The 130,893-nt window shown below is 42.1% G+C and overlaps 3 protein-coding genes across 10 annotated transcripts; 2 read left to right on the top strand and 1 right to left on the bottom strand.

Annotated features, from left to right (window-relative positions):
- Positions 1-15,957: 15,957 nt before the first annotated feature.
- LOC121291264 (F-box only protein 48) lies at positions 15,958-46,009 on the bottom strand. Of its 8 annotated transcripts, XM_041212356.1 has the most exons (7): positions 45,882-46,009; positions 44,426-44,695; positions 44,131-44,293; positions 39,824-39,870; positions 33,864-33,963; positions 31,065-31,223; positions 23,511-24,846 (listed from the first exon to the last, which is right to left on the bottom strand). In XM_041212356.1, exons 2-7 carry the CDS (start codon positions 44,431-44,433, stop codon positions 24,814-24,816), a joined length of 510 nt encoding a protein of 169 aa, XP_041068290.1. In that variant the 5' UTR covers positions 44,434-44,695; positions 45,882-46,009; the 3' UTR covers positions 23,511-24,813. The 8 variants fall into 8 exon arrangements, with proteins under 8 accessions (XP_041068311.1, XP_041068317.1, XP_041068290.1 ...); XM_041212338.1 differs by having other exon boundaries at positions 24,276-24,846; positions 44,131-44,695; XM_041212377.1 differs by lacking the exons at positions 23,511-24,846; positions 31,065-31,223 and adding an exon at positions 15,958-15,999 and having other exon boundaries at positions 44,131-44,695; positions 45,882-45,996.
- Positions 46,010-46,145: 136 nt separating this feature from the next.
- Positions 46,146-99,154, top strand: aplf (aprataxin and PNKP like factor). Its single transcript, XM_041180575.1, has 11 exons — positions 46,146-46,353; positions 49,691-49,762; positions 58,517-58,677; positions 59,864-60,077; positions 64,813-64,942; positions 79,120-79,301; positions 80,927-81,336; positions 89,140-89,259; positions 90,830-90,876; positions 92,170-92,211; positions 95,697-99,154. Exons 1-11 carry the CDS (start codon positions 46,264-46,266, stop codon positions 95,894-95,896), a joined length of 1,668 nt encoding a protein of 555 aa, XP_041036509.1. The 5' UTR covers positions 46,146-46,263; the 3' UTR covers positions 95,897-99,154.
- Positions 99,155-129,192: 30,038 nt separating this feature from the next.
- LOC121288008 (cytochrome c-like) lies at positions 129,193-129,600 on the top strand. The gene has a single exon (XM_041206222.1). It carries the CDS (start codon positions 129,193-129,195, stop codon positions 129,598-129,600), a length of 408 nt encoding a protein of 135 aa, XP_041062156.1.
- Positions 129,601-130,893: the final 1,293 nt, after the last annotated feature.

Here is a 130,893-nt window from a genome sequence, read left to right as displayed (position 1 = left end):
TGTGGTTCCTCTCATTTTAGCAACTTTAGCAAATGGCCCAGCCAAATCCAGTAGGAAATAGAAAGGAATAATTGAGCATGAATGAACACTGAGACTGCCCAATAGACACTCCAGTATTGTTTTCATACTAATCGTATTTCCTCATCTATGCTCTCTATCGGTCTGTTTAGTTACATAGATGAGCGAGTTTTGTGTCTAACCTCTGGCCTAGTTATCGCAGCAGTTCCCAAACTATGGGTCATGACCCCCATTGGGGTCACAAAAACGACGAGTAAGATCAAGAGAAATTTCTAGGAATTGCATTTTTTTCTGGTTACATGTGCAGTCAAATGAAGAAGATTCCTATAACTTGAGTGAATGCTTTGCCAGTCACATAAAAGGAGTTTGATTTGTCATGAACCATGCCAGGATTTAAAGTGGGAGCATGTTTTCAAAAAGGCAAAACCCCAAAAGCTTTGCTCTAAAGTGATGTGAGGTCCAGGCTGAGCTGCCCTCCTCCATACCCCGCACTGGCACAAAGGGCAAGGCAGCAACTGGCCCTGCCCTTTCCCTGCTCAACCCCTGTCCTTTCTCCCCAGGCCACGGATGGGCTCCTGCCCATGGTCGCTTCATTGACCGTGAACTCAACCTCGACCGTGAACTCTCAGCTATTGAGCTGCCACTTGTCTAAGCCTAACCCCTTCATTTGCAGAATGACCTGGGCTCCAACATCACCTGCCTCAAGACAGTCAACCTATGCTTCCACTGCTTCCTGGCCAAAGTTCATGAGTAGGATCAGCTCAGATGAAGTAATGGACTGGTGTGTCCATAAAATACTAACATTTTTACAAAGTACTTTAAAAACACAGATTCTCATATTTATATGATGTTATATGTTGATCTATAATACACAAACTTTAATAATTAAATACTGGACGTTACCATGCTGCTTTATTGCTGTATTGTTTTTGCTGGTATTACATTAATTTTCACATTAATTTTCAAGTGCTAAAATGGGGTCAGATTGGAAATAATTTGGGAAGCGCTGATTTATCCAGCTTCCTTCAAGCAGAACTAGCTTTCACCTTTGATTTCACAATTGTCTGAATTTTTTCCCAAAAACAAATGCTGATGCTTTTAATACAGGCTGGGAAAATGGAAAAAGTATTTTTAAAAAGTAGGCCCACCTTTGCTTCACCTAAAAAATGAAGCCTAATTCTAAAAGACTGGAGAAAATGCCTTGTTCATTAAAGGCATGTATTCTAATTAGGGTATAGCCTATTTAGAATATTTAAATAATTTGCTTTAATGTTTGACTAACAGAAATATTTTGCATAAGCCTGTCTATCTGTGTTTAAATAAAAGGTGTTAATTTTAATTTATTGTAAAGTGTGTGTGTGTGGAGACCATTGCACCCTCCGTAAACGTCAATTCATCCAAAACACTACTGTCTGCGTCTTAGCTCACACCAGGGGCAGAATGTTCTGCCCATAGTTTTGGCAGGCCCGACCCAATCGCTGGCGGGCGTGGAGCCGATTGCTGCCAGCAAAGAGCGAAGCAGGCCGCACCGCCATTTTACGTGGCTGGGCCAATTAAGGCTATGCGCTTCCTGTGTGGGCTGAGGGTGGGGGGGGGGAATCCCTAAAAGCGAGAGTGCGGTCTTTTGCGCATGCGCACGAAAGAGTGCACATCCCCCTGAGGTTAAGTGCAGCCTCAGGGAGATCGCTTTGACTTTTAAAACTATTAAAAATTGAGAAAAGAAAAGTCCCTTACATGTCTCCTCATGTGACAATGGCACATGGGTTGGAATATGTTCATAATTTACAGAACAACTTTATTACAACTTTTAAAACCCTACATGAAACCTCCTCCCGCCACTGGATGAGGTTTCATGTTTTCTCAATTTGCTGCTGAGGGCCCTGGCCTGCCTGCCAACCTTTAATTGGTAAATGACCCTGTCAATGGCCTCAATTGGCCATTGACAGGTCGGCGGGCCTGCAGCTGATTTTGCTGCGCCCCCACCTTTCTGAAAATTTAAATGGGGCGGGATGATGTCAGGGGTTCCACCCGACATCATCCCGCGTCATTTTATGTGTCGACGAGGGGGCCCCACCCCCTGCTCGCCGATGGCAAAATTCTGCCCCAGATCTTATTCACTTATCACCCCTCTGCTCACTGACCAGCATTGCCTCCCAGTCTGCAATATCTCAATTTTAAAATTCTCATCCTTGTTTTCAGATCCCTCCACAGCCTCACCCCTCCCTATCTCTGTAATCACCTTCAGCCCCACAACACATTGAAATATTTGCGCTCCTCCAATTTTGTCTGCTTGCGTATCCCTGATTTCCATTGCTCTACCATCAGCGGTCATGCCTTTGGCTGCCTGGGCCCTTAGCTCTGGGATTCTGTCTCCATGCCTCACCAACTCTCTACCTCTCTCTCCTCCTTTAAGATACTCCCTAAAACCTACCTCTTTAGCTCTTTAGGACCTAGGGCAGAATTTTACGGTCCCGTAGCAGCGGGAAATGCGGTGAGCCATTCAGAAGTCCATTAGAAAGACTGGAAACTCCTGCTGGGGAGGAGCCATAAAACCCCACCCCTAGCTTCTTTATGACTGGCTCTGCATATGATTTTTTTTCCTGTTACCTTGGAACATTTTATTACTTTAAAGGTACTACATAAATGCAAGCTGTTGTTTTTGGGGAGTACTCTTGTTGCCTGACCAAAAAATTAATGAAGACTTCACTGTAGCAGAGAATGTGGACTGGAATTTAAACAATTCCCCCCCCACCTCACCAATAAGATGGAATTTAATCCAGATGAGGGGGTCTTGCTTGCTGACTGGAGAGCTGGCAAGAGCCCCACGTCGCCCCCTTTGGGGAAGGCCCATTGTATTAGGCACTAGTCAGGCACTTAAGTGGCCAGCAGCGGGACTACCCCGGGAGCAAGGACCCCAGGGGCAGAAATCCCGACTGCTGAGATCTGTTGGCCAATCAGAGGCTGATAGTTCCTCATTGCCATCAGTGTCACCTGGGGAGCGGTGGTCGCTCTCATCCACCAGAGGCCCAGGAGCAGCAAGGGACACAGGCCACAGGTGTGAGTGTGGGGTGGGGGTCATGTGGAGGGGATCACTGGTTAAATACCAGTGGCAGCAGCTTGGGGCCCTTAAGTGGGCATTAATTGCTCACTTAAGGTCCTCAATTGGCATCCGAGCAGGAAGGTCACCCATGAGCCTTCCTGCCCCAGATTTAATGCGGCAAAGGTGGCAGGGACCCCACCCAGCACCCTCCCACCCAGTTAGGGAGGACATTAAATTCCATCCTTAAAGTTCAATTATGCCCTGCTGCAGCTGCTCTCCAATGACCTTATGTCTGAACCTAATATCTAGTAAGTCTACTGATTTTGACCTCGGATGGGCATTGGACAGGCAACAGGTGCGGCACTTGTGCCAACTTCCTCTGCTTTAGGTCTGATCCATTTTGATGATACGGCCCTCGTTTGTATCATGCTGCACGGATGAGCCACCAATGGATGTGAAGGTCTTTGGGGTGCCAGGAGAAGCACTCATGTTTCCCTGGCTCCACCAAAACTGATGCACAGGCCTATTAATCACCTGTTTGCCAGAGAAGTCCGCAGCAGTCCTTTAGGAATTATTTCTTAGGCAACTCAAGGCCTAGTGCCAATGAGCAGAGTGTGCACACTCACTGTGACGTTTGGGCAAAATAAGTAACTATCACATGTATAACATAAAGACGGTATCTGTCGACAAACATTAATTCAAACTCCTGACATTTTGGAAACAGTTCTGTTTCTATCTCTGCACTTTGATTGTCAGATCTGTCCAACTGATTTTCCACAATGTTACTTGGTGTCAGGTATACAGGGTTCTTTATTTCAACAGTTCAGCTGAAGTTGGTCAGCTGTTCAGTTTCAGCACCACACCCAGTGCTTGGTTCTGCAAATACACCCACAGAAACAATGTGTTTCTGCTCTCTGGCTTATTTTGAATGTTTAACTCTTGTTAAACTGTACACCACATCTGTGTATGCAGCAGGATTAGATTGGACTATAAATTTACCACAATTCACAAAACACTCACTACAGAGCAGAACAAAGGTCAAGGATGACAACATGGAATTCAATCCATTCAACTCATGACTACTTTAAATCAGCAGAAAATTTGTGGGATTAAGGCAAGATTATTTAAATTTATATCACAAGGGACTAAACAGAGGGAATTTTTTTCCTTCTGTTCTGTTGAAGGGTCATGAGGACTCGAAATGTCAACTGTGCTCTTCTCCACCGATGCTGCCAGACCTGCTGAGTTTTTCCAGGTATTTCTGTTTTTGTTTTTGTTTTGGATTTCCAACATCCGCAGTTCTTTGCTTTTATCTTATTCTAACCTCTTCTCTTCCTATGTTCATCCAGGTCATAGACTCACAGATTGTGGCCACAAGGTGCAACCCATGCAGGCGGATTCCAATTTTCACTCCTGCCAGCGTGAGGTCACTAAAGCCAATTACAGATCCTCATACTATTGACCTAACTGTAAGACCAGCAAACTCAACATAGAGTGGAACAAGTTGTAACCTTTCTACACCATCACATCATGGGGTGCATTCTTCCACTCAACCAGTGGAAACTCTCTCCTTTCATTCATTTAATAGACAACAGCAATAACTTGCATTTATATAGCGCTTTTAATGTAGTAAAACATCCCAAGTTCTCATGAGAACTATCAAACACAATTTAACACTGAGCCACATAATGACAGGTGGCCAAAGCTTGGTCAAAGAGGTAGGTTTTAAGGACCGTCTTAAAAGAGGAGTGGGAGGAGGCAGGATGGGAGCATTTGGGAGGGAAATTCAGAGCTTACGTCCTCAGCGACTGGAGCGATGAAAATTGATGATGCTCCAGAGGTCAGATTCAGGACCAGCGCAGATATCTCAGAGGGGTGAGGGGCTGGAGGAGATTGTAGTGATAGCAAGAGGCAAGGCCATGGAGGAATTTGAAAACTCAGATGAGAATTTTCAAAATTAAAACATTGCCAGAGCAACAGCCAATGTAGGTTATTGAGCAACCAAGTTAGTTTTATTGTGAGGGTGGTCAGTTCACTACTGCAATACAAATTATTAACCTCACTGCAGTGGGTAGAGACATGTGGATCAATTTAACTAGGCAACACAAATGAGTTACATGTGTTGGCTTATTGTAGTTCTTAACAAGGCTAGGTAGTTTTGCCATATTCCTCTTGATGCCAATTGACCTGCACCAAGGCTCCTTTGACCACTACCATCTAGAAGGACAAGGGCAGCAGATATATGGGGAACACGTACCACCTAGAAGTTCTCCTTCAAGTCACTCACCATCCTGATTTGGAAATATATCGCCGTTCCTTCACTGTCGCTGGGTCAAAATCCTGGAACTCCCTACCTAACAGCACTCCCTAACAACAGTACCTACACCACATGGACTGCAGGAGTTCAAGAAGGCACTCACCACCACCTTCTCAAGGGCAACTAGGAATGGGCAATAAATACTGGGACAGTCAGCGAAGCCAATGTCTCATGGATGAATAAAAAAAACTCTCAACACTCCCACCATTGATCACCTGACATGCCCCATCTCTCAGTGCACTTACTTCCCATTGTCAATCAAAAAGTGAATTGAATCTTCAATCTCTGATTGGATGATTCTTCACTGCCAAACCACACCTGGGCCAGAATTTTCACATTGGCGTGTGGGGCCTTCGCATAAAATGGCGCATGGTGACATCAAGCATGCGTCCCAACGTCACGGCGCATCATTCCGATCTTTTGTTCAGAGAGCACGCACCAGAGGCGGCTGCGCACACGCCAAACTGTCAAAGTCATGTTAAGGCCATTATTAAACCAATTAAACTAATTCTCAATGTTGCCCGTCCAACCTTAAGGTTGGTGGGCAGGCAAAGAGCACAAGTGGCCTTCATGTTTTTCATGAAACTTCATCCACGGGCGGGATGAGGTTTCATGAAAGTTTTATTAAATCAGTAAATAAATGTTGCTAATTGCAAAACATGTCCCAGCTCATGTGATTTTCAACTTTCTTTATTAAACATTCTCGATATGAACTTAATCTCCCTGAGGCAGCTCCGTGCCTCAGGGAGATTCCTGCGCTTTTTTGTGCATGCGCGGCCCAACTGTCCCTCCTCCCCCCTTCCGCGCAGGTAGTGCTGAGCGCTACTGGGCACGCATCACACTGGGTGAGCCTTAATTGGCCCACCCACATAAAATGGTGGTGCGCGCCAATCGCAGCCCGCGCCTGCTCCCAACCAGATTGCTCGATAGTAGGAAAATACTGCCCATGAAATTCTTACAGCCCTTGGCAAAGTCAATGCTGGAAGGATGTTTCTCCTCGCTGAGGGGTCTAGAACCAGTGGAAAGAACCTCAGAATAAGGGGCAGGCCATTTAGGACTAAGATGAGGAGGAATTTCTTCACTCAGAGGGTGGTGAACCTTTGGAATTCTCTGCCCCAGAGGGCTGTGGAGGATGTCGTTGATTATGTTCAAGACTGAGCTCGATAGATTTCTACATATTAAAAACATCAGGGGAAACGGGGATAATGCAGGCAAATGGTGCTGAAGCAGATGATCAGCCATAATCGTATTGAATGGCAGAGCTGGCTCAAAGGGCTGAATGGCCTAGTCCTGCTCCTATTCCTTATGTTCTTACATCCTGGCTGTGACCAATTTCACTCTGTATGTGTGTATTTTAGCATTACAGTACGTCATCCTTAAGAGTTATCAAAACCCACCTGAGCAAATGCAGCTCTTAACTCTGGGCTCAGTAAATAAATAAATGGAGGTTATTGTGGTTAATTTGAGTTTCTTGCTGATGTGCCTGGTGAGAAACTCCTTCAGCAGCATCGGGCTGGTCACCATGTGCAGGGGCTCTGACCTCACAGGACATTGGATGGCTTTGAATGACACAAAACCTTCCTATGAACATTTCTTTTGTGGTTTTGTCAGGAACGACATCCCAACATTCTGACAATATCTGATTTCTCTTCATGCCTGCCAGTGGCACATTTAAAAATAGCACGTTGGCTGCTTGGTAACACATATTGAAATTTTTCAATGACATTGGTGCTCTTCTAAAAAAAGTGTGATACAAGCAGTCATATTTCTACCTCAAAGCTGAAGCAATTCTGTATCGATGCTAGCTGCCGAGAATAATGGAACTATAAGAAGCCCATGCTATGCGTGCACATAAGGTAGTGGAGGTTGCTGTTGTTTACTTTGTGAATGTGCACCACTGTATTGGGAATATGCAGAGGCTGTGCATAGAATTACAGTAGGCAGAATTTTGCCCTTGGTGGGCGAGCGGGCCCCATCAGTCCGGCAGTGGGTGGGCAGCCAAACTCTGCCGCCAAAACAGGGCCGGCCGCCATTTTGAGTGGGTGGGCCAATTAAGGCCCACCCAGTGGCCTGCCTGACGGGAAGCGCTATGCATTTCCTCTGCGGGGGTGGAGGGAATCCCCAGCTGTCAAAGTGCGCTGTTTCGCGCATGTGCACGAAAGAGCGCTCTGCTCCCTGAGGCCAAGTGCTGACTCAGGGAGTTTACTGACAGGTTAAAAAAAACTCCAGAAATAGAAAAATATTAAAATTATTAATGTCCCCCTCATATGACCATATCACATGAGACGGGACATGTTAATAAGAAACACATAAACTTTATGAAACTTTTTAAAAACGGACATGAAACTCATCCCACCAGTGGATGAGGTTTCATGCTTTATCAGAAGCCTACTGGGGCTCCTGGCCTGCCTGCCAGCCTTAAGGTTGGACGGGCAGGGTCTTTAACAATCTTAATTAGCCTGTCGATGGCCTCAAGAGTATTTGGCTGACAGCCAAGCATCATCCAATTGGGTAATGAGTCATTTTGTTTTCCAATTAGTGTAGCAAGGCCATATGTCACAGGATGGATGTGTTGGGCAACTAATGGCTGGAGTGTGGGTGGGGTGGGGGTGGTGGGGGTTGTGGTAGGAAGTCATGTGATGAAAGTTCCAGGAATACATTTAATCACAGTTGGCAACCTTGTCCCAAAAAGGAAGGTGTGGCCTAGTGAGACCTAGCAACTTGCCTAAATTTCTGACCATTTCAAATGATGGCACCTGTTGGCAGCAGGAACTGGACATTAGGCGCTGTGCTGAAATCTTTATAGCTTTACTGCCCAGTTCCTGGCCAGCCATGAAGACAAGTCCCGCCCCCAAAATAGGTTACCAGTTCATTGTTATTGCCGCATGCAAAGTAAGGTAAATGCTATCACATTAACAATTCAACTGAGCTCAATGTGAGAAAACAGGAATTTTTATAAATAGAACTTTTCTCAAAGCTGATGACTCATATGGAGCGGAGAAGCACCAGATGGTGAAAGAAATGAAATGACAAGAGGTTGATGTGGAATAAATGCATGTTGAGAGTGACAATGTCTTGGACTGTTTCAGTACATATACTTTACACAATGCTTCATCTGATTTCCCAGAAGGAAAAAAAACAGTAAAAATTGGGAAAGAAGAATACTGGTCCCACCTGTTTTTCCCTTCTGGATTTCAGATAGATGCAAAGCCTGCTTTTAATTCCATGTAGACAGTTTTGCATGTAAAAGGTAAAATCTTCTAGTTGATGTGCTTACATTTGCCATTTCTGTCAGTCTGTGTTTGCAAGACGGAGAGAAATTCTATTGGTTATGTCTGATGTTTTATGGGTACTGCACTGTCACAGAGTATATCAGCAAAGCCTCATTTCCTGGAATCACAGAAGGTAGTTGCTCGAGATGAAAGGAGGTTACCTGTGTGTGGTCCTCTTCAGTCCTTTCTGTAGGCTAGCTCAACGTTGTCTAGTAAAGATCAACAATGTAACCACTCAAACAATACTGACAAGGCTGTATTTGTTGCCAGTTCTCTGGCTGTTCTGACGGAGAGGCCTGTCGAAACACTTTAGAGGGCATTAAGAGCCAGCCAAGTCATATGGGATTGGAGCCATGTGCAGGCTTGACCAGGTAGACTTTACCTGAAAGAACATCGAGTGAGTCAGTTAAGTTTTTGTGACAAGGGGTTGGGTCCAGGGTAAAGCATATTCCAAAGCAATTGGAGAGCAACTTGGAACAGGAGGGGAAGGATTCCCTTGTTGTGGTCCATGTCACGATTGATTATATAGGGCAGGAGGGCTTGCTGAGGAACTAAGTGAAAAAGCAGGGCTACACACCAGTAACCACATTACTGTTACCTGAGCCATGGTGTTAGACAGATCAGAAACGTGAAAGTGTAGCTGAAAGAGTGGGAATAATGGGCACTGACACCAGTTCTGGGACAGGAAAGAGCTGTTCCTCTGGGATGGGATGCACCTAAACCAGAATGGGGCCAATGTCCTAGTGGAAAGGATAAATAGGCCCGTAGTTAAGACAGTAAACTAGATATACAGGGAGAGAGATTTGAATAAGGAGCCATCTCACATTGTTGCTTTTTTTTGATACTGCCTGAGGTTCACTGAATGCCATATCGAACTTGATTTAAAAATTTAGGCCTTCTGTTTAAAACTCAAATGAAAGTGCTGTCATTCTTGCCCACGTGCGAAAATTTAATAGCCAGAAGGGGAGGTTTGTGCACATCTGCGAGCAATCTCTGCACTCTCCTTCAAATTCTGGCCTCTTGACTATTCCTGATCACTCCAACATTGGCAGCCATCCCTTTAGCTGCCTGGGCCCGGAGCTCTGGAATTCTAAACCCTTTCACCACTCCAGCTCTCCAGATTCTCCAAAAAAACTATCTCTCTGTCCAAGTTTTTGGTCCTATATTTTAATATCTCTTTATATGGCATGATGCCAGATTTAGTTTAATAACACACCTATGAAATGTCTTGGGATGCTTCACCATGTTAAAAGCACTATTTAAATGCAAGTTATTGTTACTTGTCTCAGACTGGTAGCTATAGAGTAAATTTGGACTGATCCTTTGTCTGAAACAATTCTAATTTTTCAATTACCATCTAAGGTCATAGTAACTGCAATGATAAAATGAATTCAAATTCACAGCCCTTCATCGGGGTAAGTTTCGCTTTAAATCTACAGGTATCTTTCTAATATCTACAGTTTACTCACTTCCTCTCACAAACAGAAACCTTGATATAGATGACCAGATCCATAACCGCACAGGAAATGTTTAATTGATGAAGAAGTGTGAAGATGTTCACACAGTCATGAAGTTCGTGCGAATCTAACTCTGAAAAGGATCATCACATCAACGACAACAACACTTAAATGACACCTTTAATGCAGTAAAACATCCCAAGGCACTTAACCAGAGGGGCTATCAAATAAAATTTGAGACCAAGCCAAATAAGGGAGATGTTAAAACAGCTAGACAAATGCTTAAGTCAAAGAGGTAGATTTTAAGGAACATATAGAAGCAAAGAGGTGGTGAGGTTGAAGGAGGGAATTCCTTAGTTGCTGAAGGCATGGCCACCAATGGTGGAGCAATTAAAATCAGGAATACTCAAGAGGCCAGAATTAGAGGAGCAAAGAGATCAGAAAATTATGGAGCTGGAGTAGATTATGATGATAGGGGGGTGTGAGGCCATGTAGGGATTTGAAGGCAAGGATGAAAATTTTAAAATTGAAGTGTTTTTACAGTGGGGGTAGAAATCAATAGGAGCGATGGCCAGCTAAGTCTCAATGTCTGTCTCAGAAACTGAATGCTTAAATATCACCATCTTATTTGGGGGGGCACATGTGCTACATGTGCGTATCCTTTCTGATATTTCCCCAGACAGAGGTTTAGTTGTGAAAGAAATTAAGATTATACACATCTCCCTCAATTACAAAGCAATAGCCCAGATTTTTGCCACAATAGATGGCCTCTTGGTCATGGTGAAAATCCCGGAAATGGCCAAATTCCCACCCGGAACCCAACAGGGAGAGAGGGGAGGGTAGGGTGGTGGGGGTGGGAGCAGGACTGGATTCTGGCCGGAGTTCATGCATGTGCGAGTCGCAGAGACAGCTGGCCATTTAGCTCACCAGTTGCCTCCCGTGCCTTCCGATTTTTTCAAATGCCAGCTGAGTAAATCCCAGAGTGGGCAGAGCAGACCAGAGCCCAGATTTACGATCCCGGGTCGGGCGCGCAGAGTCAGGGAACTTCCTGGCTTGGCAAACCTGGCCTTTAAAAACGTCCGCCTGCAGTTTGGATTTTCGGTTGGAGGGAGGGGTGCCAGTGAAATAGGAGTCCAGGCGGATAGCCACGGAACAAGTGTCGAGGCTGCTGGGTGCGGAGGCCTGTCTCTGTGCTTTGGCACTGTGTTTAAATAAATAAGAAATAATAAAAAACAAAACATTCCTCTAGCCTTCACCCCCCAATTCCCCCAGACACTCCCTGTGCCCCATCCATCCCAACCTATGCCAACACATACTCCCCACCCCTCATGGCCCCTGTGCCAACCCTCTATCCACCCCCCCATGGCCCTTCATGCCCCTATGCCAACTGTTACAACTGGCTGAGGATGGATAAAAATGACTCCCCTATTTACCAATCCAGGTCTGGGTGTAACAGGGTTTTCGTGAATTTATAAGGACTAAGGTATAAACTCAATGGGCAGAATTCTCCGGTTGGCGAGCGGGGGCGGGGCCTGCTCGCCAACGCATAAAATTACACGCGGTGACGTTGGGCGTGCATCTTGATGTCACTGTGCATCATTTAGATTTTCAGGTCGGTGGGTGCGCAGCCGAGTTGGCTGTGTACCCGCTGAACTGTCAAAGGCCTATTAAGGCCATTTAAATATAATTAATTCAATTAGCTGAGCTGCCTGTCCAACCTTAAGGTTGGCGGGCAGGGGAAAAGCCCAGGTGGCTTTCGCATTTTTCATCAAACCTCATTCACGGGCAGGATGAGGTTTCATGAAGTGTTTTAAAAGTCAATAAAAATGTTTAAAATAATTCTTTCACATGTCCCAGCTCATGTGACAGGTGCCTCAGGGAAATCTCTGCGCTCTTCCATGCACATGCGCAAAAGAGCGCAGGGAACGACTCAGGGAACCCCCACCCCCACAGGAAGCGTTCAGCGCTTCCGGGCGAGCGTCACGCTGGGCAGGCCTTAATTGGCCCACCCACGTAAAATGGCGGCGCGTCCCCGATCAGAGGCGTCGATTGGGTTCCTGCCTTCCCCCGCACAACCCCCCTAACAGGGGGAATATTCAGCCCAAAGTCTGTTCTTAACTATTTACATGCTGACTGCAAAGAAATTAATCTGGCAGACTTTCTTGAATTTAAACAAAAATAGTTAGCTTTTATTCAGTTAAAAACCCATCCAGATAAAGATATAAAAGATTTAAAAAGGTACACCCATGTCCCAATCTTTACAACACACACACACACACACACACACATGCAAACATGCCCCAACACACACAAACATGCCCACATAAGCATGCAGAATTACAAGTTACATAGTAGGAACTTACTTTCTTGCCGAATTCAAATGCAATGATAAAAGGTAAATAAAAAGAGAGTTCACTGTTAATGAGTCCTTCACTGGCTGTGGCAGGATTTTTCCATGGTGGTCTTAAAATTTCAGCGGCTTTGAAGCCCATGTAAACTGCAATTTCTGGAGACATTCTCTTTTTAAAAAGTAATCTGTCTTTTCCAGAAGACAATGATTTTGTACCTGATGTGTGACATGAATCTTTAATTTCATTGGATGATCAAACATACATTGAACTTCTTAAAAAGGACTTCTAAAAAGCGAGCAAACACACTGACTTAAGATGACTGCCACAAGTTACCTGACATCTGGTATTACAAGTTGTCCAGTTCTGGAAAACTCCATTGTGAATTACAATTAAAACACATTAAGATAACCTCCTATGGAATTTCACATATTTTAAATTTCACATAAGTTTTTTCATATGAAAATTCTCTATTTCTATGCTGCATTCCAAACTGTAATCTTAAACTTGACGGGGGGGGTGGGGGGATTGCTACTGTTCTATTGCCAGCTTTCTTCCATACATCTGCTTAGCAGCTTGCATATTGTAATAAAAGACATTCAGAAATGGTCATTCTAGTCACATGACCTCTCTCCATAGTGATTTCAGACGGCAATTGATTAGCTCATGTCTGGACAGACCATGGCTACTATTTTATGGCCTAGTTGATTAGATGCTGTAATGTCCCAGCCATTAACGCTTGAAGGATCCATCCTCCATCTTGATGACACCTTCCATATAGCTATTGTCCTAGTAAACTTTCTGTATCCACTTGAAAGGTAGCTTTATAGAAATGCAAATGGTGAGGTTCAGTACAGTTTCAGATCATCCTTTGAAGTAGTTCCTGACATCAGCAGTTGTAAAATTCCAATGGAGTTTATCTTAATGTGTTTTAATTGCAATTCACAATGGAACTTTGCAGAACTGGTCAACTTGTAATAACTGATGTCAAGTAACTTGTGGCAGCCATCTTAAGTCAGTGTGTTTGCTCGCTTTTTAAAAGTCCTTTTAAAGGAGTTCAAGATATATTTGATCAGCCAATGAAATTAAAGATTAATGTCACACATACACATAGCAGATCGTTGTGACGCAACCCATGCCTTTCTATCCACCCCCATGGGCCCTCATACCCCTATGCCAACCCAATGCCCCTCTACCCACCACCATGACCCCCATACCCCTGCCAACTTAGTCCCAGCTCATGCCAACCCATGACCGCCACACACCGCTCTTTGCACTTATTCCTTCCATGCCAACTTACCTAATACTTTTGGACATTTCCTGGGCAGCTTTGACTGCTTTGACACTTCCTGGACAGCTTTGACAGTTCCTTAACAGCTGGACAGTTCCAAAGAGTTTGTACTTAAAAAGTGCAATCATATTTAATTTTAACAATCCCAAAAGGTGCCTTCTCCCAAAGATGTCCTGGAACATCATCCAAATGAATCCACCAAGTTGAGACCTCGTCTTATCTGGTCTGCTCCGCACACTCTGGGATTCACACAGCTCTGGTTCAAAACGCGAAAATCAGTGAAGGCAGCTGGTGATTTAAATGGCCAGCTGCCTCCGCAATTCATTCATACATGAACTCCGGCCCGGCTCCAGTCCTACCCCCACGAAGATGAGAAATGCGGGATTCGTTGGAGGGAGGGAGTGGATTTAGAAAATTTGGCCATTTTCAGGAATTTTGCCACAACAGCAAGCCTCTCTATTGTGGCAAAAATCTGGGCCCAGATATGATGAAGTCTGAACTTGGTGGATTCTTTGGATAGCCAGGGTACCAATTTGGAGAGGTCAGATACCCCTTTGGATAGGGAAAGGAACTGGCTGTTTGGTGAGTATCTCTTAAATGGTTAAGTTCTGTTCTACCCTTGAGGTTTAAAATAGTACTTAAATTGGTGGTAAAGTTAATAAAACATATAAGAAAGCAACATAAATAAATATAATTAGGTAATTATTTAAAACATATTAAGGATGGCAGGACAGGTGATGTGTCAAGACTGCAGCATGTGGAAGCTCCTGGATAATATTGTGACCCAGGGCAAACACATCTGGACTAAGTGTTTGTGGTTTGAGGAACTTTGGCTCAGAGTCATTGAGCTGGAGGCTGAGCTGCAGACACTGCGACACATCAGGGAAGGGGAAAGTTACCTGGATGCTTTATACCAGGAGGCAGTCACACCACTTAGGATAGGGTCTTCTGATTTGGTCAGCAGTCAGGGACGGGGTGGGTGTGACTGTGAGTAATGCAGGTAAGGAGACCCAGAGGGCAGGAGTGCAGGAGTGTGAGCCTCTGCAATTGTCCAACAGATTTGAGGTTCTCTCAGCTTGTTTGGATGAGAGTGGGGGCTGGAGGATGGATGAGCAAACTGACCGTGGCCCCATGATACAGGAAGCCATCCAAGTAGGGAGAGCAAAAAGGAACTTAGTGGTAGTAGGGGATAGTAGAGTGAGGGGGATTGACGTTGCTCTCTATAGCAAAGAGCGAGAGTCCAGGCGACTTTGTTGCCTGCCTGGTGCCAGGGTTTGGGACATCTGTTCGGGGCTGGAAAGAAACTTGCAGTGGGATGGCAAGTATCCAGTGGTCGTGGTTCATGTAGATAACAACGACATAGGCAAGATGAGGAAGGAAGCCCTGCATAGCCAGTTTGATGGGCTAGACACCAAATTAAGAACCAAAACCTCAAAGGTAATAATTTCTGGATTATTACCTGAGCCACGTGCAAATTGGCATAGGACAAATAAAATTAGAGAAATTAATGCATGCCTCAGAGACAGGTGTGGGAGAAGTGGGTTTCGGTTCATGGGGCACTGGCACCAGTATTGGGGAAAGTGAGATCTGTACTGTTGGGATGGTCTACACCTGAACTGTGCTGGGGCTGGTGTCCTCACAAGCCCCATAATTAGGGAAGTAGAGAAGGTTTTAAACTGAATAGTGGGGACAAGGGATTAAATTTGGGAAGATATGTTTTATGTCTTGGGTAAATGTGTTCATTGGCCAACAGAACTGCACGCCTTCCTATGTTCTCATCAATTGCTGCTTGCAATCAATAATGGGGAGAGACTGATGTAAGAATAAACAATGATGGTTTATTGACACATAGGGCAGAGCACCAGTTCATACTTGCTCACTCAGAAACCTCCAGATCCAGGCTTACAATTCCCAGTTACTTGCGCTGTACAGTGATTTGTCAGTGCTCTCACATGATCAGTATACATACATTCTCTTAAAGGGACAGGATACATCGCTTTACCATATCCTTTCCCCCTTTACTTAAAAGTACAGCTAGCAAGCTTAAAACACATTAACTATTTGCACGATAACTATTTACAGATCAAGTTTCTCAGGAGGGCTTTTTTGACGGGTTGAGCATCATAACCCAACAACCTTGACAGGTGTTTCCAAGACCTCATTTTAAGGAGCAGTTGCCCATTATGTCCCTCAGTCGATGATTTCACCATCTTCTAGGTGCAGTCACATTCACTCTTGCTGCCCCTCCCTTCTAAGCTGAAACAGATAAAGGGCAACAAACACAAAGCAATACAGCAATGAGCCACATGATGTGTGAGGAGAAAGAGGAAATGGGGAAAAAAATTGTTTTTCTTTCTGAGGACTGTCAGCAATTTCTCTTTTTCTTCCTGTGTGACCTTTTCTTGGGAGCACTGACCCATATCTCTGTCTCCTCTTTAATTTTGCTGTTGGCTGGACTAGACTCAGGCACAAGCTGAATGTGAATGAGCTCAGTAGTTGGGTTTCTGACAGCTCTTCTGAGAATTCAGGGTCTTCTAGCTTTAAAACTTCTGGGCTTTTACACAGCTGCTACTTCAGCTCTTCCAATTCTTTCCTATTCTCATTAATAGTTTTCTGGAGAATTGCATGTCATTGCCCCTTCTCAGCTAATGTGTTCCCTAACTCGGCCAGAGACAGGCATAACTCTTCCTTTTCTTCTTCATATCTTGCTCTTGGCACAAAATGGGAGCTGATTGAATTTTGTAGCACACAAAATTTCCATTTCCTTTTGAAGGATGCTGACTTCAGCTTGAACTCTGTCCCTGTATAACACTGCTATGTGCTTCTTCCAATTGGTCTTTGCGTACTCATTTTCTCTTGCAGCAACACTTCTGGCTTCGAATTGGGAACTTAGCGTGCCCTCAAGATTTATCTCTCTCAGCCAGTTCTTTCCGAGGAGACTCGGTCCCCTGTCTGCCATTAAAATAGGAATAATTTTACAGACTGTTCCTCATACTGCATGTTGACTTGACATACCCCTTTCACATTTATTTCTTCACCCATGTATGTCATCAGCTTCTAACTTCTAACTTCAAAGGATGGGTTCCTTTACTCAGATATCTAATTGTATGCTCTCCAATGATGGACATTGATGCTCCTGCATCAACTTCCATCTTAATAGGTTGTCCATTAACTGTAATGACTACTTGGATTGGCTAAGTTCTACTTTGAGGTTGTATTATGAATGGATGTCTGATTCTATTTCTTCTGGCTTTTCCATGAAGCATATTTCACAATTATTCTTTCTGCCTTTATGGTGTTGTTTTAGCCTTTCTCTGCAGTGCCGCCTTATGTGGCCACAGCAGTGGCAGAAAAAGCACGCAACTTTAGTTGTCATTCGCTCACTGGAGACCTGGATGTATTTCTCTTATTCATTTGGTGGGTTTTCACTGCAGTACTGTTGTTTTTCAATGTCTGGAGCTAGAGAGCGTTTTCAGCCTTTCCATGGGGTCCGACGTTTTCGCACATTTTGTTGCTGGATTGTCCTACTTGACCAAGCGGACGGTGCCATTTTGTGTATCTTTTGTAACTTTGAGATATCTAACAGCACTCTCCATCGCGGTAGCTAATTCTAATGCCTTAGTGAAGTCTAGACTAGGTTTGGCTAGCAAACGCCTTTGGATAGCATCATCTCCAATCCCGCAAATCAGTCAGTCTCTCAATATATCAGTAAGGGACTTTCCGAATTCGCAATGCTCAGTTAATGCCTTTAAAACAGCTGCATATTCAGCTATTGACTCCTCTGGAAGCCTGTTCCTTGAATTGAACTTGAAGCGCTGCATAGTAACTGAGGGCCTTGGTCTCAAGTGGCTCTGCACAATTTTTATTAACTCGTCGAAAGTCTTTTGAATCTGGGGTGCTAGGTGACGTGAGGCTACGGATCAGCCCATACATTTTGCTCCTGCATGAGGACAAAAGAATCGCCCTCTTCTTCTCCACCCCCACAATGTCGTTAATGGTAAAAAAGGACGCTAGGTGTTCGACATACTGAGACCAGTCATCTGAAATGGGGTCGAATGGATCGACATGCCCGAACTGCATCATTGTGAATGACTACAAGGGGACTGCACTTCCGATAGGCTTTCCAGGTAATGACAAATTTAGGTGTTTGGCTTACTACGGAGTTGCCCTCTCTCTGGGGTCTCTTATAATTTTCTGTCCATAGCCATTTTTCATGTATTTACCCTTTTAACTGTATTGCTGCTTTAAGAGCAGTCACCTTTTTAAACTCTGTCTCTGCAGTTGTTGGCTTTTCTCTGCTGGGTTTCGCACTCTTTTCGAGTTTTGGTGGGATCCCTGTGATCGCGATTCTGCACGGTTTTTAAAAATTTCAAACTGCAGCCCTGCTTTCTGCTCCGTTTACCGGCTGTACCTTATTTTACAAAGTAAGTACAGATGCTCTTTCCAATGCTTTGCTCACCTGTCCGGAAATTTATTTTGTTTTGTGCTTTATTCTCATCGCCACTTTTATGACTTGGGTAAATGAGTTCATTGGCAAACTAAACTCTAATTGCACACCTTCCTATGTTCTCATCAATTGTTGCTTGCAATCAATAATGGGGAGAGACTGATGTAAGAATAAACAGTTATGGTTCATTGAGACATAGGGCAGAGCATCAGATCATACATGCTCACTCAGAAACCTTCAGAACTAGACTTACAATTCCCAGCTGCCCACACTGTACAGTGATTTGTCAGTGCTGCCATATGATCAGTACACTTGCAATCTCTTAAAGGGGCATGGTACTTCACTTTACCACAATGTGGTAAACCAAAGAGTAGAGATAAGGCAAGAGAGAAAGGTACTAATATGGGAAATGATAAACAGACTGTGACAGCAAGGAACAGAGAGTACAATTTTAACAGTAATTCAGCAGATAAGGCTAGCTGATACAAAAATAATAAAATGACAAAACTAAAGGTTCTGTATCTAAAAGCACATAACATTTGAAACAAAACAGATGAACTGATAGCACAAATAGAAATAAATAACTATGATTTAATAGCCTTTACAGAGGCGTGGCTGCAGGATGACATAGATCGGGACCTGAATATTGAAGGGTATGTGACATTTAGGAAGGACAGGAAGTTAGGAAAAGATGGGGTGGGGAGGGGTGGTGGCTCTGTTAGTTCATGATGTTATTAGCACATTAGAGAGGAATGACCTAAGTTCAGGAAACCAAGATGTAGAGCGGTTTGGATTGAGATGAGGAATGATAAAGGCAAGAAGTGACTTGTGGGAATGGTGTACAGGTCCCCTAATTGTAACTGTACAGTAGACAGAGTATAAAAGAAGAGATAATGGGAGCTTGCCAGAAAGATACAGCAATGATCAGTGGGGGATTTTAATCTACATATAGACTGGAAAAATTAGATCGGCAAAGAAAGTGTAGACGAGGAGTTCATAGAATGTTTTCGGGCTAGTTTCTCAGAACAGCATGTTCTGGAGCCAACCAGAGAGTAGGCTATACTAGACCTAGTATTGAGCAATGAGATAGGAATAATTGATAACCTCGTAACAAAGGCACCCCTAGGTAGAAGTGATCATAATATGATTGAATTTTACATTCATTTTGAGGGAGAGATGAGTGTGTTCAAAACTTGTATTTTAAACTTAAATAAGGGCAATTATGAGGGCATGAAAGGGGAGCTAGCTAAAGTGAACTGGCAAATGAGGATAGGTCAATAAAAGTTCAATGGCAGACATTTAAAGGGATATTTCAGAAAACACAGAATAGATACATTCTAATGAGAAAGAAAAATTCCAAGGGGAGGGCCAACAATCTGTGGTTAACTAAAAAAGTTAAAGACAGTATCAAACTTAAAGAAAAAAATATATAATTACGCAAAGACGGATGGTAGGTCAGAAGATTGGAAAGAATATAAAGAACAGCAAAGGATGACAAAAAGATTAATAAGGAGCAAAAAATTAGAGTATGAGAGAAAGCTAGCTAGTAATATAAAGACAGATAATAAGAGTTTCTATAGATATTGAAATAAGAAGAGTTAACAACGTGAGCGTTGGTCCTATAGAAAGTGAGTCTGGGGAATTGATAATGGAAAGTAGGCAGGTACAGCATGTAATTAGGAAAGCTAATAGAATGTTATCATTTATTGTGAGGGGAATTGAATACAAAAGAAGGAAAGTTATGCTTCAGTTGTACAAGGCGTTGGTGAGGCCACAGTTGGAGTGTTATGTATAGTGCTGGTCTCCTTATTTAAAGAATGATGTAAATGCATTAGAAGCAGTTCAGAGAAGGTTTACTAGACTAATACCAGGATAGGGCAGGTTGTCTTATGAGAAAAGGCTGGACAGTTTAGGCTTGTATCCACTGGAATTTAGAAGAGTAACAGGTGACTTAATTGAAACGTTTAAGATCCTGAGGGGTCTCGACAGGGTAGTTGTGGAGAAGATGTTTCCTCTTGTGGGAGAATCTAGAACTAGGAGTTACTGTTTAAAAATAAGGGGTCGCTCACTTAAGACAGAGATGTGGAGAAATTTTTTCTCTCAGAGGGTTGTGAGTCTTTAGAACTCTCTTCTTGAAAAGGCGGTGGAAGCAGAGCTTTTGAATATTTTTAAGGCAGAGCTAGATAGATTCCTGATTTACAAGGGTTATCGGGGGTCGGCAGGAATGTGGGGCTGATCAGCCGTGATCTTATTGAATAGCAGAGTAGGCTCGAGGGGTGCGGTACCCAGAATTGGACACAATACTTTAGTTGTGGCCAAACCAATGTTTTATAAAGTTTTATCACAAATTCCTTGCTTTTGTACTCTATGTCTGTATTTATAAAACTCTGGGTCCTGCATGCCTTTTTACCCACTTCAATCTGCCTAGTCACCTTCAACGATCTGTGCACACTTTTTAAAGTTCATGCATGGGATGTGGGCATCACTGGCTAGGCCAGCATTCATTGCCCATCCCTAATTGCCCTTGAGAAAGTGGTGGTGAGCTATGTTCTTGAACCGCTGCAATCCATCTCTCTGATCCTGCACTGCTTTTAGAGTTGCGCCCTGTATTCTTTATATTCTCTTTCCTTGTTTTTCCTTGCAAAATGTACCACTTTACACTTCTTTACATTAACTCTAATCTGCCACATGTCCTCCCATTCCACCAGCCTGTTTATGTCCTCTTGAAGTCTATCATTGTCCTCCTTACAATTCACAATATTTCTCTGTTCCCATCTGCAGATTTTAAATTTGTACCAAACTTTGTATCCATGATGCCACTGTCTCTTTCATTCCACGGACTTTAACTTTGCTGACAAGTCTATTCATCAAACACCTTTTGGAAGTCCATATGCACCACATCAACCGGATTACCCTCATCAATTCTTCCTGTCACCTCATCAATTTCAATTTTTCTTGAGGTCCTATTTGGTCAAATGTTGTCTTGGTGTCAAGGGCAGTGACTCTCACTCTCACCTCTGGAATTCAAGTCTTTTATCCATGTTTGGACCAAGGCTGTAATGTGGCCTGTAGTCAAGTGTTCCTGACAGAACTCAATCAGAGCATTGGTGAACAAGTTATTGCTGTGTAAGTGCTGCTCGATAGCACTGTCAATGACACCTTCCATCACATCACTTTACTGATGATCAAGAGTAGACTGATGAGATGGTAATTGGCCAGATTGGATTTGTCCAGCTTCTTGTGAATAGGACATACCTGGGCAATATTCCACTTTATCAGGTAGATGCCAGTGTTGTAGCTGTACTGGAACAGCTTGGCTAGGGGCACAGCTATTTCTAAAGAACAAGTCTTCAGTACTATTGCCAGAATGTTGTCAGGGCCCATAGCGTTTGCAGTATCCAGTGCCTTCAGCTGTTCCTTGATATCACATGGAATGAATTGAATTGGCTGAACACTGACATCTGTGATGCTGGGGGCCTCTGGAGGAGGCCGAAGTGGATCATCCACTCAGCATTTCTGGCTAAAGATGTTTTCAAATGCTTCAGCCCTGTCTTTTGCACTGATGTGCTGGGCTCCCCAGGATGGGGATATTTGTGGAGCCTTCACTTCCTGTTAGTTGTTTTAATTGTCCACTACCATTCATGACTGGATGGAGCTGGACTGCAGAGTTTGGACCAGATCTATACCTGTGGGATCACTTAGCTCTTTATATCACATGCAGCTTCCACTGTTTAGCATGCAAGTAGTCCTGTGTTGAAGCTTCATCAGGTTGGTACTTCGTTTTTAGGTATGCCTGGTGCTGCTCTTGGCATGCCCTCCTCTGGTCTTCATTGAACTAGGGTTTGCCCCTGACTGATGATAATGCTAGAGTGAGGGATATGCCGGGCAATGAGGTTACAGGTTGTGGTGGAATGCAATCCTGCAAAGGTGCTAATGATGCACAGCACCTTAAGGATGTCCAGTTTTGAACTGCTGGATCTGTTCAAAATCCATCCCATTTAGTGCACTGATAGTGCTACACAATGAAAGATTCTCAGCATGAAGACAGGACTTCATCTCCACAAGGATTGTGCTGTGGTCACTCCTAACAAAGCTGGCATGGATAGATGCATCTGCGACAGATAGAGTGGTGAGTTCAAATATGCTTTTTCATCTTGTTGTTTCCCTCACCACCTGTTGTAGGCCCAGTCAGGCAGATATGTCCTTCTTATGCTCAGTTATGGTGCTACCGAGCCACTTTTGATGATGGACATTGAAGTCTCTCACCCATTCTGTGCCCATAATATCCTCAAGTGCTTCTTCCAACATGGAAGAGTGCTAATTCAATGGTTGCACCGAGGTAGTAAGTGGGAATGAGCAGGAGGTCAGCCTGAGACTTCATGGGGTCCAGAGTCAATGTTCAGGACTCCTGCTCCCAGCTGTATACTATCACACCACCACCTCTTGTGCATCTGTCCTTCTGGTTCAAAGGGGACAGGACATACCCAGGGATGGTGATGAGGCGTCTGGGACATTGTCTGCAAGGTATGATTCTGTGAGTATGACTATGTCAGGCTGTTCCTTGACTAGTCTGTGGGACAGCTCTCCCAATTTTGGTTCAAGAACACAGATGTTAATGATGATGACTTATTGTTAGCTTTTCTGATTGTGCTTCTCTTATGTCTGCCTGGACAGACAGGTGGTCTGTCCAGTTTATTCTTATTCAACTTTTTCATAGCGGTTTGATATGACTAAATGATTTGTTTGGCCATTTCAGAGGGCAGTTAAGAGGCAACCACATTACTGTGGGTCTGGAGCCAGACCAGTTAAGAATGGCAGACTTCCTTTCCTGATGGATGTTAGTGAACCAGATGGCTTTTTACCATAATCAGGTAGCTTCATGCTTACCATTACCAATTGTTTTGGACTGGATTATCACTGTCTGTCTTTAAGCAGAGGTGTTTTTAACTGTTTAAAAACTGGGCAATGGTGGGTTTCCCAAACCCTCAGTTTGTGTGGTCCAATTTTATAAATAACTCACAGCAAGCTTCCTTTATGATTAACTCAGAAGGTTAGTTTATTTCACAGTGAAACCTGGAGGTTGGTGAGGGGGGTGGTTGGGGTTGTATGCAACCACACACACACACACAAACACACACACACACACACGCACACACACACACACACACACACACACACACATTGTAGAGGGAGTTTCACAACCATGGATAACAACAGTAAAAGAACCACAGAAATGATTTCCAGAGTCCAGAAAGTCGAAGTCCAGATGGAGTTTCCTTCGAGGTGGAATTCAGTTCAGATGAGTCCCTGGTTAGAGACAACAGCACGAAAGTCCTTTAAAGTGAAGAATGATGCAGCATGATGAGGCTTCTGTACATAGACTACTTGGCAGGCAATGATCGGATGCGTCTAAATAAAACAGGCTTTGAGGAGTTGAGAGATGGTGGCCAGCTGCTTGGTCAGCCAGGAGTCCTGCTGTTATCCGGTACAGGTCGGAGGTGGTCAGCAGATTGCTTGTTTCTAGGTTCTCAACTGAATAACTGAATATAGAGATTTCAAAATTGTCACTTGAGTCTTGTGACTTCCTTCCTCCACAGTGATTTCTGAAGAGGTGTTTATCTGGTGTCTGAATCTGGCTTTTTTTTAATGGCTTAAAATTCCCCAGTCATTAGACTCTGAAAGAGTCACCATCCATGTTGAGGATCTTGTTTAGGAAGCCATTGTCTGGGCAGACCCTGTGACTCTGCTAGAGGGTAAGCTTATCAAGATGTAAATGGAACCCATTGTTCTCTCAATGGTTCCCTTTTAAAATGGACCAGACAGTCCCAAGTGTGAGATGGGTCTGTTAACAACTCTGCAGGAATAATGAGTTTCGATCTCTGGGAGTCCCCTGGTTTTGTGATTATAAGGTCCTTACAATGGGGTGTGAGATTCCACAAGGATGAGAGGGGAACTCTTTTTTTCTTGTAGCTCCTATTGCAAGCTTCCAAGACAGATGGCCGATCCTATGAGTCATGTGGCCTGTAACAGCCATCTTTTGGTTCAGCAAACGTCCATTTAAAAATAGTAAAAATAGAATAAAATTTGATTTCTTTCATGTCTTATTGACATGTCACTGATATTAGCTTTTAATTCTAGATTTATTTAATTAATTGTCGAATTTGAACTCATGTGTCAAGAATATTTGTCCATGCCTCTTGATTTCTAGTCCAGTAACATAACTACTGTGCTACTGTACTCACTTAAAAACAGTAATGCACAAAATGCCATTTCTATGGTCAGATATGTTCAGGGTGATAGAGACCGCAGAAACATTACTAGGAACTCAATGCCATCCTTCAGGAAGCAGCTGTGATGTCTTGATTATGCGAATGTTGACAAGTGAAGAAACATTGGCAGACAGTTCTTGGAAGAACAGGATAGCCCTTTGAATTTATTGCTGTAGTCCTCACTGGGCAACTCACTAACAGCAGAGCTGTACCCTGAATGAGAAACTTGAGTTCCTGGTTTGAGCCTTAGCTCTGTGGTAGCATGCTGATTGGGTCAGAGGTATGTGGGTTCAAGTCACATGATACTATTCTAAAAATAGCAGAACAGTTCTTCTTGGTTTTCTTCCACCAACATCATATGCGTAAATGTTTTTCCTCAACCAATGTCTGTTAATATAACATATTACATTACTGTCTGTGAGGACTTGCTGTGCACAAATTGAGTGCCTCATTTTCTACATCGCAACAGTGATTACGATTCAAAAGCACTTAATTGGTTATAAAGCATTTTAGGAAATGCTGAGGTCATGAAAGACATTGGCCAGGATTTTCCCATCAGCGAGTGGGGGGCGGGGCCTGCTCGCTGACACATAAAATGACGTGCAGTGACGTCGGGCGGAACTCCCGATGTCACCATGCCCCCTTTAAATTTTCAGGTAGGCAGGGGCGCAGCAAAATAAGCTGTGTGCCTGCCGGCCTGTCAAAGGCCAATTGAGGCCATCGACAGAGTCATTGAAGCAATTAATGGACCTGCCCGTCCAACCTTAAGGTTGGCGGACAGGCCGGGAGCTCTGGCGGGAATTAGAAAAAGCATGAAACCTCATCCATGAGCGGGATGAGGTTTCATGTAGGTTATAAAAAATTTAATTAAAGTTTTTAAAAAGGTTATGGACATGTCCCAGCTTGTGGCAGCGTCACATGACGGGAGATGTCAGGGAATTTTTTTTTCTATTTTTAATATTTTTTACTGTGGAGATGATCTCCCTGAGGCAGCACTTAGCCTCAGGGAGATGAGTGCGCTCTTTTGTGTCCATGCGTGAAAGTGCGCACTCTCGGCTCAGGGAATCACCCCCCACCCCCGCCCACACAGGGAGTGCATAGCGCTTCCGTATGGATGTCACGCTGGGCAGATCTTAATTGGCTCGCCCACGTAAAATAGCGGTGCGCCCCCAATTGGGGGTGCCGAATCGAGGCCCCCTCCGCGCACCCGCACTTCAGGGAAAATCCTGCCCATTATGTACATAAATCTAAGCTTTCTTTTTGTTTATTAATCTGCTTTGTGTTCCATGGCTGCTGTCTCCAACTGTAGGAAAAGCGTGTCATTCTGGAACACACTGCCTGAAAGGCTGGTGGAAGTAAATTCAATAGCAGCATTCAAAAGAGAATTTGATAAATACTAGAAGGGACAAAGATGGCACAGCTTTGAGGAAAGAGAATGGCAATGGGACTAGCTGGACAGTATCATCAAAGAACCGGCACATGCACGATGGGCGTCTTCTGTTCTGTATAACTCTGCGATTCTGAAAGAGTGTATGCAAAATGAGGAATTGTTGACAACACTTGAAATTCCTCCCACAAGGTTCTGACCCCAAGTTGGGTTTAAACTTGATGTGACTCACGGGGAATGTAAGAAGTTCATGTTTATTTTTGCACAGTTAAAAGATGAACTCATAAGTGGAAAATAAATGTGAAATATAACAGTTGGCTTAGACTAACTAATCAATTATGTTTAATTTCCACAGGGCATGTCTTTAGTCAACATCTATTGTGTGCCGTTTGGCATATTGTACAAAGTACTGGAAACCCTAGCACTCAATGTTACCAAAAAGTTACCACATATCCAACCTGTGATATTTTTCGCATGTCAATGTTTGTTAATTCCACACAAGTGAGATTGTAGGGGCAGTAACTGATACTTCACTTCGGAGCAACTTGCACATAACTGAACTTTTGAAATCTGGCTATGACTTGCTGTGGCCTTATTGAACTGTGAAGCTGTGCTGTTTGGGCGCCACTTCCTATGATTCCACAAATGTTCATGAGCTGTAAAATCAACCATTGGTGTAAAGTAACGGTCATGGAACTATTAATGTATGTTCCTCAGACAGCACCTTCCAAACCCATGACCACTAAAAAGACATCTAAAAAGACAAGGGCAGCAGACACATGGGAACACTACCACCTGGAAGTTCCCCTCTAAGTCACTCACCACCCTGACTTGTAAATATATCGACATTCCTTCACCATCACTGGGTCAAAATCCTGGAACTCCCTCCCTAACAGCACTGTGGGTGTACCTACATCACAGGGACTGCAGGGGTTCAAGAAGGCAGCTCACCACCACCATCTCAAGAGAGATCAGGGATGGGCAATAAATGCTGGCCCAGCCAGCGAAGCCCACATCCAATGAATGAATTTAAAAACATTATTGGAAAGTTTTTTTTAAATAGAGGTTTAGCCTGTGGGTGTATCTTAATTGGATCAAAGACAGCTAGTCTGGGTGCTTTGATGTATACTAGTTTTGAGATGTAAGAGAGGTGGAGTGCATTTGCATTTTATTGAATAAAGCATTCAAGAAGGGGAGTGAAATCTGGCACCTAGCTAGCAGAGACCAAGCAATGTTTATATTACTAATAGAATTGGTACTATGAAAGGGGTTTTATTGTTAGAAGAGGTGGAGTTCAAAGGGGCTGGTGACACAATGAGAATTTACATTCAGTGAGATGTGCTGGATATAATAGAGGGCAATTTCATGTGTGCAGGGCAGAGACAATGTGAGATCAAAGCCTGTAAGCCTATCAGTGTCTGCAAAGGAACCAAAGTGAAAGGGACCTCATTTTGAATTTGTAAGGTGAAAATGCTTTGACTTCTGCTTAAAGTCAATGGGCAGAATTTTACAGCTCCACTTCAGTGGGGACGGGGCCGTAAAATGCAGCGAGACATTCTAAACCCCATTGGCTTCAGCAGGAACATAAAATCCCACTGCCATAAAATTTCGCCCTATGAGTTACTGTTGCCTTAATGGAGATTAGTTTGGGAATTTGTTAAAAGTTATGATAGTAGTAATTTGTAGCCATGTGTATATATTTAACTTGTGTAAATTAATAACTGAATCATGTATTTTGATATAAAACCTCTCGAGAACTGGTGGTCTGATTCCTGAATTTAGAGCTGCATCTCAAACTTACCACTTAAAAATATGGGTTACGACTGTTATTTAAAGTTTCGCTCTGGGATTTTTAAATAACTCAGCCTTACCAACTGCTTTACCAACACAACACGATTCATTCTTGCACTACCTTCTTCATTTGAATGTTGGAGGGAAAGTGATGGTGGAATTGTCTCCTCATTAATATAAAAGAGAAATCCTTTCTAATAATACTCACAGATGTTCTTTTCTTAAACAATGCAACGTTACATATTTTTCCCCCCGAAAGATTTTGGTTGAGGCCACAGCAAATGTTTGTGGTGATAAAAGTAAAATACTGTGGATGCTGGAACTCTGAAATAAAAACTGAAAATGCTGGAAAAACTCAGCAGGTCTGACAGCATCTGTGGAGAGAGAAACAGAGGGCAGAATTTTGCCCTTGGTGGGAGTGCGGGCCCCACCGGCTCGGCGGCAGGTGGACAGCCGATCCCCGCTGCTGAACCGGGGCCCACTGCCATTTTGAGTGTGCGGGCCAATTAAGGCCTGCCCAGTGGCCTGTCTGACAAGAAGTGCTATGCACTTCCTGTGCAGAGGGGAGGAGGGAATCCCCAGCTGTCAAAATGTGCTCTTTCATGCATGCGCACGAAAGAGCGCACTGCTCTCTGAGACTAAGCGTGTCTCAGGGAGATTAGTGACAGTCTAAAAAACTTAAAAAATAGAAAAATAAAAATATTATTAACATGTCCCCCTTATGTGACAATGTCACGCAAGATTGGACATGTTAATAAATATAACATTACATTTATTAAAGTTTTTAAAAAGGAACATGAAACCTCATTCCGCCGGTGGATGAGGTTTCATGCATTGTCAGAAGCCCACTGGGGCTCCTGGCCTGCCCGCCAGCCTTAAGGTTGGACAGGTAGGTCCTTTAATCACTTTAAGTACCATGTCAATGGCCTCAATGGCTGATTTCGCTGTCCATCTGCCTTCTTGAAAATTTAAAGGAACCGGGATGACGTCGGGTGTTCCTCCTGACATCATCCCGCATCATTTTCCCGTCGGCAAGCAGGCCCCACCCCCAAATCGCCAATGGGAAAATTCTGGCCAGAGTTAACATTTCGAGTCCATATGACTCTTCTTCAGAGTCACATTTTATGTTAAATGTTTGTGGTGATTGGTTTTGATTAAACTTTTTGGTTTCAAATCAAAAGAATAACTTCCTTCAATGCAGGGAATGTGAAAGCCCTCAATGATGCTGTTACTAACTTGGATTCGTTTTATTCTCCTGTAAATTCAGCAGTGTGTAAAAAAGAGTTACCCAGCTCTACTAGAATGATGCCAAAGCTGAGTAGTTAAACCTATCACAAATGAATGAACAAGCCGCGTCTCTTTTCTCTAAAAATCTAAATTTTACAATAAAATTGGAGATATATGGTAGGTGCAATGTTCAAATCAAACAAAGAATTTCAAAGTATTCTAAATTTGATCATTTTGTGGTTCCTTTGTGAGAATTCAAATTGTGGACAAGTCCAACCATTTCAAATGTGTTTGCCAATTGTTACATACAAACATATGAATAAGCAAGAGTCGGCCATTTGACCTCTCGAGCCCGCTCCACCATTTAATAAGATCATGGCTGATCTGATAGTAACTTCAAATCAGTACCCTGCCTACCTATCACCTCCTTGCTTACCAAGAATCTATCCACCTCTGCCTTAAAAATATTCAAAAACTCTGCTTCTACCACCTTTTCAGGAAGAGAGTTCCAAAGACTCACGACTCTCTCAGTGAAAATTTTTTGCCTCATCTCTATGTTAAATGGGCGGCCCCTTATTTTTAAACAGTGACCCTTAGTTCTAGATTCTCCCACAAGAGGAAATATCCCCTCCTCATCCACCCTGTCAAGACCCCTCAGGATCTTATATGTTTCAATCATGACAACTTTATTCTTCTAAATTCCAGTAGATATAAGCCTAGCCTGTCAAACCTTTCCTCATAAGGTAACCCGCCCATTCCAGGTTCCAGGTATTAGCCTAGTAAACCTTCTATGAACTAAATCTAACACATTTACATTCTTCCTTAAATAAGGTGACCAATACTGTACACAGTACTCCAAATGTGGTCTCACTTGTGCTCTGTATAACTGAAGCATAACCTCTCTACTTTTGTATTCAATTACCCCCGCAATAAATGATAACATTCTATTAGCTTTCCTCATTGCTTGCTGTATCTGCATACTAACCTTTTGTGATTCATGCACTAAGGCACCCAGATCTTTCTGCATCTCAGAGCTCTCCAATCTCTCACCATTTAGATAATATGCTTCTCTTTTATTCTTCCTGCCCACATTATACTCCATTTGCAAATTGCTGATTCATATGTAGACATATAAAGGTCTCTACAGAGGATCATGGTTTTTATTATCCTGCCATGGGGCACTATTAAGGTTGTGAATCTTTGGAATTCTCTCCCCCAGAGGGTTATGGATGCTCTGTTGAATACATTTAAGGCTGAGTTGAACAGATCTCAGGGAATTAAGGGATTTGGGGAGCAGGCATGAAAATGGAGTTGAAGCCCAAGATCAGCCATTATCATATTGAATGATGGAGCAGGGTCAATGGGCCATGTGGTCTACCCCTCTCCTATTTCTTATGCTCTTATTAAGGGCAATCTAATAGAGAGCATCCAATTCATTGTGGAGTATTCAACCTGTTGTTCAGTGAAAGGGGGAAGGATGTAGCCTTATAATGAAGATGATTTAGACTGTCACGGGTGGAAATGTCTGGTGGCCATGCAATGAACTTGTACAATGCAACTCAAAGTGGAGTTTGATTATTACTTTGTTCTACCAGCTTGTGTTCATGAATAGCTGAAAGCCAAATTTCACAAAATCTCACAGAAAATTGGATTTTCATAAATCTTCAGCTTTTTGAACAAAATATACATTGTAGTTAATGAGATGAGCTACTGATTACTTCAAAAGCAGGCCCATTTGTAATTTACAATAAAGATTACATTTGAGAAACAAAATGAATTTCAAGCACGAATCTCAAGTATACTAATTTAATCATTTTGAAGTAGAATAAATTTACTATTGATCAGAGGTGCTATATTGGCTGTATTGGGTTGTCTGGGTGCAATGAATACAGAAGAATTGAGGTGGGAAGAATGCAACCGCATAAGTGAGCCCATCTGATTTTACAACCAGTAACTTAATTTCAACCACAATGCCTTGAGGATTCAACACACAGCGGCAGGAAAATCTATCCCTATGTTATACATGAGTCAAAAACAAGAATATTAATTCAGACTTGTAAGTTACAAATTATTAATAGTCACTTATTTCACAAATAACTGCAGAAATTGAGCTTATGATGAAAGCCAGAGAAAAATAGAGTGACATGCACACTTGGTTTATGCTGTGTAACAAGTGTACCCTTTATTGTTACTTCCTGACCTGATAAAGTCTAGCGTCCAATCCCACTTGGTGTTGCAGCCCCTGCTGATGTATCACACCAATCAATGTAGCTTGGCTGGTGATGAGAAAGGCCCTCCCCGTCAGATCCTTCCAACATGCCAGGGGTCTCACCTCTTCTCCATGTTGCCCTCGAGGTAGCTGTGGTGGGGACAAGACCGTTGTTCACCTCCTTGTGGATTGTGCCTTTGCAAAGAAGGTCTGGAGAGAGATGCAGTGGTTTCTGTCGAGGTTCGTCCCGAGCAGTTCTGTGACACAGGACTCTGTGCTCTACGGGCTGTTCCCAGGGACACACAATGAGACAATCAACTGCAGCTGGAGGATCATCAGCTCGGTGAAAGACCTTTGGTCTGCCCGAAACTTGTTGGTCTTCCAGCGCAAAGAGTTGTCCCCGACCGAGTGTTGCAGCCTGGCACATTCCAAAGTCCAGGACTATGTGCTGAGGGACACACTAAAGCTTGGGGCAGCCGCCGCAAAGGTGCAATGGGGCAAGGTCGCTTTCTAAGACCTTTCTGCCATTGTGCACCGAGGGGCTGGGAACCGTTGTACAGCTCAAAATGAATGTATGCATTGAATACTAATTGTATTATAATTGTATTGAAGCACCTCAGAGTGCAACATGAAGTACGTTGATAACTCCAATACCATTGTCTGATTGTCTGCATTGACCAGATTGAAATGATTGTAATAGTCATTGATTATATTGATGCACCTCGTGATCCATGTGTAAAGGTTGATTCTGGTTGTATTTTTTGTGATGGTGATTTTGAAATGTTTTGTAATGTTCTTCCAGATATTTTATGAATAAAGTATTTTTTTTTTTAAATCACACCAATCAAGTAAAATAAACCCTGTGTTGTGCCACATTTGTTCTCATAACTTGTTGCATATTTGTTGCATTTTGTAAGATGTTCATTGACAACATGCATGCTGCAAATTAAAAATAAGTGTAGCATTTCCTTTCACTGTTTTATGTGGCTGCCAAAACTGATCATTTCAATGATATTCGTAAGTGGTGTAATTTAACTATCTTGTGTTTTACAAGGTCGGTCATCCAATGAGATGACTTGACTGCCTTTACTCAGGTTTGATTGAATCCTTAGAAAAAAACAAGGATTTTTAAGTATAATCAACCCAGAGCTATCTGCTTTGCAATTCCTAGGATGCTGGTGTGTTGAGTTATGGGAGGGGGAGGGGTTGTACACCACAGAATATCATTGTTAAGGAGAATTATTGCCTTATGATCGAAGACAAATGAGAAAGATTTGCAACCTATTTCAAATTTGAATAACTTTTCATATTGAGTGCTAATGCATTAACAATGCACTTCAAACCTTTGCTTCCAGCTAACATCTGGGAATTCCTACAAATTCTAACCCCACTCTTGTCAGGGAGGCATAAATTTCTTGTAGAAAATGTTATTGGTACAGTTTAAGCATGGAAAATGCTGTTGTGATGAAAGGCATAATCATTTAGGATAACAGAAACAGGAGGAGGCAATTTAGCCTCTTGAGCCTGTTCTGCCATTCTATCAGATCAGGGATCACCTGCAACCTACATCCTCATTCTTGCTTTTGCCTCATATCCCTTCATACCATTGGTGAACAAATATCTATCAATCTCAGATTAAAATTAACAACTGATCTAGCATCAATTGCCATTTGTAGAAGCATTCAAAACTTCTTCCAAAATTTGTGTATAGACCTATTTCCTAATTTAACTCCTGAAAGATCTGGGCCAGATCTGCCTCCTACATGATGGGATACTACGGTCCTGCCAAACTGAATGGAGATTTAAGTGGCTCACCGCATCTGCCAGGGAGACACGTCTCGGCAGAGCCGTAAAATCCTGGCCCTGGCTCTCGCTTTTACAGCATGTACCCAAGTCCTAGACTTCTCAACTAGTGCAAACAGTTTGCTTCTACCCTTAAGTTCCCCTTAATATCTTGAAAACTTCAATAAAATAAGCCTCAACCTCCTCAATTCCAGAGAATACGACCCTAGTTTGTGTATTCTTTCCTTAGTAAGTTACAAATTTGGTAATTTACAATATCTTTCAAAGTTACAAGAGTGAGATCCTTAGTCGCGAAATGAAAATGGCAGAAATATCAAAAAGTATCAAGAAGGGTATAAGTAGTTCACCTTCTATTCCCTACAATTGGTAGCTGTTGCTGACTCATACCTTTTGATGCAAACTTTGTTGAACTTTTTATTTCCATTGTTAGGTGTTGATTTTGACTTTCTATACATTATTGGTTGCAGTTTTCTGAATGCAAAATTTTCATCTTACCAAATGCATCACTCTGGCCGGGATTTTCCGGCCCCATTGCGGGCAGGACCCCTGCGGGCGGGGCGAGGCAGCGCCCTGACCAGAAGTCCATTGACTTGCATCAGGACCGGACAATCCTGGTGGCAGGCGGATGCAGAAAATCCCGCCTATTGATACAGGAATGTATATAATTTATTTAGTGACACTAGACTTTCAACCTCCAATGTAGTATTATTTTCCAGTTACTGCCTGTTTTTTTTAGTGTGGTACTTAGTCTTTTGCATCTGGTGCCCATTCTTGTGCTTACTTCTTGCGGATGCAAAAGATCCCTCGGCACTATTTGAAGAACAAGGAGTACTTCCAGTCTACTAGCAAATATTCTTCTCTCAGCCAACACCATACGAAACAGATTTCCGTCATTTGCTTTGTGGTGTTTTGCTGTGCACGAAATTGGCTGCTAAATTTGCCTGTGTAACAACAAACTTTGGCTGTAAGGCACTTTGGGATACTCACTGTATGTAAAATGAAAGGCCTCCTTTTCTTTCTGTCCTGAAGCTTCCTTGAGTTTCTTCCTGGGAAGTGTGTCTTGCAGTCAGCATCGTGGTGAAGTAGCCTGGGAAGAGTGACCTGTAGTCAGTTTTTGTTGAAAATAACAAGTAAAGCTTGCACCACAGAGTGCAACATGATGTATGTCGATAACTCCAACACCATTGCACTGTCTGACTGCCTGTAATGACCATACTGAAATGATTGTAATATTCATTGATGGTATTGAAGCACCTTGTGATCCTTGTGTAAAAGTTGAATCTGGTTGCATTTTTGTGATGGCCATTTAGAAATGTTTTGTAATGTTCTTTCAGATGTTTTAATGAATAAAGTATATTGTTACAAAAAAAAACAAGAGTGACATCACATGACAGTGCGGAGAGATCAGAACCAGCGCGAGTGCGGGGAAGCTTCAAAAAGTGACGTCAGCACAAAGGTGAGAGCTGATTGGTGAGCAGTGGGTAAGTGTTTTTCTCCAGTTTAAAATAGATTAAACTAAGGAAGGGTAAGGTTCAGGATTTAGGGTCTTCCGGCAAGAAAGGGAAGGAGTTAAAAGAGGAGAGGGTATTGCAGTATTGGTCAAGGAATGAATTACAGCAGGAAGGAGGGATGACAACTTAGAAGTCTCTTCAAATGAAGTAGAACTTAAAAACAAAAAAGGAGCAATCACATTGCTTGGAGTGTACTATAGGCCTCCATACAGTCAAAGCAGATATATAGGCAAATTTCATAGTAGTGCAAAAAGAATAGGGTAGTGATAGTGGGGGATTTCAACTTCCCCAACATTAGCTGGGTTAGTCATAGTGTGAAAGGTTTAGAGGGAGTGGAATTCTTAAAATGCATCCAGGAAAGCTTCTTAAGCCAGTACATAGAAGGTCCTACAAGAGAGGGGGTGGTCCTGGACTTAATTTTAGGGAATGAAGCCGGTCAAGTGGTAGAGGTATCAGTGGGGGAGCATTTTGCAGATAGTGATCATAATCCATTGGATTCAAGGTTGTTATGGAAAGGGATAAGGATGGGCCAGAAATCGGAGTTATAAATTGGGGGAAGGCCGATTTAATAAGATCACTTATGATTCAACCAGAGTGGACTGGGAGCAGCTACTTTTAGGTAAATCTGTGTCAGAGCAGTGGGACTCATTCAAGAAGGAAACAGGGAGAGCACAGGGCCAATATATTCCAGTAAAGATAAAGGATGGGACCAACAAATCCAGGGAATCCTGGATGTTGAGGGATATACAGGATTGGATAAAGAGAAAAAGGGAGGCTTATGGCAGATACCGAGGGCTCAAAACAGCAGAAGCCCTAGAGGAGTATAGAATGTGTAGGGGGGGATCTTAAAAAAGAAATTAGGAGAGCAAAAAGCTTTGCAGGTAAAATAAAGGAAAATCCAAAGTTATTTTACAAGTACATTAAGAGTAAGAGGATAACTAGAGAAAGAGTAGGGTCCATTAAGGACCATAGTGGTAATTTGTGTGTGGAGCCGGAAGATGTAGGTAGGGTTCTAAATGAATACTTTGTATCAGTGATCACAAGTGAGAAGAAAGACGTGGGTATGGAAATTTGGCAGAAGGACTGTGATATAATTAAAGAAATTTGCATAGAAAGGGAGGAGGTTCTAAGTGGTCTGGCAGGCTTAAAAATAGATAAATCTCCAGATGAAATGTATCCCAGGCTGTTGAGTGAAGCAGGGGAGGAGATTGCAGGGGCACTGGCAATAATTTTCAATACCTCTCTGGCCACAGGACTGGAGGACATCCAATGTGTTACTGTTATCCAAGAAGGGAGAAAGGGATAAACCTGGGAACTATAGTCTAACCTCAGTGGTGGGAAAACTATTGGAAGCAATTCTGAGGGACAGAATTAATCTACACTTGGAGAGGCCAGGATTAATCAAGGACAGTCAGCATGGTTTTTGTTAAAGGGAGGTCATGTCTGACCGATTTGATTGAATTTTTCAAAGAGGTGATCATGTGTGTAGATGAGGGCAATGCATTTGACTGTTTACTTGGACTTCAGCAAGGCTATTGATAAGGTGCATGGGAGACTGATAACAAAGGTAAGAGCCCATGGGTTCCAAGGCATTTTGGCAATTGGATCCAGAATTAGCTGAGTGGCAGGAAGCAGAGGATGATGGTCAAGGAGTATTTTTGTGACTGGATGCCTGTGTCCAGTGGGGTTCCACAGGGATCAGTGTTGGGTCCCTTGCTGTTTATGGTATATATGTAAACGATTTAATGTGGAAGGGTTGACCAGTAAGTTCGTGGATGACATGAAAATTGGTGGGGTGGTAAATAGTGAGGAGGATAGCCTTCAATTACAGGAGGTTATAGATGGGCTGGTTAGTTGGGCTGATCAGTGGCAAATGGAATTTAATCTGGATCAGTGTGAGGTGATGCACTGGGGCAGGCACGGGAATACACGATGAATGGTAGGACCCTGGGAAGTACTGAGGATCAGAGGGACCTTGGTGTGCATGTCCATGAGTCCCTTAAGGTAGCGGGACAGGTAGGTAAGATGGTTAAGAAGGCATATGGGATACTTGCCTTTATTAGCCAAGGCATAGAATATAAGAGCAGGGAGGTTATGCTGGAACTGCATAAAACACTGGTTAGGCCACAGCTAGAGTACTGTGTGCAGTTCTGGAATCCACATCATAGGAAGGATGTGTTTGCACTAGAAAGAGTGCAGAGGAGATTTACCAGGATATTGCCTGGGCTGGAGAGTTTTAGTTATGAGGAGAGATTGGATAGCCTGGGTTTTTTTTCCATGGAGCAGTGGAGATTGAGGAGGGACATGATTGAGGTGTATAAAATTATGAGGGGCATAGATAGGGTAGACAGGAAGGAGCTTTTCCCCTTGGTGGAGGGATCAATAACCAGGGGGCATAGATATAAGGTAAGGAGCAGGAGGTTTAGAGGGGATGTGAGGAAGGAATTTTTCACCCAGAGGGTGGTGGGAATCTGGAACTCACTGCCTGAAAGGGTGGTAGAGGCAGAAGCCCTCATAACATTTAAGAAGTATTTGGATGTGCACTTGTGATGCCATGGCATACAAGGCTATGAGCCTAGTGCTGGAAAATGGGATTAGAATAGTTAGGCACTTGTTTGACTGGCACAGACTCGATGGGCCAAAGGGCCTTTTTCTGTGCTGTAGAACTCTATGACTATGAGAACATTTTAAAGCTTGTTTGTGCTGGTAAGGAGCAGATAGATTACCTGCAGAATACAAAGGTGTAATTTATGCCCGCATTTAAGTTACTGTGCAAACCTTAATCATGGGCCCCAGTCATGGTGACCTCTTTGTTTTTCCTTTGCTTATTGCATGCATCCACATAATGGAAAACAGATGATGCAACCATGACAGATTAAAATGCAATTTAAGCTATCTGTTTTTAAGATAGCTGCTATTTTCAAAAAATAGCAAATGTGGTTCTCTGATAATAATGCAAATGTATAGATCTGCATCTCATTAAAAATCTTGCAAATCTGAAACTTCCTGCATGTGGTACTTTATCCCCTGCGGTCATATACTTTTGTACACTATACACTTGCACAATGGAAGTATGCACAAATTACTGTATACTTGTGTAAAAGTTGAGTTTCTGAAACTAAATTTTTAGTCAAAATGTAGGGGGTCCACTTTTACATGAATAATATTTGTGAGAGTTTGAAATCCACCCCCTCGTCATCTCACTATCACTGAACTGTCAGGTCAGAGACAGTTCCCGCCAACCCCGTCCCCAAAAATAGCCAAAAAGTATTTTTATTGCATTTTGACATGTGCAAACATGGAGAGCTGAACATGACTTCAATCTTGAACTATTCTAAGATTCTCTTAATAAGTAGGTTTGCTCCAGAGGGAGTTTGACTTCAGCAGTGAACAGGTGGTAAGTACGAAGAATTTGGATTTTTTGGCTAAAAGTCGGGGTTGACGTAAACACAAAATATATGAAAAAGGAATGATGTTTTGGCCAAAAGTCAGGGGTCGCTATATGGTATATGCAATTGAGGGTAGTCCTCTTCTTATAGGCAGAACTCTTGTCAATCTGAGGATAGTCTTTGGCAGATAAATCCTCAAAAGTTGTATATAAGTGAAATTTGAAGGGTTTCTCCAAATTTACAGCCTTGCACATGCTGTCTAAAGGAGTCTCCCTCCAGGTTCAACCAAAATGCAGGTACAGGACTAATGAAGTAATCTTTCATCACACTGAATGTGTCCCAATAGCAAGCTGGTAAACAAAGTGAAATATATTCAAAAGCAAATTTTCCAGTTCTGTTTAGGAGTTTAATGTTTGATCTGAAGTGCCTGCTTTACACCAAGGCAGTGATGGGACATCACAATTCACCTCAGTATCCTGAGTATGGAATGGTAGAAAAGTGGTTATTATGCTGTTGGACTGGGAATCCAGAGGTCAGGACAAATAATCCAGAAAAAGGACCTCAAATTCCACCGTGGGGGAGATGGTGGTGGTGTAGTGGTATTGTCACTGAACTAGTAATCCAGAGACACAGGGTAATGTGCTGGGGAACGTGGGCTCAAATCCTACCATAGCAGGTGGTGAAATTTGAATTTAAAAAAAAATCTGGAATTAAAAAGCTTGTATCAGTGAGGGTGACCACAAAACAACTGGATTGTTGTCAAAACCCATCTGGTTCATTAATGTTCTTTAGGGAAGGAGATCTGACATCCTCACCCAGTCTGGGCAGTCTATGACTCCATACTCACATACTCACTAACTACCCACTGAAGTAGCCGAGCAATCCACTCAGTCGTTAAGGTCACTAGCTTTTTTCAGGGCATCCCAATGAACAAAAATATTTTTTTCTGCAGGAGTGAAGCAATTACTAGTGCTCACTAACATTAGTAAGATTCTATTTATCCAATAGGTATCAAATTTCTAGCAGGATCTTGAGTGTGAGGGTCAGAACTCATTCTAAAAATAAGAAGAAATGATTACAAATTATTGTGATTATTATCCAGGTTCCTGCCTTTAATTCCAACAGAGGACACAAGGATCTACTGTGATACCTCCACTGCGATTTCAGCTGAGGCTCGCTAATTTAGCCCAGGCCAGCAATGGACCTGGGACCTTCCTAGTCTGCATTCCTCAGTTTCAGAATTGACCAACCAAGTCATCAGGGAAGCCATAATCACAGTATTTAAGTAAAAACAAACCCTCAAAGTTAACAGAAACCAGAAGCAAATGGGTGTTGACATATTATTTAATAATACTAAGATTTGAAAAAGCTGGTGATCATATTCAGTCTGTGTGGCACAACTTTAGGTTAATTGGATAATGTTTTCTAATTTTGCTGACCATTAGGTATATGTGTTATGCATATGAATTATGACTTTTTATGTTCAAGACCATAAACTATTGACACATTCTTCATGTTGTACACTGAACTGCGGAACTGCCAACATTGGCTGCAGGCTGATGAGACAAGGCAGCTAAGTCCACGGTTTACTTCTGACTGTACAGTACAAATAGAAAGCAACCAAAACGACAGCATTATCAACACATCTCCTGATCGATGCTTTTCCAAAGAAATATCAAAAGTGCTTAAAACATTGAAACACATTTTTTGAAAAAGGAGTTATACTTTAAAACCTTTCAGTAATATTGCAATAAATCTTTATGGATTCTATAATTAACCATCCAATGAAAGATTACAATGCAATAAAAACTCATATACTATTTTAGACATAAACTATTTGACAAAATAAAACAAATACTTTCATTATAGTGCTTTTAGCTTTCTTTTTAAGTGCATGATGCTGAAAATAAAATGCTCCAACTTAACACAACACTATCTTTCCAGCTCGGCATCCAGTATCTCTCCCCAAGCATCTGCATCCATTTCACACATACTATTGTGCAGAAGCTCGGTTGCAGAATGAATGTAACTGTATTGACCATCTAACCATGCTCGTTTTATGTTGCTTTTCTTGTAGTTCCTCACCAGGGTAACCTAAAGTTAAACAAAATGTAATCTCTTTAGACAATCATAATGATCCTTTTATCGTCAACTGAATGAATGCAGAACTGTGCACGCATGCTTTTTTGACAATTAAGATAGTTCTAACTACCATTAACCTATTTGCATTGTAGTGCAGTTAAGTTTTATGAAATTGCTATGCAATAAATATGGATTTATGATTTCATTTCTTAATAGTTCAGGAAAGAGGTTGAGCAGATTTCTTAAGTTGTGAATCCAATGTTACTCTAGCATTTCATGATTTCATACTATTAATGTTATTATTTATTATTAATCTGTGTACTATGTTGATTGCTCTGTTGGCCGTGGCCTTACCGACAGCCTCCGGAACTTGCTGATCTACATTGGGTCCTGGTTAAACAACATCTCAATTTTAAAATTCTCATCCTTGTTTTCAAATCCCTCCATGGTCTCACCCCTTCCTATCTCTGTGATCTCCTCCAGGTCCCCACCCCTCGGAGATCTCTGTGTTCCTCTAAATCTGGCCACTTGAGCATTCCTGATTTTCATCACTTCACCATTAGTGGCTGTGGCTTCAACTGCCTCGGCCCTAAATTGTGGAATTCCCTCCCTAAACCACTTTGCCTCTCTACCTCTCTTTCCTCTTTTAAGATGCTTCATTAAACCCATCTCTCTTAACATGCTTTTGGTCACCTGCCCAATATCTCCTTATGTGTCTTGGCGAGAAATGTTGCTTTATAACACTCCTGTTAAGCACCTTGGGAAGTTTTATTACACTAATGATACTATATAAACACTCTGAGTGAAGAAATTCCTCCTCATTTCAGTCCTAAATGGCTTACCTCTTATTCTGAGACTGTGTCCCCCGGTTCTAGACCCACCACCAAACCCCCACCCTCACTGCCCAACCAGGGAAAGATCCTTTCTGCACTTGTTCTTTCAAGCCCTCTAAGAAATTTGTATGTTTCAATGAGACACCTCTCATTCTTCTAAACTGTAGAGAATACAGGCCTAGTCTCCTCAATCTCACCTCATAGGACAATCCTGCCCTCCCAGGGATCTGTCTGCTGAACCTATGTTCCCCTCCCTCTATGGGAAGTATATCCTTCCTAAGGTAAGGAGACCAAAACTGTACACAATACTCCAGGTGTGGTTTCACCAAGACTCTAAACAACTGCAGCAAGACTTCCTTATTCCTATACTCAAATCCTCTTGCAATAAAAGCCAATGTACAATTTGCCTTCCTAATTGCTTGCTGCACCTGCATTTTAGTTTTCATTGAGTTATGAACAAGGACACCAATACTTTGGACATCAACACTTCCCAATCTCTCAACATTTAAGAAATATTCTGAATTTCTGTTTTTGCTACCAAAGTGATAATTTCACATTTTTCCACATTATATTCCATCTGTCATGTTCGTGCCCACTCCCTTAGTCTGTCTAAGTCCCCTTGAAGCCTCTTTACATTCTCGTCACAACTCACATTCCCACCTAATTCTGTGTCATCAGCAAACTTGGAAATATTACATTTGGTCCCCATATCCAAATCACTGATATAGATTGTGAATAGCTGGAGCCCCAGCACGAATCCTTGCAGTGCCCCACTAGTCATAGCCTACCAACTTGAGAATGACCTATTATTCCTACTCTCCCTTTTCTGTCCATAACCAATTCCAATCCATGCTAATATATTACCCCAATCCCATGTGCTCTAATTTTGTTTACTAACCTCTTGTGTGGAACTTATTGAAAACCTTTTAACAATTCAAATACACCACATCTACTGGCTCTCCCTTATCTATTCTGCTAGTTACTTTCTCAAAAAACTCCAATAGGTTTGTCAAACATGATTTCCCTTTCATAAATCCATGTTGACTCTGCCCAATCCTACCATTATTTTCTAAGCGTCCAGTTATCAAATCCTTTATAATAGATTCTAGCATTTCCTTTACTTGCCCACATGTCCATCCTTGGCCTGCTGCAATGCTCCAGTGAAGCTCAACGCAAACTGGAGGAACAGCACCTCATCTTCTGACTAGGCACTTTACAGCCTTCCAGACTTAATATTGAGTTCAACAACTTTAGATCATGAACTCTCTTCTCCATCCCCACCCCCTTTCCGATCCCTTTTCCAATAATTTATAATTTTTTATATTTTTTTTATATATTTTTCTTTTCCCACCTATTTCCATTATTTTTAAATGTATTTCCATCCATTGTTTTATCTCTACCTTCCCCCCAGCCCACCCCCACTAGGGCTATCTTGCTCATCCTGCTTTCTACCCTTAATGTCATCATTAGCACATTCCTCAGCTAATATCACCACCGTCAACACGTCTTTGTCCTTTTGTCTATGACATCTTTGGCAATCTCTTCTTTGCCTCCACCTATCCCTGGCCCTCTACCCACTCTACCTGTCCCACCCCCCTTCAACCAGCTTATATTCCACCTCATTTCTATATTTCTTAGCTCTGATGAAGAGTCATTTGGACTCAAAAAGTTAACTGTATTCCTTTCCGCAGACGCTGTCAGACCTGCTGAGTTTTTCCAGGTATTTTTGTTTTTGTTTCGGATTTCCAGCATCCACAGTATTTTGCTTTTATCAAAGGGAATGGTGATGGGGCAACAAAAAAAAACAAAGAAACAAAAGATGTGCCTGGAGCAGGTGTGCTGCTGTCTGAAAGCAAACATAAGAAAAAAAAACATGCTAAGGAAACAAAAATGGAGGCACAGAGTCTATGGTCTGAAATTACTGAACTCAGTGATGAATCTGGAAGGATGCAAAGTTCCTAATCAAAAGATGAGGTGCTGTTCCTGAAGCTTACGTTGAATCTCACTGGCCAAGGACAGAGATGTCAGCATGAAAGCAAGGAGGAGAATTAAAGTACGAAACCACTGGAAGTTCGGAGTCATGCTTGTGTCCTGAATGGAGGTGTTCCGTAAAGCGATCACCCAATGTACATTTGGTCGCCCCAGTATCAAGCAGACCATGTTGTGAGCAGCAAATACATTATACTAATTTGAAAGAAGTGCATGTGAATCGCTGCTTCACCTGGAAGGAGTGCTTGGGGTCTTGGACGGTGATGAGAGATGAGGTAAAAGAGCAGCTGTTACATCTCGTGCATTTGCATGGAAAGGTGCCGGGAGAAGGGGACGGAGTGTTGGGGGTGTTTGAGGAGTGGGCCAGGGTGTCATGGAGGGAACATTCCCTTTGGAATGCTGAAAGTAGAGGAGATGATGTGTTTCGTGGTGTCAGAAAATGATCTGTTGAATATGGAGGCTGGTGGGGTAGAAGTTGAAGACAAGAGGAATCCTATCATAGTTCTTGGAGGGAGGGGGAAGAATCCTTCATTAAGTAAAAATGAAGGCGTGTCAGAAATGCTGGTGTGTAAGACTGCGTCATCAGAATAGATGCAATAGAGGCGGAGAAACTGGCAGAATAGAATGGAGTCCTTACAGGGTATGAGGAAGTGTAGGTGAGGATGCTGTGGGAGTCAGTGAGCTTATAATGAATATTAGTTGATCGCCTATCACCCAAAAAATGGAGCCAGACAAGTCAAGGAAGGGAAGAGAAGAGTTGGAGATAGACTATCTTAAACTGAGAGAAGGATGGAAATTGGAAGCAAATTTGATTAAGTTTTCCAATTTAGGTTGAGAGCAAGATATGGCACCAATACAATCATCAATATACAGGAAAAAGAGTTGAGGGAGGGGGCCCAATTAGGACTATAACAAGGAATCTTCCACATATCCCATAAAAAGATAGGCATAGCTAGAGCCCATACAGGTTCCCGAAAGACAAAGACCCCTCCCACTCCAGTCACTCTCTTTTTGCGACCCCTGTAAAATTGTACCATTTAGCCTTCATTGCCTCACCTCATTTTTCCTATCAAAAACTATCATCTCACATTTTTCCCCATCGAGTTTCATTGGCCATGTGTTGTCCCTTACACTAGGCCGTCTGTGTCCTCTTAACGTCTACCACTGTCTCCCTCATTTCACCTAATGTAGTGGCTGGCATTACATGTCTATCTTGTGCTTTGCTAATAATTGTTTACCTCATAAGTGCAAGCTCTCTGCTGGATGAAATGGTCATTACTCTTAAAGTGTTTCCATTTCTATAATGTTTGTATTTACTATATGATGGATAAATACAGGGAGAATGTTTCTCTTATTTTCAACAGAGGGGGCACTAACACACTCAGATACAAATGGAGGAAGCAGATTGAGTAATAAAAATGCTCAATTTTTCATAGCAAACTGCACTAACCTTCCACGAATGTCCACTTGCTCGATCACATTGCAGCTCCCTTTTACAGACTGCCAATATTGTCAAGCAGTGATTGTACCACAGGCTGTCACTGTTTTCAATCAGATCATTCCACACTTTGCATGTCATTGCGGCATTAGACAGGCTTCGAATATCCAGTTCACTAAAAATTTTCAGAGTTAGTTCTTGAGGCAAAATCTGGGCAAAGTCACAACGATTTTGTAATCTTTTCTGTTCAGTGAAGAACAGAGTTATATTTTTACCAATAGAAATCTGCTTATTTCTTTTGCAATACCTTTGCATAGTTTTTTTGTTCCAGAATTTGAGGTATTTTCAAACAAACAAAATCAAGTTTTACTTGTCTTGTCAGTTTATTTTCTGTAGCTTGCCATACAGACATAAGTCTCTGGCATCAGACTGCTTTTGTCTTCCTAGTTGTCATCCACCCTTACTTTGTGGGTATCATACATTGTGTAATTGTCTCAGCCTGTCATTTTCCTATGGTCTCTTTCCTTTTGGCAGTCTATCAGTTCTTCTGTCTCCTCTCTTCAGTCTGTGTTTCACTCTGAAAAATATTGTTACATATTTAATCAATTTTTTAGCTTTCTCAAAATTCAAGACACACAGCAAATTATTAACAAAGTGTTTGGGCATGTCAGATTTAACTCGGCCTATTGTGTTTAAATCCTGAATATGTCATTGTGCCCTGGTTTGTAAATTGCCAGGTTACACCATGTTATCCTGAATTTGTACCTGAGTCTATAAACTGAAATCTGTCTGTTGATTCCTACTTCCACAGCCTGCAAATCCCCATTCTAGGCTAGTTATCTATGCATCTTTCATGTTACTTCTGAATCTGTAAAGTTCATCCCTTATCTGTCTGGTTTAATGATTTCCCCCAGTTTAAGCCGTCTTTTTAGCACATTTATATTTCCCAGATTTATGCCTTATACCTGTCAAATTCATCTCAAATTAAGGATTTTTAAAATCCAGTTTATGCCAATATTTTCCTAGACTCAAAACATGGCCCATGACTCATTTATCTTGATCCATGGCTTGTGTTGCTTGTTCCATGTTATGTTCTCTGCTTTATGTCAGATTTCACTCAGTCAAGTTGTGTTCCATAGATGTCAACTGTCCTTATTTTACATGGACAGCATTTTCAGGCCAACTGCTGCTCATTTATGGAGGCACCACCTTCTCCCATTAACCCCATTCTCTCATCTCCATTAACCCCGCTCTCTCCCCATTAACCCCACTCTCTCCCCATTAAACCTGCTCTCTCTCCTCCATTAACCCCGCTCTCTCCCCCATTATACCCACGCTCTTCCCCCATGAACCCTGCTCTCACCCCATTAAACCCACTCTTCCCCCCCATGAACCCCGCTCTCCCCCTATTAAACCCATTTCCCCCCATGAACCCTGCTCTCACCCCATTAAACCCACTCTTCCCCCCCATGAACCCCGCTCTCCCCCTATTAAACCCATTCTCCCCCATTAAACCTGCTCTTACCCCATTAAACCCACTCTTCCCCCCATGAACCCCGCTCTCCCCCTACTAAATCCATTCTCCCCCCCATTAACCCTGCTCCTCACCCCTTTAAACCCTCTCTCTCAACCCACCCTTTAACCCTCCCTCCTGCTTAAATCCGACTCTCTCGCCCCATCAACCCCGCTCTCTCCTGATTAATCCCACTTTCTCCCCTTTAACCCCACTCTCTCTCCATTACCCCTTTATTTCACTTTCTCACATTTTTTTTCATTTTTGGGGGGGTTTAAATCTCCGACGGTTGACGGTTGTTTACATGAAACGCCAAGCTCCCGTTTCCGTGACAGACCCAGGAGGCGACGCGCAGGCGCGAGAGCCGGCCGTCGTGAGGGTGGCTGAAGTGCGCAGGCGCATTGACCGGCTGTCGCGAGGGGGCGAAATAGCGCAGGCGCAACGGCGGGCTATCGTGAAGAGGCGCAAGCGCAGTGGCTGACTGCCGTGAGGCGGGCGCAGGCGCCGTGGGGGAGGCTGGGAGTTGTAGTTCGGGCTTTTTGAGTTTCGGGTCTGGGGAGTTTGTGTTGAGGCGGAAGGCTGACTGTGACGGGGGTGGGGGGAATGTGAACTCCCGGTATCGAGGGGGACAGATGGAGCTGGAGCTGGAGCCGGAGGATGGGAGTGGGAGCATCGCTTTAGAGAGCGGCCTGACCGCTATCGGCCGGGGCCCCAAGCTCCGGGTAAGTGTTCCCGCGCCCAGCCGGGGACTGCAACTCCCAATCCCGCACCCACCACTGGGACTCCTGCGTGCCCACCCCCGCCACCCCTTCACCCCCTCCCTACCTCAGCACCACCCCACCCTTCAACCCCCCCTCACATTCTCCTCCTCCCCCTCACATTTCCCCTTCACCCCCTCCTCACATTCCCCCTTCAGCACCCCCCTCACATTCCCCCTTCAGCACCCCCCTCATTCCCCCTTCAGCCCCCCCTCACATTCCCCCTTCAGCCCCCCTCACACTCCCCCTTCACCCCCCCACATTCCCCCTTCACCCCCCCTCACATTCCCCCTTCACCCCCCCTCACATTCCCCCTTCACCCCCCCCCACATTCCCCCTTCACCCCCCCTCACATTCCCCCTTCACCCCCCCTCACATTCCCCCTTCACCCCCCCTCACATTCCCCCTTCACCCCCCCCACATTCCCCCTTCAACCTCCCTCACATTCCCCCTTCAACCTCCCTCACATTCCCCCCTCGCCCCCCTCACATTCCCCCCTCGCCCCCCTCACATTCCCCCCTCGCCCCCCTCACATTCCCCCCTCGCCCCCTCACATTCCCCCCTCGCCCCCTCACATTCCCCCCTCGCCCCCTCACATTCCCCCCTCGCCCCCTCACATTCCCCCCTCGCCCCCTCACATTCCCCCCTCGCCCCCTCACATTCCCCCCTCGCCCCCTCACATTCCCCCCTCGCCCCCTCACATTCCCCCCTCGCCCCCTCACATTCCCCCCTCACCCCCTCACATTCCCGCCTCGCCCCCCCTCACATTCCCCCCTCGCCCCCCCTCACATTTCCCCCTCGCCCCCCCCTCACATTTCCCCCTCGCCCCCCCCTCACATTCCCCCCTCGCCCCCCCCCTCACATTCCCCCTTCACCCCCCCTCACATTTCCCCTTCACCCCCCTCACATTTCCCCTTCACCCCCCTCACATTCCCCCATTCACCCCCCCTCACATTCCCCCTTCCCCCCCCTCACATTCCCCCTTCACCCCCAGCCCCTCACATTCCCCCTTCACCCCCAGCCCCTCACATTCCCCCTTCACCCCCAGCCCCTCACATTCCCCCTTCACCCCCAGCCCCTCACATTCCCCCTTCACCCCCAGCCCCTCACATTCCCCCTTCACCCCCAGCCCCTCACATTTCCCCTTCACCCCCAGCCCCACACATTTCCCCTTCACCCCCAACCCCACACATTTCCCCTTCACCCCCAACCCCTCACATTTCCCCTTCACCCCCAACCCCTCACATTTCCCCTTCACCCCCAACCCTTCACATTTCCCCTTCACCCCCAACCCTTCACATTTCCCCTTCACCCCCACCCCCTCACATTCCCCCTTCACCCCCCCCCTCACATTCCCCCTTCACCCCCCCTCACATTCCCCCTTCACCCCCCTCACATTCCCCCTTCACCCCCCTCACATTCCCCCTTCACCCCCCCCTCACATTCCCCCTTCACCACCCCCCCTCACATTCCCCCTTCACCACCCCCCCCCACATTCCCCCTTCACCCCCCCCTCACATTCCCCCTTCACCCCCCCCCTCACATTCCCCCTTCACCCCCCCTCACATTCCCCCTTCACCCCCCCCTCACATTCCCCCTTCACCCACCCCCCTCACATTCCCCCTTCACCCACCCCCCTCACATTCCCCCTTCACCCCCCCCCTCACATTCCCCCTTCACCCCCCCCTCACATTCCCCCTTCACCCCCCCCTCACATTCCCCCTTCACCCCCCCCTCACATTCCCCCTTCACCCCCCCCTCACATTCCCCCTTCACCCCCCCCTCACATTCCCCCTTCACCCCCCCCCTCACATTCCCCCTTCACCCCCCCCTCACATTCCCCCTTCACCCCCCCCTCACATCCCCCCTTCACCCCCCCCCTCACATTCCCCCTTCACCCCCCCCCCTCACATTCCCCCTTCACCCCCCCCCCTCACATTCCCCCTTCACCCCCCCCTCACATTCCCCCTTCACCCCCCCCCCTCACATTCCCCCTTCACCCCCCCCCCTCACATTCCCCCTTCACCCCCCCCCTCACATTCCCCCTTCACCCCCCCCCCCTCACATTCCCCCTTCACCCCCCCCCCCTCACATTCCCCCTTCACCCCCTCGCCCTGCGTTGGCGCTCCTTCCCCCTTCATCCCCCAACTTTTCACTCTCTCACCACCCCCCCCCCCCCCCCCCCCGCCCCCGCCCCAAGGCCCAAACCCCCACCCTGACCGCTACCCCAGGCTATAACAACCTCCAGTGTGGTCCCAGTCACCCCAATTACATCGAGCCTACAGAAATGGGCAATTGGCCCACCTGGTCTATGCTGGTGTTTTGGCTCCACACGACCTCCTCCATGTCTTTTCACCTCGCTACATCCACCCCTTTCAATCCTTCTCTGCTCACATTTTTAAAATCTCTCCCCAAGTAACTGGCAATTGCATTTTCAAGCTCCCAACTGCCAGTTCACAACATCAGTTCTACAATCATTGATTTGCACAGCCACATTTAGTTCCATGTTTAATACCTTTGTCCACAGAAAATCCATTACTGTTTCTCATCTTGAATCTTCACCTGGCCTGGCCTCAATCTTTTCTCTCTCTAGTCCAAGATATGCATAACTGGCATAGCCCATTTCTCATTCAGACCTGCTTGGGTAACATCAATCATTATCAGACTTGACTCTCCTCTGCCAACATCACTGATTACTCCAGGATCATCCTGGAAAGTAAAGATAATCCCAGCCTCCCTCTCCCTTAGGAATTGTCTCCATGAACTCCCCTCCCCTGCTGCTTGCACCTCATCTCTAACAACAGATGTGAGGAAGCTAAGAACTTCTTTGTCACTAAGTTTGAGATCTCCTGTTCAACTGTCTGTTGCTTCCCCTTACCCACAAAGTGAAACCTCCCCCATGCCCAGTGTTCCCCTATAAGCTGCCTAGTGACAATGTAACAATTGTCAATGTGCCGTGCCCAACCAACATTGCCTTTAAAATGGGTGTGTGCGCAGTTTTGTAGCAATCTTAAAGGGACAGCACTGTACAACATGTAGACCACATACAGCAGAGAAAAATTAGAGGGGACATTACCCCTGTCCCCCGAACACACAAATCTCCCAATTTTTTAAAATCTATCTCCTGTCATGATGTCTCTGTCAACTCATCTGTGAGACCTACCTTTTACTCAGTTGACTCTAAAGCCAGTATGAGCGCCTATGCAATTGGGGATCTTAAGTGTGCTTTCAAATAGGAAAATCCAATGTTGTTGTAATAATAAGTAGCTTTTCTTTTTGGTGGGGTGTCTTTCATTTTTAGGTTTCTGATAAACGAGTGTCCAGAAACCATGGTCTGCTGGAGGTCGTTGATGGGAAGTTGCGCATCAAACCAGTGAGTAGGATTCTGCCTGAACAGCGTTTCCAGTTCTTCTATAGTCACATACAGTAGTTAATGTCTGCAGTCAGGCTGTTCAGAAAACACCCAATCTCATCTAATCTCAGAAGTGAAGCAGAGTTAGGCCTGGTTAGTACTTGAATGGCATTCTGCCTCGGAATACCAGGTGTAGTAGGTTATAATGCTCAAAGTTTTCTGTGATTGCAGGGCGTACACTGTTTAGTTGATCTGGGTAATTTTATGTCTTAACTTTAATATTAGTGCCTCTGAGTTCCAATAGGGTGCAACTCTGGGGCTGTTCTTCTGGTTAGTGATCTTGAGGTAACTCAATTTGTCACCCTTATTGGCCTAATCAAGCAAAGGCACTGTTCATATTTGAAAATCATGAAATTCTGACTCAGCTGTGTCTCCAATTCAGCTCTTGGTAAATGATTCACCTTTACTGTCACTGAGTCAAAATCCTGGAACTCCCTCCCTAATAGCACTGTGGGTGTACCTATGCCACATGGACTGCAGCGGTTCAAGGAAGTGACTCAACATCACTTTTTCAAGGGCAATTAGGGATGGGCAGTAATTGCTGGTCCAGCCAGCGATGCCCACATCCCAAAGATGAATGAGTAAAAAAATTTCCATTATTTGAACTAAGGCTAACGTGTGTCTTTTAGTTTCTGAATGCAGGGCTCATGCTGAATTGAGGGAGAGCATACTGGAGAAAAGTGAGTTTAGCAATATAAAAACCTCACCACATTGAGGTGTATTACACATTTATATATATTGTTATGACATGGCAGATGATGTGTGTCAGGTGGACCAAATCCAGAAGGGAAACTTGGCCACACTATCACAACAGTTTTGCAATTTGTATTTTTTGAGATGTATGCGTTGAATTCAGAAGTAATGAGTCCACCAAGACATTTAGAGATTTTAAATATTAAATTAAAATATTCATTAACAAAATAAAAGATTTCAAGCACTTAAGACTGCAGTTACTTAATTCTATAACAACTCCTAAAATTTCTAATTGACTCAACTCCCAGTTACACACCCCTTTAAGGCAACAGTCCAAAATAGATTTTAGATTTAAAAAAAACACAGCAAGTTAGCACAGTACCCAATTGGCAGTGGAATTCTAAATTACTTTCTCCAACTTTAGTTACTGGACACAGCTGACTTATGCACAAATGGCTGGAGGCTTCTTGAAGGCTGTTTCGCACACACCTGTTAGATCTTAAATGGCCCTCACCTCACATAACCTTTCAATCTTCTTTTATATATGTTTCTCTCTCTTTAATATGTAAATTCTATTCTTCCATATGTCTTTGGAACGGTACCTTTCCCATAATATAAAAACTTTCATGTTGCCAATATTATCAGTAGCCTTTGGGAAAAATAAACACACTTCCTAGCCTTGTTTCTCTGGCTAGTTGTAAACAGACTAGCATCCCTTTGAAAGCCAAACAATCCCTTCACTTATCTAAAAATGCAAATTCCCTTCACACCTTACATGCTAAGACAGCATCCATGTTTACTCATTAGCATTTCAAGTACATTTCTACACCTAGCTTCTTTTCATAATTTCAGGCTTACAGTCTACCTGACTGCCAATGTAATTAAAATACACAGACCTGACTATACTTGCACCCATAAACCTACTTTACAATAAACCAGAAAAATATTATGAAAATTATACTCTTGTTACAATAGGTAGATATAAATATGTATATATGCCTGGGGTGGCGGAACTGACCTATGAGGAGAGATTGAGTCGGTTAGGATTATATTCGCTGAAGTTCAGAAGAATGAGGGGGGATCTCATAGAAAACTAAAACAATTTTAACAGGACTGGACAGGGTAGATGCAGGAAGGATCTTCCCGATGGTGGGGGAGTCCAGAACCAGTGGTCACAGTCTGAGGACACGGGGTGGACCGTTTAGGACTGGGATGAGGAGAAATTTCTTCACCCAGAGAATGGTGAGCCTGTGGAATTCGCTACTGCAGAAAGTAGTTGAGACCAAAAAATTGTATGTTTTCAAGGAGTTAGATATAGCTCTTGGGGCGAAAGGCATCAAAAGATATGGTGAGAAAGCGGGGAGCAGGTTATTGAGTTGGATGATCAGCCATGATCATAAAGAATGGCGGAGCAAGCTTGAAGGGCCGAATGGCCTACTCTTGCTCCTTTTTTTATGTTTCTATAAATATCTTAATTAATATTTTGGTTTCTTCATTTTATAAACCTCAAAAGTCATGAAAGCTAAATTAATTATTCACATTTTAATTTAAATTCAGTTAATAAATCTGGAATTGAAAGCTAGCCTCAGTTGAGACATTAGCCGCGTGATAACTATGATTTATTGTCTGGTTCACTAATGTCCTCTAGGGAGGGAAATCTACCATCCTTAACTGGTCTGGCCTACATGTGACTCCAGGCCCAGAGTAATGTGGTTGACTCTTAACTTCCCTCTGAAATGGCCTAGTGAGCCACTCAGCTCGAGGGCAATTAGGAATGGGCAACAAATGCTGGTCTTGCCAGTGACACCCACATCCATTGAAAGAATAAAGAAAGAAAAAAAGTGAGCTGGGCTCCTCTACTTGATTGAAGAATTGTGTAAAATTCAACCAGTGGTAAACACAGTCACATAGTGTGGTGTGCCCTCTCGTTAATGCCAACTACTACAAAAGGTGAAGAATATAACAGACTTTAAGAGAACATAGACAGGTGGAGTGGGTGGACATGTGGCAGGTAAAATTCAATGCAGTAAAGTGTGAATTGATGCATCTTAGTAGGAAGAGTGAGGAGGGAGAGTACAAGCTAAATGGTACAATTTTAAAAAGGGTGCAAGGACAGTGAAACCTGGGGGTGTTTGTGCACATATCTTTGAAGGTGTCGATGCAGGTTAACCATGTAGTGAATAAAGCAAATCAAATTCTGGGCTTTCTAGATAGATAGAGGCATAAAGTACAAAAAACACCAGGAAGTTGTGCCTAAACTCAGTAAAACGCTAGTTCAGCCTCAGTCAAATTGCATCCAATTCTGGGCACCACACTTTAGGAAGGATGTGAAGACTTTAGAGAGGAAATGAAAGAGATTTACTGGAATGATTCCAGGGATGAAGGGTTACAGTTACGTAGATAGACTGGGGAAGCTGGGATTATTCTCCTTAGAGCATTGAAGGCTAAAAGCAGAATTTGGTAGAGGTGTTCAAAATCTTGAAGGGTTTAGATAGAGTCAGTAAAGGAGAACTGTTCCATTGGTTGGAGGGTGAATAAGCACACAGATTTAAGGTAATTGGCAAAAGAGCCATAGGAAAATCATTTTATTCGATGAGTGGTTAAGATTTGGAATGCACTGGCTGATAGGATGGTGGATACAGATTCGATAATAGCTTTAAAAAGGAAATTGGATATATGCTGGAAAGTGAAAAAATTGCAAGGATACAGGAAAGAGCAGTGCTGTACTATTTTATGATATCATGCCTAAACATAGACTAAGAGACATAGGCCTCTCAGAAGAAGCTGAGGGTTGAATTTGTTCAGCTGGATTTGATTGGATTAAATTATTTCTCAACCCAGTCTCCCAGTGATTGGTTAAAAGGTCATGGTGGACTTCAGAGACGTTTCCATTATTCCATCTTTCCATCCATGTTAGACAACCAGGAAGAAGATTTTGTTGAGGTTCATGGGGATGAGAATTTCAGTCTTTGTCTCTCATTCAATGCTGCAAAGTGTTCATCTTTGGTCCTTAAAAGGCAGAGATGCTCTCAGTGAATCAGTTCCTTGGGACTTAATTACAAACTCTGGCCATGAATAAATGGATGGCTGTGAGATGGGAAGGTCATGCCAATTTTTTTTAGCTTTGATTACTGAGATTTGATGTTGCTTTAAATGTTTCTTTGAGTTATTATTGTTTTTTTGTTTATTGTTCCATGGGTGTTACAGATGTTGAACGTTTGCCACTTTAATTTAGGCTTTTACTCATCGCTGTAATACCAATTCATCGTCAGAATGGATCAGCAAGTAATTTAATCCCCAAAAAAGAAACTGAGGTTTGCGGAAAATCCAACTCTTTCTACCCATGTGTCTGGCTGAGTGTGTGTGTCCATCTGCCAGGCATTTATAACTTGTACCTTATTGTTTTCTTTTAAGCAAAATGCTCATTATAGTGACCAAACATTATCTTTGGCCAAACAGATTATATGTGCTGTCAAGAAAACCAGAAATTGTATTATTTTCCTTCTGTTAATAACCCAGTTATATTTCTTATGTACTGTTAGACAGGCTGTTGGGAATTTGTAAATATGGTAATTGGAGTAAGAGCCAGAGTGACTGCAAGAGTCTAAAACCACCAGTAAGAAGTGATTTTGATATGTTAATGAACCAAGAGGAACTTCAGTCAGAATTTTACGTAAAACAATAACATGAGTAATTTTGAATTGAGTCGTTTTAGTTCAAAGGGGGATATATGCAAGTTGTAAAAAGCTGTAAATTAGGTAAAGATAGGGTAAGTTTGTTTTTTTATGAGCCTAAGAGCTAATGTAAAGAAGAGTCTAATCAATTCTGGGAAGAAAGTATTTCTGAAGAGAATGGTTGAAACAATAGCAAGATAAAAGGGAAGGAATGCATTTAAGGAAATACTGAAGCCTAGTTGGGGATAGCTGTTTAGATCTCCCAGAAGGCAGCAGGGTAGCTAGTCAGAACTCCCAGAAGACTGGGAGAACCAGGTACTCAACCTCTGAGGACACCCCAAGAAAAAAATGGCACTGTGTGGTAAAAATTACTGGAATTTTATAGATTTTAAAATCTATAAGGATAGTTGCTGAACAAAAAAGGGGACGGTTAGCTCTGAGGGTAGTTAAATTAAGATCTTGTGGAATTGCTTTAAAGTGCTGTCTACTGTGCGAAGCCATTCTTTTGTTGAAGTGTTATTGTGTTTTTTTCTTCTTTTAATAAATGTTTACCATAAAATCATCACAGGTATTCAGAGACATAATTTCCCGATTTCATAACCTCTCCTCATATTATACAAATTGCAAAAATATCCGCTGGGATTTGGCTCAGCATTTACCATCAGCCATGTCATAACAGCGCAAGGACCATTAAATAAATGGGGTTAAAAAACTACACCTGTGTTCTAGCCACATTTTCTGCCAATACAAGAGGGGAAGGAAATTTTGACTTAATCATCAGTAATGTGTTTTTTTTTGGAAATATATTTGTTATCTAGAAGAGTGGCATCCATTGTACATTGTGCAGAACTTGCCATATTTGAACATTAAACATAAGTTTCTTCCTGTATCCAAGTAAAGTCACTCGTTGGTTTAACTTTTCCACAAATGTTATGACTATTATTAGTAAAGCTGATTATTTCAAATATTGGTGTTACTTGGGAATGGTATGTAGAATGCTTTGCTAGAATGCAGAACGAAGTTCTTCGAGGTGTTTTGCACCAGATTCCTGTAGAGGGCAGCTAATTCCTATTAATCACTACTTTTGAGTCTGGCCAGTAGTTGCAAATAATGTCTAATCTACATTAGGGAATAGAATTTTACTCTTGCTAACAAGAACTTGCATTTTCATACTGTTGTAGCAGACACTAACTTGCATTTATATTGTCTTTAACATTGTAAATTATTCTAAGACAATTCATGGGAACATTACCTGGCCAAAATTTGACACTCAGCCACTATGAGATATTAGGACAGGTTAAAAAGAAGTACACTTTAAAGGAGGACAAAGAGGCATAGAGGTTTAGGCAGCAAATTCCAGACCTTAGGGCCGAGATAGTTAAAGGCCACGGTTGCTAACAGTGTGGGGCAAAGGAAATTAGGGCTGAAGGAGGTTGAAATTGGAGGAATGAAGAGATCTGAATGTTGGGCTGGAGGAGGTTACAGGGATAGGGAAGGGTAAAGTCATGGAGGGATTTGAACTTGAGGTTGAGAATTTTACATTTAAGGTGTTGCTGGACCATGATCTACTGTGGGTCAAAAGAGCATAGGGCTGATGAGTGAATAGTAGTTATTGTGGGGTATGGGCAGTAGAGCATTGGATGAGCTGAAGTTTACAGAGGTGGATAATGAGAGGCTGGCCAGAAGAGCATTGGAATAGTAGATCTGATGAAAGGTCATTCCGACCTGAAACGTTAACTCAGTTTCTGTCCACAGATGCTGCCTGACCTGCTGAGTATTTGCCACATTTTTTTTATTTATATATAAATAGTGAAGTTTAGAGATAACAGAAGTATGAATGAGAGTTTCTGCAGCAGTCTACAAATAGACTTTCTAAATACATAGAAGCAGATTATCACATTTGTCTGCTCAAAATATTAGATTTTACTCCATTATCCCCATTCAACTGTCATTCTATATTGCTGTTATCTTTTTCATGTTTAAATTGAACCCTGGAGAAGCAAAACAGCAGCCTTTTGCAGTGAGACCTAATAAGCTGTAAATAAGAATGATAGGACAGTTCTTCATGCTCTCTTCAACCCTGGGGTTTAATCTGTTTCATTGACAAGTCCAAAAGAATTTATATTAACACACAGTGCAACTTTATGTTACGATGTACTAGTTCAGATTGGGAATTTTCAGAAAAATAAGCATGAACTATTAATGGTTAGCCAATTACACCTCTCTGAAACCATCCACAAGTGAGCAAAACTTTTAATACTGATATGATTCTACTGAAACTTATTAAATGCAAGCAAGGGAATGATTGATGAGCAGTAGCAGAGAATAATATGTTTGGGCTGCACTTTCATAGTTCATTTGTCTGTTTCTTAAATTAGGAAATTTTATCCCATGAGGTAGCTGGTGTGGTCACCCTCCATCTATTGCTAACTAATGAAACTTGAGCCTAGCATCTCCTTCCTGTGAATTCAGGTTAGTGCTTAATGGAAGATGGGTGGCATGTCCAACTGTTGGCCATTTACCCTGTCTGCATTTAAGTGTCAGCCTGCTTGAATTTGAAAATGTTGACAACTATAATACATGACGATGCTTGTCTTTATGTTGAGATACTCTGTCAAATTTACTGCAGGAATCTAGTGCTCCTGCAGCATTTTCGATCAGAGCCAGATGGTATACACTTCCATGTAGCTTGATATATTCCAAATGCCTGAGAAGGGAGTCCACGTTTTTAAAGTGACTGGGCATGGTTTCTAAAACATTAATAAAAAGAAATCACAGACTCCAATGTAGTGAAAAACAGAACTTGGCTTATTCAGCAACTGGAAACCAAGACGCAATTCAAAAAGGGTGGAATTATGGAATCTGATCCCAAAATACTGCTAATAATGGCCTCAGGGCACTTGATTTTTATTTTATTCGTTAATGGGATGTGTGCGTCGCTGGCTAGGCCAGCATTTGTTGCCCATCCCTAATTGCCCTTCAGAAGGTGGTGGTGAGCCACCTTCTTAAACTGCTCCAGGCCATGTGCTGTAGATCTTAGGAAGGGGGTTCCAGTATTTTGATCCAGCAACAGTGAAGGAACGAAAATGTGATTCCAAGTCAGGATTGTGTGGGACCTGGAGGGGAACTTGCAGGCGATGGTGTTCCCATGCATTCGCTGCCTTTGTCCTTCTAATTGGTAGAAGTCGCAGGTTTGGAAGGTGAACTCTTTCACCAAGAAGTAGTCTTGGTGAGTTGCTTCCGTGCACCTTGTGGATGGTACGCACTGCTTCCACTGTGCAGTGGTGGTGGAGGGAGTGAATGTTGAAGGTGATGGATGGGATGCCAATCAAGTGGGCTGCTTTGTCCTGGATCGTGTCAAGTTAGAGCTGTGCTCATCCTGGCAAATGGAGAGTATTCTATCATACTCCTGACTTGTGTCTTGTGGATTGTGGAAAGGCTTTGGGGAGTCAGGTGGTGAGTTACTCATTGCAGAATTCCCACATTTGACTTGCTCTTGTATCCACAATATTTATATAACTGGTCCAGTTCAATTTCTGGTTAATGGCTACCCCCTGGATGTTCATATAGGCGGATTCAACAATGATGATGCCATTGAATGTCAAGGGGAGATGGTTAAGTTCTCTTTTGTTGGGTTTAGCCATTACCTTGAGTTAGACCTACCATTTTACAATAATTACAAGTTTTGCTATATTGCTGAGAGGGTATTGATGATGTATTATGATTGAAATGGAATTATTTTGTACACTCATGGAAGAACTCTTTGAAAATGATGCCGCTCAGTTGGTTTAATAGTTCCACTCCTTCAGGTACTAAAAGACAACTATTTCAATTTTAATCTCTTTACCAAAAAACTCCAATGGCTTTTGTCAAGGCAAATGATGCAGTTTTCATGGAAAAATTGTTGGAATGTCAGAATGCGTTTCTCGAAATGAAACAGAAACCCCAGAAACCAATGTGAAATCAGAAATAAAAGCAGAAAAGTGCAGGAAATACTCAGCAGGTCAGGCAACATCCGTGGAGAGAGAAGCAGAGTTTCAGGCTGCTGATCTTTTATCAGATTGGAAAAAGTTAGAGATTTAACATTCAACAACAACAACTTATATAGGACCTTTAACAGTGATAAATCAACTCAGGGTAACAAAAGCATACATGAGAGTTTCAGCAGTAGATGAGCTGAGGCAGGGCGGAATTGGGCAATGTTGCGTACTGCTCAACTATGTTGTGGACCTCCTGGAAAGTTTTCACAGACTCCAGCTTGAGAAACACTGCATTCCTTGACCAGTTATTGTTGTTAGGATATCAATTTGCATCAGGTGCTGGTCATCTCTCTTGTTCTTTTTTCCAGTTGCACGTTAATCCATGCTTCTATCGGTCCTCAAGTGGAGACCAGCTTCTGCCCCTGGAGAAAGATAAATGGCACTGGCTGAATCCAGGCGACTCCTTTTCTTTGCTGCCAAACAAATATATATATAAAGTCATCACTCCCAGTTTTGACCACACTTTAAGGTGACTCAGTTTAATTCAGAAACAGACAAACATTAATCACATCTATGTGGTGTGGATATATTCAACATTAATAGGGTGATGTTTTCATGAATAATATAACCTTGTTACCTTTCTAATACTTGACTTCACATTCCAACATTATAAAGTTTAGGAAAGTAATTTTTAATGAACATATTATCATAATATATTGTTAATAAGTACAAGCAAATCCATAAATCTTGTAACATTCAAACATTGTAGCATTCAAACCTTGGTTTGAATCTTAATCTACATTTGTACGGCAATCGATTGATGCTGTTGGTTTTTGCAGTTGCCAATTTTACATGCAGATCTCAGTAAGTGGTGGTGATTCACCATAAATCTATGGATTATTCTACTTTAAACTTGCTCCATGTTCCATGTGAATGTAAAATTGACAACAGGCAAAATTTAGTGGATCTGTAATTCTTCTTGTGTTCCTGTGCATCAGCATTTGAGATGTTCCATCTCAGGTAGGGGTTGAACATTGCAGTAAGGTTACAATTTATTCTGTTGCAAAAGTAAACCAAAAAACACCTATGCAAAGTGTGATTCTTAACAATTCTTTTCTGGCCCAGAAATGTTTCCCTCCCTTGAACCTCTCCCCATCCTTCAGCTTTTTCCATACCCTGCATCGACTGATCCTAAGAGTTAGTGACATTTATATTTAAAGTAAAATTTGTGGAATACATAACTTGCATTACTGCAGCACCACACTAATTTGAAGGAGCCTTTGAATTGAAGTACAGAAATTACTTTTCTCTTAAGTGTGATCAATTATAAACTGCAGAACAGTGTATCTCAAATAAGGCATTCAAAGAACCTACCTTGAGGAAATTAACAGATATTCATAAACTTATAATTGGATATAATATTTACTAAACTCATTAAACATGAATCATTTGTAAATTTATAAAGGTTCTTTTCACATGGGCTTTATCAGTCCTTAGTATTTTGCAGTCAGGATTTGTTTTGTTGGAGCATTTAAATGGTTGCACCAATTTGAACAGAACCACGAGAGGCAATTTAGTTTCAAATGAAATTGGCTGACATATTGGCATTCAAATTCAAATAAGAATTTTAATTAATGTGTATAATTTTTTTAGTCAATATTTAATTGAGGTAATGGAAATGTATTTATGCCACCTTTACAATTAATGCACTGCAGAAACAGTGATCTGTCAAGTTTTGAGGATATCACCGATGAGCAGTCCAATTCTCAGGGAAGTTTGCGCATGGGTAAAGGGGATGTCAACGAAGGCCAAGATGTATCTCAGGGTTACACAGAAAAGCCCACTGTATCATCTGGGGCTTTGACAACAGATGATCATTCCCGACAGCAATCCAGTGCAACTGAACCAAATAGCATTTTGGAGAACACGGTAAGGATTTGTGTAACTAGTCAACTTTCTGTCTTAAAATTTTAAACCAATTAATACTCTCTTAGCCCCGGTCTAACACTCTGCCTTTTGAGTAAGGGCCTGTTTTATATCCTGGAATCTCCTGGATTCAGACTGAGGCTTTTGGAGTTGAAACTGCTGCGGGTTTTGACTTACCCTGCAGGATAATTTAAATGTAAGCATATCAACATTAGTGTCCAAAAGGGTTTGATGTAGACTATCTTATTTGGCCATGGCTCCCAGACCAGGAAGTAGATGGATTGAGTTCGGGATTCTTAATACTGATTACTATCTATTGATTTTCTGCTGCAAGTGTGCGTGCGCGCGCTTGTGTGATCGACCGAAAACAAGACTGGCTCCACATCGAAATTACTAATATTGGGCTTGCACGAAAGGAACAACCGTTTATTTTATCCACCAGTTTGTTTTACAAGTTGTCACTAAATGGTTCTGTTTTTTCTTAATTGAATTGCTATTTAATCTAACTCTAGTAACTTGATTGTTATAGAGCTTTGTTCAAAGAGACTGTCACTTCGCTTTAGCCCTGTAACATTCTCTTACACTCATAACTTATGAATTTCATTAGTCTAAGATTTTTGTTGACCATAAAAAAATTATTGGCATATTGTGTAGGATATTTATTTCCCATAGTTTCTAGGTTAGTTTTGGAATGCTGTAGCAGAGCAAAGACACTGTGCCGCTTTCTCTGCTGTAAAACTTAGAGGATATATAGTCTTTTGTAAGAATGCTTGGAAATAGGAGTTATTTCAATGTAGAGATCACATGCTGAATGAATTTCAATTTCCTAGCATCATCTTATAAGGATGGCACAAACAGGAACATTGTCACTTCAATTTAGTTATTATATCTAATTCAAGCTCTCAAGGTTAGCAAAATACTTAGCTAAATTCACAAACCGTACACACCTCTAATCCCCACATAGAATTGCCACGACAACAGCAACTTGCAAATGTATAGCACCTTTATTGTAGTAAACTGTCCAAGGGGCTTCAACAGACAAAAATAGACGCTGAGCCAAAGAAGGGGATACCAGGAAGGTGACCAAAAGCTTGATCAAAGAGTGTTTTAAGAATGGTCTTCAAAGGAAAAGAGGGAGAATGGGGATTGCAGAACGCAGCTGAAGGCATAAGGGAGCTTTGGACTCCTTTCTCATTTAAATTTGCTTTGCTGCCTTAAACAACAGAGTATACACACATACATACAGTTGTAACAATGTAGGATCAGGTCTTTATTGAGACACCATACTCACAATTTCTATATGCAACAGTACACTTGTATTTCGATCACTACATTTCATGTAAATTGCTAATAAGTCATGAAACAAAGATGCATACAGGTGATTGTTTAACTTCAAGTAGTTGGTTATACTAAGATGCCTGCACAGGCCTAAGGTTTTTTTTTAATCCCTTCCAATTATCCAATTGCCATGGTTACATTGCCTTAGCTCATTAATATTCTCCATTTGCACCAGTGATCAGATTCCAGATCATTGCAGAAATTCTTGAGTGCTTCCTTTCAGGGATTGTATGATGTTCATCCTCTATCTTTAATTTCTGGAGATATCCTGCCTTTTGGTCCTTTGCACAGTGCGTATGGTACAGCCCCATATTCAGTTGAAAGCTGTTTTAACTCCTCTTTAGGGCTTTATTTAATTGTGCGCTGGCCCCACAGGCGCCCAGGGCATTCTGGTCACTTAGGTATTCAGCTCATGTGAACTGCTGTTCCAACAGAGTGGGGAGCAGGGGAAACCAGAAGAGGCCCTAGATGGAGGAATAGAGAACCAGAGGGGGATTGCAGGGCTGGAGGAGGCTACAGGGATAGAAGGGGGCAAGGCGACGAAGGAACTTTGAGCACAGGATCAAAATTTAAAATTAAAGATTTGGAGAGATTGGGTGCTAATGTAGCCCAGTGAGATCAGAAGTAATTAGCAAGTGGAATTTGGGTACAGGATCCAATAGGGACAGCAGAGTTTTGGGTAAACTGAAGCTTAGAGAATGGGAGGGTGGCCAGGAGAGCATTGGATTAATCCAGTCTTGGAGTGACAAAGGCAAGATGGGCTGAGACATAAATGAGCTAAGTTAAGCAGCCAGAATAGACAGACTATTTGATAGCGAGTTTTAGAATTGAATGTTCCTGGAGATTCAAGTGGCTTCTCGTACTGCTGCTCCTGTCAGTGAGTCTAAGTATTGATCTAGGACTATCTATGGTGAAACTCCTTGGCATCGTTGTTTCGTAAGCACCATGTTGTGCAGCAATTGATTTTAAACCAACAGGGTGTCATCAAAACTCAAGCTACTCTGTGGTGTTTTGTGAATAAGTTACCATGCCTTCTAACAGTTTACTTAAAATGATGCCCTAAAAATCTGATTAACATTTTTATGTGGAGTGATGCAAGTTATGATTGAAAGGTTAGCAGCATACATGCTAAGATGTGCTGCGGCTGGTCATTGTATAGTTACACTATCTAATCTTGTTAGGAATGCTTGGAAATAGGAGTTATTTCAATGTAGAGATCACATGCTGAATGAATTTCAATTTCCTAGCATCATCTTATAAGGATGGCACAAACAGGAACATTGTCACTTCAATTTAGTTATTATATCTAATTCAAGCTCTCAAGGTTAGCAAAATACTTAGCTAAGTTCACAAACCGTACACATCTCTAATCCCCACATTGAATTGCCGCGACAACAGCAACTTGCATATGTATAGCACCTTTATTGTAGTAAACTGTCCCAAGGGGCTGCAACAGACAAAAATAGACGCTGAGCCAAAGAAGGGGATACCAGGAAGGTGACCAAAAGCTTGATCAAAGAGTGTGTTTTAAGAATGGTCTTCAAAGGAAAAGAGGGAGAATGAGGATCTAGTTAACTGGATCTAATCTAGTCAGCGAAGTTTTAATTCGATCCTATCCTGTATTAAGTTTATTTTTAAAAAGAAAACAAGCCGCTCTTACTGTTCTTACTGGTGAATGTTTAGAGTCCTGGGCTGGGTATGAACTATCAGAATAAAAACAAAAAATGCTGGAAACTCACAGAAGTTGATTGGAAACTGAAAGGAAATTAAGTGAGCTATGGATGTAATCCTGTAATTAACTATTTGTATTAAACTGGCAGATGGAAATAGCTTGTAAACCCAAATTATATTTTACTCCCAGCAAAATAGGAATCAAAGTATTTGTGAAGTACTGACAAAGTTTATTGACTTAGCAGTGGATTAGTCATTTTGTACAAAGTCTGAAGTGTTAGCTGTGACTTAATTGGTAGCACTCTTGCCTTTAAGACAGAAGGTTCCGGGTTCAAGTCCCATTCCTGGATTTTAGCACAAAAGTTAAGGCTGACACTCCAGTACAGTACTGAGGTAGTGCTGCACTGTTGGAGGTGCCATCTTTCTGATGAGATGTTAAACTAAGATTCTGTTTGCCCTCATGTGTGGATGCAAAAGATCCCATGGCACTATTTTGAAAAAGAGCAGGGGAGTTCTCCCACATGTTCTGGCCAATATTTATCCTGCGATCAACGTCACAAAAACTGACTATCTGGTTGTCAGATTACCTGATTATCACATTGCTGGATGTGGGAGCTTTCTGTGCATAAATTGGCTGCCGCGTTTCCTGCATTAACAACAGTGATTACATTTCCAAAGTATTAATTGATTGTAAAGTGCTTTGAGACATCCAGTGGTTGTGAAAGGCAAGTCTTTTTCTTCCTGTCAAGAATCTGGAGGACCATAAGACATAGGAGCAGAAATTAGGCCATTCGGCCCATCGAGTCTGATCCGCCATTCAATCATGGCTGATAAGTTCCTCAACCCCATTCTCCCGCCTTCTTCCCGTAACCTTTTATCCCCTTACCAATCAAGAACCTATCTATCTCGGTCTTAAATACATTCAATGACTTGGCCTCCACAATGAATTCCATTGCCACAGTACCAGTTATGCTTTTGGCCTTGGAAGGCATTTTGTGGTACAGTTGACCCTTTCCCTACTTTGGAACCACAGATGCTTCCGCACACAGGACTTTTGTGTTAAACCTATTGTCATCCTAAAGTTACTTCCCGATTTCTCAATATGAATATTTTCAATTATGCAATAACTAAAGCAGGTTGAGAAATTTGGATTACATACATCATCCGCAATTGTACTGTTTTTCCAATTTTGTGCGAACTAGCTGAAATTATTTTTTCATGAGAAGGTTAAGTTTAAGAATTTAAGTTTCTTGGAATTGAAGCAAGAAACTGATAGCTTTCTAATTGTGTTACAAAGATGCATTTTATTACTGCCTTTACTTCTAGGTTTTACAAGTTGATAATTCAATCAAGGTTTTAAAACTTTTTTTTATTGTTAAATTATCAAGGAGTCTTTTCTGATGAGTTTTGAAAATGAAACTTTCTGGGCTCTCCCAGTGTTTCAGTTAAATCAAGTGAGCTGCTGAACCATACAAGCTAGTTAACTCATCTTGGATGAGGGGTCACTCAATTAGCATCAGTGCTTTCAGGTTGGTTGATAGGTCAGGAAGAATAAATCAGTCACAACTTTAGGTCTTGATTGTGACTGTGTAAATATCAAAAGAGGATGTGATTGAGTACTGTTGTGATGCCCCCATATTATTATTCCACTTGAGGTAAAACATTCAAATGGATTGTGAGGTAGTCTAATATGTCATCCACTAACCAAGCCAACCTTGTGTTCTTTCAGTCAAAGAGTGAGCTACTGAAGACAAGTCATGCACCACTGAACTCTGTGCAGCGGAAAAGGACCTTGCCAGCGTGGATGCTTCAAGTTATGTCAGAAATACAAAACCCTTCACCTGCAATCAATAAAAAAGGTAGGACTGCAGACTACTAAAGATAGTCCTGGCATTAACAGCAACTAATCTTGATTAAATTCCCTTTTGATGCAAGACTTTTACTTAATACTATTTTGCCCAGAAATATCCAGGATGACTGTGCAATTGTGCACCATCGTTATGGCCTGCAGATCTGAACTTCTGTTTTTAACAGTATTTTTGTGTAGCCATGTTGGTAATGTTATATATCATTGCTGTTTCTCCAAGAAAAGAAACACCAAAGTGCAAACTTGCTGTAGGTTCTGCAACGACGTTTTTTTTAAAAACCGATTTGGAAAGCTTTATGAGGATCACTGGTTCAAAACTTAAACTTTGCTAGAAGATTCAACTGTCATCCTCATCCGTCACTTGGATGAGGTATTAGACTGAGGCCTCTTTTGTCTTCTCAGATGGATGTAAAAGGTTCCGCGACACTATTGAAAGAAAAGCTGGGACATATTCCTATTGTGTAGGCTAAGATTTACCCGTCATTTTGCGCTGCTAGTTTATCCCATTGCTACTTGAGGGACTTGTAGGAAAATCATCTAGGCTAGGAATCTTGTGGTGAGTAACTCACCTCCTGACTCCCCAAAGCCTGTCCACCATTTATGAGGCACAAGTCGGGAGTGTAATGGAATACTCTCCATTTGCCTGGATGAGTTCAGTTCCAAGAACACGCGAGAAGTTGACACCATCCAGGACAAAGCAGCCCACTTGATTGAAACCCCATTCACTCCCTCCACCACCGATGCACAGTGGCAGCAATGTGTACCATCTACAAGGTGCACTACAGGAATTCACCAAGACTTCTTAGCACCTTCTAAACCCATGGCACTACCATCTAGAAGGACAAGGGCAGCAGACACTTGGGCCACAACCTACAGGATGTTCCCCTCCAAGCCACTCACCATCCTGACTTGGAAATAGATCGCCATTCCTTCACTGTCGCTGGGTCAAAATCCTGCGACTCCGATCCTAACAGCACTGTGGGTATACCTACACCACATGGACTGCAGCATGTACCCGGAGTTCAAGAAGGCATCTCAACCACCTTCTCAAGGGCAATTAGGGATGGTTAATAAATGTTGGCCTAATCGGCAACACCCATGTCCCATGAATGAATTTTTTAAAAAATCCCCCACTTTATAATGATGTCTACACTTCAAAGTACTTCATTAATTGATTGAAACATTTTGAGGCATCCTGAGGTCACATGATAGTTGCTATATGAATGCAAGTTCTTTCAAGGTTTGCAAATGTCATTTGGTTTATTGGTTTAGGAACAGCTTAACATTTTCTGGCAGTGCTCCCTTTATCCACTCATTGCATGAAGCCACTCAATGACTTTATGAATGGGTGAAGTTATAATTGCCCATTGATGCAAGATAAAGTCTAGAATTGCATGCTTGTTATGGACTGTTTGTACTACAGTCCCATGTTTTGTATGCTGTATTTATTCTTGTGGTGTGAGTGTCTTTATATTTACAGCCTATCCTTAGTTGCCCTGTGTGGTTAGTGGCGGTTGTAGGTTATCTTCTTGAATTGGAGCAGCTTTTGATAGGTAACTTAAGGAGACAGTTACAACAACGAGAATAACTTATATTTATATAACGCCTTTAACATAATAAACCGCCCCAGAGTGCTACACAGGAGTGTTTTAAAGCAAAATTTGACATCAAGCCGCTTAAGGGGATATTAGGGCAGATGACCAAAAACCTGGCCAAAGAGGTAGATTTTCAGGAGCTTCAGGGAGGAGAGATAGAGAGGAGGAGAGGTTTACTGAGGGAATTCCAGAGCTTAGGGCCTAGGCAAATGAAGGCATGGCTGCCAATAGTGGAGCAATTAAAATCAGGATGTTCAAGAGGCCAGAGGTAGAGGAGCACTGATATCTTGGAGGGTCATGGAATTAGAGGAGATTACAGAGATGGTGAGGGCTGAGGCCATGGAAGGATTTGAAAGCTAGGATCAGAATTTTTTTAAAAAGCATGGTATTGCTTAACCGTGAGCAAGTACAGATCAGTGAGCGCAGGGATGTAGGGTGAATGGGACTTGTACAAGTTAGGATGTGAGCAGCATAATTTTGGAAAACCTCAAGTTTCAGGAGGGTAGAAAATGGATGATTAGCTAGAAATGCATTGGAGTAGTTAATTGTAGAGGAGCAACGGTATGGATGAAGGTTTCAGTGACAGATGAGCTGAGGCAGGACTGAAGTTGGGTAATATTTAGGAAGTGGGATTAGATGGTCTTAGTGATGGCACAAATGTGTTTGGAAGTTCATCTTGTGGTAAAATGTGACATTAAGATTGCAAACAGTTTGATTCAGCTTCAGACAATTGCCAGGGAGAGGATGGAATCAATACTTAGGGACTGAGGTTTGTAGCAGGGACTTTGGTATTCCCAATATTTAATTGAAGGCAATTTCTGCTCATTTAGTACTGTAATAATTCTTTTATTTTGACTGTGGCTTATTGAAGTAATTCCAAGTTGCTGTTCTTGGTTGACATTTTGGCAGTGATTTCATTGAAATTTAAAAAAAACTCAACAATTAAATTTGGGAAAGCATCCCACCTGAATGAAAGTCATGCGTTTGTCAAAACAGTCAGAAATGTTGTTGATGCATTTTACATTATTTTGATGTAAACTTCTTTATTTTTGTTGCTTATGAGATTAAATAATCTGTTGAATCTTCTGTATCTCCTTTAGATACTTCTATTAAGTAGAGCCAATAAAAATAAAGCATGAAGCAACTAAAAATTCTCAAGGATTTTTGTTACTATTATGTTTGGAATTTATCAGAAGTTTTTATTTCTTAAGCCAGAACTCTCTACTCGCATTTGGAGCATGATCATCTGTAGCTGCACTTCCTGAGTGTGCATCTATCCAGGAGTTCCAAGGATGAGATTTCACATCTGTCTCTTTCCTGTGGCATTTACTGCCAGACACTGTTATCACTTCAACTCTGTCTCCTGTGCAGAGCAATTTAAATCCTTCTAAAGGTACTTAATAAACCCAGGGTTACTGGCATACACACATATGGTAAGCTTGTGACTTGCCCATTGAAACCTCAGTAGAATTTCTGTGTACCTTTTAGGAACCTAGAATGGTGATTTTTAATATTACATTCAGATTGTGATGTTTAAAATAAAATCAAGTTTGCAAATGTCTTTTTAAATCATAAGTTCAGTTCTTTTCCTTCATCCATTTGGTGAAGTAGGGGGGATGGGGGGTGCAGGAGCCACAATTCTTACTGACATATAGTTATTTAGTACTACAGAACTTGAGTATTGCTAAAAAAAGAGATACGCTATCAAAGCTTTTTGCTTTGCGCTCATCAGGATAGCTGCAAGAAATTGCCTTCAGTAACAGGGGAAGAACAATTTATACTCCATGAGGAGAGGGTACTGGTTGGTTCGCAAGTTGACTCTGATTGGTAGAGGCCTTGCCATAAATGCAGCATGGAATAGTTAACTGCCCAGCTTTGTTCATATTCAAACCAGGCAGGTCGTATTTCCTGTTTCCCAATCAGAGTCAACCCGCCTGGTTTGAATTTGAACAAAGCTGGGCAGTTAACTATTCCATGCTGCATTTATGGCAACTCCTCCACCGATCAGAGTCCACTTGTCAACCAATTAGCACTCTCTCCTCATGCAGTATAAATTGTCCTCCCGTTACTGTTGGAAAATTCTTGCGAGCTATCCTGATGAGTGCAAGACGAAAAACTTTGATAATATGTCTCTTTTCTTTTCAGCAATACTCTTGCTGACATGTTTCATCTTTACAAATTCCGTGTTGGGTAATCTCATGGCAATGCTGTCTCTTTTATTTTTTAAAAAAAAAGCAGATTTTCGCAATGGTTTAGTGAGTAGCTACGCAAAGTAAGCTAAAAAGATGCATGGTTGATGCTAAATGGACTGATCTGAGCTGGAGCAGTCAGTTAGGCTTGGTGCTGCAAATTGTGGCAAAGAAAAATTAGCCAAGGTTTCCATCCCTGGATGCTTAAAATGCTTGTGTGTGGATGTTGCGTAGGACAGAATACAATGCCTCATAATCGTAGTCTCCTGATATTCATTGCCTAATGAATGTAAAGGCCACTCAAGCCAGCTGCTGAGGGAAGAGTGGGGTGGAGTTGTTTACTGGTTCTCATCTTCTATCTATCGTTCTAATTCCCTCAGCAGTGGGGAAGGAGAATACAATCAGTAAGAAATATGGAAAAAATGCACTATTTTGCCGTCAATTTTATCAGTTTTACATTAAATCTTGTTTCCACAAATTCTTAAGGGCCTGGTTTCCCACGTTAAAAGTCATTAGTCCAATTAGTTGAAATTAAAGGACTTAACAACTGTATTAAAAGTGACATCGAAAAGATTGTTACCCAGACAGATTAACCATTGTGCTGCCACAAAAACTTAAACCATTTAGTTCTGTTTTTTCTCTTGTCAGCTGCAGCAGTTTTTACAGCGACTTATATAAACAGAATACTGTGTAAGTAATTTTTATCCACTGCAAATGTGCAGTTATCTATAAATAGTTTCTCATTCTAGAATGAATTATTTTGAAACTGTACAAAATATTCCAATTGGGCCTCACTAGTGATGTCTCTATGTTTGGAAAAACTTCTTTTCACTTTTGTCAGCAGTAGTTTAGTTGGCAGCACCCATGCTTCTGAGTCACAGGGTTCGAGGATCATGTCCTACTCCAGGACTTGAGCACCAAAATCAGAGCTGACACTCCAGTGCTATACTGTGACTGTGGATGTGCTGTACCATCTTTTGGATGAGATATTAAACCAAGGCTTTGTCTGCCCTTTCTGGACATAAAAGATCCTGTATTACTGTATAGGAGAGCACCAGAATTATCCCAGGTGCCCTGGGCTAATATTTATCCCTCAATCAACGTCACAAAAGCAGATTACCTGTTCATTATCACATTGCAGTTTGTGGGAGTTTGCTGTGCACAGATTGGTTGTTGTGTTTTCCTATATTACAACAGTGACCAGAAGTACTTCATTGGTTGTAAAGTGCTTTGAGATGTCTGGTGGTTATGAAAAGCACTTAGTAAATGCTAGTCTTTTTATTTTACTTGTATTCAGGTGCCTTCAGGATGTTTGCCTGTTATTTGATAATATTTTCCACTGAAAGGAAATAATTGGTTGTGCGCAACCTTTTGGTTCTTAGAGATAGTTCTTTATAGATAGTTGCATAGATGGTTTTATGTGGACAGCTTTCTGTGAGGACAAATACTGCATAAACTAATTAAGCAGTTAGTAAGTTGAGTGGTTGACTACATCCATTTGCTTTAGAGTTTAGGAATACAGAATCCATACCAGTGCTAGGGTCAAGTTGGAAAGGCTTCCTCTTAAAATTACAGTTAAGGCTGCTACCTTAATCTATATGTTTTTGCTGATATTTTCCTTATCAACAGCTCAGTGAAAATCCTTTGGAACTCCAGTACTCTATGCTATTCTGCGTATTCAGGACTCTTCAGCGTTCTGTCAGCAATCTCTGCTTTACTTTGGTTTAGTTCCAATTATGAAAATTAATGAATAAGGAAGAATGTTGAATTAGTTTCCATATGACTGGTCCTCGGTCTTTGAAAGAATTTCGCACTCTTACACACAACTCCCTTTGCAACTTAGTATTTGCAGCTGCTTTAGTTTTGTTGTTTGGCACTTAACAGTTACGGTCCTGGTGCTGCCTTCTCAAAGAAACAACGTTGTGATTGAAAACAAACCCATGAATATGATGGAGGGAGGAGGAAGGATCGGCAAATTAAAATGGCAGAATAATGATATGAATTTCTTAAAGCATAGTGCCATTAGCTTATCATCACAAATAAATGCTGTAGTGTGTGAATGTTGAATCATCTAGTTGAAGTGGTATTAGGCAGCTTTCAGATAGATTCATCTATTACTTTATCTCCACAGGCACCATATTGTCTACCAGGTGTTGCAATGGCTAGGAATCTTCTGCAGCACCAACTTTTGCAGTGAAGCTTCTGTGAAACTGTTCTAGTTTTGTAATCCAAAATTTTTAAAGCTTTCATAGGCCACCATCTCCCCACAACCACCACATGTTCAGTGATCAAGCTATGTACTTTTCATTGTTTCTGTATATTCACCACCTAAAAGATTTTTGTGCTATTTTCCACTGTTGGTATTATGCCTATAAGAACATATGAGCAGGGGTCAGCCTCTTGAGCTTGCTCCATCATAGAGTGAGATCATGTCTGAACATCTACCTCAGCTTCACTTTTCTGTCCTATTGCCATGTCCCTTGACTCCCTTTGAGTCCAAAATTGATCTCAGCCTTGAATATACTTATTGACTGAGCATCCACAGTTCTCTGGGTAGAGAATTCCAAAGATTCACAGCCCTCTAAGTGAAGAGACTTCTCACTACTGTGCAAAATGGCCATCTCCTTACCCTGAGTCTATGGCCCCCACTTCTAGACTCTCTGGACAGGGGAAACAGCCTCATAGTATCTGTTAAGCACTGCAAGAATTTTATACATTCAATAAGGTCACCTCTAATTCTTCTAAACACCAGAGAATAAAGGAGGTCCAGAATATAAATATATGCCTTTGTTTTTTAAACCTTGAAAATCTTAATTGAAATTCCTGTTTTATTTGTGAGTTTTGATGAAGAAGGCTCTAATTTCATGAGGACATTTCTTGCCAATGGCAAGGAGAAATTCATGCTGTGCATGCACAGACTGGGCTCTCCAAGTTGCTGGCACAAAGAGATAGCTTTAGGGTAAATCATCACAGCGTGTTCTGATATTTAAGAGCAGTTGAGGCTTTCAAGTCAAAAGATTAATAAATTTACTCAAAGACAGAATAGAGTACCTTATAGGTTTCTATCACTTCGCCCTACATTTGTATGCTGCAAATAACATTGGCATCAAGGCAAAGAAAATTATATTACGATACAATGGGTCTTAAAGGAAGAGAGGGAACTGGAGAGGTGAAGACATTTTCATAGAAAATTCCAGAGTTTAGGGTCTGGGCAGCTGAAGGTTTTGCTGCTATTGGACGGTTAAAGGGAAATGGTAATGCACAAGAGGCCATTGTTGGAGGAACACAGAATTCTTGGAGAATTGTAAGGCAGGAGAAGATTACAAAAGATGGGGAGAGATGAGCTATTGAGTGCCTGGGAACCAATGTAGATCAACAAGAACAGAGGTGAAAGGTGAGTGAGACTAGGAGTATGATAGAAAACATGTAGCAGATTTGTGCATGAGCTGAAGTTTACCGAAGGTGAAGGTTGGGAGGTCAGAAGAGCATTGGAATGGTTGAGCCTTGTGACTAGGCATGGATAAAGGTTTCTGCCACAGATGTGCCAAGGTAGGGTTGGAGATGGGCAATATTTGTGATGGATGTAAGCAGTATTAATGGTGGAGAAAATATGGGGTAAGAGGCTCACGGTTGTAAAGGACACCGAGAAGTCTGGTTCTACCAGCGAGTAGCTGAGAAGGAAATGGAATCAGAAGTGAGAATACAGAGATTGTGGCACCATAACAGACTATGGGGGAGAAACTTGTTTATGTAGTGCTGCTTCGCCTGCCCCTGAGGAATCAGTGTAAGCCTGTGAACGCAAGCGAATTTTTCCCCTAGTGGCTTCAATATTCTTTGGTCTTTAAATTGAGGAATTGATGCTTATCCAGGATTGGATGTCATACAAGCAGATAGACAACAGAAACAGTGAAAGGGTTGGAAAAAAATGAAGAAATAGACCTTGGGGAAGGGATTATAAAGACTTACTTCCGATATTTGAATATTAACCCAAAAAAAGTAAAATGAGTTAAGATATGGAACACTGGCTGTTGTAGTTAAAACCTCCTGATTTTTCAGGAGCAGATCCCAGTTTATCCTTAAGCTTAATGAAGTTAAGCCATATAAAACACAAGGGGAAAAGCATGCAGATACGTCTTGCCTGAGGAAGTAATGGCAACCCTTTGTACTTGACTAAATGCTTCTCTTTATTTTCCTAGGTTACTTTGTGCTTTTTTCTTCCTGGGTGTATGTGTCTCCAGTAATAATGCACTGATCCGCTGTGTTCTGTAGGGTAGCAGTTCGCAGCTGTTCAAAATCACATGTATTGAACAAGTCTTATACATCAGGAAGTTGTCCTTCTGCAACAGTTGTGCACATATCCTTTTGCAGTATTTGTGCCATCATGGATACAGTTTGAGAGTCTTTGGCCACATAAGGTAAAATATATCTTGCGTGGGAAGTTGCCTGAAGAGATGTAGCAGTTTCAGATTTGGGGAACAGATGGAGCAGAAGCTGGAACCGGGTATCAAACATATGGGAACGGAGAGGGAGAGTGGTTTGAACAGAATGGTAGGTTGCCATTGGTATTTTCCACTTCAGTTCTAAAAGTCCTGAAGTTTTCTATTTTGGCAGTAAACAATCCAAAAAAATGAATGTAGAAAGGGAAATCTTCTTTAGTAGATAATGGAAACTGGTTTATCGTATTTCCATATGCTTTGGTGCACACTGCATGGTAACGATGCTCTCATACTGTTAGTGCTCACAACAAGGAACAGCGCTCAAGATAGAATCTTATCCTCAAAGGATTTTAGGTTTCATTTGCACGCTGAGATTAAGTAAAACTTTTGACCATGCAAGTAGAAATTCTGAAATTAGTTTGAATTGTTAGCTGTGTAACTTCCATGACCTCAGCAACAGATGTGTGAGTAAGTATAGTGAAGGATCGACTAACTAACCTTAAAAAGTTATCTTGTTTGTCCCCTTCTCCCCTGAAGGCACTGACTCTTGCTGCAGTATGGGTGGCATGGGCACCCATTTCTGTCTGCCTTGTCACTCTCGTGACTACTTGTAATATGCGAGACTAAACATTTATTGTAGCCAATGTAATCAACCATGCATAACTTCACTGTGAAATCCAATACTGTCATCATCTCACTGTTAGTGTGCACTTTGAGGAGGAGGATTGGAAATAGGTGTAACTTTTAACAGTGGCATCCAGTCAACCAGTATTTTTCTATGCTTTTTTCCTTAATAAAACAACATATTCTGTTTCATTGAATGTTAAAAAGGGTGGATTTTTTTCCATAGCACAATATGTACAATTATTTTTCCAAAAATATACTTTATTCATAAAATATCTAAAAGTTCAATCCAAAACATTTCAAATTGGACATTACAGAAAGTGTAATAATATTTAATTTTACTCCGTAGAGTATGTTGCATTTTTAAGTGCATCAATATAATTGCATCTACTATATACATTCAATGATGAGCATGCAGCCCGAGGGGTTCTACACAGTTACCAGACCCTCGATGCACTATGGTGGAAAGGTCTTAAATGGTGGCCTTTCCCCACTGTATCTTTGTGGCAGCTGCCCCAAATTGAATTGAACTAATTTGCAATTTTTGTAAAAGAAAGTTGTCCACTAGCTAAAATTGTTCTTTTAATTGTTGCGATAATTGAATTAACAATTCTCCGTGAATACTGATGATCGTTCAAAGTAATCCGTTTCAATTTACTAAAAACGATCCTTGACACATGACAGAAGGCCAATGGCCCACTGAGCCCCATCCTTTCAATGGAGCATGTAAGCAATTTGCTAGTTTAGAGATTTTGCTCAATTTAGTTAATATCCTGGGGAAAGTGAATACCACAGATAAAACTTCCAGAGAATGAATTAATGTCAGATTTCTCCCTAACTGAGGATGTTGAACAGAAACTGTTCAGGTATCAGGCTAACATTATCATTTTTAATATTTATGTGGCCAGTCACACCTACCTAATACCAGCAGCACAGGAACTACAGTGTATCCATCATAGTACAGCATTGTATGATTAGAACAAGTCAACATAGTTTTACTAAAGTAAAATCCTGGTTGACGAATTTATTAAAGTGCTTGAGGATGTAACTAGTCGGGTAGATAAAGAGGAACCAGTAGATGTCATTTACCTGGATTTTCACAAGGCATTCGATAAGGTGCCACAAAAAAGGTTAATAGGCAAGATAAGGGCTTATGGAGTTGGTACTACATTAGCTTGGATAGAAGATTGGTTAACGAGTAGAAAGCGGAGTGTGGGCATAAATTGAGCTTTTTCAAGTTGGTAGGCAGTGAATAGTGGTGTACCACGAGGATCAGTGCTGGAGCCTCAGCTGTTTAAAATCTATATTAATGACTTGGTGAAGAGACAGTAACGTATCAACATTTGCTGGTGATACCAAGCTAGGTGTGAAGGTAAGCTGTGGGGAGGACATGGAGAGGCTGAAAAGAGATCTAGACAGGATAGTGGGCAACAAGATGGCAGATGGAGTAAAATATAGGGAAGTGTGAAGTTATTCACTTTGGTCGTAGGAATAGAAAAGCAAAATGTTTTTTTTAAAAGTTGTGAAACTTGTAAGTGCTGATTTTCAAAGAGACTTGGGTATGCTTGTACAAAGAACACAAATTTGGCATGCAGGTGCAGCAAGCAATTGAAAGACAAGTGGCTTGTTGGCCTTTATTGCAAGGGGATTGAAGTACAGGAATAAAGAAGTCTTGCTACAATTGTACAGAGTTTTAGTGAAACCCTGGAGAATGGTTTCAGGGAGCAAATCATTTTGGGCTACGATAAGGAGAATTTACTTCACTCAGAGGGTTATGAATCTTTGGAATTCTCTATTCCAGAGGGTTGTGGATTCTCTATCTTCATTTAATGCTGGGATAGAGAGATTTTTGGTGTCTCGGGGAATTAAGGATTATGGGGAGCAGGCAGAAAATGGAGTCGAAGCCCAAGATCAGCCATGATCATGTTGAATGGTGGAGCAGGCTGGACCAGTCATATGATCTACTCCTCCCATTTCTTGAGAGAGTTGCCATCTGATCCTCATAATCTACAGGCTATTATTAAATGAGATATTCATCCAGCTCTTTATGAAATGATTATATGTCTGCCTAATCTTTATAATCTTCCACCCTTTAATTAAAAAGATATTGATTCAACTCTTTATGAACGAAGCCGGTGAATAAAGATTTTGCACAAACACAGTGAATCCTGAATACCATTCCAACAGCATGCTGCCTGGGAGAGAATTTTGATAAACCATCTTGTCTTTCTCAAGGATTGCCAGTGTTTGTATTTGTATTTTCAGTTTTTCAATTACAGTGTATGATTGATAACCTGCCTATGTCCACATTATCTTTACCTTTCAACATTTAAAAAGAAAACTGTTCTTAATTAGCAGATCCTGTGCTCAGCAGAGTAGTCATTAAGTAGAACAATTGGTCAGATTGTGAATCCAACTGGATTATTGCTGGTAGGTACATTGGGAAGTATTACAACACGTATGTTTTCCAAAGCTGTTTGCGTGTAAGTGGGAACAGTGTAGCCAGGAAGTTAGTGTTGAGTGAAATGTTACTTCACAGGTTGTACTCCATCTTGTTCAATGTTGATGGGTTAAATGTTGAGAGGGATTATATATCGTTCATTCAATTTATTAAAATAAAATCATGGTACATTCATTATACTTTAAACACTTGCACATGTTTTTAAACTGAAATCCCTTGAAAGACCCTGCCCTTTCCCTGAAGAACAAACTGTTTTGTCGAGCAAGAGTCCTTTCTAATTAGAAAAGTTAACCAATAGTGAGAATTGCAGCCAGTTCGTCCAGCAATTTCTAATCAAAACCTTTTTCATTTTTAGGTTCTCCTTTCATCTATGAAACCAAATACAGAGCTGCCTTTTTACTGGATTAAAATTAGGATAATGTTCTGTAATACTATTCCACTTGGACTAAATAGTGTATTTTCCAACAGACTTTATTGTAATCAAAATGTTTTTTAATGGCTTTTCCATTGCTGAGGGATTTTTTATTATTTAATCTGTGCCATAGTCAAATGAGAAAATTTGTTATTTTGCTGTCTATGCCTTTTTAATGTTGACCTGTTTCATTAGCTCCCTTGAACCAGTGTTAACTTTTGACAAAAATAATTGTGAAACTATGGGCTGGATTTAATACAGCCCATTGCAGTGGGAAGCATGATGGTCACATCCACTTAATCACAGGAGAGGCATCGCCTCAGTCACCTGGCAGCGCCACAGCCTCCCCCAATTAAATCTGAGGGTGGAAGGAGTTGCTGCGGGATTCCTAGATGCCACTGGTAGGGTGTCAATTACACTCATTTAATGAGCCAATTCACACCCATTATCCCTGAACCCACCATGACTATCTCTCCTTTCCCGTGACCCCCATTCTGCCTTCACTCGCCTTTGGACTGGGGTCCTACGATGATCCTGGACATATGGTGGGCGCAGTGCTGCCAACAGCCACCAGACCCACTGATGCCATGAGGAGCATATGACCTCTGATTGGCCGGCAGCTCTTCTGCCGCTGGGGACTTCAATCACAGGGAATGCCCAAAGGTGGCCACTTTAAGCCCCTAAAGGCACTTGATTCCATTGGACCTCCCCCATGGAACTGATGATGGTTCCCCAATTGGTGAGCGAGAACCCATTGGCTCAACAAAATCCCGGCCTATTGGCAGCTTTTGCTTTTAAGTACAGGCGTTTTGTGAGAATGGGCATTTGAACTTAGCCCTGTCTTTTGTTAACTAAATATAACATTCTGAAAGATCTGGCTGATGTCCATCCTCAAGCTATTTGTCTTAATGCTTTTGTAAGTAAACCAAATCAAAAGAAAATCTAATTCAATTAGAGTGAAATTTTTACTTGCCAAATAAGCTGATAATTCACAGGCAAATTTTAAGAATTGCTCACTAATAAGTTATAACATTGCTCCAAACAGAACATCAGAAATAATATTTTTTATTTTTGCTGAGAATCCAGATGTTACTCTCAACCACAGCGCAATCAGAATATCCTTAGCAGATGAATTCTCAGTATTCCTTCATGTATGTTAATCTTCACCAAACTCATGAAATGGCATACAGTTTGGTGAGATAAATTCTACTTCATGCAGATGGGTGAAACATAAAAAGAGGTGAAAATGTATTTTAAAATAGTCATTTTCCTTGGCATTGTTCATGGTTTGTCCATGTCTGTAGTCTTGCTATTGAAGGGAGAGAGAGGCATACCTCTACTATGAAACCTATTTCCAAGTTCGAAGGAAAGCAGTGAAGAACGTTTGGTTCTTTGGAGAGGTTGGGGATGGATGGGAGAATCTATATTTGCTGCAGGTAGATAATTAAATACCGCAGTTACAGAAAGTAAAGCATTTTATGCAATGGGGAGGATCAGCAACAGCCCCTCCACCCCCCCCCCCCCCCCCACATCCCTTGTCTCTTTCCCAATAACGTGTTGCAAGATGTGTCTGCATGTGAAAGGTACAGAAATGTGAGTTGTTGTAGGCAATCAAAGTTCCTGTTAGGAGGAGGGTCTGGTGGCATAATGATATATCAAGATGTTTTTAGATGTATCCAGAATATCTCTAATCATTGACATTTGCAGCATTTAAGCTGATGAATTATTAATGAATTCATTATGGAATCATATCACAACAGTCATAATTTGTTAATTCTATCAGATACCAATACAGTGTACAATTCTGTTCACATTATGAAAATTATATGATGATCATGTTTTCTCTACAAGCCATTTCCTTCCAGTTTTAGGCATGTGTTATATTTATAATCCACCAATGCATCTATTGTGGAAATAATGGCAGAATTTGTTGGGAACTGCTTTATCTTAAGAAATAACTTGCCCTGTTTTAAATAGTCGTTTGGTAGTACAGAACTTGAATCTTGCTGAAAAAAAATAATATGCAGGGTCCTGTTCTTTGCAGACAGAAAGGACAGGTACACATTGCATCTGTTTCAACTAAAATAAGTGGCAGCCATTCACTGGTTCATTCCTCGAGGCAATGCCTTGACCAATCAGAGTCAAGCTACCTGGTTTGAAATTCAAACAATGCTTGGCAGTTAACTGTCAGTCACCAATAACTGGTGCATTCTCCATGGTAATGCCTCTACCAATCAGAGGTTACTTGCCAACCAATCAGCACACTCTTCTCATATAGTATAAAGTTGCTGAGTTGTTGCTTCCCCTGACATTGGTATTCTTGCAATTGCCCTGGTGAGTGCAAGATGAAAGGTTTCGACAAAATGCCTTTTTTCAACAATACTCTGTTTGTTTTAGTGCACTTCCAATTATTTATCAGGTTCATACATTGTACATTTTTATTTTACTTCAGGTAACAGAAGGGGAAGAGAAAGAAGTGATGTAGAACACACCAAAACTCAGACAACCCAGCCAGGGAGAAAGAGACACAAGACCTTTGAGAATGTTGAAGAAAATGAAGCAATGGATCAACCACAGGAGAAAAAAGGTAGGAGGAGGAAACTGGAGCCAAATGAAGATGAAAAGCAAAGCAAGGTAAGACAATGTAAAGGTTTAACATGTTCTTTTCACCCTTAACTGCAATATTTAGGGTATGAATGAACTGCATCTCTATCTTGACTAGCTTCAATTGAATGTACTATCGCCAAGTTTGCGGGTGACACAAATATAGGTGGGAAGGCAAGTAGTGAGGATGACACGATTCTACAGGGGGTTATAGACAGGTTAAGTGAGTGGGCAAAAACATGGCAGATGAAATATAATGTTCCATACTGTTCACAGTATTCTAGGTGAACTAACTAACTAGGGATGGAGGGATTTTCTTATGAGGAGAGGTTGAGTCGGTTGGGCCTGTACTCATTGGAGTTCAGAAGAATGGAGGCAACCTTATTGAAATATATAAGACTCTTAGGAGGATTGACAGGGTAGATGCTGAAAGGTTGTTTACCCTTGTGGGAGAGTCTAGGACCAGAGGACATAATCTCAGAATAGGGAGATGCCCATTTAAAACAGATGAGGAGGAATTTCTTCTCTGAGGGCAGTCAATCTGTGGAATTCTTTACCGCAAAGGGCCGTAGAGGCTGGGTTGTTAAGTATATTCAAGGTTGAGAGAGACAGATTTTTAATCAGTAAGGGAATCAAGGGTTATGGGTAAATGGCAGGAAAGTGGATTTGAGGATTATCAGATCAGTCATGATTTCATTGAATGGAGGAGTAGACTCGATGGGCCAAATGGTCTACTTCTGCTCCTACGTCTTATGGCCTTATGATTTCAAGTCCGTTTTCAGGATAGCTGTTGCAGCTGGACAATTCCATCTCTTATCAATCCTAATCTCAAGAGTGTATTCCATTTCCTACTAATCATGGATTTTTCTACACCATTCTTGATGTCAATTTCTTAGCATTTCACTCCCTGAGCTATCAACTTGGAAAAAAATATTAAGCATTAAATAGTAAGGGAATTCTAGTGGGAGCACTTTCAGTGCCCTCTTTGTTTAATCGAAGAAAATGAATAAGTATTATAAATAGCAGGATTTTTAAGGCATCCGTTTTCATAACAGATTAAAGAGTTAATAGGTTAGAGGAAAAACTGCAAGGCTGAAGTAAAAGCTTAATATGCTGGAAATGTAGGGCAGGCCAGTCAGCATCTGTAAAGGAAAAAGATTGTTTTTGAAAGTTCAGGTATGTTATCTGCATTAGCAAGCAGTCTTTGTTAATATGTACATGTTAATCTTTTCTTGACTGGTTGTCATGATACTAACTTGCTCGTGGTGAACAATGATGTTGCAAGATGATAAATGCTTGAAACATAACAAAAGGTTCGCGTTTTAGGTGTAGCCAGTCTTTCTCCTTCAAAATTTGATCTGATGGGCAGTTCACCTTTTCAACCCACCCCTTTCCCTGCCTCTGTAGTTGCTTAAAACCTATTCTATCTCTAATTTTACCAGTTCTGACAAAAGATCATCGACCTGAAACGTTAACTCTTTCTCTCTTCACAAATGCTGCCTGACCAGCTGAGTATTTCTGCCTTAATTTCAGATTTCCAGCATCTACACTATTGTGCTTCTGTATAAATGGTTTGTTGTTGCAATTTTATTTAATTCTGTGCCAAGTTGGTAAATAGCTTTACTGACAGGTGGTTATGATTCTGTACGTCCTAGAGCAATACTAAAGGGAATACTCTTGGCACAAGTTCCAGTAATGTGAAAGGGGAAATGAAGAACAATCTCAATGCAGCTTCCGAGGCTAACAGGAACCAGAGGTTTGATGATGATGACAAAGGCAAAAACCAATACAACCATGACCCACGGCAACCATGTGAAGTAAGCGACTGGGTAATGAGTGATAAAGAGGAGGAGGAGAAAGAAGTGGAACTGATGAGCAGACAAGGTGAGCAGGAGAGTGTGCAGCAATCGGAAGCCTCACATGCACGCAGGCAAGATGTTCTCAATAAAAGCAGAAGCCTAGAACCTGATGAATCAGAACCAATAGAAGATGCAAGTGCTTCTCAAACCATACAGCAGAAGAAGCCTCGGAGAGCCCCTTGCATGTATGGAAGAAACTGTTACAGGTATTTGAAATCTATATATAATGATATATATACATAAAAAGTTATGTGCACTTCTTATGGCTGTATCCATCATATCTTCCAAATACCAATTTTTTTATGTATTGTTTGTGATTGTGACAAATCACAATTGAAGATTTTGATAATTACCAATCAAACTTTTTTTTAAAAAAAAGGCTTTCTAAACTTCAGTAGTACGTGTAAAAATAGCAATTCAAAATGAGTAGCCAGCAAATTTTACAATTGAAGGAAAGGAATTGAGAAACAAATTAAAATATTTTTGAAAATCCTTTTTGGCTTCTCTGCTGTGCTGAGTGTTTACTACTGGAAATACAGTTTATAACACGATAGAGACACAAGTTTCACAATTCATAAAATGATTAAGCTTGAGAGTGAAATGCCCCTAGAAATGGAGACTGAACCAAAGTAAAAACAGTTACAAGTCCATGACGGTTTCCAGACCCGTCGGTGTTGGCATGAGCAACTCAGGCTACCAGGTTATAGCTCCCAGAACTCTTGTCCATTTGACTTCTCGAACTGTTGTGGTTGACACTAAGGCTGACTATTCAGAGTTAGCAATAGCAGTTTAAAACCAGATTGCTGGCATCCCAGTGAAAACATGGGCAACCTTGAGGATGGGTTGATGCTTGGTGTGGTGTTGAGCATATTTGGGAATGGGAGGAGAGACGGGGCCATCTACAAGAATGGGATTAAGTGTAAGTGAGCAAGGGAGGGAGGAGGCTTGTCTTTCAGGTTTCTATGGGTCTTAGGATGGGTCAAATAGCGGGAATCAACATTGACAGAGGAAGGTGCAAATTTATGTGGTCAGCAATAAATGCAAGAGTTTCCTTTCAGGCTGCTGTGGATGCATATAAGATATATGACCATGGGATGAGGATATACAGGCCTGAATAATGTAGTTAGGAGGAGATGTCATGGAAGAGATGAAAATTGGGTACAACAGTGAGCTGCAATGATGGCAGAAAAAGTGCAAATGAATATAGTGAAGAATGAATGAAGGAGAAGGGAGAGCCAATAGGAATGAAGGGAAGGGTGAGAAAACAAGGTAGTTGACTCTTAATTGCCTGTTGAAATGACAGGAATGTGCAATACATGCCAGCCTTACCAATAGTTCCCACATTCCGAGAATGAATTAGTAACACAAAAAAATGGCTGATACAATTTAATATCCAAGGCCCAGGAATAGGATGCTTTTGTTTTTTTGTCTTCAAGGTTTTCTTTTTTAAACAACTGCTTAACTTTCTGCCTTCATGATGTAAACCTTCAGCGAGCTAACCCTTTCGCCTTCCGCTGATATGCATTAATGTCTCCTGCTCCAGTGCATCACATAAATTTTACCTGGATTCCTAAGGCGCCTCTCAAACTAAATGTTTTGTAGTTCCGATGTTGAATTTTATTATATCCCAATATTTATCGTCTCTGTCTTGATCCATCAGTTCTCGTATGACCATTTGTCAGTGGGGTAATTGTATTTGAATGTCATTAAAGAAGGAAAATAACAAAAAAAAAATTCTGTTTACAGTGCTTACATGCTGTTGGTCATTGAGAGACTTTGAAGCTTCATACATATATAATCACTCACATGGTTGTCTGATTACCTACAAGGTTCTCTGTAGTTGTACCTGCCAAGAATGCACATTACATTGACTTCTCCACAAGGGGGCAATATCTCAAAGTACGTAAAGGTTTCTGACAATGCTTGTTTTAATAAAAATATATCTTTAATTATTAGATATAGGTCACACTCTAGACTTATGCATATCTGGAAAATTAGGACAATAACATTTAGTGAATCAGCGCAGGACAATTCAGAAAAATAGAAAACACGTTATGGGTTAGGTTGTGAGTGGGAAAAACCTTTTAAAGACAATATAAATGACACAAAAAATAGGTTATAAAGACAAACTTTGGAAACGGGAAATAAAATTACTCCAGTGAGCAGCATAGACTGAAGGCAAGACCGTTCAGAAAGATTCAGTATAACTTTGGAACCGCTATGAAAAAACTTAGATGGAAGTTAAGAAAAAAGTGAGCAGTGAACAAAAGTGATGAAAATGAGGAAAAGAGAGAATAGAATCTACAAGGAGGAAAAATGAGAAGAAACTAAAGTTAGTACAGTGTCTGTGTTTGCAGCTTTTTGGCGTTTCAGAAGTGCATCCTGGGTCTGTTGAGATATCGCTGTGCAAATGTGGTTACCTGCGATCATTTGAGAGTTTGGAACGCTTGCTGAAATATTGAAGTTGGAATGAGTTTGAGATCCTGTACAGTTGACATGTTTATGTTGTGTGTAAGTGTGTGTTGATCAGTTGGAATTTACTGAAAACTCCTTACTACACTAAAAAGGCGGAAGTATCAACTACCATTTATTGCGTGGAACTTAATTTGAAAATCAAAATCATTCCATTCTCCATTTATTCGGAAAGAAATCTGATGTTATATGTGAATAGTTTGGAAGATTCCAGTTGGGAAAACCTACACGTTGCAGACATAGTTTGCTGTTTTCAAATAACCCAGTTTTGCAGTTTCTGTTTTATTTGATCATTTTAACTTTCCTTTCATACCAAATAAGCCCCTTATATAAAGCCAGTTAATGGAAGATTTTGTTACTGTTTTGCTTTTTATTGGCTCTATGATGTTTCCTGATTGGGTAGTGGATGCATTCTAGTCAAGATTGAGTTCACCACATCTTTGAGCTATTTGGTAATGGTTTCTCTTTGCTGTTAATGCCACTCCTGATTATGTTGCGTTGACCAAGGAGTAGAGCAAACCAGAAGTGTGTATGCTCTCATACAACTGAACGCCTAACAGTGAACTATAAAACTAAAGCATTTAGCAAATGAATTCTCCACATGGCAAAAGCTTCACGTTTGGAAATGTTCTCACTGGTATAGCTATTGCCAATTCTAACTAAAACAAAAACAGAATTACCTGGAAAAACTCAGCAGGTCTGGCAGCATTGGTGGAGAAGAAAAGAGTTGACATTTCGAGTCCTCATGACCCTTTGACAGAACTTGAGTTCGAGTCCAAGAAAGAGTTGAAATATAAGCTGGTTTAATGTGTGTGGGGGGGTGGGGGGGGTGCAGAGAGAGAGAGAGAGAGAGAGAGAAGTGGGGGGGGGGTGTGGTTGTAGGGACAAACAAGCAGTGATAGAAGCAGATCATCAAAAGATGTCAACAACAATAGAACAAAAGAACACATAGGTGTTAAAGTTGTTGATATTATCTAAACGAATGTGCTAATTAAGAACGGATGGTAGGGCACTCAAGGTATAGCTCTAGTGGGGGTGGGGAGAGCATAAAAGATTTTAAAATATTAAAAATAATGGAAATAGGTGGGAAAAGAAAAATCTATGTAATTTATTGGAAAAAAAAGGAAGGGGGAAACAGAAAGGGGGTGGGGATGGGGGAGGGAGCTCACGACCTAAAGTTGTTGAATTCAATATTCAGTCCGGAAGGCTGTAAAGTGCCTAGTCGGAAGATGAGGTGTTGTTCCTCCAGTTTGCGTTGGGCTTCACTGGAACAATGCAGCAAGCCAAGGACAGACATGTGGGCAAGAGAGCAGGGTGGAGTGTTAAAATGGCAAGCGACAGGGAGGTTTGGGTCATTCTTGCGGACAGACCGCAGGTGTTCTGCAAAGCGGTCGCCCAGTTTACGTTTGGTCTCTCCAATGTAGAGGAGACCACATTGGGAGCAACGAATGCAGTAGACTAAGTTGGGGGAAATGCAAGTGAAATGCTGCTTCACTTGAAAGGAGTGTTTGGGCCCTTGGACGGTGAGGAAAGAGGAAGTGAAGGGGCAGGTGTTGCATCTTTTGCGTGGGCATGGGGTGGTGCCATAGGAGGGGGTTGAGGAGTATGGGGTGATGGAGGAGTGGACCAGGGTGTCCCGGAGGGAATGCTGATAGGGGGGGTGAAGGGAAGATGTGTTTGGTGGTGGCATCATGCTGGAGTTGGCGGAAATGGTGGAGGATGATCCTTTGAATGCAGAGGCTGGTGGGATGATAAGTGAGGACAAGGGGGACCCTATCATGTTTCTGGGAGGGAGGAGAAGGCGTGAGGGCGGATGCGCGGGAGATGGGCCGGACACGGTTGAGGGCCCTGTCAACGACCGTGGGTGGAAAACCTCGGTTAAGGAAGAAGGAGGACATGTCAGAGGAACTGTTTTTGAAGGTAGCATCATCGGAACAGATGCGACGGAGGTGAAGGAACTGAGAGAATGGGATGGAGTCCTTACAGGAAGCGGGGTGTGAGGAGCTGTAGTCGAGGTAGCTGTGGGAGTCGGTGGGTTTGTAATGGATATTGGTGGACAGTCTATCAACAGAGATTGAGACAGAGAGGTCAAGGAAGGGAAGGGATGTGTCAGAGATGGACCACGTGAAAATGATGGAGGGGTGGAGATTGGAAGCAAAGTTAATAAATTTTTCCAAGTCCCGACGAGAACATGAAGCGGCACCGAAGTAATCATCAATGTACCAGAGAAAGAGTTGTGGAAGGGGGCCGGAGTAGGACTGGAACAAGGAATGTTCCACATACCCCATAAAGAGACAGGCATAGCTGGGGCCCATGCGGGTACCCATAGCCACACCTTTTATTTGGAGGAAGTGAGAGGAGTTGAAGGAGAAATTGTTCAGCGTGAGAACAAGTTCAGCCAGATGGAGGAGAGTAGTGGTGGACAGGGATTGTTCGGGCCTCTGTTCGAGGAAGAAGCTAAGGGCCCTCAGACCATCCTGGTGGGGGATGGAGGTGTAGAGGGATTGGACATCCATGGTGAAGAGGAAGCGGTTGGGGCCAGGGAACTGGAAATTGTTGATGTGACGTAAGGTGTCACAGGAATCACGGATGTAGGTGGGAAGGGACAAGGGGAGAGAGAAGGGAGTCAAGATAACGAGAAATGAGTTCTGTGGGGCAGGAGCAAGGATCGGTCTACCGGGGCAGTTCTGTTTGTGGATTTTGGGTAGGAGATAGAAGCGGGCCATCCGAGGTTGGGCATACGGGGTATGTGGAACATTCCTTGTTCCAGTCCTACTCCGGCCCCCTTCCACAACTCTTTCTCCGGTACATTGATGATTACTTCGGTGCCGCTTCATGCTCTCGTCGGGACTTGGAAAAATTTATTAATTTTGCTTCCAATCTCCACCCCTCCATCATTTTCACGTGGTCCATCTCTGACACTTCCCTTCCCTTCCTTGACCTCTCTGTCTCAATCTCTGGTGATAGACTGTCCACCAATATCCATTACAAACCCACCGACTGCCACAGCTACCTCGACTACAGCTCCTCACACCCCGCTTCCTGTAAGGACTCCATCCCATTCTCTCAGTTCCTTTGCCTCCGTCGCATCTGTTCCAATGATGCTACCTTCAAAAACATTTCCTCTGACATGTCCTCCTTCTTCCTTAACCGAGGTTTTCCACCCACGGTCGTTGACAGGGCCCTCAACCGTGTCCGGTCCATGTCCCGCGCATCCGCCCTCACGCCTTCTCCTCTCTCCCAGAAACATGATAGGGTCCCCCTTGTCCTCACTTATCACCCCACCAGCCTCCGCATTCAAAGGATCATCCTCCGCCATTTCTGCCAACTCCAGCATGATGCCACCACCAAACACATCTTCCCTTCACCGCCCCCCCCCCATTGGCATTCCGTAGGGATCGCTCCCTCCGGGACACCCTGGTCCACTCCTCCATCACCCCCTACTCCTCAACCCCCTCCTATGGCACCACCCCATGCCCACGCAAAAGATGCAACACCTGCCCCTTCACTTCCTCTCGCCTCACTGTCCAAGGGCCCAAACACTCCTTTCAAGTGAAGCAGCATTTCACTTGCATTTCCCCCAACTTGGTCTACTGCATTCATTGCTCCCAATGTGGTGTCCTCTACATTGGAGAGACCAAATGTAAACTGGACGACCGCTTTGCAGAACACCTGCGGTCTGTCCGCAAGAATGACCCAAACCTCCCTGTCGCTTGCCATTTTAACACTCCACCCTGCTCTCTTGCCCACATGTCTGTCCTTGGCTTGCTGCATTGTTCCAGTGAAGCCCAACGCAAACTGGAGGAACAACACTTCATCTACCGACTAGGCACTTTACAGCCTTCTGGACTGAATATTGAATTCAACAACTTTAGGTCGTGAGCTCCCACCCCCATCCCCACCCCCTTTCTGTTTCCCCCTTCCTTTTTTTTCCAATAAATTATATAGATTTTTCTTTTCCCACCTATTTCCATTATTTTTAATATTTTAAAATCTTTTATGCTCTCCCCACCCCCACTAGAGCTATACCTTGAGTGCCCTACCATCCGTTCTTAATTAGCACATTCATTTAGATAATATCACCAACTTTAACACCTATGTGTTCTTTTGTTCTATTGTTGTTGACATCCTTTGATGATCTGCTTCTATCACTGCTTGTTTGTCCCTACAACCACACCCCTCCCTCCACTTCTCTCTCTCTCTTTCTCTCCACCCCCCCCCCCCCCCACACACATTAAACCAGCTTATATTTCAACTCTTTCTTGGACTCGAACTCAAGTTCTGTCGAAGGGTCATGAGGACTCGAAATGTCAACTCTTTTCTTCTCCGCCGATGCTGCCAGACCTGCTGAGTTTTTCCAGGTAATTCTGTTTTTGTTTTGGATTTCCAGCATCCGCAGTTTTTTTGTTTTTATCTCTGCCAATTCTAACTATACCTGTAAGTTTTAGTTATCTCGTAATGTCAGAGATATTTCAAATCATTTAGACATTTTTACACTAATGTTATGTTCTTCATAGAGACCAATATCTTCTAAAAAGAGATTTGAATTTCCAGTTATTAACAAAGACTGACCCAACAAGATTTCACATTTTAAAACCTTTGTTGTAACTAAAAAACTTGACTAGATTCTATTTTTATTTTTTGGTAGGTAATTTGTACTTTAACTACAGAAAGTGACATTCTCCCTGTATACTTAACATCCGTTTCACTCTCTGTGGAATTACAGTCTCTATAGCAAACAGTCCACAGTTACCCCAGCCTCGAACAGGTTCTCACATCTCTATTTCGCTGAGTAGTTTCACCGACTGCCTCCAGGCGCTCTCCTCAGTTTTCAGAGTTTCTTAAATCCACCACCATTAGCAGTAAAGTGTGTTCTGATGATTTTTCTGTCCCCTGACCGTGCCAGGACTAATCTGCTGGAATCCTTAGTTGGCTGCAGGATGCATCTCTTCGAATAGAGATTGTCTCTCCCACATCCGGCTGTGGTAGCTTGCAGAGTTGAGCAGCCTTTTCTTTCTGCTAACCACACAAAACCACTGTCTGAGATATTCATTGATTTGAAGGAAAGCCTGTAACCTGATATCAAAAAATGACTTCCTCTGCCTTCTCTTCCCATGACAACTTGAAACACATTAACCTTGTATTCAGGTAGAAATGCTGATTAGCTATTCTTGATCCCAACTCTCTTTCATCTTAGAAGTAAATGGACAGCACAACTGTTTACAATCCGATAGCTATTACTCCTTTCTAGGACCTGGGAGACCAAGAGTCTACTCATGGTGTATGCAGAGACTGCTGCCATTGGCTCTAAGTGTAAATACCTTGCACGTTCCCGTCAGTAAAACAATCTCAGTTTTCCTTTGATCTCTAACAATCAAACCACCCAGTCTTACTGTCTGGAACAGGTCACATCTCTTTATCCTAAATTTAAAGACACAGTCCCAAATTACACTAAACTTATAAACTTCTTAATTGTAACAATAAAAATGATAGCCGTTTTGTTAAAAGCAGCATAAGATCCACTTTATCTGTTTCAGGAAAAATCCAATGCATTTTCAAGAGTTGAGTCACCCTGGCGATGCTGATTATGAAGACTCAATGGATGAGGAGGAGGATGATGACAAACCAGAGTGTCCTTTTGGTACAACTTGCTATAGGTCAGTAAATTATGCTACAGTAATTAGCATTAAAAATGACTGTGTTCATTTACAAGTACCTATTTAAAGCTATCTTCATTTTTATAGATCAGTTTTATCAGATCAATTGTAGGGAATTTTGCAATGAGCACTTCCAGGATTGCCTCATAACTACTGAACTGGTAGGTCAACCAAGCAATCCTGTGGGACCCAAGAGCAAAAAAAGCTAAAGTTATATTTTGTTAATTGTTGATTTACTTTGAAAAGTATAGAACCAAAAGCTCCCCCTTCCGCTGCTCAGAATCCTCTCCAGTTTGGATACAGGCAGCTATTTGCTGTAACCTCCCAGTTTTGCAATCCATATTTAAATGTACACTCACACTTGTTTGTCACTTTGTGGTCACTACCACCTGAGTGACTTGATAGATGGGTTCCATTTGAAAAATGACCATGGGGTATATCTGTTTTAGTCCACAAGTTATTATGGTGCCATTCAAAAAGGGAACAGTTACTGCTGTGAAATGACTTGTCTTCTTTTTGTAGAAATGACTATTTGAAGACTTTCGTTTTCTACCTGTGTGGGAACCATCTATTGCTTCATAATAATTTGTAGATTATAATGGATACATTTGACCACTTTTGGAACCCATCTACTCATACGGTGTAAAATATAAATCGATCCTTACAAGTTATTAAGGCACTGAATTCCCTGCTGATTGACCTCAGCTTCAAAATTGGCGCATGAGCCTTTCATGCAGAATTTCTCAGTTTTCTGATATTGAACAGAGTAGCTGCAAGGAATTGTGGATCTGTCATAGACACAAGTTAAATAATGTAACATACCTCTGCAATGCATTGTTGTTGCAATACTGGCAATCGAATACATTCAAAATAGTTATACAAACAGGTAAAGACCCTCTGGTTTATCCAGCGTGTCCCACACAATTGCAAGACATTTTGCATCAAAGTATATACAATTCCCACCCCACCCACAAACTTTATGTTCGACTGGAAGAGGTGAAAAGAAAACAAAAAAAACCCAAGGGGATCGGGGAGGAAAAAAAAATCTGGGAGATTTTTTGTACGACTCTTCTAGGCAATCAGAACTGGTCCAGGAGATCACTCTGACCCAGAATTCCCTAAAGTCATTTCCTTTTGTAATAGGTGGTCTGCGTCTCAACTAGAAACAGGTCAGGCCCTTGCTTATGAAACGTTGCTTGTCATTATTTTGCATGCTAGTTTTCCTCCCAGGTGGCATCTACAAAAATAGTGCCTCAGTTGTGATAGCCTACGTGATGATGGAGGACATCAAAACCCTCTATGGGCTTTTTGAGCAAGATTGAAATTTATGGAACCTTGCCCAACAGAAATAAAAGGCCTTCATTATAGAAGTGGAAAGAAAATTGGCAAGCAAAGTGAACGTTATTAAATAAAACCAAAAAATGTAGCCCAGGAACATTTTTAACCACACTTCTTTCTGACTAAATAATCCTACTGCCATTCTGAATGGGTTATTAGAGTGAAATGCACTGCAATCTCACCACATGTATTTAATTAATGGTAAATTAAAATGTGTTTCACATTTTTGTAGGAAAAACCCACAACACAAGAAGGAATACAAGCACACACAACCTCCAGGTAATGTTGATTTCAGTATCCTGCAAATTTAATTGGTATCTTAATTTTTGACATAAATTTCCATGGATCGAATACCATAGTGGAATTTGAATTCAATAAAAATCTGGAATTGAACGTCTGATGATGACCACGGGCAGAATTTTGCCCTTGACAGGCGGACTCAGTGGAGACAGGCAGGGGCGTTCGGGAAGCCGATCGTCACCCACGATCAGGACCGGACTGCGATTTCATGCGTGATATGTGAGCAACAGTGCCCAGGTTGGATAGGCAGTGAAAAATTTAAGTTAATTGATTACTTAATGGCCTTAACAGGCCTTTTAATTGGCGGCAGGTGCGCTGCCAACTGAATTATCATGCGACTGCACATTGACGTCGGCAACGCGTGTCATTTCAAGCTTGAGCGGATCAGGCGCACGCACACCCGCCAAGCGAAAATTTCTCTCCCATGAAACCATTGCCATGGAAACCCATCCGGCTCACTAATGTCCTTTAGGGAAGGAAATCTGTAATCCTTACCTGGTCTGACCTACATGAGAGTCCAGACCCACAGCAATGTGGTTGACTCTTAAATGCCCTCTGAACAAAGGCAATTAGGGAAGGGCAATGAATGCTGGCCTAGCCAGTGATGCCCACATCCCATGAATGATTTTTTTTATTTTAAATTGTGTTCAGGATATTATAAAGAGTCAGTAGATGATGCCGAGCAATGAAAAGAATGTCGGCATGGAGGAGTTGAACCCTTTCTCGTTAAAGCACTCAAGCTCAGAATTAAACTCTCCTGGGCCAAGTTTATTACAGCCACGTCTAGAGTAATTCTCCAACAAGGTAACAACCTCATTTAAAGAACAGGAGTCTGTACTGCATCAATCATAATATTTTTCCATTTCTTCACACTGCCTACCTTTACAGCTTCTTTGAAGGGAAAATGCAAGCTACTTCCAAATTAGGGCCAGTTTTATGCTTTGTGCCCATGGCCAACAGAAATTGACTCAACACTGCCCAAGTCCTTTTCATTTAGATGGTTAAAGCCAGCAAGGAGACCCAGGCTCTAAAGATGAGTAACAGTTGGCTTAACCCACTGTAGTACAGAGTCTTGCAAATGATAAAATGATATGTTGTAGTCAGTCATTAATGAAAGTGATTCTTCCATCATGTGGTGACATAGCCTCATCACCCATAAAATACTTATCCACTTCATTGTTGTTGAATTTTATGTTGACATTTAGTTTACTGTAATTTCTGCTCATTTTTATATTATTTGGGTTGCCTTACGTGGTAACATTTTAATTTTAGAAAGTGAATTAAGAAGACCGAGAAGGAATGTTGCTCAGAAAGGTAAGGAGTTATTTTGTTTGTTTTATCACACTGATAAGATTGATTTTGCATTCGTTTTTCGACTAATGCTCATGAAAAGAGATTATCTGGTCATTTACTGTTTGTGGTGTGCAAATCAACTGCTATGTTTGGCTACATATAAATAGTGATGACACTTCAAAAGTAATTAATTAGCAATGAAACACTTTGGTATATCCTGAGATTGTGAAAAGTATATAAATGCACCTTTTTTTTGTTGTCACCTTTTGTTCTGCCTCTTTATGTAGTATTTGAACTAGCCTTTGTATTTCTTTAAACTTCCTTCACATGCTGTTGAGAAAGTCATCAGTTTAATAATGTATTAAAAGTTTGCAAAGGGCTGGCCAGATCTGAGGGAACTTAAATGTAAGACAAACTTATACTGCCTTTTTAAAAAAGCTTCGACTAAGTACAAATGAGGGAGACAACATCTTTTTCTTTTAATTCATCAAGTTGCAGAAATTTATATTTCTGGTGGAGACATGGCAAATATTTTCCTTCATATGAAACCTGCATGGGCAGATCTTAAAATGCCAGTCTATATAAATTACTTCCAAGTGCACCAGATTCCATGAAGGATGATTCTGGTTTTCAGTGTTATTTGAAGTGGATAAGAAACTGATTAGAAATAGGAAACAGAGAGTACTCATGAGAGGTGTAATGTGCCTTGGAAAAATTGTTGACTGCTTGGCCCTTATTGTTTCTAATTTTTACAAGTGAGCTGGATACAAAACCCAATTGTAGGATAGTTCAATTTGCTGGGGACACAAAAATTAAGAGCAATAGCAATTGAGAGTGCTGAAAATTAATTATGCAATTGGACCAACACCATGGTAAATGAAGAAAACATTTGTAATTGGTTGGGCGGGGGGGGGGGGGGGGGGTGTCTGAGGTGGAGAGTAGGGATGAAAGTAATGTACCCTGATTGATAGAATGTGATAAATGGTGTTCCCCTGGCATCTGTAATGGTGTCTTAGATTTTCACCGTAAATATCAATGATTTCCTTGAAGGCACTAAAATTTGCGCAAGACACTTAAGTTAGGAGGCAAAATAAGTTGCAAAAATGGGAGCAGGAAGTAATAGAGGGACAGAGATTAATTGAGTGAGCAAAACTGTCAGATGGATTTCAATATGGGAGAGTGTGGGGTCATTCATTTTGGATCCAAAAATATTTTCTTAATAGTGAGTGACTAAAAACAGGAGGAGCACAAGGATTTGGGTGTGCAGGTAAACAATTCACTAAAAGTTAGTGCGCGGGTACAAATGGAAAATGGCATCTGTCTGCCTTGGGAGACAATGGACTGTGCCCAGGGTGTATGTCACTTCTGGATTGAACACCATATTTTGTAGCTGTAGAAGATGGTTCACAGATGGCAGTCCCTTCCGCAATTATGAAAAGTAATGAAAAAGCCTAACAGAATGCTGGCCTTTATCTCGACTGGTTTGCAATACAAAGGGGAAGAAGTGGCACCTTAATTCTATAGAGTCTTGGTCACACTGCATCTCAAAGTGTGTTCAGTTTTGGGCACTGCATCAGAATTATGCCGTAGCTTAAAGAGTTGAATTATGGGGACAGGTTGCATAAACAAGTGGTATTTACATGCATCATTATTTGAGGGATGATGTAATTGAGGTTTTTCAATGAATTAGATGAAGAGAAGCTACTTCCTCTAGTTGGGGAATCCAGAACAAGAGGGCACAATCTCAAAATTATATGCAGACCAATCAGGAACATTTTTTCACATCAAGGTTACTGGAAATGTGGAATTTTTTTCACCTTAAAAGCCCCTTCAATTTAAATTTTCAAGACAAGTGACTGGAGAGTTGGACACATTAATTTCAGTGTCCAGACAGAGTGATTTATAAAGCCAATAGCTAAGAAATTTGGTCAGAACCATCGAAAAAATCTACAGAAGTTATGCTAAGAGTTTACAATGTTCTGGTCAGGTCACACTTGGAATACTGTGTTCAGTTTTTGTTACAGAAAATAGATGTTCTTGGATTATAGAGGATACAGAACAGAACAGTACATTTGATTCTGTGGGGCAACCTTATCAATATCAGATAGCCTAGTGAAAGTAAACCCAGATTCTCAGCTTGAGATTTGATATGAGTAGGACCCAGAAACAAACTGAAATGATTGAAAAGTAAACTTAGAAGATATCAGATATAATAAAATTCTTCGAATGTTGAGAAGTGATCTACCAAACAAGGCAAAAATACTGGGGTTATTTCATATACAGTTAGATGGTATGATGTCATATACTAGAAGGAAAAGCTTTGATGGGCCAAATACACACTCCATTTTCTTGATTTTTCTTAAATATGTCCACAATGTGCTTCAGTTTTTAATCATTGTTTCTGACATGCTTTGTGTAGATAAGTATATTTTTTGATAAGGATCTTTACAGTCTTCTGGACTCAACATTGAGTTCAACAGTTTCACATCATTACCTCCCCGCCCCCCCCCCCCTCCACTACCCTATTTTATTTTTTCTTTATTCCTGTTTTTGGCAGCTGTTGGTGATGATTCTGCTTTTTCATTTTACATCTCTTCATTCCTCTTTCGTTTCTTTACTTATCCTGTTATCATTGCTTTTGGCCTTGCACCATCATCCCTTTTGTCATTTAATCTCTCTCTGCCTGCCACTCTATCACTGGCCTTCCCTTTTGTCCTTTCGCCCCCTTTCCACTTGCTCTGCCCCTGAACATGCTTAAACTGTTACATCTCTAACTTCTCCAGTTCTGGCGAAGGGTCACAGACCTGAAATGTTAATTCTGTTTGTCAGACCTGCTATTTCCGTCAGTTTGTTTTTATTTCAGATTTTCAGCATCTGCAGTATTTGGCTTTTGTATTAATATACCTACCTATTTTCAAGACCAAAATTAATTGATTATTGGTAGGTACAAGGGCATTGAGAGGTATAAGGGTACTAACAGACACAGATCAAATGTGGGTAAATGGAGTTGAGGTACAGATCAGTCATGACCTAGTTAAATGATAGAACATGCTCAAAGGGCTAAACGGCTCATTTCTGTGTAGACATGCACTATTGTCCACTAAGTGCATACACAAATGCATTCATACAACGTAATTAGAATCAGTTGCCAAGCAGTATGTCACAACTACACCTAAATGATCTTAAATTAATATCTCAACTTCCAGCTCTGTAATTCCATATTGGGAGACTTAAAAAAGCCATATTTCTGAACCTGATAAACACTTCAGGGAGATTTGAAGCAGTGAGTTGAATTGTTCAAGAAGAATGACAACTCTGCACTGCAAACAGAAGCAAGCTTAAGATCCAGCTGGATTGAAGTTGCTAAATATTTTCAGTTAATAGGAACTCATTGTTCTTCATTCCTGTGCTAGTAGCTACACTTACTTGAGGTATGCAACTATTCTGCTGTAAAGCTTGACTACTTGCCAATAATTGCTGGTTTACAAATGTCCTTCTTTCCCCAGGTAAAAGAGGTCTGGGTGATGAGAATGACGATGATGGTGAACCCAACCAGTATGACCTGAATGACAGTTTTATTGATGATGAAGAGGATGATTTGGACCCTACTGATGAAGATTCTGATTGGGAGCCAAGTTCAGATAGCAATGAAGATATTGATACCCTTACAAAAGAAGCCAATAGATTTGTAAACAATAAAAAATGAAACTAGTCCTTGCATCTTTTTAATTTAGAACACCAATTGATTCTGTTTCCTTCTGGTTGCACTGAAGAGGACACTTGTTGGCTTGAGTTTCTTTTACAGTTGAGGATCACACTATGTCCTCTTGATAGTTATCCAAATCTATTGTTGTTATTATCTCCTGTCAATTTGAAATGAGAGTTAGTTCACTGAGGGAGCCCTGGAAATGTATTTTGCGCATTTTTTATGTCGTCTGAAAGCTTCTATGAGCAGTTACAAGTAGGAGATGAGCATAAAGTTTTCAACTTTGCTTGTTGCTAGAAAAACATGAAGGAGGGAAGTTTCAGTATATTGTTACTTTGCCCTTGCTATAGAGAAAATGAAGGACTTATTTCTGATCCAGCTCCTTTGCAGCTTTCTCCTCAGTAGCAGACTAGGTGTTGTAGCACAAGAGTCCTCAGGTTTTTGAAATTTTAGTGCAAAGTTTGATTTTGTTTTTTTTTAAAAAAAAGGACTGTAATAGGTAAGAAAAGAGCAAAAAGAAAAGAAGCATTAGAGTTTTACTGTGCAGTTAGTGTCTACATTTCTGTTGACTGATTCAGGCTTTCCCACCAGAATTGAGCAGAACTGCTTATGTGCAGTCATTTGCAAAACACCTCTGTTTTGGAATGGAGAGGCAAGGGAGCTCCACATCACAAATAGTGCTTTTGAATGCCAGGCGCCTACCACTATTCCGACAGCAGATGTTCTCTCCTTCCAGCTGCCTAGCTTCATGAATCCAGACATAAAGCAATAAGAAAATAATTTGAAAGATAAAATGTCTGTGTGACTGACGTCAACTCATCCAAAATGCCAAAGTTCTGATTTGATCTCCCAGAGTCACCAACAAATTACAAACATAACGAACTAGGAGCAGGGGTAGGCTAGTCGGCCCATTGAGCCTGTTGTGGTGTTGGTGGAATCCCGGGAATTTAAGTGATGCAGCCTAATATGACAGGGCTGCTTCAAATAGAAACAGTGCTCTAATACGCGGAAGAGTCTGATGTAAATTTTGACTTCTGATTTTGGCAGCCATCCTTTTGCGATGGCTCGTGTGGATCTGAGCCATCCAACTCCCAGGGGGATTCCACAACTAACCTGTGTGGGCTCTCTGCCCATCTGAGCTTAGAAACAAAAGGCCTTTGGCACCCCCAACAACAGAATTCATACCTGTCGCCAACAAAGCCTGCTCTCATAACAGTGCTACTACTGATGTCTGGGCTGTCGCTGGTGATAGTGCTGTAGATTAATGGGGCCATAAATAGAATAGAAAAGGTAGATGAAATTTTTAATGTCAATTGGATGCCAGATAGTTGCTATTAATGCTGAGTTTCACATTGCTGCGGATGAAAACATTTGTAAATTGTAAAACATTCCTGAAGGAAGCCTCATTTACATGGATCGTGAATGTCCCAGTAAAATATTACATGTGTAGTCCTATGCTGCCCATCCCCAGTAAATCTGCTGCCTTCCTGTCAACTGATGAAACCATCCACCCCTTTTCATGCGGCAAAGCTCTGTGGCTATGACAACAATGGCAACATGAAAGATCAAAATGGAAACTTGCCCTGGTGGGATAAGCTCAAGTCCTACTACTTAATGGCACTCCATCATTCAGATACCCAGTGCAATATGCAGCCTTACAAATATTGATTTTAAGTGTGATCCTCTGTACAATGCATTGCTTGTAGATATACCAAAAAAAGTTAAAATCAAAACATTTTTACCTTGTAGATTGAATGTATATTTGAAATAATTCTTTACTTTTATAAAGCAGAAGCTTGTTTATATGAAACCATTGGAAAATAATTGGTGTACAGATCTGGCAATATAATACACATTGTCTTGCTGATTTCAGTTGTTTTGGTTTACTTTATAAATTAAATTCGGTAAGTGGGGAAATTGTGTTTCATTGGAAACTAATTATGCATATCTATTATACTGAAAAAGAGACATGCTGTCAAAGCTTTTTGTCTTGCACTCATCATGATATTGTCTACTGCAAGCCCATTTTCACTGGTTAATATGTGTTGAGATTGTAAATAGGGCCTGAGCCATTTGCTAACCATGTAAGTTTGATGCCAAATTAGGGCACATCAAAGACATCCTGCAGGATAATGGCTACCCTGATCAGGTCATTGCACGATATACAGCGAGCAAACTCATGAGTGGGCCTAAGACCACCAAGTTCAGTCCTGAAAAGTGCCCAGTATACCTCAGAGTACCCTAGAAGGCTAAGGTGTCTGAAAGATTTGAGCACCAGGTGAAGCTAGCCATTTCACACTGCTTCTATGTAACAGCAACATGAGTGGTACTTTCAACTAACAGGATGTTGCCATCAAGCCACAAAGACACTCTGCCTACCACACAAATGAGTGATGGGATATGTGAATTTCAGTGCTGGTGTGATACCAAGTTTGTAGGCCATACGTTCCAATGACTGTGGGATCGTATCAAACAGAATGTCCCTTCAGCTGTTCACAACAGGCAAAGTACTGACCATAACCAACCAGCCTGTGCTTGCAAAACTCAGAACATAGGGCCCAATATTACTTGTGATTTCATGATTGGACAACACTTGCTAAACAATCCTGATTGTGCTAAGAATTACACTGGCAACCAATTTAAGATTATCAGCTGGGCTTGCAGTGTGGCCCACTTATGTGTGTTAGAAGCTACATATATTCACACACACAGCCCTGTACTTTGCAAACAGAGCATACCGATCATTGCTCCTTTTTTCAAATAAACAAAAGCATGGGGGACAGCCATCCCCTGCTTCATTCCCCATGACAATGCCTTGACCAATCAGAGTTGATCTGCCTGGTTTGAATTTAAACAAAAGCTTGGCAGTTAACTGTTCCCTGGTACATTCACCATGGCAATGCCTCTACCAATCAGAGTCCACTTGCTAACCAATCAGCACCCTCTTCTCATGCAGTATAGATTGTTGTTCCCTTTGAAATTTGGTATTCTTGCAAATCTGTCCTGATGGAAGACGAAAAGCTTCAATAGTGTGTCCCTTTTTTTCAGCAATACTCAAGCTCAATACTACCAAGTGACTATCTGTTATGCTGGTAGTAGATTTTGTTTTCATGCTAAAGATTGCTGTACTGTGTGACACAATACCTACCAAAACCATCAGATTCCTACAAATCATTCAAAATGTGTTCTGAATTTCTTTTCATGCACTACCTTTGTTAACTGAAATAATCCAAAATAAATGAAAAAATTCTTTTAAAAGCTGCATATTTCATAACGTGATTACATTTATCATTTTTTGTGTCTTTTAATACCTCCTTTAGAGATGTTAGTTGAATGCCTCAAGTTGAAATTCTCTCCCAAAAGTTTGAATTAATCTTTTTGCCCAGAGCTATGTAATCTAAGCGTGTGTAGTTTCCTTCCCTAGTTTTCCAGCTTACATCAGTTCTTTGCATTCGACTATACTGATGGGAATATTCTTCCTCAGTTTATAGCATTTTCTATTTAGAAATTTCTCCAAATATTGAAAAATGAACAACTTATGAAAAGTTTATTGAAGTAAAATGTGTAATGTTTTGTTTTTAAAAATTGATCATAATAAGACCATAAGATGTAGAAGCAGAAGTAGGCTATTTGGCTCATCAAGTCTGCTCTGTTATTCAATGAGATCATGGCTGATCTGATAATCCTCAACTTCACTTTCCTGCCTTTTCCCCGTAACCCTTGATTATCTTACTGATTAAAAATATGACTATCTCAGCCTTGAATATATTTAACGACTTAGCCTCTATAGCCCTCTGCGGTAAAGAATTCCAGATTGACTATCCTCTGAGAGAAAAAATTCCTCCTCATCTCTGTCTTAAATGGGCGTCTCCTTACTCTGAGATTATGCCCTCTGGTCCTAGACTCTCCCATAAGGGGAAACAACTTCTCAGCATCTACCCTGTCAAGCCCTCTAAGAATCTTATATGCTTCAATAAGGACGCCTCTTATTCTTCTAAACTCCAATGAGTACAGGCCCAACCTACTCAACCTCTCATCATAAGAAAACCCTCCATACCTCGGAACAACCCACGTAATGTAATCAAGCAGAGTCAGCATGCTTTGTGAAGGGGAAATCATGCCTGACAAATTTATTAGAACTCTTTGAGGAGGTAACAAGCAGGATAGATAAAGGGGAACCAGTAGATGTAATATATTTAGATTTCCAAAAGACGTTTAATAAGGTATCACAAGTAAGGCTACTTAATAAGATAAGAGCCCATGGTGTTGGGGGTAATATATTAGCATAGATAGAGGATTGGCTACCTAATAGAAGACAGAGTTGGGAAAAGGGAAGCATTTTCAGGATGGCAACCTGTAACTAGTGGAGTGCCACATAGATCAGTGCTGGGGCACAATTATTTACAATATAAATGGCTGAGTTGAGGGAATTGAATGTACCATCGCCAAATTTGCGGATGACACAAAAATAGGTGGGAAGGCAAGTGGTGTGGATGACATGAGTCTACAGAGGGATGTAGACAGGTTAAGTGAATGAGCAAAAAAAGTGGCAAATGGAATATAATGTTGGAAAATGTGAGGCACTTTGGCACAAAAAATAGAGGAGCTGAATATTATTTAAATGGAGAAAAACTGCAAAAGGCTGCAGCACAAGGATTTGGAAATCCTTGTGCATGAATCCCAAAAAGCTAACATACAAGTTCAAATGGTAATAGGGAAGGCAAATGGAATATTGGCCTTCATTTCAAAGGGAATGGAGTATAAAATTGGGAAGTCTTGCTAAAACTATACAAGGCACTAGTTAGACCACACTTAGAATACTGTGAACAGTTTTGGTCTCCCTAAGGAACGATATGCTGGCATTGGAGGCAGTCCACAGAAGGTTCACTAGGTTGACCCTGGATATGGAGGGATTTTCTTATGAGGAGAGGTTGGTAGGTTGGGCCTGTACTCATTGGCGTTTAGAGGAATGAGAGGTGACCTTATTTAAACATATAAGATTCTTAGGAGGCTTAACAGGGTAGATGCTGAGAGGTTGTTTCCACTTACGGGAAAGTCTAGGGCCAGAGGACATAATCTCAGAGTAAGGGTTGCCCACTTAAACAGAGATGAGGAGGAATTTCTTCTCTGAGGGTAGTTCATCTGTGGAATTATTTACTGCAGAGGGCTGTAGAAGCTGGGTCACTAAGTATATTCAAGGCTGAGATAGACAGATTTTTAATCAGTAAGGGAATCTAGGGCTATGGGGAAAAAGGCAGGAAAGTGGAGTTGAGGATTACCAGATCAGACATGATCTCATTGAATAGCAGAGCAGACTCGATGGGCTGAATGGCCTACTTCTGCTCCTATGTCTTATGATCTTTCTCACTGGGATATATCTTTGTTGTGAGTCATGAACTATTAAACATCTGCCATTGCTCATCAACTGTCTTTTCTGCTAAACTCCTTTCCCAGTCCACTCCAGCCAATTCCTTTGTAATTACCCTTAATTAAGCTTAGCACAGTTGTTTCCAACTCAAGTTTCTCACTCTCAAACTGAATGCTAAATCCTACCATGTTATAGTCACTGTTTTCTAGGGGATCTTTTACTCTGAGATCATTTATTAAACGTTACCAGATCCAAAATAGCCTGATCCCTGGTTGGATGCACAACATATTGTTCTAGCCTGATGCTGTGCGTTTGTCTGAAAGAATGATTCCTGATCACTCCCTTTTTGTATTATGCTCTATTAACATTCAAAAGTTTATTAAAATAAGGATGAACATAAGACTGTTGTCAGAGCATAAAAAATAGGAGCAGGAAAAGGTCACAAAGGCCCTCGAGCCCGTTCTGCCATTCAATAAGATAATGGCTGATCTGGATTTAAAGGGCAATTTTGATTAAATATGTAAATTGGAAAACCAAATCAATGGCATTTCAGTTAACTACAAGACCCAGGAGGGAAGATCAGACTTGACAAACATAATGAACCTGAAGGATTAAATCATGAAATGATCCTTTTGATCTAAGCTTACAGTCTGCAGAAAAAAGTTCTATTTTTCAAATTCATATGTTAGAAGAATTAGAAAGCAGTTAATTTGTATAAATTTCCTTGATCTATTTTTCAGGTGCCAATACAATTATCTTTGGAAATTCATGGGCTATATAATTGGGAGGCTGAAGGCAAAATCACTTTAGAATTATTTTTAAAATCATAAGTTTAATAATATTTTAAAACTATCCTGTTACTCATGGGAGTTTAATTTTGGTGTTTTATTACATTCAAGGTGTTGTATAAATATGTTGTTGTAGTTGGAAGAAACTAATGCTAATGCTAAAATGATTAAATACCAAGTGATGAATCAAAGAGCTAGATGACAATAATGTTTTGGAATTTCAGTTGTTAACTTCTATTCTACTTATTCCTCATGTGTTCCTTTACTTAGACTTGTGCAACACAGAAGGTTTACTCCCGAGGACCCCACCATCACAGATGCCAGTCTTCAGCTAAGTTGATTCACTTCAATTGATATTAAGAAATGGCTGAAGGCACTGGATGCTGCACAGGCTATTTGCCCTGACTACATAATAGCAATAGTAGTGAAGACCTGTGCTCCAGAACTAGCTCCGCCCCTAGCCAAGCTATTTCAGTAGAGCTACAACACAGACACCTACCCAGCAATGTGGAAAATTCACCAGGTATGCCCTGTCCACTAAAAGCAGGACAAACCCAACCCACAATTACCACCCAATCTACTCTTGATCATCAACAAGGTGATGGAAGAGGTTGTTGACAGTGCTATCAATCGGCATTTACTCAGCAATAACCTGCTCACTGGGGCCATTCATGGCAGTGGCCTTGGCCCAGCTATCTTCAGCTGCTTCATCAATGACTTTCCATCATAAGGTCAAAAGTGGGGATGTTCGCTGATGATTACACAATGTTCAGCACCATCCATGACTTGTCAGATACTGAAGTAGCCTGTGCCCATATGCAGCAAGACCTGGACAATATCGAGGCATGGGCTGATAAGTAGCAAATAACCTTCGTGCCACACAAGTGCCAGGTAATGACCATCTCCAACAAGACAGAATGGAACTATTTTCCCTTGACATTCAATGGCATTACCGTCGCTGAATCCCCCACTTTCAACTTCTTGGGGGTTACCATTGACCAGAAACTGAACGGGACCAGCCATATAAATGCTGTGGCTACAAGAGCAGGTCAGGGGCATGGAATCCTGTGGCGAGAAACTCACCTCCTGACTCCCAAAAGCCTGTCCACCATCTAAAAGTCAGAAGTCAGGAGTATGATGGGATACTTTCCACTTGCCTGGATGAGTGCAGCTCCAATAACACTGAAGAAGCTTGATACCATCCAGAGCAAAGCAGCCCACTTGATTGGCACCCCATCCACAAACATTCACTCCCTCCACCACCGATGCACAGTGGCAGCAGTGTGTACCATCTACAAGATGCACTGCAGAAACTTATCAGGGCTCCTTAGATGGACCCACGACCGCTACCATCTAGAAGGACAAGGGCAGCAGACAAATAGGAACAGCACTATCTGTAAGTTCCCTTCCAAGCCACACACCATCCTGACTTGAAAGTATATCTCCGTTCTTTCACTGTCATTGGGACAAAATCCTCGAACTCCTTTCCTAACAGCAGTCTGGGTGTACGTACACCACAGAGACTGCAGCGGTTCAAGAAAGTGGATCACTACCACCTTCTCAAGAGCATTTAGGGATAGGCAACAAATGCTGCCCTTGCCAGCGATATCCACATCCCTTGTACGAATTTTAAAAAAGGAACCAATTTGGTCTATACTGCCTCTTCAGGCACTTTGAAAGAACTATCCAATTAGTCCCTGTACTTTGCACAGGGTCCTGATAATTTCCCTTTTCAAGTATTTATCTAGTTCCTCTGTGAAAATTACTATTGAATCTTCCACTATTCTTTCAGGCAATGTATTGTAGACCACAGCATAATGAAAAAAATCCTCCTGTGGTTCTTTTGCCAATTACCTTAATTCTGTGACCTCTGGTTATGGACAATTCTAGCTAAATTTCTGGTGAAATAAGAGAAAATATCTGGACAATTTTAGGTCCCACACAAATATTACATCACTGTTTAGAAAGAAAAATAACTTTTTTTTCATAAAATGACTTCAAAGCTTAAAGGAACCCAGTACCCAAAACATACTTAAAAAAAAGTGTTAAAATGCTTCTGGCCCTTTTAAGTATTGCACATGAGCTTTATCTTGGCCAGATAGCAAAAGGGCTAACTCAGTGGAATTGCAGCCTACGCGAATTGTAAGCTGCCTTACATTTCATTTCAATGCATTGTAATACTTGAATGGACCTCTGGCTCTGCTACAGGGAGGTGATTTAGGCCAATCTGAGAGATCTGCTGGAAAATCATACTCACCATTAAAGTGGCTGTGGACCTGGCTTTCTAGATCTGAGTCACATTTTCTGGCTCCCCACTGTCTATTATGCTCCTTCAACACCAGCCTTTGTGGTCAGATGAGACACCCATCTATTTTCGTGCCATGTTTAGGGATTCAGAAAAGAATTTTGTCACATTTCTCAATGCTAATTTGATGCAGACTTGTATGTGAGCAATATCACTTTCAAAATGTAAGTCCAGATATTTACAGACTAGACAGGAAGTGTGATTAAATGGGAAAATAATTACTGTACCCCAGTAATAATAAAATAGACCTCCCACAATACAATATTATGCTCCCACTAGAATTGAACTTTTGCTCTTTTGAAAATTAATTCGGTTGAATTAATAGCTGTGGTCTTTTTTCTGTATTTGCAACTCTAGGCTATTCCAATGTTTTCCCTGGACTTCAGCAATGTAGAGCTGCTAACCTTTAGACTTGAACAGTGATGTCCTTCCAAACAATTGGAACCAATCAGATTGAAAGATTTGAGCCATATCTACACATTTGCCTCTTAACATTTGTTGATAGTTACCAACAAAAAGAAATACAAAATTGGTTGACAACACAAAACAATTTCCTCCCAGGACATCTTGTTCTGGAGACACTCAACAATATTTGCTTTCTGATAGTCATCTGACATAATTTCAACAGTTCACAGTTAAACATCATTGTGTTTGTGATATTTGTGAGTTGAGAGGAGGTAGAAACTAAGAAGGAAATCAAGATGAAATGAATAAATCATTCCAGGTTCCTATCAAACATGGATAAAAGAGCTGAACTCCAGAGGTGCAATGAGAGTGGCTGCCCTTGACATCAAGGCAGCATTTGACCAAGTGTCGCATCAGGGAGCCCTAGCAAAACTGGAGTCAATGGGAATCAGGGGGAAAACTCTTTCACTGGTTGGAGTCATACCTAGCACAAAGGAAGATGGTTGTGGTTGTTGGAGGCCAATCATCTCAGTTCCAGGGCAGCGCTGCAGGAGTTTCTCAGAGTAGTGTCCTGGGCCCAACCATCTTCAGCTGTTTCAATGACCTTCCTTCCATCATAACGTCAGAAGTGGGGATGTTCGCTGATGATTGCACAATTCACGACTCCTCAGATACTGAAGCTGTCCATGTCCAAATGCAGCAAGACCTGGACAATATCCAGGTTTGGGTTGACAAGTGGCAGATAACATTCATGCCACACAAGTGCCAGGCAATGATCATCTTCAAGAAGAGAAAACCTAACCATCACCCCTATTACCATTGACCAGAAACTGAACTGGACTAGCCATATAAATATCGTGGTTACAAGAGCAGATCAGAGGCTAGGAATCCATCTTGAAGGACAAGGGCAGCAGATAGATGAGAACACCACCACCTGGAAGTCCCCCTCCAAGTTGCTCACCATCCTTACTTGGAAATACATCACCGTTCCTTCACTGTCAATGGGTCAAAATCCAAGAACTTCCTTCCTAACAGCACTGTGGGTGTGTCTACATCACATGAACTGCAGTGATTCATGAAGGAAGTTCACAGCCACCTTCTCAAGGGCAATTAGGCAATAAATAAACCCAGTCAGCGATGCCCACATCCCCTGAGTGGATAATGAAAAAAAAAATTCACTTCGAGATCTGATAGTTCAACTTTTTCCATTCAAGGTACCAACATGGGCAAATATTTTTATCATTCGTGAACATCAGTGCCATTCCTCCAAAGCTTTCATCCGGATCATTAAGCATTGTGAAGATCAACGGTCCTAAAAACTGTGCATGTTGTTCTATTTTGCTGACACTGCTGGGTCCAGGTTCTATTTTTTCTGTCCTATACGTACATCGAACACCAGGGCTTTGGGGCAGGGGAGTGGCACTAATTGGATAGCTCTTTCAAAGAGCCAGCACAGGCATGATGGGCAGAATGCCCTCCTGTGCTGTATCCTTCCATGATTCGCCAATTGATGCTTTATATATCTACTTAAAATTGCACCTATGTTTTTTTCAAACTGTGGGAGACCATTACAAATGCTCCATAAAACAACATCATGGGCCCTACTTTGGTGCACTATCCTTTACTTATAATTTATATTCTCATCCGATTTGCATCAATTTGAATTATGCATCTCATAAAAATAAAAGATGGAGTTAGTTATAGTCGAATTTTTATCAAACTTTCTGTTAGCAATCACTCTTCCAGTTCTACCCTTTAACTGACAGCGCAGCAGCTTCAGAAAGACAGAAGAAAGAGCCACATCTTTCATTCCATTAAATCTAATTATCTGTGTACATGCTTATAGAATTTTAATGGCATAATTTAGCAAAATCTAAGAAATTGATGAGTTTCAAATAATACCCTTGATATTTACTAAAAACACAAATTCTTGGATTCTAGTGTAGCAGTAGCTGCCTGAAATCAACTGGAATAAAACTTAAATCCCCAGTCCCAAAAATTAAATACATAATGCAAATCTGGGACAATTCTGCCCTAAAGTGGGGTATCGGGCGGGAAAACGGACCTTTTACCAGCTGGTTGCAGTGGTGGGCTTTCCTGCCATTTCATCCCATTCCTGTCTCAATAATTATGCACTCCCAGGAAACATGCCAGGTTGCTGACAGGGCAGCCTCTGATTCGCCCACCCCGTCATTACCTCTGGCCTTCAGTAAACCAGGCACCATATTTAAAAGTCGCCCCTAGCACTCTTCAAGGGATAGGAAACTGCTGAGAAATGTGTGCTACCAAAATGCTGCCCCCAGATTTACCGCGCCTCCCTTGGCACCTACTGGAAGCAGTGGAGTTCTTCCGCAATGTCCTGTACCCCCACTCTGGGCAAAGACCAGTAAGCAAGGTCACTAAGGTAGGCAGTGGTCAGCACCAACGCCCTGCAAAAGAGGATAGTGACCCAGTGCTGCAAGAAGATGAATGATCTCCTCCATTCTGCCAGGGTAAGTCACTCTTCTCAGCACTCTCAACTCACATACTCACAAACCCATCACACATCCACTTGGACATCACTCACTGCCAGTTCAAGGCACATCACCATTCACTCTCTTACACACACCTTCATCTGCCCTGTGGATCGCATCCTCATCCCATCCATGGCACCACTCACCACCCGCACATGCCAGGCATCCTTATCATCTGGCCTGGCAGGGGTCCTGCTTACACTCTCTTCATCTGTATTCATGCAGGACAAGCTGGCAGACAACAAAAGGAAGGTCACAGACTGGTGGAGGAATGCCTGAAATCAAGGTCCTCATTATGAAAACGATCTGGATCATTCCTGTGCTGATGGTGATGTCAGCAGTGCTCAACCAAGTGAGGATCCAGCAGTGCAACATCCATCAGACAACCATGCTGTGAGTGAGTTCCCCAGTTCCGCAGTTCCCTGCCATGCACTAATTATCTCTCCTTGCTTTCACAGGTGCATCACAGTAGAGTGGGTCCACGACACAGATCCTCGACTCAAGCCCCGAAGATACCTCGGAAGAAGAATCTAATGACATCCTGATTGAAGTCCCGTCACAGCGCTCACCCACACCCTCCACCAGCGCAGAGACACACACCTCGGTGGGAGCTAGCTTTAGAGTAGCTTCGGCGTCACAATCTGGTGAGCACATCCACAGCAGGTGGAGGCAAGGACTTCCCAGGATCCCGGCACGTGGAGGACTGCTGGAGGCCAGAACGTTGCTGAGTCCAAGTCAGATGACGAGCCTCTGGACTCCGTCGTACCTCAGTTGCTGGAGCTGCAAAGGTAAGCTCAGGAACATCAGGAAGGGATGTCCGTTGCATTCCTCAGATTGCAAGGCACGATGGAGGAGCCTGTCTGCCTTCAGTCTGAGGCGATAGCGCCTATATGCCTACGCAACACTGGTAGAATGCCATCAGGATGGTGAGTTAGAAATATATCGCTGTTCCTTCACTGTTGCTGGGTCAAAATCCTGGAACTCTCTCCCTAACAGCACTGCAGATGTACCTACACCACATGGACTGCAGTGGCTCAAGAAGGCAGCTCACCACCACCTTCTCAAGGGCAATTAGGGATGGGCAGTAAATGCTGGCCCAGCCAGAGAAGCCCACATCCCATGAATGAATTAAAAATCTTTTTTTTTTAAATACCGCCATTCTGCTGCAGTCTGAGGCCGCTGCACAGGCATCATTAGCCACGTCCTCTGTGGGTAGGCCTTGTCCCTGAGGAGCCAACCCTGCAGCGTCTGTGGACCCTGAAAGACGTCAGGGATCTGAGACCTATTGAGAATGTAGGAGTTGTGAACAGTCCCTGGGAACCATGCGCAGACCTGCAGGATGTGTTTGTGGTGGTCGCACGTTTAGTGAATGGAGCCCCTGCAGTTGATGTAGTTGACCACTTGCTTCCATAGAGATCTGAGTGCCACATGAGTGCAGCGAATGGCACCCTGGACCTGTGGGAAACCTGGGATCTGGGCAAATCCCAGCGCTCTTGCTTCCTGGCTTTCCTGATACCAGGCACAAGACACAATGTTGTATGCCTTCATGAATATGGTGTCCGTGGCCTCCTGAATGCATTTGTGGGTGGAGGCTTGTGATATCCCCTGGAGGTCACCCGTGGAGACTTGAAAAGGCCCACTGGTGTAAGAATTGAGTGCTGCAGTCATTTTCACAGCCACTGGCAGTGGATGCCCTCTGTGCCCCCGTGGTGCCAAATCCTGCAGCAGGTGGCTGATGTGACCAACTTCTTCCTTGGACATGCGTAGTCTTCAGCGACACTGGTTCTTGGTCATCTGCAGGAATGACCAGCAGATTGCTGTGGCTCTTCAGCCGCATGTGCAGGAGGCCCAGCCACCCCTTGTACTTGAGGGTGCTGCTCCTCCCTCTGTCCGGCCAGACACCTCCGTCACTCTCTTCTCCTTCATCTCAGGCTCCCTGTAAACCATGAGGCATACAGCTAGGCCACCAGGCTCCATGCTCCTGATGTACTCCTCCTGCAGGATGAAAGCGAGAGATGCATGGGTTAGCATGGTTGTACTAAGAACTTCTCTTGGTTAAACCTGAAGCCCCCATAACGCATCCCGGAGAGTGCTATCCACCACTTGGATGGCCAGAGCTTAGTGCCCTACACCGCTGCCCGAAACACCACCCACCTCTGCCCTAATCCACCTGACCAATTGGCGGCAGCTTTGCCCATTGGACTGCATGTTGTGCCCTCAGCTCAGGCACAGGCATTCTCCTAACCCACGCTGCAAGGCTGCGCTGTTAGCTTAAACCATGGGGGACACTGGTCCAATCTTGAATGATGACATTGCAAGGGACTATGAGCGCCTCCGTCAGTGACTGCTCCATGGCCAGTTTTAGCATGGAGATTGTACAATGTGCCCGTTTGTCTAATTTTTCTGCAGTCCACTAAAACACTCATTAGTTCGCTGTCAGTGCCCAAGGGGTGAAAAGCTCAGGAGCATTTGATGGCACTTTCATGCCTCCGTGTTGCTTGAGTGGGCAGATAAGCTAGAGGCCCGACCCTACCTAGGTTGATGTGGCTGCGCCTGAACTATCTCAGCTGCGGAGGAATGCTCACTTTAAACAAGGTTTCCCTGATGCGTGACCGCTTCCCTCACCTGCCCTGCCCCCCTGCACCCTGTAGGTGCTTGTGCACTGCCTTCAAACTGGGCTGCCTTGCCCCCCCCGCAACTCACCTCAGGTGCAGTGCAGCCTATGCACCCCACCAATTTGCTTCACCGTGTGTTGCCTTTCCCCCCCACCCCCAACCACAGAGCAGTCCTTGCCCCGGCAGCGCAGTGTCAGCCAGCGGGAAAAAGCGACTTGCCTCTGCCCTTGTCTGAACGCACGAGTGCCTCAACCTTGAAGTCCATCGGACGACCCTTGCAAGCGCTGTGCAAATTTAGGTTGCACTTACTTCCTCATTCCCCTCGAAGTTCAGTTAAGAGGCTGTGGTTCCTTTCTGGGAGAATAGAATACAAAAGCAGGGAGATAATGTTCAATTTATAAAGAGCTTTAGTTAGATCACACTCATTCGAATACCGTGCACAGTTCTGGTTTCCATGATGTTAAGAAGATTTTAAAGCTTTGGTGAAAGTGCAGAACAGATTTACAATGATGTTACCAGAATTGAGAGAATGTAATTCTCAGGGAAGATTGAGCAGACTAAAATGAGACTTGATGAAGGTCTTTAAAATAATGAAGGAGTTTAATCAGGTGGAGATGGAGAAATTGATCCCAATATTAACTGGGGTGTGAAGTCCTTGAGTGATGAGGGACGGAGCTTTGATTGTTTTGGTTCTACAGTATGTGTCTTTTCTTTCCATCAGTTTTGTCTCCCAAATGCTACCCTGAGTGACAGGCCTGCCTCCCTGTCAGATGAAGAATGCCCTGGAAGAGGCCAAAGCACCAGGACCAAATAATTAGCCCACAGTTACCTCAGTGGGAGCATGGGGTGGATCTGATCCCAGGTAGAGTACAATAGCTAACCCTGGGGATGGGGGATCCAATCCCCAATCTTGGGTGAGCAGGGCTGTCAATCCCCAGTCCAGAGGGGCACTTTCTGGGGAATTGGGGTCTTTGGATGGGGGTGAAAGATGGCATCTCCAACAGTGTAGCATTCCCTCAGTACTGCATTCAAATCTAAGCATAGATTTTTGTACTATGTCTCTGGATTGGGACTTGAACTCTCAACCCTCTGACTGAGAGGCAAGGGTGTTACCCATGGGACAGAGCTGGCACGCCTACTAAAGCACCTAACCTGAGCTACTCATGACTCCATGCCATAACATTGCATTTGCACATCAGACATGGCTCAGTTGATAGCACTCTCCTCTCTAAATCATAAGCCCCACTGCAGGGCATGAGCACAAAAATCAAGGCTGTCATTCCAGTGCAGTACTGAAGCAGTGCTGCACCATCAGAGATGCCATCTTTTGGATGAGATGTTAAAACTGAGGCCTCAACTGCCTCCTTGGGTGGGTATAAAAGATTCCGTGGTATTATTTTGAAGAAGAGGTGAACATTATCCAACTGATTGAAGTAAAGCAGATGGTTTAGTAGAACAGTAACTTGACGTGATTAATTAAAAATACAGTTGAAGTATAACTAGGTGGCATACTTCACTGGAATTCACATGAGTTGACATCCACCCAGATGCAACACATCAAATCCTGTTGATCTGCTTTGCTGACAGCCTGGTGAAGCAAGCCAGAGGCGTTTCTGGATCAAGGTGGTTTCTTGTGGTGAAGGTGAAAGAACATCACTTTCAAACCAACAAGAGTCAGAAACAAACATGTATGTTTCATCTTTTGATGTCTCCAGCTCCATAATGAAGCAAATGAAATTACAACAAGATCACTCTTTTTGCTTGCTGTAAGATTCTATCATGTCATAAAAAATTCTCTGGTAGTGGATTGAACCACATTGAAAGGGTCAGTGGAAATATTTTGAGTTCTTTCTGCCTATACTAAAATGCTGCGTTTCACTATTTGTTTTATACCCCAGTTTAATGTAACTCATTTAAATTCTGATTAGCTTCAGACCAGTTAGCCAGCAGAGTGCCTCATCTGCCAAGATATCTCCAGGGTAAGTTTATGTAAATTGACTACAACTAACTGATCTAAAACAGAAGCGTTAAGATCCTACAAATCTTGCTCAAAATGTTGGCAAATCTATGACGGACAATGTCGGCTGATTTCCACTATGAATTTTGCAAAGACTTTTTAAAAACTCTCCAAAGTTAATCTTGAATAGTTTTTTCTCTTAGAAGAATTTTGTTTCGGTCTACGCAAGTATGATGTATGTTTATGACAGTTACTGAGTTGATGCATCATTAATTAGAATGTCTGCAAATACGAAGTTTCTTTATGCATACTGTGTATTAATGTGTGAGTGAGAAGTAGAAGTTAGAAAGTGGGAAAGCAAGCCAGCGGTGGTGTCATTGTGGAAAGCACAGTTAAGATTGAGGAGCCATGGGGAGGCCATGCATTGTCTGGGCTAATCTCTGCCTTGCTGAGTTTGCTAGTAGCAAAATTCTGTCCGTTTATAATGTTAAAAGAAAAATAAGTCAGACAAATATTTGGAGAGAATCTCATCTGGGATTTTTTTGTTGGTATGTCAAAAGTGCAACAAGCCTGCAGAGAAACTTGTACAAAATTGACCAGTCTATTTGCATAAGACTGGCCCCTTACAAAAGCACCCTAATGTTATACTGAGACATTATTGTGTCCAAGTTTATTGCAGACTGCATTATTACTTAATATTGCACCAGCTGTGGCAATGCCCATGAAAATCAAAACCCAATGTCAACTTTTGATAATGTATGGATCAACGACGAGAACAATTAGACCAGAGAACATACCAATAATTCAATGTCCACATTAAGATCATAAATTTGCTTTTTGTCTCTGCATTATAAATTCCTATGTCCACATTTATAATATTCCTATTTGATGTTGCTGCTTGATGCATGTGCATGTTACCGCACCCCCTTGTAGGTTTCATGCTAACACTTCAGTATCACTATGCGTCGTCAAGGCAATTTGAAACTCTCATTATTTTTTGCCTGCTGGAAAACACGGTGCACTGTAAATTGGGATTAACAGGCTGTGCGCCCAATTTTATTTCAAAGACTTTTGCTGTCTTCCAATAAGTCACTGCACTACCAATTAAACCAGTTGCCTAGAAATATAGCTGTGCAGGAAATTCAGTTTCAGCAGCTGATCCCTTATTCCCCATTAACCCCCCTTCCCACCCCGCCAACCAACTCCGCTCCTAAATATTTGTGTGCCCTTAATCTGCAGTATTGTTCCAAGAGTGCATCTATTTGAAGGACAAATGCAGCTGCTCTGGTAGTGACTGCTGTGCCTTTTTTTCTGCAAATTGCAATTAAATGCACAGATGGTACCGACACCTTGCCTTTTCATCTCTTTTTTATCATTCATTCACAGGATGTGACCATCACTGGCCCTTCCCAGAAGGCCATTTGATCCACAAGCCCAGTTTCTGCACTGTTACATTGAAGGCATGACAATGTGAAAGGGAAAAGGTCCAGTGCTGCATAGACTTGCATTGCCAAGAGTGCTAGACTGGAGAAACAAAGCATGTGTGTCAGAGTATTATTGAGAATGCTCCAGACACCATTCTGGCACAAAACCGAAAAGGACAGATGGACACATTCCTGTGTAACACTGGGAAGTAGTTTAGATAAGAGTGGAACTGTGTAATGACTACTACTCATCTGGAACATATTGTTGAGATTGAAGAGCAGTGAGGGATGGTGACGTATCTATTAGTTTTCTACAATAGTCTCTTAAGCTGCTGAGTCAAGTTCCAATTGAAGCCCACAGCACAATGGCTGATTGGAATCACGATATAACACTGCTGGAAAGCTTAGATACAGAGGGGGCAATTTTAGCACCCAAAATGGGTTGGGATCAGGGGAGATGTAAAAATGTTTAAGATTCCAATCTTGGCCACAACCATCCCCTCCTCCCTAACCCCTACACTCAGCTTCCCCCCAGCACCCTCATTTTAATGGAGGTGGGATTGGGTGGGGGTGAGTATTGGGCAAACAGCTGACTCCTTGGAGGTTGCCCATTTAAATATTATGAGGCTTGTAGGCAATCATTAATGTGTTTTACAGTTCTAACCCTGACCAGCCAGACTTGCTGGTATCCCATCAGCTCAAGGGAAGTGGGGACAGCTTCAGGGGAACGTTAAATATCTTTACACAGCACGGCTTGTGGGCCAAGAGAGACAGGTGTGTTTCCTCCCAGTTCACCAAGCTGCTTGCTCCTTCTCTATCGGGCCACCCCTTTTCTATCCAAAGCCCTCTATCCTGTGCCCCCTCCCCAAGGTCAGTGACCATACCTCTCCAAAATTGAACTTACCAAACCCACTCCCTGAGATCGAAACCACCTCATGCCCCCATTAGCTACTGCAGGGTCCCTACCTTCTCCCGAGCTCCCCACCCAAAATGGGAATCCAGCCTGTCAATCAGACTAACTTAAGGGTTGGTGAATCTCTGGATGGAAAAGGTGCACAGTGTGAAGTTGAACCTCTGCAGCAGCAACAATTCCGACTGAAACTCCCTAGCTTGGAAAACCTGCCCCTGTCAATATTGAAGCTAGAATGGCTATATATTTTAGAACAATATTGGCGTCCCTTCACTGTCACTGGATCGAAATCCTGGAACTCCCTCCCTATACAGCACTGTGGGTGTGCCTACACCTCATGGGGCACCAGTGGTTCAGGAAGGCAGCTCACCACTAGCTTCTCAAGGGCAATTAAGGATGGATAATAAATGCCGGCCTCGCCCGCAACCCTCACATCCGAGTGAATAAAAAACAGTATTGAAGCCATTCTTCATTCCTGTGCTTGCTGGTAAGGTTTTGGTTCAGCCTAACAATCCCATCCCAACACCTTGTTCCTGGGCCCCTCTCCAGAATGCTGCAACATGCTGTACAAAGAAAAAGAATGTTTGCTATGATTCCACAAACTGCCAACTTCTGGTTTCTATTTCACTCTTGTGGAAAGTTGCCAGGTATTGCCATTGGAAAAGAAGGCAAACTTAATGAAATACTATGAATCCAATGGTTCTAATAAATACATTCCTTTTGCTGTAATTGAAATGAAATAACCTTGTGTTCTAATAGTTTGTCTTACAGGAGAACAGAGACCATACGAAGGAAATGGTACTCAATCATAGCTTCATGATGACTCCACAAACTTAGAATCACAGAATCACAGAATTGTTACAGCACAGAAGGAGACCATTCACCCCATCATGTCTGCACCGGCTTTAAAAATGTGCAACTCACCTAGAACCATGCCCCCCACTTCTCCCCATAACCCCGCACATTCTTCTTTTTCAGATAACAGTCTAATTCCCTCTTGAATGCTTCAAATGAACCTGCCCCTGCCACACTCTCAGGCAGTGTATTCCAGACCCTAACCGCTCGCTGTGTGAAAAAAGCTTTTCCTCGCGTTGCTTTTGCTTCTTTTGCCAATTGCTTTGAACCTGTGCCCTCTCGTTCTTGATCCTTTCACAAGTGGGAGTAGTTTCTCCCTATCTTGCTGTAACCTTTCCATGGCCAGAATTTAGCCCTTGTTGGGTGGGGGAACAGTCGGGAAGCCAACCGTAAGTTTGGGTCGGCAGCGATCAAGGCCGGATGGCGATTTCACGCTGGGTGGGTCAATTAAGGCCCACCCAGCGTGAAACGCGAGCAGCAACAAAGTTGTAAAAGAAAATAAAGAATTAAAAAATGTAATAAAACATGCCTCCTCATATGACTCTGTCAAATGAGCAGGGACATGTTATTAATTAAATTTGAAAACTTTTATTTTATTTTTATTTGCTTTAGGAAACCTCATCCCGCCCGTGGATGAAGTTTCCAATTTTCGCCTGCCAGCCAACCGTAAGTTTGGGTCAGCAGCGATAAACTTCTTTTAGGTAAGCCAGGGAACTACAGGTCAGTGAGTCTCATGTCAGTGGTAGGGAAACTATTGGCGAAAGTTCTGAAGGAGAGAATCTATCTCCACTTGGAGAGACAAGGTTTGATCAGGGATAGTCAGCATGGCTTTGTCAGAGGGAGGTCATGCCTAACAGGTTTGAGTGAATTTTTCAAGGAGGTGACCAGGTGTGTAGATGAGGGTAGTGCAATTGAGGTAGTTTATATGGATTTCAGCAAAGCCTTTGACAAGGTCCCACCCACATGGAAGACTTATAAAGAAGGCAAATGCACATGGGATACAGGGTAATTTGATAAGGTGGATTCAAAATTGGCTTAGTTGTAGGAGACAGAGGATGGTGACAGAAGGATGCTTTAGTGACTGGAAGCCAGTGTTCAGTGGCGTACCACAGGGATCTGTACTCGGTCCCCTATTATTTGTCATTTATATAAATGACATAGATGACTATGTGGGGGGGTAGGATTAGTAAGTTTGCGGATGACACAAAGATTAGCCGTGTGGTTAACAGTGAGGTTGAGTGTCTTGGGCTACAGGAAGATATAGATGGGATGGTCAAATGGGCAGATAAGTGGCAGATGGAATTTAACCCTGAAAAGTGTGAGGTGATACACTTTGGAAGGAGTAATTTGACAAGGAAGTGTTCAATGAATGGCATGGCACTAGGAAGTTTTGAGGAACAAAGGGAGCTTGGCGTGTGTATTCATAGATCACTGAAGGCAGAGGGGCATGTTAGTGGAATGGCGAAAAAGGCATATGGGACACTGGCCTTTATCAATCGATGCATAGATTACAAAAGTAGGGAGGTCATGTTGGAGTTGTATAGAACCTTGGTGAAGCCACAGCTGGAGTACTGTGTGCAGTTCTGGTCGCCGCATTACAGGAAGGATGTGATTGCACTGGTGGGGGTGCAGAGGAGATTCACCAGGATGTTGCCTGGTCTGAAACATTTAAGTTATGAAGAGAGGTTGGATAGACTTGGGTTGTTTTCGTTGGAGCAGAGAAGACTGAGGGACGATCTGATCGAGGTTATGAGGGGCATGGACAGAGTGGTTAGGGAGCAGTTGTTCCCCTTAGTTGAAGGCTCACTCACAAGGGGGCATAAGTTCAAGGTGAGGGGCAGGAGGTTTAGGGGGATATGAGGAAAATCTTTTTTACCCAGAGGGCGGTGATGGTTTGGACTGCACTGCTTGGGAGGGTTGTGGAGGTGTGTTGCCTCACATCTTTTAAAATGTACCTGGATGAGCACTTAGCATGTCATAACATTCAAGGCTATGGGCCAAGTGCTGGTAAATGGGATTAGGTAGGTAGGTCAGGCGTTTCTCATGTGTCGGTGCAGACTCGATGGGCCGAAGGGCCTCTTCTGTACTGTGATTCTCTGATTCTGTGAATAGCTTTGTTAATGGCTTTAACAGGCCTTTTCGTTGTCAGCAGGCATGCTGCCAACTCTGGTGCACGCCTGCTAGCCAAAATATCGCATGACCGCGTGTCGTCGTTGGGACGCTTGCCCGACACCAATGTGCATCATTTTACACTGGAGCAGGCAGGGCGCATGCCCGCCTGCCGAGCTAAAAGTTTTGCCCTATGGTTCTATGGTTCTATCTACTCTGTCTAACTGGAAGACCTCAAATTCAGGCCAAGCGGCTGATCAGTCAAGGCTAATAATGGCCCGCGGGCCACCGTCTAAAAGAGGCTCTTTCACAAATGGCATTCACTTTGCCACCCTTTCCTCTATGGAAATGTTTAACATTGGCTGCTTCAGGCACTGTTTGCTGCTAATAATACTCCTTATGTTTTGATAGTTGCGTTGCTCCATTAGATATTGCAGAAGTATTTGGCGTGACCATTTTATGCAAATGTGGGATGCAAACTGTGTTGAAATCTTCTTTGGTTGTCTTTATTTCTAATGTATGCTTGCCTGTGTATAATGGCTGAGAGGAAACCTTGTCTGTCTAGAATAACCAACACACTCTCACTTAGAAGCTCCTTAAAAACCAGAAAGGACTCTTCGATAATTTTCGGCACCCAAGCTGCTGAACTGACCTTTGAGTTCTGATGAAAAATCAGTGACCTGAAACGTTAGCTCTGTTTCTCTCTCCACAGATGCTGCCAGGCTTGCTGAGTATGTCTAGCATTTTCTGTTTTTATTTCTGATTCCCAGCATCTGTAGTATTTTACTCTGGGAGATGCAAAAACTGAGTTCTAAATGGGAAGATTAAGTTCGGATTTGAATTTCTGAGAATGAGTTTGTTGAATTGAATGTATTTATTGCACAGGTTTTATGTGGATAATAGAGCTGATTGCTACCCAAACCTTTAATTTAATTAATGATAAGTGATAATAATATTACTAACTCTAAATGGCTGGCAGGCATAAGACTTTAATTGGAATCAGTAGAGTAGCCTACATTGGCAGGAATTGGCCTGCACAATGCACCTAATGTCCCTGAAATATTGATTGCTTTGTTCCCTTAGGTAATCCTTAGAAGAGAACTTAATTTTGGTTTGAGTCAATTTCAGCAGTGTTATTAAATTGACGTAAATTAAGGTAAGATATTCGAGTGCAAGATTCTACACTCATGAAAACCACAAGGTACATTCTAAAGGGTGATTACGCAGATTCCACACTCTCAGAGGCAACCTGCTTAAAGGGAACGTACATCAAAAAAAGGGGCAGCAACTGCTGATTCTCTACCTCATTCACCACCTTAAACATTCACTCCCTCCACCATCGACACACAGTAGCAGCAGTGCGTACCATCTACAAGATGCACTGCAGGAACTCACCAAGGCTCCTTAGACAACACCTTCCAAACCCACGATCGCTACCATCTAGATTGACAAGGGCAGCAGACACATGGGAATACTACCATGTGCAAGTTCCCCTCCAAGCCATTCACTATCCTGACTTGGAACTATATCGCTGTTCCTTCACTGTTGCTAGGTATCATAAAAATATAATAATTTTCATAATATTATTGTGATTTATTGTAAGGGTAGGTCAGCAGTGGGCTCTGGATTAGTTTCTCTGTGTGGATATGTGTGTGTGGGGGGTGGTTTTAATTGAATTGTATGCAGCTGGTATGAAGCTTTTGAGTTATCAAAAGAGAAGCTAGGTTTGAAGTGCTAAATACGTAAACATGGCTGAAGTTTTAGAATGTGAGGTGTGGGGAATATTTGCATTTTTAGATAAATTAGGTTAGTTTGAATTTCAAAAAGATGGTAAGATGTTACACCTAGCCATAAGAAGCTAAGCCAAACAGAGTATTTATTTTTCACAAAGGTTACTGATAATACGAGTACTATGAAAGATTTATGTTATGAGAAAAGTGAAATTGCAAAAACATATGGGAACAATGGAATTTACATTAAAAGGGGAAAAACATGTATAAAGGAGATGAGGTTATGTGAAAAAGGGAAGGCATTCTACAATCAAATACAAGTGAGAAAAGCCTCCAACATCTGTGCATCAAATTGCTGTCTACAGGAACCGAAGCTAAGAAAATTCACTTTGAATATCACTGTCCAGGGTATTATGTGCTTTGCCTGGGTCTGTTAAACTTATGTATTTTTTTACTGTTGCCTTAACAGAGGTGTAACTAGGAGTCAGATTAATTAGGAGATTTAGGAGTTATTATAGTAATAATTTGTAGACTTATGTATGTGCTTAAAATCTTTTCTTCTATTAATAAATGTTTAATTTAGTTTTGTAAAAAGAAAAACCTTAAGACTTGGTGGCCTTATTACTGATGAATTCAAGGCATGCATCTCCAAATAAAATACAAATTGCAAAACAGTTGTGTCAGCTGTTTCAAGTTTCCCTCTGGGATTTGAATAGCTTGGCATTTACCATCCACTGTGCCATACCATGGGTCAAAATCCGGGAACTCCCTTCCTAACAGCACTATGGGTACAAAAAATTGAAAGCAGTGTGCTTTAGACAGAGCTAAGTGACCTCACAACAGCTCTGAGTCCTGCCAAATCCAGTCATGAATGGCTGTGGACAATTAAAAAAGTAATAGGAGGAGGCGGCTCCAAAAAAACCTCCATCCTCAGTGATGGTGGAGCCCAGCACATCAGGACAAACTACAAGGATGTAGCATTTTCATCTTCTGTCAGAAATTCTGAGTGGGTGGTCCATCTCAGCTTCCTTCTGAAGTCCTCAACATCACAGGTGCCAGATTTGATCCATGTGATATCGAGAAACGGTTGAACTCACTAGATCCATGAAAGGCTGAGGGCCCTGACAGTATCCTAGCTGTAGTACTAAGGAATTGTGCCCTAGAACCAGCCACACCATTAATCAAGCTTTTCCAGTACAGCTACAACACTGACATCTACGCAACCATGTGGAAAATTGCCCAGGTATGTCCTTTACACAAAAAACAGGACAAATCCAACCTGGCCAATTGCTGTCCCATCAGTCTACTCTCAATCATCAACAGTGCTATCAAGCTGCACTGGCTCAGCAATAACCTGCTCACTGATGCTCAGTTTGGGTTCCGCCCAAGCCATTCAGTTCCACCTTCACTCCATCAGAAGGTCAGAAGAGGGGATGTTCACTGGTGATTGCATATTGTTCAGCACCATTTGCAGCTCCTCCAATACTGAAGCAGTCCATGCCTGCATAAAGCAGGATGTGGACAATATTCAGACTTGGGCTGATAAATGGCACTTAACATTCACGTCAAACAATGTCAGGCAATGACCATCTGCAGCAAGAAAGAATCCAACCATCTCCCCATAAAACTCAACAGCATCAATATCAATGAATCTGCTCAATTCTACTTTCCCACCTTATCCCTATATCCCCTGATCATCCTAGTATTTGGGGAGATGGTGGCATATTGGTAATGTCATTGGACTAGCAATCCAGAGACACAGGCTAATTCTCTGGGAGCATAAATTCAAATAGCAGCTAGTAGAATTTAAATTTGATTAATAAATCTGGAATCTAAAGCTAGTCTCGGTAATGGTGATGTTTTATCTATCATTGATTGTTGTTTAAAACCCATCTGGTTCACTAATATCCTTTAGGGAAGGAAATCTACCATCCTTACCTGGTCTGGCCTACATGTGACTCCACACCTATAGCAATGTGGTTGACTCTTAAAAGCTCTCTGAAATGGCCTAGCAAGCCATTCAATTCAAGGGGAAATTAGGGATGGGCACAAATGCTGGCATTGTCAGTGATGCCAACGTCCCATGAAAAAATAATTTTTTTATTATTCAAAAACGTAATGATCTTAGTCTTGAATATACTCAATGACTGAGCATCAACAGCCTTCCTTTTCAAATGTACCCGGACCATCCTTCCGATAACCTGGAAGGTTTTAAAGTTAAAGTATAGAATTTTGTTCAGGAGAAAGTCAACCCAACTCCACCATCACATAAAAATATAATCACCCCTGAGCAGATCCTAGTGCATATGTGAAAAGGTGCCATTCTCTCAGGCCAGGAGAGAGTGCATTGCACAGATATGTGCAAGCTTAGACCCGCCAGGCCTGTTGATGTTGGTGAAGGTTTCATGACAGACATTTGTGTAAAAAAAAATGTTAAGACCAGCAGCAACAGGAGTGGAAAAGAATGATTCAGACCTGTGGCATACGAGTTGTTATTTCTGAACCAGCAGCTGGGAACAATTCTTAGTTTGGAAGCCACTAGGAATCTGAAGGAAATTGGCCTGAGATTCAGTGCCTCATGAGGTGGACCCACTGCTTTCCATTCTGTTTAAAATAAACAAATTGACAACTCATCACAGTCTTGTATGTACCAAGGCCTCATTTTTATTGTGACCCTTAATATCTGTTAATTAAATTATGTTAATGCAAAGGAGCCCAATGAGACCCGTGACACTTTTTTGGTAATTCGTGCACAAAACCATGATCTGCTTTCTGCTGTAGATTCTGAATAAACAAATACCTGACTTCAAAACAAGGGATTGTTTTGAATGTTGAATAAGGTTCAGAAAGAGAAATAAAGAATGGAAAGAAAGGTGGCATTAAGAGAGAAAAAGAGACAGAAAGATGAAGTAAGCAAAAAATACATACATTTAAAATGTGACATTTAAAAAAAAAACAGAATCTTTGCAGTGCAGGAGGAGGTCATTTAGCCCATCAAGTCTGCACTGGCTCTCTGAAAGATCACTCCACTCAGTCCCACTCCCCTGCCTTATCCCCATAACCTTGGCACATCCTTTCTTTTCAGATAGCAATCCAATTCCCTATAGAATACTTCAGTTGAACCTACCTCCATCGCCCTTTCAGAAAGTTTGTTCTAGACTCCAACCACCTTCTGGGTGAAAAGACTTTCCTTGCATCACTTCTACTCCTTTTGCCCATTATTTTGAATCTTGCCCTCTAATTCTTGATTTACCCTTGAGTGGGAACAGGTTCTCACTATTTACCCTGTCCATACCCCTCAGGCTCTTGAATACCTCTATCAAGTCTCCTCTCAGTCTTCTTAACGCCAGGGAAAAAGTTTCCCAACAAACTCAAAGGAATGAGACTTCATACTTGTAATGTAGTAAAATCCCGATGAGTCGAACCCCAGGGGATCCGCCTACAAATTTGTGTTAAGTGAAGTTTCATGATAGCTGAGGAGGCCCCATTCCCACATGAGCACATTGCAATGTAGCTCGATATGCCTACAAATGTGGTCTATATCAAAAGCAACAGATTCAAGTGTCAAATGAAAACACAGTAAAGTGGTAAATGAGTGAAAATTTCTTTATTCAATTTGTTCGCACCTCACAAAGGCCTGGTCGTGTAAAAGCTTTGCATTGGAAAATGTTGGGAGTTAGCTTCGGAAAAGCTCTGTAATCTTTTTCTGCTTGGGCAAGCGGGTGGGCGATATGGACTCTTTAGGGTCATCGGCCTCCTTGGCTGAAGAATGTACTGCAGCTAAGATTGCAGCATCTGTCAGTTCCACCGTGTAGCATACGTCATCATCCAACTCTGCGTAGACTTCCATGGTTGTCTCTGCTGGAATTTCCATTCCACCCTTCAGCAAGTGAAAAGTGCCTCATCATTGTGTTGGTTGGCCTCGTCCTGCTCCTCCTTGTCCTCGACATCTTATGCAATGGTAACCAGTTTGAACCCAATCTTCGATCGACAACAATTTGAACATTCTCACAGCCTTTGCCATACTCACAGGCTTAATGCATCCTTTCATAGGGATATATCAGTGTCAAATGGTGGCTTGCCAGTACTCCATGATTTCATGCTCTTGTGCGACCTAACTCTGATTGGTTAGCATGGTCATTTGATAAGTTTGGCTAATCCAGAGTTGTGCCTTACCGTGGCCATCATTCTATGGCATTTGCTATTCTGCCTGCAGGAATGGTTGATGATTTCAACATAACCATAACTGAGTTTGACTGATTGCAATTTCACTGTGTTTAATTTTCAGAGCCAGAGAGATTAGTTGGCAGTAATTAACAATTAGCATGTCATTACAAAGGCACTTAGCCTACTAATTACTAACCCTAAATATCTGTGACAGGTTTAGTTCATATCCAATGTGCAAATACAGTACTTTCAGGGCATTCAGTGTAGATCAATGATGAAGCAGACAGAGGGAGATGCCATTTTCACAAAGCTAACAGCAAAACAATGCATGTCAGACAACAACGTTTGGATCTTTGGGTTTAACCATCCATTTGCATCTTGCATGAAGTCACTGTACCATTGGTTCTGAAGAAGAGTCACATGAAACATTAACTCTTTCTTTCTCTCCTCAGATGCTGTCAGATTTGCTGAGTTTTTCCAGCAATTTTTGTTTTTGTTTCAGATTTCCAGCATCTGCAGTATTTTGCTTTTACCATTGGTGCTTAGTTAGTGGAAAGCACCATTAGCCTCAGTGCTTTTTTGACAGCAAATTCTGGTGCAATTTTCATGTAACATTTGTGATGAAGTTACTAAAATTTAAACAGATACTTTAACCAGCACATACTGCTCAGAATTCAACCATGGCTGTATATTTATTCCTCTCATAACTACATTTAATTCAGAATACTTTGGGGGTAATTTTAATATAGATTTTTAAAAAAACACTCAACAGTGGAAATGGAAAATTAAAAGCTAGAAATGCACAGAATTTTTCTGGAAGTGAAAAGTTACAACCATCACAACTCGATCTGACTACCCGCCTGCTGAACACCCAACTACCTCACCTGACTATTCCCCCGCCCCCACCTATCTATCTCCCGAACCCCACCCGACTATCCCCCCTCACCTCAAGCCAACCCAACCCAACTACCCATCAGACCAGGCCCGACTAGCCCTCTGACACAACTAACACCCAACAGACCAATTACCTCCCCAAACTCCACCTGACTACTGCCCAACCTGACCCAACTACCCACCTGACTACCCGACCACATCCCTAACCCTAACCCAGCTACTCTCTCAACCCAACTAACCCCCAACCCGACTACCCCCCGACCAAGTGACTACCACCCCAAGACCTAAACCGACCCAACTACCCCGCCAACCACCTGACTAACCCCGTCCCCGACCAGACCCAAACACTCTCCCAACTTGACCTGACTACATCCCAACCTGACTACCTCTTGCTACTCAACTACCCCTGCCCTGACCCAACTACCCCTGACCACCTGACTACACCCCCCCAGACTTTACTACTACCTCGCCTACTTACCAACTCACCCATCTTATGCACCCCACTCAAATTCCACCTCACCCACCTGCCACCTCACCATTCCTAAGTACCTATCCCCTTACCCACCTATCCCCCTACCTACTTGCCTAACTCACCTACCTACCCATTCACTCTTTCGCCCATCCACTCACTGATCCACTAACATTCATCCACTCCTATTCAAACTGAATCTTTAAACTTACCATCAGGCAGCTCATGCTGTAAAAAGGGTGTGTGCCCTGTCTTCTCCATTCTAGAATTGGAGGAGTACAGACATTTTGGAGGGTTGTGACACTGGAGGGGATTACAGAGATAGGGACAAATGAGAATGTAAAGGGATTTGATAACAAAGATGATCATTTTTAAACGATGGCACCACCAGACCAGGAACAGATGCAGGTCAGGGAGCGTAAACAAGAAAATCAGTGGTCATTTAATGTTTCTCTTTCTACAGACTCCTACACATGGTGCAAAACACCCTGCAGACAGTGCCTTGGATACCTGATTCAGTGTTACTTAAGTAGATAAGTTGGACTGGATCCTGACCAGTTTACCTATTCACAAGTTCGCCAAAATCCCACTTTCATATTGTTAGCAAAGCTTCAGTTCACAGCTGAATATTTTCTTGAAACACTTCACTGTGCTTGTACATTCCATCAGCATCCTTCACTTTAATTACATCCTTCTTTATGAGACCTCAGCTGAATAAGAAAAGTCCACTCAACCCATCTTCAGCTGATTAAACTCTACTTTACAGGAATACATTTTGTGCATATCAGCATAAAGGAAGCCCAGTCTCCTAATTATGTAGGAATGTTCACGGTGTTGAATTTCCCCTTGGAAATAAAGGTGAAAAAGACCAGTTGTTTTTGTTAACAGTCATGAATCTTAGCAAACTTGATAGAACACAGTTAGAGCATGCAATTCTAGCCAAAATTAATTTGGTAAATGCATCATAATATATTATCCTGCAGAATGAAGCAGAGTGTGTATCAGGAAGGGGAGGTGGTGGCATAGTGGTATTATCACTGACTAGTAATCTAGCAGCCCAGGTTAATGTTCTGGGGACCTGGGCTCACAACTCACCATGGCAAATGGTGACATTTAAATACAATAAAATTCTGCAATTCAAAGTCTGATGATGACCATAGAACCATGGCTGATTGTTGTAAAAAACCCATCTGGTTTACTAAGGTCCTTTAGGGGAAGGAAATCTGCTGTTCTTACCTGGTCTGGCCTATGTGTGCCTCTAGGCCCACAGCCATGTGATTGACTCTTAAATGCCCTCTGAACAAGGGCAATAAATACTGGCCTAGCCAATGGTGCCCACATCCCATGAGCAAATTTTTAATAAGTAGAGTAAAAATGAAAAACGATTTAAAGAATCTAGTTGTTGTCAGTCCAGAAATCTTGAAAAATGACATCTTATTGAAACAGAATCTAAACAGATTATGTACTAGCATTACTAACACTGAATGGCGGAATTAACCATTGCACTTTTTCTTCCCCCAAGTTATTTTTGCATACCAAGTAATCCATCATGGACTCCTGTTCTCGCTGAAAGGGCATCACTCCATCAGCACATTAGTTGGACCACAGATAACAACCAACTTGCTGTAAAAGGTTTATAATTACATAGATGCAAAAAGGATTCAGCAGAATAATTAGTAATCTGACACTCTGTCAGTGTCTGGGGCCATTTCCAGAACCGTTAATAACAGAGACTTTTGATGCTTCTAAACTGTTTGTTCCTTTATTCCAGAAAGTTCTGTCTTGCTGTTACTTTAGCTAACACTAGAGAACTGGGAAATGAGAGAGCAGTGAAAACTCTCACTTATTAAATATTTCTTTAGCTTTCTGATGGCAGAAAAGAATATTAAAAAAAAACCATCAAAGCAACTTTCTCACTCGGCTGACAATTATGTGATCAACAATTATTCAGATCAAATAGTGTGGATTTGAACTGTCAACATTGCATTTTGTGTTTTCTTTTGCCAGCTCATTAGTATATTCACCAGTTTAATCCTAATAATAATTTCTTGAGGCCATTGTACATCATTAGAAATTTGCATAGATCCAACATTTCGCAGGGAGGAGAGAATTCCAGCTGCACTTAACAATTCCCTTACACCTTGTACCAGGGAAGTGCTTCTTCCCCAGATGCAATGCCCGAGTAAAAAGACAAAGAGCCATGATGTTGGCCCTCTTCCTCCTTTACGTTACACCCAAGGGTGGTGCAGTGGCTGCACCCAAGTGGTGTGTAACTATACAAACGGATTAGGCTTGGATGTTAGCTTTGGCTCAGCGAATAGTGATTGTGTATCTAAGTCAGAAGTCTGTTGGTTGAAGTCCCACTCCAAGGAGTTAGGCACCAATTCAGCTGACTGGTGTGCCCAATGCAGTGCTGAGTGCTGCACTGTCGGGTGTGCCACCTTTCAGATGAGTTCTTAAACTGAGATAAAAGCAAAATACTGCGGAAGCTGGAAATCTGAAATAAAAACAGAAAATGCTGGAAAAACTCAGCAGGTCTGACAACAACTATGGAGAGAGAAACCGAGTTAATGCTTCGAGTCCGGATGACTCTTCTTCAGAGCTGCCGCTTCTCCTCCAGGGATACCTACCTTGAAAAAGTGCTGCTCTTCTCTCTCACAGGATTTCCATTTATCTCTCTCACCCTGTTCACCTTCATTGCTTTCCATTTCCCTCCTGGCTTTTGACAAGGTGTTAAACTGAGGCCCTGTCTGCCCTCTCAGGTGGATGTAAAAGATCCCATGATGCTATTTTGGTGAAGAGCAGAAGAGTTGGTGTCCTGGTCAACAGTTATCCCTCACTCAACATCATAAAAAAACAGATTATCTAGCCAGTAACATCTTACTGTTTGGGACAGCTTGCTATGTGCAAATTAGTTCTCCCATTGCCTATGTTACAACAGTGACTGCACATCAAAAAACTCATTCATTGACTGTACATCTCTCTAGGGCTTTGGGACATTTTGTGGTTGTGAAAAGTGCGCTGTATAAATACAAGTCTTTCTTCTTGCTCCTCCGCAAGCCTCCATTCTCATTTTTCTGGTGGGAGTCCGGAAGATTTTGCCCTGAATTGTTCCAGCATCATGGTTCAAGGCTGGAGGCCTGCAGGCTGTCATGTGTTGGATGGCAGCCAGAGAACCACAGACTGGACAAGCATTCCAACTGCTGCAGCTCTCTCAAGCCGAGGTAGGCTTGCCAACCATCTAGAATTTTCTGGGAATCTCTGGGATTTAAAGGTTATTCTCCAGGACACTGCTGCGAGCAAAGCTGGGAATAAAATCACTGGGACACTAAAATAATTGTGTTTTTGCCTATGAAAGGTTCTTTGAACCCTTTAGATTGTTAGCCATAAAAGTATTGAAGATGACAAAATGGCCACTGGTTCACAGTCAAGATTCATTCATTTGGAATTGGTGTGGGCAGGCAGTACTGTGTGAGGATTCAGATGCCAGTCGACCAATGACAAGAGTGTGGGGGTGGGGCGGTTGCTGATGGAAGGCCATGTGACAAAACATCTGAGAATACAACCAACCAGCTGAGCTTTCCAGGTAATAATTGCTCCCAGAGCATTGAAATATTCCACATGAGTACCTGGTCTATTTAAGTGGCCTGAATCGGAGTTACAGGCAGGACATGGGTTATTGTAGGCAGAGTTCCTTTTGCCTGAATTCCACTGGCCCGGCATCCCTTGAATTAGGCCAATGGTGGCATAGTGCTGATATCAGTGGACTAGTAATCAGGCTAGAGGCCCAGGCTAAGGGATTTGGGTTCAAATCCCACAATGGCAGCTGGTGGAATTTGATTTTTTTAAAAATCTGGTTAATAAAGTTAGGCTCAATAATGATGATCATGCATTGATTCTTGTATCTGATTCACTAATGCTCTTTAGGGAAGGAAATCTGTCATCCTTACCAGGTCTGGCCTATGTGTGACTCCAGATCCACAGCAAATTGGCTGAACTCTTAACTGTCCCATGAAATGACCTAAAAGCCACCCAGTTAAAGGCTAATTAGGGATGGGCAACAAATGCTGGCCTTGCTAGTGATGCCCACATCCCAAGAAAGAATTTTTAAAATCCACTGCAAAATCAGCCCCCCAGTTATTGCAGTCCAGAAGAATGGTTGGTGAGAATGTTCCAGTGTTATTACATATATGAGCATTAGTTGTTCCTAGTTTAAACTCACTTCTGTCCTGTCCCACACATTGGGACAATATAAAAATTTGACAGCACGTAGCCGGCAGAAGACCGATTAAATTCCAAATTTATCGGCTCATCTAACAGTTCATATCTGGAAGATATAACTGAGATTTAATTGCTTGGATCAAGAATGAGCTTTGCCTTTTATGTCGCTCCACTCCATTTACATGTTCTACTGTACATTATAGATATGTTCCTCTGGCTCAACATCCCAGTGAGAATAGTGTGAATTAATATAATGATTTTTAACCTCCTTGAGACCACAAACTAAAGGCTCCTTCTATGGGTTACAATGACAGATGTACATGGCTGGACATGAGTTTCCTACATCTATGCTTGTTCTGAATGGAATTAAATTTGCACTGAACCTTTTAAGCACAGCAGAACTTGGTGTATCATGATGATACTTCAAGCAACCTTTTCAAAAATTCTCCCCCTTTAAGACCTACATTATATTCTCAATATTTTCAAGATAGCATATTGAGTTACATTAATAATTGGAAAGCTTCCATAATTGCAATTCTTCAACATGTTGTGCCTGCTACGCATTAATGATGATTTGTTTACTTCAAACATTAGTCTTCACGCAAAAAAGAAAGAAAGAATATGATGTAATTTTTTTCCTGGGTGATATAGAGAAGGACAAGAAGATCTTTGTTCAGAAGTGTGCTCAACGTCACGCTGTTGAAACTGGAGGCAAACACAAAACTGGGCCAAACCTGTCTGGATTATTTGGACACAAGACCGGCCAGGCTAAAGGACTTTCTTACACTGAAGCAAACAAAAGCAAAGATATTACCTGGGACAAGGACACACTCAGGATTTGCCTGGAAAATCCGAAAAAGCATATCCCAGGAACAAAAATTATCTTTGCAGGTCTCAAGAAAAAGATTGAGTGTAAAGACTTGATAATTTATCTCAAATCTGCCACAGCCAAACAACTTCTATCTCAGAGATAAAAACAAAAAAACTGCGGATGCTGGAAATCCAAAACAAAAACAGAATTACCTGGAAAAACTCAGCAGGTCTGGCAGCATCGGCGGAGAAGAAAAGAGTTGACGTTTCGAGTCCTCATGAGGACTCGAAACGTCAACTCTTTTCTTCTCCACCGATGCTGCCAGACCTGCTGAGTTTTTCCAGGTAATTCAACTTCTATCTCAGGCCCAGATGGTTTACACTGGTTTCTGTTTGCTTCACGCCAGTTTTTATCTTAACTGCCTATGCCAATTATCAGGAAATTCCCTTGCTGACGACAGTTTGGTGGAAATTTTGCCTTAACGTTTCAGTTTACAATATCTGAGAAAATTCCAGGCCATCGTACGCCTTCCCTCATTTATGGGAGGGAATCACCAGGAATTTATTGGAATGGACCCCTATTCTTGGTAACAGATAAGAGAGTTTTTAAATTAACTTTATGCCTTTTTAGAAGTCATCAAACTCTTCTCCAAGGTCATTTCCTAAAGCTTCAGCACTGATGAGATCTAAAATCCTCACCAATTTGCTAATTTATTTGAAAAAACCAATTTGTTATTCACAAACACTTACCATGTGAAGCAGTGTGATTCTTTCAGGTAAATAGTTTTGAATTATGAACTATCTTTCCGCCTCTGCCTCTAATGGTATTCAACAGCTGCCTTTCAAACTGACAGACCCCAGGTCTAAATTGGAATTAAATCTGTACGATGTTGAGAGATATTGCAAGTTCCTTACAACTGAACCTAAATTAATTAATTCGCAGCTACCAAGTGAATCCAATTCTTTCATCCGTTAACTGTAAAACAATTGCTTTCTTAATTCTTAAACGTGCGCTCCATATTTTTTCATTCATTATTTTTCCGACCCTCTTAAAACTGTGTTAAATTGCAAAACGCAACACTGGAGAGTGATTTTATTCCCTTTCTTTGTTTATATGCAAATCTACAATCACGACTGCCAGGTTCTTTGATTTTCTGATAACATTGCAACTTCAACAATGAGTGTCCTGGGCCCAAACGTCTTCTGCTGCTTCATCTATGACCTTCCCACCAGCTTTAGGTCAGAAGTGGGGAAGCTGGTGATTGCACAATGTTCAGTTCCATTTTTGACTCCTCAGATGCTGAAGCAGACTCTGTCCACACGTTACCTGGGAGACATTTAGATTGGGGATGATAAGTGGGAAGTAACATTTGCTCCACACAAGTGGCAGGCAATGACCACCTCCATCAAGAGGGAGAGGAACTATCTCCCCTTGACATTCAACAGCATTACCATAG

This window comes from Carcharodon carcharias, chromosome 2, assembly GCF_017639515.1.
Source record: "Carcharodon carcharias isolate sCarCar2 chromosome 2, sCarCar2.pri, whole genome shotgun sequence".
Taxonomy (NCBI): domain Eukaryota; kingdom Metazoa; phylum Chordata; class Chondrichthyes; order Lamniformes; family Lamnidae; genus Carcharodon; species Carcharodon carcharias.
This window is presented reverse-complemented; position numbering and strand designations above follow the sequence as displayed.

Excerpts from the sequence above, each read along its gene's own strand:
- LOC121291264 (XM_041212338.1), bottom strand. The coding sequence starts at position 44,433 with ATGCAAAGGTATTGCAAAAGAAATAAGCAGATTTCTATTGGTAAAAAT. Across the intron at positions 39,871-44,130 it reads CAAGTGGACATTCGTGGAAG|GTTACCCTGGTGAGGAACTA; the intron begins GTTAGTGCAGTT and ends GTTTAACTTTAG. Across the intron at positions 24,847-31,064 it reads TGGACGCTAGACTTTATCAG|ACATTGGTTGAGGAAAAACA; the intron begins GTCAGGAAGTAA and ends TTATATTAACAG.
- aplf (XM_041180575.1), top strand. The coding sequence starts at position 46,264 with ATGGAGCTGGAGCTGGAGCCGGAGGATGGGAGTGGGAGCATCGCTTTA. Across the intron at positions 46,354-49,690 it reads GCCGGGGCCCCAAGCTCCGG|GTTTCTGATAAACGAGTGTC; the intron begins GTAAGTGTTCCC and ends TTTCATTTTTAG. Across the intron at positions 92,212-95,696 it reads AAGGAATGTTGCTCAGAAAG|GTAAAAGAGGTCTGGGTGAT; the intron begins GTAAGGAGTTAT and ends TTCTTTCCCCAG.
- LOC121288008 (XM_041206222.1), top strand. The coding sequence starts at position 129,193 with ATGATGATTTGTTTACTTCAAACATTAGTCTTCACGCAAAAAAGAAAG.